This window comes from Scyliorhinus torazame, unplaced genomic scaffold, assembly GCF_047496885.1.
Source record: "Scyliorhinus torazame isolate Kashiwa2021f unplaced genomic scaffold, sScyTor2.1 scaffold_77, whole genome shotgun sequence".
Lineage (NCBI taxonomy): Eukaryota > Metazoa > Chordata > Chondrichthyes > Carcharhiniformes > Scyliorhinidae > Scyliorhinus > Scyliorhinus torazame.
This window is the reverse complement of record NW_027307804.1, coordinates 187161-327309: the sequence shown is the minus strand read 5'-3', so window position 1 is coordinate 327309 and position 140149 is coordinate 187161. Positions and strand designations below refer to the sequence as shown.

Genomic DNA, 140149 nt, shown 5'->3' with positions numbered 1-140149 from the left:
AGAATTGGCAAGTCATGTTGCAGCTGTATAGAACCTTAGTTAGGCCACACTTGGAGTATAGTGTTCAATTCTGGTCGCCACACTGCCAGAAGGATGTGGAGGCTTTAGAGAGGGTGCAGAAGAGATTTACCAGAATGTTGCCTGGTAGGGAGGGCATTAGCTATGAGGAGCGGTTGAATAAACTTGGTTTGTTCTCACTGGAATGAAGGAGGTTGAGGGGAGACCTGATAGAGGTCTACAAAATTATGAGGGGCATAGACAGAGTGGATAGTCAGAGGCTTTTCCCCAGGTTAGAGGGGGCAATTACTAGGGGGCATAGGTTTAAGGTGAGAGGGGCAAGGTTTAGAGTAGATGTACGAGGCAAGTTTTTTACGCAGAGGGTAGTGGGTGCCTGGAACTCGCTACCGGAGGAGGTGGTGGAAGCAGGGACGATAGTGACATTTAAGGGGCATCTTGACAAATACATGAATAGGATGGGAATAGAGGGATACGGACCCAGGAAGTGTAGAAGATTGTAGTTTAGTCGGGCAGCATGGTTGGCACGGGCTTGGAGGGCCGAAGGGCCTGTTCCTGTGCTGTACATTTCTTTGTTCTTTGTTGTTTGCTGTGGGGTGTTCAGACTTCTTCTGCCTGCACTTATTTAGGCCATCTACGGGGTCACCCCGGTTATACCCGATCGCATCCAGGATCGCGGTATGCATTTCTGCAAGGGTGCCTCCTCCTACGTTCTGTGGGTCGGGAAGGGCTGCTGCTACCGATGGGTCTAAGCTTAGAATCATGAGCTTTACATGCTCTCGCTCATCCAGGCCGTACATGGTCACCTGGTGTTTGACGGTGGCAAAGAAATGGTGTGGGTCTGAAGCGGGGAGGAACGGTGGGATTTTCGCACACGTGTCCCGTAATTGGGTCACTATGAGGGGGATGGAATATAGGAATTCCGCCTCTTCTGATGTGGCTGTGCGGTGGGTTGTTACAGGGTTCATCGGAGCCTGAACTACCTGCTGTGTGGGGGGTGGGGGTGCTTTTCTCCTTTGGGGCTTTCCCTGCGCACATGTTCCCTGAACATATCTCTGCGCTGTTTCCTGCAATTCTTCCCAATCAGGGCCGTCTCCCTGTTCTAAACTTTCCCCAAAGGTTTCTTGGAATCCCTTTTGGACAGAAAGCAGTGATTACAGGTCTGCAATTTGCTTCCGGCACTTCGCATGGTCTAAGGTGCTCTGTCTTTGTTCTATGGTTGCAGCGTGGAGCGCTCTCAAGGCTGCCTGGAGATCACTACATTGTTTCTGTAGCGTCTCTACCTGCTTCTCTGTCTCTTTCTTTACCAGGACTGCACGCTGCGTGTCCTGATAAGCCTTTTTGTACTGGGATTGGAAACTGCTTAAATGCGCCAGACAAGACTGGTGACCCCGTTTGGGGTCAGCCACCTCTTCATCCTTTGCTGCCAATTGCTGCTATCTCTCCTATCTGCTTGCTTCGGTTAAATTTGGAACAGGGGGCTAAGGTGGTGTCGTAGATGCGGGTACGGCTTGCGCTAATTTCCGAAAATACAGACTTCCGACAGTTTTGACGCAACAAAAATCTATCAGTTTTACCTTATAGCCCTGTTAGTTTCGCATGCATGCACACACTTCCGAATTGTGAATTATTAACCAGAACCGCTTGAACACTTGTGGGGTTTTTTTTGTTGTTTCCAATTGGATTCTATTCAAATTTCTTGGGTTCTCCCAGAGTGGTTCTAGATCGGGTCCCGTCAGGATGTCGCCAAAATGTTGCTCTTATTAGCCTTCGTTTTATTAGCACTAATTCTGTCACCTTTGCTCACGAGTCGCCAGGTATCTTTCTGATACCGCCACGTGGTTCAAGCTCGAGTTATGATTAATAAGTCAGCACACCGCTTTGTAAGATTAAAATCAACGGTCATTTACTATATACAGAAATAAATACTTACACAATAATCCTACTTTCTAGACTACTACCTACCACTACTGGCCAATACTTAACTTTGGAAATGGCCCACCAGGTCAGGGAACGAATGGCCTATCGAATTGGGTCTGGCCTGCGGGATTCAAAAGGCTGATACAGGGCGATGGCTAGGAGTCTCTATCGGGTAGCGATCGCTGGAGCCAAACTTACGGTTTCTTGTTGATGGTTCTTGCGAAGGTTGCGAGGAGAAGAAGGGAGAGAAGGGCCGATCTGAACTTGGCCCCTTACTCTTATAGTTCCCAGGGGCCTCCCGCCTCTTGGGGCGGACCTTGACCCTGGTCCCAAGTGATTGGACTTGTTCCCAATCACTGGGTTCGATATGCCCCAATAATGGGGCGATTCCTTGATCGGGGGGGTGGTCGTTCACCTGTCTTTGTTTCGGCCACTGCTGGCGCCGAGAGGTCTGGCCCGGCATTCAATTGCTAATATGTTGCAATTGTTCCCGGGGATAGCCGATTAAACTGCAGATGTCTGGGTTGATGTGCTGCTAATGGTCGCAGGTATCGATCTGGGCCGACTTCCCCAGAGCCGAATACGCTCTTCTGTCTGCAGCTGTCCGTTTGTGTCCTGTTGGCTGCTTTTCCCATCAGCCTTTTCGGTGAGCCATTTTACATCGGGTTTTGGCCAAATTAATCGGGAATCAGCCATTTTAGGTGGCTACAACACAATAGAAGATCTTTCACTACGTTTGTTCATGAGAAATGAAATGAAATGAATTAAATGAAATGAAATTAAAATGAAATGAAATGAAAATCGCTTCTTGTCACGAGTAGGCTTCAATGAAGTTACTGTGAAAAGCCCCTAGTCGCCACATTCCGGCGCCTGTTCGGGGAGGCTGGTACGGGAGGCCTGCCTTGGTCTGCTTTAAAAGCCAGCGATTTAGCCCAGTGAGCTAAACCAGCTAAAGACAGCTACATGACAGCAGCACCATCCCAAGAACATGGTGACCAGTTAAGACCTGTCGGATATTTACTCTGCCAAACTCAACAATGTTGCACTGGCATATGGCAGCTGCCTCACAGCCATGGAAGCCACATGTTGAGCTGTGATGCATACAGCAGGCCTCGTCTTGGATCAGCAGTGCCATTCCTGGCACAACAAATCCATTCCTGGGGGCATTTAGCCCCTCAACAGATGATGGATCGATTCCACAGGAGTTGGTGTGGCAAAGGATTCAAAAAACATGCACAATTGGTATCAGACCGCCGTGTTATATGTCAAAAGAACAACTTAGGACCTGTCACAAAGATGCCTCAACTAAGAGCTCCTGCCCCTCCAGGACTATTTCAGCACATACAGGTCGATTACATCTCCCTTCCTCCGTTCCAAAGATACACTGAGGTCCTGGTGCTAGTAGATACATTTTATAGATGGGTAGAAGCTGCTCCAGCCAGAAAGGCTACTTCCACCAATATAGCCAAAGTCCTATGCAAATATTATATTCCCAGATGGGGAGTACCAGCTAGCATTGATTCAGATAATGGAACCCACTTTACGGGTGCTGTATGCCAGGAGGTGTGCAGATTACTGAACATTGATTGGAATTTGCATTGTCCTTATCATCCAGAATCATCCGGACTAGTGGAAGGCATGAACCGGACTTTAAAAGAACGACTGTGCAAATACAGCCAAGAAGGCATGATTTGGATTTAAGCTTTGCCCCTCGTACTGTGCAGTATGAGAGCAACCTCAAACAGAACAACAGGCCTAAGCCCAGTTGAGGTCATCACAGGCAGACCCATGTCCCTGCCAGGAACTATTGACTTACGAAAGGCAGACTGTCATTTAATGAGTGATGCATGACTTAGTTATTGTCAAAATCTAACAAATGCTGTTAGTTCTGCTTCTGAACAGGTTTCTGCAGCTGGGGCGATCTTTTGGAAGGTGGACATAATATAGTGCCTGGCGAAGCGGATTATTGAAAGAAATTGCAAAGGGACCCTCTCGGGGCCAAGTGGGAGGGTCCCTACCAAATTCTTCCGACTACACAATTGGCCGTGAGACCCCAAGGAAAGAAAAACTGGATTCACACGTCGCATGTGAAGCGCATCAGAATAATTATCCGTAAAAGTGTTTGCCACATTATTGATTTTCAGTTGCATGGTCTGCTTAGCAGGCCTGACTAAACGGTTACATGACAATTCTTTTCTTCAAATGTCTGACATTTATGCTGAAAGGTTTAATATTTCCGGGTGCTGGGAATGTACTGCAATCCCTACCCACTCAGAGGGAGGTATCCCTTTCATTCCCCTTCCTTTTAGCGTTTCAGAAACTGCTGCCTGGTATGTTTCTCAGAGTGCAGACGCTCTTCCCATATCCGTGCAGGAGCAGACATGTTGGAACTCCGAATGGCAAATTAATTTTACTGATTACGTCCAACATTGGGAATCTGCAGGTTATGCATGGAATACTTTTAGAGAATGGTATCAACATAAATATGACGCAAACAAACACCCTTTCCAAATTCACCTCCTGCCTACTGTTATTCCGAATGGATCCATAAGCCTGGTTAGCAATCACCCAGAAGGGGTTAGGTTGGGATATAGTCATTGTTCCCATTATTTTGATGTAAGTTCAGTTTACAAATGTAATTCATTCCCATCGCAGAGACTTATTCATTCCTCCTCATTGACAGGCTGACTGAATCTCACGAGTAATTCCACATTTTCAGATCTATGGTTCTCAGAAGACATTGCCGTTTCACTCCTTATATTGGGGTATATTTTGTCTGTAATAACAGGGCACAAAGAACATAGAACATAGAACATTACAGCGCAGTACAGGCCCTTCGGCCCTCGATGTTGCGCCGACCTGTAAGTCAGACAGAAGTAAGGCTCACTGGTCTATAGTTATCGGGGTTGTCTCTACTCCCCTTCTTGAACAAGGGGACAACATTTGCTATCCTCCAGTCTTCTGGCACTATTCCTGTAGACAAAGATGACTTAAAGATCAAAGCCAAAGGCTCAGCAATCTCCTCCCTAGCTTCCCAGAGAATCCTAGGATAAATCCCATCCGACCCAGGGGACTTATCTATTTTCACACTTTCCAGAATTGCTAACACCTCCTTATGAACCTCAAGCCCTTCTAGTCTAGTAGCCTGAATCTCAGTATTCTCCTTGAGAACATTGTCTTTTTCCTGTGTGAATACTGACAAAAAATATTCATTTTGCACCTCTCCTATCTCCTCGGATTCCACACGCAACTTCCCACTACTGTCCTTGACTGGTCCTACTCTTACCCTTGTCATTCTTTTATTCCTGACATATCTATAGAAAGCTTTAGGGATATCATAGAACATAGAACATAGAACAATACAGCACAGTACAGGCCCTTCGGCCCACGATGTTGCACCGACATGGGAAGTCAAAAAACAAAAGCCATCTACTTACACTATGCCATTATCATCCATAGTCTAATCCAATAAACTTTTAAATGCCCTCAATGCGAGTTCACTACTGTAGCAGGTAGGGTGTTCCACGACCTCACCACTCTTTGCGTAAAGAACCTACATCTGACCTCTGTCTCGGATCGTGTTTTCCGGGTCCTTCAGGGGGAGGGGGAGCAGCCCCAAGTCGTGGTCCACATTGGCACCAACGACATAGGTAGGAAAGGGGACAAGGATGTCAGGCAGGCTTTCAGGGAGCTAGGATGGAAGCTCAGAACTAGAACAAACAGAGTTGTTATCTCTGGGTTGTTGCCCGTGCCACGTGATAGTGAGATGAGGAATAGGGAGAGAGAGCATTTAAACACGTGGCTACAGGGATGGTGCAGGCGGGAGGGATTCAGATTTCTGGATAACTGGGGCTCTTTCTGGGGAAGATGGGACCTCTACAGACAGGATGGTCTACATCTGAACCTGAGGGGCACAAATATCCTGGGGGGGAGATTTGTTAGTGCTCTTTGGGGGGGGTTTAAACTAATGCAGCAGGGGCATGGGAACCTGGATTGTAGTTTTAGGGTAAGGGAGAATGAGAGTATGGAGGTCAGGAGCACAGATTTGACGTCGCAGGAGGGGGCCAGTGTTCAGGTAGGTGGTTTGAAGTGTGTCTACTTCAATGCCAGGAGTATACGAAACAAGGTAGGGGAACTGGCAGCGTGGGTTGGTACCTGGGACTTCGATGTTGTGGCCATTTCGGAGACATGGATAGAGCAGGGACAGGAATGGATGTTGCAGGTTCCGGGGTTTAGGTGTTTTAGTAAGCTCAGAGAAGGAGGCAAAAGAGGGGGAGGTGTGGCGCTGCTAGACAAGAGCAGTATTACGGTGGCGGAGAGGATGCTAGATGGGGACTCTTCTTCCGAGGTAGTATGGGCTGAAGTTAGAAACAGGAAAGGAGAGGTCACCCTGTTGGGAGTTTTTTATAGGCCTCCTAATAGTTCTAGGGATGTAGAGGAAAGGATGGCGAAGATGATTCTGGATATGAGCGAAAGTAACAGGGTAGTTATTATGGGAGACTTTAACTTTCCAAATATTGACTGGAAAATATATAGTTCGAGTACAATAGATGGGTCGTTTTTTGTACAGTGTGTGCAGGAGGGTTTCCTGAAACAATATGTTGACAGGCCAACAAGAGGCGAGGCCACGTTGGATTTGGTTTTGGGTAATGAACCAGGCCAGGTGTTGGATTTGGAGGTAGGAGAGCACTTTGGGGACAGTGACCACAATTCGGTGACGTTTACGTTAATGATGGAAAGGGATAAGTATACACCGCAGGGCAAGAGTTATAGCTGGGGGAAGGGCAATTATGATGCCATTAGACGTGACTTGGGGGGGATAAGGTGGAGAAGTAGGCTGCAAGTGTTGGGCACACTGGATAAGTGGGGCTTGTTCAAGGATCAGCTACTGCGTGTTCTTGATAAGTATGTACCGGTCAGACAGGGAGGAAGGCGTCGAGCGAGGGAACCGTGGTTTACCAAGGAAGTGGAATCTCTTGTTAAGAGGAAGAAGGAGGCCTATGTGAAGATGAAGTGTGAAGTTTCGGTTGGGGCGATGGATAGTTACAAGGTAGCGAGGAAGGATCTAAAGAGAGAGCTAAGACGAGCAAGGAGGGGACATGAGAAGCATTTGGCAGGAAGGATCAAGGAAAACCCAAAAGCTTTCTATAGGTATGTCAGGAATAAGCGAATGACTAGGGAAAGAGTAGGACCAGTCAAGGACAGGGATGGGAAATTGTGTGTGGAGTCTAAAGAGATAGGCGAGATACTAAATGAATATTTTTCGTCAGTATTCACTCAGGAAAAAGATAATGTTGTGGAGGAGAATGCTGAGCCCCAGGCTAATAGAATAGATGGCATTGAGGTACGTAGGGAAGAGGTGTTGGCAATTCTGGACAGGCTGAAAATAGATAAGTCCCCGGGACCTGATGGGATTTATCCTAGGATTCTCTGGGAGGCCAGGGAAGAGATTGCTGGACCTTTGGCTTTGATTTTTATGTCATCATTGGCTACAGGAATAGTGCCAGAGGACTGGAGGACAGCAAATGTGGTCCCTTTGTTCAAAAAGGGGAGCAGAGACAACCCCGGCAACTATAGACCGGTGAGCCTCACGTCTGTAGTGGGTAAAGTCTTGGAGGGGATTATAAGAGACAAGATTTATAATCATCTAGATAGGAATAATATGATCAGGGATAGTCAGCATGGCTTTGTGAAGGGTAGGTCATGCCTCACAAACCTTATTGAGTTCTTTGAGAAGGTGACTGAACAGGTAGACGAGGGTAGAGCAGTTGATGTGGTGTATATGGATTTCAGCAAAGCGTTTGATAAGGTTCCCCACGGTAGGCTATTGCAAAAAATACGGAGGCTGGGGATTGAGGGTGATTTAAAGATGTGGATCATAAATTGGCTAGCTGAAAGAAGACAGAGGGTGGTGGTTGATGGGAAATGTTCAGAATGGAGTACAGTCACAAGTGGGGTACCACAAGGATCTGTTCTGGGGCCGTTGCTGTTTGTCATTTTTATCAATGACCTAGAGGTAGGCGCAGAAGGGTGGGTGAGTAAATTTGCAGACGATACTAAAGTCGGTGGTGTTGTCGATAGTGTGGAAGGATGTAGCAGGTTACAGAAGGATATAGATAAGCTGCAGAGCTGGGCTGAGAGGTGGCAAATGGAGTTTAATGTCGAGAAGTGTGAGGTGATTCACATTGGAAGGAATAACAGGAATGCGAAATATTTGGCTAATGGTAAAGTTCTTGAAAGTGTGGATGAGCAGAGGGATCTAGGTGTCCATGTACATAGATCCCTGAAAGTTGCCACCCAGGTTGATAGGGTTGTGAAGAAGGCCTATGGAGTGTTGGCCTTTATTGGTAGAGGGATTGAGTTCCGGAGTCGGGAGGTCATGTTGCAGCTGTACAGAACTCTGGTACGGCCGCATTTGGAGTATTGCGTACAGTTCTGGTCACCGCATTATAGGAAGGACGTGGAGGCTTTGGAGCGGGTGCAGAGGAGATTTACCAGGATGTTGCCTGGTATGGAGGGAAAATCTTATGAGGAAAGGCTGATGGACTTGAGGTTGTTTTCGTTGGAGAGAAGAAGGTTAAGAGGAGACTTAATAGAGGCATACAAAATGATCAGGGGGTTGGATAGGGTGGACAGTGAGAGCCTTCTCCCGCGGATGGATATGGCTGGCACGAGGGGACATAACTTTAAACTGAGGGGTAATAGATATAGGACAGAGGTCAGAGGTAGGTTCTTTACGCAAAGAGTAGTGAGGCCGTGGAATGTCCTACCTGCTACAGTAGTGAACTCACCAACATTGAGGGCATTTAAAAGTTTATTGGATAAACATATGGATGATAATGGCATAGTGTAGGTTAGATGGCTTTTGTTTCGGTGCAACATCGTGGGCCGAAGGGCCTGTACTGCGCTGTATTGTTCTATGTTCTATGTTCTATATCTATTACCCCTCAGTTTAAGGCTATGTCCCCTCATGCTAGCCATTTCCATCCGCGGGAGAAGGCTCTCACTGTCCACCCTATCTAACCCCCTGATCATTTTGTATGCCTCTATTAAGTCTCCTCTTAACCTTCTTCTCTCCAACGAAAACAACCTCAAGTCCATCAGCCTTTCCTCATAAGATTTTCCCTCCATACCAGGCAACATCCTGGTAAATCTCCTCTGCACCCGCTCCAAAGCTTCCACATCCCTCCTATAATGCGGTGACCAGAACTGTACGCAATACTCCAAATGCGGCCGTACCAGAGTTTTGTACAGCTGCAACATGACCTCATGACTCTGGAACTCAATCCCTCTACCAATAAAGGCCAACACTCCATAGGCCTTCTTCACAGCCCTATCGACCTGGGTGGCAACTTTCAGGGATCTATGTACATGGACACCGAGATCCCTCTGCTCATCCACACTTCCAAGAATTTTACCATTAGCCAAATATTCCGCATTCCTGTTATTCCTTCCAAAGTGAATCACCTCACACTTCTCTACATTAAACTCCATTTGCCACCTCTCAGCCCAGCTCTGCAGCTTATCTATGTCCCTCTGTAACCTGCTACATCCTTCCGCACTGTCGACAACACCACCGACTTTAGTATCATCTGCAAATTTACTCACCCACCCTTCTGCGCCCTCCTCTAGGTCACTGATAAAAATGACAAACAGCAACGGCCCCAGAACAGATCCTTGTGGTACGCCACTTGTAACTGAACTCCATTCTGAACATTTCCCATCAACCACCACCCTCTGTCTTCTTTCAGCTAGCCAATTTCTGATCCACATCTCTAAATCACCTTCAATCCCCAGCCTCCGTATTTTCTGCAATAGCCTACCGTGGGGAACCTTATCAAACGCTTTACGGAAATCCATATACACCACATCAACTGCTCTACCCTCGTCTACCTGTTCTGTCACCTTCTCAAAGAACTCGATAAGGTTTGTGAGGCATGACCTACCCTTCACAAAGCCATGCTGACTATCCCTAATCATATTATTCCGATCTAGATGATTATAAATCTTGTCTCTTATAATCCCCTCCAAGACTTTACCCACAACAGACATGAGGCTCACCGGTCTATAGTTGCCGGGGTTAGTAGGCTGCAAGTGTTGGGTACACTGGATATGTGGAGCTTGTTTAAGGAACAGCTACTACGTGTTCTTGATAAGTACGTACCGGTCAGGCAGGGAGGAAGGCGTCGAGCGAGGGAACCGTGGTTTACCAAAGAAGTGGAATCTCTTGTTAAGAGGAAGAAGCAGGCCTATGTGAAGATGAGGAGTGAAGTTTCAGTTGGGGCGCTTGATAGTTACAAGGTAGCGAGGAAGGTTCTAAAGAGAGAGCTAAGACGAGCAAGGAGGGGACATGAGAAGTATTTGTCAGGTAGGATCAAGGAAAACACAAAAGCTTTCTATAGTTATGTCAGGAATAAAAGAATGACTCGGGTAAGAGTAGGGCCAGTCAAGGACAGGGATGGAAAGTTGTGTGTGGGGTCTGAAGAGACAGGCGAGATACTAAATGAATATTTTTCGTCAGTATTCACTCAGGAAAAAGATAATGTTGTGGAGGACAATGCTGAGACCCAGGCTATTAGAATAGATGGCATTGAGGTACGTAGGGAAGAGGTGTTGGCAATTCTGGACAGGCTGAAAATAGATAAGTCCCCGGGGCCTGATGGGATTTATCCTAGGATTCTCTGGGAAGCCAGGGAAGAGATTGCTGGGCCTTTGGCTTTGATTTTTATGTCATCATTGGCTACAGGAATAGTGCCAGAGGACTGGAGGATAGCAAATGTGGTCCCTTTCTTCAAGAAGATTACTATCCACGGAGTGTGGAGCGTGGTCCGTGATTACTGTCCACGTGGTGTGGCTCGTGGTCCGAGATTACTATCCCCGTGGTGGGGAGCGTGGTCCGAGATTACTATCCACATGGTGTGGAGCGTGGTCCGAGATTACTATCCCCGTGGTGTGGAGCGTGGTCCGAGATTAGTATACACGTGGTGTGGAGCGTGGTTGAGATTACTATCCACGTGGTGTGGAGCGTGGTTGAGATTACTATCCACGTGGTGTGGAGCTTGTTCCTAGATTACTATCCACGTGGTGTGGAGCGTGTTCCGAGATTACTATCCCCGTGGTGTGGAACGTGGTCCGAGATTAGTATACACGTGGTGTGGAGCATGGTCCGAGATTAGTATACACGTGGTGTGGAGCGTGGTTGTCATTACTATCCACGTGGTGTGGAGCGTGGTCCTAGATTACTATCCACGTGGTGTGGAGCGTGGTCCGAGATTACTATCCCCGTGGTGTGGAGCGTGGTCCGAGATTAGTATACACGTGGTGTGGAGCATGGTCCGAGATTAGTATACACGTGGTGTGGAGCGTGGTTGAGATTACTATCCACGCGGTGTGGAGCGTGGTTGAGATTACTATCCCCGTGGTGTGGAACGTGGTCCGAGATTACTATCCAGCAGCACTTACTCAGCTATAACCTGCTCACAGGCACTCAGTTTGGGATCTGCCAGGGTCACTCAGCTCCTGACCCCATTACAGCCTCGGTTCAAACATGGACAAAGTGGTGAATGTCAGAGGTGAGGTGAGAGTGACTGCCCTCGACATCAAGGCAGCATTTGACCGAGTATGACATCACGGAGCCCGAGCTAAACTGGAGCCAATGGGAATCCGGGGAAAACTCTCCCCTGGTTGGAGTCAGACCCGGCACAAAGGAAGATGGTTGTGGTGGTTGGAGGTCAATCATCTCAGCTCCAGGACATCACTGCAGGAGTTGCTCAGGGTGGTGTCCTCGGCCCAGCCACCTCCAGCTGCTTCCTCAGTGACCTCCCTTCCATCAGGTCAGAAGTGGGGATGTTTGCGGATGACAGCACAATGTTCTGTCACTCACCATCCCGACTTGGAAATATATCGCCGTTCCTTCACAGTCGCTGGAGCAACATCCTGCAATTCCCTCCCTAACAGCACAGTGGATGTACCTGCACCTCAGAGACTGCAGCGGTTCAAGAAGGCAGCTCACCCCCAGCTTCTGAAGGGCAATTAGGGACGGGCAATAAATGCTGAGGGGCGGCCTGATCGAGGTGGACAAGATTCTGAGGGGCATGGACAGGGTGGAGAGGGAGCAGCTCTTCCCCTGAGTTGAAGGGTCGGTTACGAGGGGGACACAAGCTCCAGGTGAGGGGCGGGAGGTTTAGGGGGGTTTGAGGGAAAAGCTTTTTCCCCAGAGGGTGGTGAGGGTCTGGAATGCACGGCCTGGGAGGGGGGGGAGAGGCGGGTCGCCTCACATCCTTTAAAAAGTACCTGGATCAGCAGTTAACGCGTCCCAACATTCCAGGCCCGGGGCCAAGTGCTGGGAATGGGAATGGGTCGGCAGGTCGGGCGTTTCTCGTGTTGGTGCAGACTCGATGGGCCGAAGGGCCCTCTGTGCTGTGTTATTCTGTGATTCTGTCCTTGACTGGTCCTACTCTTACCCTTGTCATTCTTTTACTCCTGACATATCTATAGAAAGCTTTAGGGATATCATAGAACATGGAACATAGAACAATACAGCACAGTACAGGCCCTTCGGCCCACGATGTTGCACCGACATGGGAAGTCAAAAAACAAAAGCCATCTAACTTACACTATGCCATTATCATCCATATGCTAATCCAGTAAACTTTTAAATGCCCTCAATGCGAGTTCACTACTATTGCAGGTAGGGCATTCCACGGCCTCACCACTCTCTGCGTAAAGAACCTACCTCTGACCTCTGCTCTATATCTATTACCCCTCAGTTTAAGGCTATGTCCCCTCATGCTAGCCATTTCCATCCGCAGGAGAAGGCTCTCACTGTCCACCCTATCTAACTCGATGGGCCGAAGGGCCCTCTGTGCTGTGTTATTCTGTGATTCTGCAGACTCGATGGGCTGAATGGCCTCCTTCTGCATCGTAGGAATTCTATGGGCTGGATTTTCCGTTTCTGAGACGAAGAGCTGACGTCGGGTCAGGATTCGTGAACTTTCACAACATCCAAACTGTCGCTGACCCTGGACCGATCCAGCGACTGTGGAGGGGTTCGAACCGGCGTCACGTGGAACACAATCGATCCCAATGGGAAACGGTGCAGGATTGACCGGGTCCGTGATTGACACTCGGGAGGCTGACAAGCTGCAGCTGCCTGTACACATTACACTCCCCACACACACCATCCCAGCCAACAAGATGGCACTGGTTGTGCTGGAGCCCATCCAGCTGTTGGGTTGTCTGGGGCCAGAGGGCACCTAGGGGGTAGCTTGGGGGCACTAAGTTCCCAGTGGGGCTGTCAGCGGCCTGCGCAGCTGCATGGCTGCCTTGCCAGCCGCGGCAATGGAGTTTGGTGCCCGTCCACCCCCATCCCACAGCCCAGCTGGCCACCCGCCCCCCCCCCCGCTACTCCCCCCCCCCCGCTACTCCCCCCCCCCCCCCCCCGCTACTCCCCCCCCCCCCACTACTCCCCCCTGCCCTGGCAGAAGCCCCCGGCCAGCGGCACAGCTGTCAGGAGACCGTGGCGATGTTGGCCCCGCTTTCCGTGCCCCCTCTCCTTAATCAGCCACCACGCCAGTTTCATGATTGTTAAAGGCATCAGTGAACCGCGGCATCAGGAACTCCGCCCATGGGAGCCGGAGAATGGCGGAGGGCCCGGAGAATACTGGGTCAGGCCCACTGCTGATAGGCAAACGGTGTTTACTGGACGTGCGTCCCAGACCGCATCGACGCCGCTGTCGAGGTGACGGAGAATTGTGATTTGGTGTCAAATCCCCCGAAACGGCGCCCCCCACGATTTCGGGTCGGAAACTATTCTCTGCCCAATCGTGTTTCCCGATTTCAGCGTCAGGCAACGGAGAATCCCGCCCCGTGTTTCTATGAGTGGGGTAAACGCTGCTTTTCCTGTCCACTGTCGCACTCTGCCACATTCTGGGGAAATCCCGGCCTCAGTCTCCATATTTAAGGAAGGGTTTAGTTGTATTGGAGGTGGAACAGTGAAGGTTGAGTAGATTGGTCCCTGGGATGAGAGGCTGAGTAAAGTTGTGTCGATCTTTGCTCGAGTTCAGAGAGGGAAAGATACAAGATTCCGAGGAGCTGTGACGGGGGGACACGGAGGGTTTGTTTCCATTGGCCCGGGAATCTAAACCACAGGACACAGTCTCAGGATCACTGAGGACTGAGATGAGGAGAAGGTTCTTCACTCAAAGGGTTGGGAATGTTTGGAGTTCTCACTGCAGAGGGTGCGGAAGCTCCATCGCGGAATATATTTCAGGCTGGGAGAGGCAGGTTGTTGGTCTCGGGGAATTCGGGAAGTGGGGAGTGGCCGGGAAAGTGGAGATGAAGCCCAAGGTCACCCATGATGGCTTTGAATGGTAGAACAGGCTCGAGGGGCCGATTGGTCTCCTGCTCCTATCCCTTGTCTTATTCGGTATTGTGAACAGCGAGCTTTCATCAGCAGAAAACCTGCAATATAAGAACTAGGAGCAGGAGTCGGCCATCGGGCCCCTCGAGCCTGCTCCGCCATTCAATGAGATCATGGCTGATCTTTTGTGGACTCAGCTCCACTTTCCGGCCCGAACACCATAACCCTTAATCCCTTTATTCTTCAAAAAATTATCTATCTTTATCTTAAAAACATTTAATGAAGGAGCCTCTACTGCTTCACTGGGCAAGGAATTCCATAGATTCACAACCCTTTGGGTGAAGAAGTTCCTCCTAAACTTAGTCCTAAATCTTCTTCCCCTTATTTTGAGGCTATGCCCCCTTGTTCTGCTTTCATCCGCCAGTGGAAACAACCTGCCCGCATCTATCCTATCTATTCCCTTCATAATTTTATATGTTTCTATAAGGTCCCCCCTCATCCTTCTAAATTCCAACGAGTACAGGCCCAGTCTACTCAACCTCTCCTCGTAATCCAACTTCAGCTCTGGGATTAACCTCGTGAATCTCCTCTTCACACCCTCCAGTGCCAGTACGTCCTTTCTCAAGTAAGGAGACCAAAACTGAACACAATACTCCAGGTGTGGCCTCACTAACACCTTATACAATTGCAGCAGAACCTCCCTAGTCTTAAACTCCATCCCTCTAGCAATGAAGTAAAAATTCCATTTGCCTTCTTAATCACCTGTTGCACCTGTAAACCAACTTTTTGCGACTCATGCACTAGCACACCCAGGTCTCTCTCCACAGCAGCATGTTTTAATATTTTATCATTTAACTAATAATCCCTTTTGCTGTTATTCCTACCAAAATGTATAACCTCACATTTGTCAACATTGTATTCCACCTGCCAGACCCTAGCCCATTCACTTAGCCTATCCAAATCCCTCTGCAGACTTCCAGTATCCTCTGCACTTTTTGCTTTACCACTTATCCTAGTGTCGTCTGAAAACTTGGACACATTGCCCTTGGTCCCCAACTCCAAATCATCTATGTAAATTGTGAAGAGTTGTGGGCCCAACACTGATCCCTGAGGGACACCACTAGCTACTGATTGCCAACCAGAGAAATACCCATTAATCCCCACTCTTTGCTTTCTATTAATTAACCAATCCTCTATCCATGCTACTACCTTCCCCTCAATGCCATGCATTTTTATCTTATGCAGCAACCTTTTGTGTGGCACCTTGTCAAAGGCTTTCTGGAAATCCAGACATACCACATCCATTGGCTCCCCGTTATCTACCGCACTGGTAAAGTCCTCAAAAAATTCCACTAAATTAGTTAGGCACAATCTGCCCTTTATGAACCCATGCTGCATCTGCCCAATGGGACAATTTCCATCCAGATATTTCTTCCTTGATGACAGATTCCAGCATCTTCCCTACTACCGAAGTTAAGCTCACTGGCCTATAATTACCCGCTTTCTGTCTACCTCCTTTTTTAAACAGTGGTGTCACGTTTGCTAATTTCCAATCCGCCGGGACCACTCCAAAGTCTAGTGAATTTTGGTAAATTATCACTAGTGCCTTTGCAATTTCCCTAGCCATCTCTTTTAGCACTCTGGGATGCATTCATTCAGGGCCAGGAGACCTGTCTACCTTTAGCCCCATTAGTTTGCCCATCACTACCTCCTTGGTGATAACAATCCTCTCAAGGTTCCGGGTGCGGCGATGACCAGCTAAGTCGTACGTTTCGGCAGCTCCCGGTGGAAAGGACTTTTGGGCTCTTAATAGGAGCCCCAACGGCAATTTTAACGGCTAAAAACACTGTGCGGTAAACCAGAAGGGAATCCCCCCTGGACACGGATGGAAAAAGGAGAGGAAGGAGCCGGATTGCGGTGGATCCTCTAGAGCAGCGGCCAGGAAGGCAGGCACAAAGCAAGATGGCGTCGGAAGGAGGCAGTGTAATATGGGGCCCTGACCAACACGAGTTCCTGCGGCGTTGCGTGGAAGAACTTAAAAAGGAGATGAAGAAGGAGCTGTTGGCCCCGATATTACAGGCGATTGAAGGGCTAAAGGAGGAGCAAAAGACCCAGGAACAGGAGCTTCTGGTCGTGAAGGCAAAGGCTGCTGAGAATGAGGACGACATACAGGGCCTGGTGGTGAAGACAGAGATGCACGAGGCACAACACAAAAGGTGTGTGGAAAGGCTGGAGGTGCTGGAGAATAATGCGAGGAGGAAGAATTTAAGGATTCTTGGTCTTCCCAAAGGTGCAGAAGGGGCGGGCGTTGGGGCATATGTGAGCACGATGCTGCACTCGTTAATGGGATCGGAGGCCCCGACGGGCCCGTTGGAGGTGGAGGGAGCCTATCGAGTTATGGCGCGAAGACCGAGGGCTGGAGAAATTCCTCGAGCCATAGTGGTGAGATTTCTCCGATATAAGGACAGAGAGATGGTCCTCAGATGGGCAAAGAAAACTCGGAGCAGTAGGTGGGAGAACGCGGTGATCCGCGTATATCAAGATTGAAGTGCGGAGGTGGCGAGAAGGAGGGCAAGCTTTAATCGGGCCAAGGCGGTGCTGCACAAAAGGAAGGTTAAATTTGGAATTCTGCAGCCGGCAAGACTGTGGGTCACACATCAAGGGAAACACCACTACTTTGAGACGGCAGAAGAGGCGTGGACATTTATTGTCGAGGAGAAACTGGAATAAGGGGGCTAGAAAAAGAACGTTTGGGACAAAGTGGTGGGGCGAATATGTGGGGTGAAGAGGGGGAAAAGGGGGAAGAGATGATTTCCCAAGTTGTTAATCCTGCGACCCTGTAACTTTTCTCTCTTCCCCGTGTCGTGAGGGAGGGGGGAGGGAGGATGAGGAGCTGGGGGCGCCGGCCATTGGGGGCGGGGCCAAATGGGAAGCGCGGGCTTTGTTCCCGCGCTATGGTAATCATGGCGGGAACAGGGAAGCAGGAAGGAGGGGGCCTCGCACAGTGGGAGCCGAGGTCACAGGGGGGAAGCCGAGGTCGGCCAGAGTTTGCTGACTTCTGGGAGCAACATGGTGTAATTACGCTAGTGAGGGATTTAGCGGGGGGCGGGGGGGGTTAACTGGGTTGCTGCTGCTGGGGAGAAGGGGGAGCTGGTATGGGGTGGGGTGGTCGGGGCGGGAGGGTGCCATTGGGGGGAGATACGGCTACGTGGGAACCCGGTGAGGAGCTGGATTGAAAAAGGAGATGGATAGTCGACAAGGGGGGGGGGGGTAAAGAGCCCCCCAACCTGGCTGATCACGTGGAATGTGAGAGGGCTGAATGGGCCGATAAAGAGGGCACGGGTACTTGCACACTTAAAGAAACTTAAGGCAGATGTGGTTATGCTGCAGGAGACACATCTGAAACTGATAGACCAGGTCAGACTACGCAAAGGATGGGTGGGGCAGGTGTTTCATTCGGGGCTAGATGCAAAAAACAGGGGGGTGGCTATACTAGTGGGGAAGCGGGTAATGTTTGAGGCAAAGACCATAGTGGCGGATAGTGGGGGCAGATACGTGATGGTGAGTGGTAAATTGCAAGGGGAGGCGGTGGTCTTAGTGAACGTGTATGCCCCGAACTGGGATGATGTCTACTTTATGAGGCGTATGTTAGGATGTATCCCGGACCTAGAGGTGGGGAAGTTGGTAATGGGGGGAGATTTTAATACGGTGCTGGACCCAGGGCTGGACAGATCGAGGTCCAGGACCGGAAGGAGGCCGGCTGCAGCTAGGGTGCTTAAGGACTTTATGGAGCAGATGGGAGGAGTAGACCCCTGGAGATTTAGTAGACCTAGGAGTAAGGAGTTTTCGTTTTTCTCCACAAAGTTTATTCACGGATAGACTTTTTTGTTTTGGGAAGGGCACTGATCCCGAAGGTGACGGGGACGGAGTACACGGCTATAGCTATTTCGGATCACGCTCCACATTGGGTGGACCTGAAGATAGGGGAGGAAAAAGAACAGAGTCCACCCTGGAGAATGGACATGGGATTATTGGCAGATGAGGGGGTATGTTTAAGGGGGAGGGGGTGTATTGAAAGGTACTTCGAACTCAATGATAATGGGGAGGTCCAGGTGGGAGTGGTCTGGGAGGCGCTGAAGGCAGTGGTTAGAGGGGAGCTGATATCTATTAGGGCACATAAAGGAAAGCAGGAGGGTAGGGAAAGGGAGCGGTTGTTGAAAGAACTTCTGAGGGTGGACAGACAATATGCGGAGGCACCGGAGGAGGGACTGTACAGGGAAAGGCAAAGGCTACATGTAGAATTTGACTTGTTGACTACGGGTAATGCAGAGGCACAATGGAGGAAGGCACAGGGTGTACAGTACGAATATGGGGAGAAGGCGAGCAGGTTGCTGGCCCACCAACTGAGGAAAAGGGGAGCAGCGAAGGAGATAAGGGGGGTGAGAGATGAGGAGGGAGAGATGGAGCGGAGAGAGTGAATGGGGTGTTCAAGGCATTTTATGAAAGATTATATGAAGCTCAGCCCCCAGATGGGAAGGCGAGAATGATGTGCTTTCTGGATCAGCTGGAATTTCCTAAGGTGGAGGAGCAGGAGAGGGCGGGACTGGGAGCACAGATTGAGACGGGGGAAGTAGTGAAAGGGATTGGGAGCATGCAGGCGGGGAAGGCCCCGGGACCAGACGGATTCCCAGTTGAATTCTATCGGAAATATATGGACTTGCTGGCCCCGCTACTGATGAGAACCTTTAATGAGGCGAGGGAAAGGGGGCAGCTGCCCCCGACGATGTCAGAGGCAACGATATCGCTCCTCCTAAAGAAGGAAAAAGACCCGCTGCAATGCGGGTCTTATAGGCCTATTTCCCTCCTGAATGTGGACGCTAAGATTCTGGCCAAGGTAATGGCGACGAGGATAGAGGATTGTGTCCCGGGGGTGGTCCATGAGGACCAAACTGGGTTTGTGAAGGGGAGACAGCTGAGTACAAATATACGGAGGCTGCTAGGGGTAATGATGATGCCCCCACCAGAGGGGGAAGCGGAGATAGTGGTGGCGATGGATGCCGAGAAAGCATTTGATAGAGTGGAGTGGGATTATTTGTGGGAGGTGCTGAGGAGATTTGGCTTTGGAGATTGTGGTGTTGGGCGTTCTGACACACAGATGAGCCAACACAGTTGTATATGGTACAACGCTATTTTATTTAAACTTTCTATGTACAGTTTTGTCTTGATACTCTGCACGTGGGGATTCCCTGTTTGTGATGTTAAAACAGGTCGTGTCCGTGTCCTTGTCCCCAGACCTACTGTCCACCAGGTGTCGTGTTCGTGCTTTTATATGGTTCCTGTCTTTGTGTGTGATTGGTTGTGGTGTTGTGTGTTCTGATTTGTCTGTTGGTGTGTCCATCATGATGTGTGTGTTTGAATATCATGACATCCCCCCCTTTTTACAAAGATATGTGCCTACGTGGTAATAAATATAATCGTGTCGTGAGTGCATCGAAGAGTGTGCGTGTGTTGTGTACAGCATGTGCATATGATGTAACTATTTACATGGGGCGATGTCGGGTGCGTCACATGAACAAGGTTGTACCATAACAGAACATGAATGCGAACGAGAAACAAAACTTGAACAGTGATCCAGTCAGACGATATCTGGAACGATAAACAACAACAGGTTATAATACAGAAGTGTGTAACTTTTTGAACATATGAACGGTGTTATAAGTCCAGTCTAATGGGCTTGCGACGAGTTCGGGTTGACCGTCAGGGTGGCACACCACTCATCGGCTGGATTGATGGCATTGACCTTGTTGACATCGATGATGGAAACGCGGAAGGCATCCTGGTCATCTGCATCACTCAACTGGAAGTCTTGATGCGTGGGCTGGACGGTCCTGACTTGTCTGCGAGATTGTCGGGGATGTGCAGGATCCATGTGTTGAGCCGCACGACAGTGGGCAGCATAGTGGCCCACCTTGCCACATCTGAGGCACTGTCGGTTTTTAGCAGGACGTTGCCCTTTTAAGTGTACAGCTCCACAATTGCCGCACGTCATGACGTCACGGCGTTCGTTGCGCCACTGCGCATGCGCAGTGCGATCTTGCGGTGGGCGCGCCTGCGCAGTGCGTCCCTCGATGTGGCCGTTATTTTTGGCGCGCACCAGCGCGGGAGACCGCGAAAAGCGCGGGAAGCGGCCGCTCTCGTCGGGGCCGCGGGTCGGGAAGCAATCGACGGCCTGGATGCGTTCGGCGCCGTGGGCGGCCTGGCTTGCCGATTCGACGGCAGGGGACCCCCTCCGTGCCAACTCGGACGCCTGAAATCGGGCAAAACGGCTGGTTGCATTCTCGTGGAGGACACAGGCTTCCACAGCAGACGCTAAGGTGAGGCCTTTTATTTTAAGAAGCTGCTGGCGTAAGCCACTGGAGGCAACGCCAAAAATAATCTGGTCCCTGATCATGGACTCTGTGGTGCTGCCGTAACCACAGGACTGCGCTAGAATTCGGAGGTGCATCAAAAAGGGTTGAAAAAGCTCCTCCTTACCTTGCAGGCGTTGCTGAAAGAGGTATCTTTCAAAACTTTCATTCACTTCAACATTAAAGTGCTGGTCCAGTTTGAGGATGACCGTGTCATACTGGGATTGGTTTTCCCCTTCTTCGAACACCAGTGAGTTGAAGACGTCGAGGGCGTGCTGCCCTGCATAGAAGAGGAGCAGTGCAATCTTCGTTTCATCCGAGGCACTCTGTTTCTCGTTGGCTCGGATGTACAGGTCACATCGCTGCCTGAAGAGCTTCCAATTGGTACCAATGTTCCCCGCGACTTGCAACGGCTGCGGTTTGTTTGGTGCGGTCCACGTCCAGAATGGCAGGTTAGTTGGCAGGTATCGATCCACTCCTGTACCATGTGGTGTTGGGCGTTCTGACACACAGATGAGCCAACACGGTTGTATATGGTGCAACGCTATTTTATTTAAGCTTTCTCTGTACAGTTTTGTCTTGATACTCTGCACGTGGGGATTCCCTGTTTGCGATGTTAAAACAGGTCGTGTCCGTGTCCTTGTCCCCAGACCTACTGTCCACCAGGTGTCGTGTTCGTGCTTTTATATGGTTCCTGTCTTTGTGTGTGATTGGTTGTGGTGTTGTGTGCTCTGATTTGTCTGTTGGTGTGTCCATCATGATGTGTATGTTTGAATATCATGACAGAGATGGGTATATCAGATGGGTACAGTTGCTGTATAGGGCCCCGATGGCGAGCGTGGTCACGAATGGACGGGGGTCTGATTATTTTCGGCTCCATAGAGGGACGAGGCAGGGATGTCCTCTGTCCCCGTTATTGTTTGCACTGGTGATTGAGCCCCCGGCCATAGCATTGAGGGGTTCCAGGAAGTGGAGGGGAGTACTCAGGGGAGGAGAAGAACACCGGGTATCACTGTATGCGGATGATTTGTTGCTATATGTGTCGGACCCGGCGGAGGGGATGCCAGAGATAATGCGGATACTTGGGGAGTTTGGGGATTTTTCAGGGTATAAATTGAACATGGGGAAAAGTGATTTGTTTGTGGTGCATCCAGGGGAGCAGAGCAGAGAAATAGAGGATTTGCCGTTGAAGGTAACAAGGGGCTTTCGGTACTTGGGGATCCAGATAGCCAAGAATTGGGGTACATTACATAGGCTTAATTTAACGCGGTTGGTGGAACAGATGGAGGAGGACTTTAAGAGATGGGACATGGTGTCCCTGTCACTGGCAGGGAGGGTGCAGGCGGATAAAATGGTGGTCCTCCCGAGATTCCTTTGTGTTTCAGTGCCTCCCGGTGGTGGTCACGAAGACTATTTTCAAAAGAATCGAGAAGAGTATTATGAGTTTTGTGTGGGCCGGGAAGACCCCGAGAGTGAGGAGGGGATTTTTGCAGCGTAGTAGGGACAGGGGGGGGCTGGCACTACCGAGCCTAAGTGAGTACTACTGGGCTGCCAATATTTCAATGGTGTGTAAGTGGATGGGAGAAGAGGAGGGAGCGGCGTGGAAGAGATTGGAGAGGGCGTCCTGCAGGGGGACTAGCCTACAAGCTATGGTGACGGCACCGTTGCCGTTCTCACCGAAGAAATACACCACAAGCCCGGTGGTGGTGGCTACATTGAAAATTTGGGGGCAGTGGAGACGGCATAGGGGAAAGACGGGAGCCTCGGTGCGGTCCCCGATAAGAAATAACCATAGGTTTGTTCCGGGGAGAATGGATGGGGGATTTGGAGCATGGCAAAGAGCAGGGGTAGCACAATTGAGAGATCTGTTCGTAGATGGGACGTTTGCGAGTCTGGGAGCGCTGACGGAAAAATATGAGTTGCCCCAAGGGAATGCATTTCGGTATATGCAACTGAGGGCTTTTGCGAGGCAACAGGTGAGGGAATTCCCGCAGCTCCCGACGCAGGAGGTGCAGGATAGAGTGATCTCAGAGACATGGGTGGGGGATGGTAAGGTGTCGGACATATATAGGGAAATGAGGGACGAGGGGGAGATCATGGTAGATGAGCTGAAAGGGAAATGGGAAGAAGAGCTGGGGGAGGAGATTGAGGAGGGGCTGTGGGCTGATGCCCTACGTAGGGTAAACTCATCGTCCTCGTGTGCCAGGCTAAGCCTGATACAATTTAAGGTATTACACAGGGCGCATGTGACTGGAGCACGGCTCAGTAAATTTTTTGGAATAGAGGATAGGTGTGCGAGATGCTCGAGAAGCCCAGCAAATCACACCCACATGTTCTGGTCATGTCCAGCACTACAGGGGTTCTGGGTGGGGGTGGCAAAGGTGCTTTCGAAGGTGGTGGGGGTCCAGGTCGAACCAAGCTGGGGGTTGGCTATATTTGGGGTTGCAGAAGAGCCGGGAGTGCAGGAGGCGAGAGAGGCTGATGTTTTGGCCTTTGCGTCCCTAGTAGCCCGGCGCAGGATATTGTTAATGTGGAAGGAAGCCAAACCCCCGGGCGTGGAGACCTGGATAAACGACATGGCAGGGTTTATAAAGTAAGAACGGATTAAGTTCGTACTAAGGGGTTCGGCTCAGGGGTTCACCAGGCGGTGGCAACCGTTCGTCAACTACCTCACAGAAAGATAGAGGGATTGGAAAAGAAGAAGACAACAGCAGCAACCCGGGGGGGTGGGGGGAGGAATCGGACGGACTCTCAGGGATGTTATTGTATATGTATAATATGTATAGGTATTTGTTTTAGGTAATGTATATTGGACTGTTGGATTGTATCTTTGGAGAGTATTTATTTTTGACAAGGCAGTTGCCATTTAGTTTGGTTTTTGTTTCTGTTTGTATATTATTTATTTATTTGTTTAAAACTGGCCACTGTTATTTATATTGCTTTATTGTTGTGTAAAAGAAACACTACGTACTGTTATGTTTGGCCAAAAAATCTTGAATAAAATATATTTTTAAAAAAACAATCCTCTCAAGGTCCTCACCTGTCATAGCCTCATTTCCATCAGTCACTGGCATGTTATTTGTGTCTTCCACTGTGAAGACCGACCCAAAAATCCTGTTCAGTTCCTCAGCCATTTCCTCATCTCCCATTATTAAATCTCCCTTCTCCTCCTCTAGAGGACCAATATTTACCTGAGCCACTCTTTTTTGTTTTATATATTTGTAGAAACTTTTACTATCTCCTTTTATATTCTGAGCAAGTTTACTCTCATAATCTATCTTACTCTTCTTTATAGCATTTTTAGCAGCTTTCTGTTGCCCCCTAAAGATTTCCCAGTCCTCTAGTCTCCCACTAATCTTTGCTACTTTGTATGCTTTTTCCTTCAATTTGATATTCTCCCCTATTTCCTTCGATATTCACGGCCGATTTTCCCTCTTTCTACCGTCCTTCCTTTTTGTTGGTATAAACCTTTGCTGAGCACTGTGAAAAATCGCTTGGAAGGTTCTCCACTGTTCCTCAACTGTTTCACCATAAAGTCTTTGCTCCCAGTCTACCTTAGCTAGTTCTTCTCTCATCCCATTGTAATCTCCTTTGTTTAAGCACAAAACACTAGTGCTTGATTTTACCTTCTCACCCTCTATCTGTATTTTAAATTCCACCATATTGTGATCGCTCCTTCCGAGAGGATCCCTAACTATGAGATCCTGAATCAATCCTGTCTCATTACACAGGACCAGATCTAGGACCGCTTGTTCCCTCGTAGGTTCCATTAAATACTGTTCTAGGAAACTATTGTGGATACATTCTATAAACTCCTCCTCAAGGCTGCCTTGACCGACCTGGTTAAACCAATCGACATGCAGATTAAAATCCCCCATGATAACTGCAGTACCATTTCTACATGCATCTGTTATTTCTTTGTTTATTGCCTGCCCCACCATAATGTTACTATTTGGTGGCCTATAGACTACTCCTATCAGTGACTTTTTCGCCTTACTATTCCTGATTTCCACCCAAATGGATTCAACCTTATCCTCCATAGCACCGATGTCATCCCTTACTGTTGCCCGTATGTCATCCTTAAATAACAGAGCTACACCACCTCCCTTACCATCCACTCTGTCCTTCCGAATAGTTTGACACCCTGGGATATTTAACTCCCAGTCGTGACCATCTTAACCATGTTTCAGTAATGGCCACTAAATCATAGTCATTCACGATAATTTGCGCCATCAACTCATTTACCTTATTCCGAATACTACGAGCATTCAGGTAAAGTACACTTATGTTGGCTTTTTTACCTCTGTTCTGAATCTTAACACCTCGATCAGTAATCTCTCCTAAGTTATATTTCCTCTTAACCTTTCTCCTAATTTTCCTTGCCGTCGAACCCACATCTTCCTGTAACAACCTGCCGCGTCACTTACCATTAATGTTTTCACTTCCCGTTTTAATCCTTTTAGTATTCCTGGTCCTATTCACTGAGCTCCCCTCAGTCACTGTACCTTGTGCTGTCGCCCTTTTTGATTTTTGACTATGGCTTCTCTGCCTTACACCTTCCCCCTTACTGCCTTTTGTTTCTGTCCCTGTTTTACTACCTTCCAACTTCCTGCATCGGTTCCCATCCCCCTGCCACATTAGTTTAAACTCTCCCCAACAGCCCGAGCAAACACCCCCCCTAGGACATCGGTTCCAGTCCTGCCCAGGTGCAGACCGTCCGGTTTGTACTGGTCCCCCTCCTCCAGAACCGGTTCCAATGCCCCATAAATTTGAATCCCTCCCTCTTGCACCATCTCCCGAGCCATTCATTCATCCTATCTATCCTGACATTGCTACTCTGACTAGCTCGTGGCACTGGTAGCAATCCTGAGATTACTACCTTTGAGGTCCTACCTTTTAGTCTAACTCCTAGCTCCCAAAATTCAGCTTGTAGGACCTCGTCCCGTTTTTTACCTATATCGTTGGTGCCTATGTGCACCACGACAGCTGGCTGTTTACCCCCCCCCCCCAGAATGTCCTGCAGCCGCTCCGAGACATCCTTGACCCTTGCACCAGGGAGGCAACATACCATCCTGGAGTCTCGATTGCGTCCGCAGAACCGCCTGTCTATTCCCCTTACAATTGAGTCCCCTATCACTACAGCCCTGCCATTCTTCTTCCTGCCCAGCTGCGCAGCAGAGCCAGCCACGGTGCCATGAACCTGGCTGCTGCTGCCTTCCCCTGGTGAGCCATCTCCCCCAACAGTATCCAAAGCGGTATATCTGTTTTGCAGGGAGATGACCGCAGAGGACACCTGCACTGCCTTCCTACTCTTGCTCTGTCTTTTGGTCACCCATTTACTATCTCCCTCAGTACCTTTCACCTGCGGTGTGACCAACTCGCTAAACGTGCTATCCACGACGTCCTCAGCATCACGGATGGTCCAAAGTGAGTCCATCCGCAGCTCCAGAGCCGTCAAGCGGCCTAACAGGAGCTGCAACTGGACACACTTCTTGCACGTGAAGGAGCCAGGGACTGTGGACGTGGTCAGAGTGAAGCAGAGAGAGGAAGGTGAAGCGGGTGGAGGCCAGAGGAACAGAAAGATCCCACTCAGAGAAACAAGCCAAACATCAGTCTCAGCGTCAGAATGAGTTTCAATCTGGACCAGGATGGTTTTCACTCTGAATCAGATCATCTGCACATTTCTCCAAAAGAAACACCTTTCACACATTGTGGTCAAGCAGTTACAGATTTATTGAGCACACACTTCATGCAATAACATTGAAACACCCGCTGAACCGATCAGCCCACATGTGATGGTGAGGAACTCCGACATGTTACACTTCCCAGCTGAATATTCAGTGAAACAAACTCTCCACAATCCAGATCCTCAGGACAGTCGACTGCTTCATTCGAGACCTTTTTGACCCCAGGTTTGTGGCTGTGAAAGTCCATTAATGGGAAGCTCACAGACCTGATTGTGTGACAGAAACAAGAGAAAACCCAGCGAGCTGTAAATGCAGAGCCGGTCAGGCAGTAACTGTGGAGAGAATCCCAGTTACTCTTTCAGGGTCAGGAGCCAAAGCATTGAGCTGAAACATGATCTGGGGTTTCTCCACAGCCGCTGCCTGACTAGCTGAGAGTTCAGTGTCTGCAGGAGTTTCCCTGATATTAGTCCTGACCATGTCTCGCTCACACCAGCGTTTTGCCAGCTTCACGCTGCAGAGTTGTGACCAACAGGACATTTTCACCGGGTCTATTGGTTGACACGAGTGAAGGTGGGAACACATTGCTCTCTGCTCCATCAGGAATATCGCTCCTCCAGATAAGGAGCATCTGATTGGACCCACCACATATCGGAAAAGCTGATTCCCTCCCTTGTTTCATTGAGCTCCTGGGATCAGTTATCAAATATTTCACTTTGCTCAACAGAATGTGTTTCTGTGAAGGAAACAAGAATGCTGGATTTTATTCTGTCCCAACAACACCATTGTCGAGGAACCCTGAGGGAATGGATGATCTCTACCCAGAGATTGTGCTGGGATTCACTGTTGTCTGGACACCCATTCCCGGTGCTGACAAATCTCGGAATTCAGCAACTGGACACAGATCTTTATAAAATCCTCTCCTTAAGCAGAAGGTTAAAAAGGGTCATTTGGGGTCAGTCTCTGTCCCACAGCCCAGTGGTCAGGACTTCCAAATGGAGGTTATACTTCCCTATTCCACAAAGCCAAAACTAAAAGCTCCCACATTCCCTAATATGAAGAAGAATCAATCGCAATGTAAGATTAACACACAGCGAGCGATTAACCCTTTGCTCGCTGCGTCACGCTATAAGGCAGGGCTATTACTGAGCGAAGCTGTAAACACACAGGTGACCAGGTGCTCACTGGTACGATCCATCACCGTCAATCTTCTGGAGCAGCCACAGCCCAGAGCTAACTTTCTCCCAGACTCAAATGAAGCTTCAGGTCCGGGAATCGTTCCCTGAACGACAGCTGCAGCTACATCACAGACAGGAGACATGGTTAATATTGCAGTAAGGGGGGGGAGACATGGTTAATATTGCAGTGAGGGGGGGGGGGGGAGACATGGTTAATATTGCAGTGAGGGGGGGGGAGACATGGTTAATATTGCAGTGAGGGGGGGGGGGAGACATGGTTAATATTGCAGTGAGGGGGGGGGGAGACATGGTTAATATTGCAGTGAGGGGGGGGAGAAATGGTTAATATTGCAGTGAGGGGGGGGGGAGAAATGGTTAATATTGCAGTGAGGGGGGGAGACATGGTTAATATTGCAGTGAGGGGGGGGGAGACATGGTTAATATTGCAGTGAGGGGGGGGGGAGACATGGTTACTATCGCAGTGAGGGGGGGAGACATGGTTAATATTGCAGTGAGGGGGGGGGAGACATGGTTAATATTGCAGTGAGGGGGGGGGGAGACATGGTTAATATTGCAGTGAGGGGGGGGGAGAAATGGTTAATATTGCAGTGAGGGGGGGGGGAGAAATGGTTAATATTGCAGTGAGGGGGGGAGACATGGTTAATATTGCAGTGAGGGGGGGGAGACATGGTTAATATTGCAGTGGGGGGGGGGAGAAATGGTTAATATTGCAGTGAGGGGGGGGGAGAAATGGTTAATATTGCAGTGAGGGGGGGGAGACATGGTTAATATTGCAGTGAGGTGGGGGAGACATGGTTAATATTGCAGTGAGGGGGGAGACATGGTTAATATTGCAGTGAGGGGGGGGAGACATGGTTAATATTGCAGTGAGGGGGGGAGACATGGTTAATATTGCAGTGAGGGGGGGAAATGGTTAATATTGCAGTGAGGGGGGGAGAAATGGTTAATATTGCAGTGAGGGGGGGAGAAATGGTTAATATTGCAGTGAGGGGGGGAGAAAAGGTTAATATTGCAGTGAGGGGGGGGAGACATGGTTAATATTGCAGTGAGGGGGGAGAAATGGTTAATATTGCAGTGAGGGGGGGGAGAAATGGTTAATATTGCAGTGAGGGGGGGAGAAATGGTTAATATTGCAGTGAGGGGGGGAAATGGTTAATATTGCAGTGAGGGGGGGAGACATGGTTAATATTGCAGTGAGGGGAGGAGACATGGTTAATATTGCAGTGAGGGGGGGAGACATGGTTAATATTGCAGAGAGGGGGGGAGACATGGTTAATATTGCAGTGAGGGGGGGGGGACATGGTTAATATTGCAGTGACGGGGGGAGAAACGGTTAATATTGCAGCGAGGGGGGGGGGACATGGTTAATATTGAAGTGAGGGGGGGGAGTCATGGTTAATATTGCAGTGAGGGAAGGGAGAAATTGTTAATATTGCAGTGAGGGGGGGGAGACATGGTTAATATTGCAGTGAGGGGGGGAAATGGTTAATATTGCAATGAGGGTGGGAGAGAAATGGTTAATATTGCAGTGAGAGGGGGGAGACATGGTTAATATTGCAGTGAGGGGGGAGACATGGTTAATATTGCAGTGAGGGGGGGAGAAATGGTTAATATTGCAGTGAGGGGGGGGAGAAATGGTTAATATTGCAGTGAGAGGGGGGAGACATGGTTAATATTGCAGTGAGGGGGGGGAGAAATGGTTAATATTGCAGTGAGGGGGGAGACATGGTTAATATTGCAGTGAGGGGGGGAGACATGGTTAATATTGCAGTGAGGGGGGGGAGACATGGTTAATATTGCAGTGAGGGGGGAGACATGGTTAATATTGCAGTGAGGGGGGGAGACATGGTTAATATTGCAGTGAGTGGGGAGACATGGTTAATATTGCAGTGAGGGGGGGGAGAAATGGTTAATATTGCAGTGAGGGGGGAGACATGGTTAATATTGCAGTGAGGGGGGAGACATGGTTAATATTGCAGTGAGGGGGGGAGACATGGTTAATATTGCAGTGACGGGGGGGGACATGGTTAATATTGCAGTGAGGGGAGGGGGGGAGAAATGATTAATATTGCAGTGAGGGGGGGAGAAATGATGAATATTGCAGTGAGGGGGGGGAGACATGGTTAATATTGCAGTGGGGGGGGAGACATGGTTAATATTGCAGTGAGGGGGGAGATATGGTTAATATTGCAGTGAGGGGAGGGGACATGGTTAATATTGCAGTGAGGGGAGGGGGGGAGAAATGATTAATATTGCAGTGAGGGGGGGGAGACATGGTTAATATTGCAGTGGGGGGGGAGACATGGTTAATATTGCAGTGAGGGGGGAGACATGGTTAATATTGCAGTGAGGGGGGGGAGACATGTTTAATATTGCAGTGACGGGGGGGGCATGGTTAATATTGCAGTGAGGGGAGGGGACATGGTTAATATTGCAGTGAGGGGAGGGGGGGAGAAATGATTAATATTGCAGTGAGGGGGGGAGAAATGATTAATATTGCAGTGAGGGGGGGAGACATGGTTAATATTGCAGTGGGGGGGAGACATGGTTAATATTGCAGTGGGGGGGGGAGACAAGGTTAATATTGCAGTGAGGGGGGGGCATGGTTAATATTGCAGTGAGGGTGGGGGAGACATGGTTAATATTGCAGTGAGGGGGGAGACATGGTTAATATTGCAGTGGGGGGGGAGAAATGGTTAATATTGCAGTGAGGGTGGGGGAGACATGGTTAATATTGCAGTGAGGGGGGGAGACATGGTTAATATTGCAGTGAGGGGGGAGAAATGGTTAATATTGCAGTGAGGGGGGGAGACATGGTTAATATTGCAGTGAGGGGGGGAGACATGGTTAATATTGCAGTGAGGGGGGAGACATGGTTAATATTGCAGTGAGGGGGGGGAAATGGTTAATATTGCAGTGAGGGGGGAGACATGGTTAATATTGCAGTGAGGGGGGGGAGAAATGGTTAATATTGCAGTGAGGGTGGGGGAGACATGGTTAATATTGCAGTGAGGGGGGGAGACATGGTTAATATTGCAGTGAGGGGGGAGAAATGGTTAATATTGCAGTGAGGGGGGGAGACATGGTTAATATTGCAGTGGGGGGGGAGAAATGGTTAATATTGCAGTGAGGGGGGGAGACATGGTTAATATTGCAGTGAGGGGGGGAGAAATGGTTAATATTGCAGTGAGGGGGGGAGAAATGGTTAATATTGCAGTGAGGGGGGGAGACATGGTTAATATTGCAGTGAGGGGGGGGGAGAAATGGTTAATATTGTAGTGAGGGGGGAGACATGGTTAATATTGCAGTGAGGGGGGGGAGACATGGTTAATATTGCAGTGAGGGGGGAGACATGGTTAATATTGCAGTGAGGGGGGGGAGAGACATGGTTAATATTGCAGTGAGGGGGGGAGACATGGTTCATATTGCAGTGAGGGGGGAGAAATGGTTAATATTGCAGTGAGGGGGGAGACATGGTTAATATTGCAGTGAGGGGGGGGCATGGTTAATATTGCAATGAGGGGGGGAGACATGGTTAATATTGCAGTGAGGGGGGGAAATGGTTAATATTGCAGTGAGGGGGGGGGACATGGTTAATATTGCAGTGAGGGGGGGGAAATGGTTAATATTGCAGTGAGGGGGGGGAGAAATGGTTAATATTGCAGTGAGGGGGGGAGACATGGTTAATATTGCAGTGAGGGGGGGGAAATGGTTAATATTGCAGTGAGGGGGGACGGACATGGTTAATATTGCAGTGAGGGGGGGGAAATGGTTAATATTGCAGTGAGGGGGGGGGACATGGTTAATATTGCAGTGAGGGGGGGAAATGGTTAATATTGCAGTGAGGGGGGGAGAAATGGTTAATATTGCAGTGAGGGGGGGGAGAAATGGTTAATATTGCAGTGAGGGGGGAGACATGGTTAATATTGCAGTGGGGGGGGAGACATGGTTAATATTGCAGTGAGGGGGGGAAGACATGGTTAATATTGCAGTGAGGGGGGGAGACATGGTTAATATTGCAGTAAGGGGGGGACATGGTTAATATTGCAGTGAGGGGGGAGACATAGTTAATATTGCAGTGAGGGGGGGAGAAATGGTTAATATTGCAGTGAGGGGGGGAGACATGGTTAATATTGCAGTGAGGGGGGGAGAAATGGTTAATATTGCAGTGAGGGGGGAGACATGGTTAATATTGCAGTGAGGGGGGGACATGGTTAATATTGCAGTGTGGGGGGGGACATGGTTAATATTACAGTGAGGGGGGGGGGCATGGTTAATATTGCAGTGAGGGGGGGGACATGGTTAATATTGCAGTGAGGGGGAGAGAAATGGTTAATATTGCAGTGAGGGGGGGAGAAATGGTTAATATTGCAGTGAGGGGGGGAGACATGGTTAATATTGCAGTGAGGGGGGAGACATGGTTAATATTGCAGTGAGGGGGGGAGAAGTGGTTAATATTGCAGTGAGGGGGGGAGAAATGGTTAATATTGCAGTGAGGGGGGGACATGGTTAATATTGCAGTGAGGGGGGGGAGAAATGGTTAATATTGCAGTGAGGGGGGGCATGGTTAATATTGCAGTGAGGGGGGGAAAATGGTTAATATTGCAGTGAGGGGGGGACATGGTTAATATTGCAGTGAGGGGGGGAGACATGGTTAATATCGCAGTGAGGGGGGGAGACATGGTTAATATTGCAGTGAGGGGGGGAGAAATGGTTAATATTGCAGCGGGGGGGGGAGACATGGTTAATATTGAAGTGAGGGGGGGAGACATGGTTAATATTGCAGTGAGGGGGGGGGAGACATGGTTAATATTGCAGTGAGGGGGGGCATGGCTAATATTGCAGTGAGGGGGGAGACATGGTTAATATTGCAGTGAGGGGGGGGGAGAAATGGTTAATATTGCAGTGAGGGGGGGAGAAATGGTTAATATTGCATTGAGGGGGGGGGAGACATGGTTAATATTGCAGTGAGGGTGGGATGGTTAATATTGCAGTGAGCGGGGGGGAGAAATGGTTAATGTTGCAGTGATGGGGCGAGGGGGGTAGAGTTTGGGGACAAAAAGTCACCTTCACTGCCAATCACTGGCTGGAACGGCTCAGGGTGTGAGGAACGCGGGAATTTGCTGCCAATATGTGTAATGGAGAGATAAGAGGGAGAAATGAACTTAGTGAGAGACAGAGTGGAAGAGGGTGTGAGAGGAACAGAGAAAGAGGGAGACAAGATGAGGCAGAGAGAGAGAGAGAGTGGGATAGGAAGAGAGAGAGAGTGGGCTAGAAAGAGAGAGAGAGAGTGGGATAGAAATAGAGAGAGAGTGGGATAGAAATAGAGAGAGAGAGAGTGGGATAGAAATAGAGAGAGAGTGGGATGGAAATAGATAGAGAGAGAGAGTGGGATAGAAAGAGAGAGAGAGTGGGATAGAAAGAAAGAGAGAGAGTGGGATAGAAAGAGAGAGTGGGATAGAAAGAGAGAGTGTGGGATAGAAAGAGAGAGAGAGAGTTGGATAGAAACAGAGAGAGTGGGATAGAAATAGCGAGAGAGTGGGATAGAAAGAGAGAGAGAGTTAGATAGAAATAGAGAGTGGGATAGAAATAGAGAGAGAGAGAGTGGGATAGAAAGAGAGAGAGAGTGGAATAGAAAGAGAGGGAGTGGGATAGAAAGAGAGAGAGAGTGGAGTAGAAAGAGAGAGAGTGGGATAGAAAGAGATAGAGTGTGGGATAGAAAGAGAGGGAGTAGGATAGAAAGAGAGGGAGTGGGATAGAAAGAGATAGAGTGTGGGATAGAAAGAGAGGGAGTGGGATAGAAAGAAACAGGAATTGAGTGGGACCTACACGAGGCAGAAAGAGAGAGTGGGACAGAAATGGAGAGAGTGGGGCAGAGGCGAGAGAGAGAGGGATGAGAGAGTGGGACAGGCACGAGACAGAAAGAAAGAGAGAGTGGGGCAGACAGGAGGCAGAGAGAAAGAGAGAGAGAATGGGGCAGAGGCGAGAGAGAGAGAAAAGGGGTTTTATTTTTTCTTGTAGCTCCAAAGAGAAGGGCTCAGAGGCGACACACGTCAAGTTGGTATCACATTGAGGACGGGGTTTATTTACAAAATGCAGCTCAAACAGGGCACAATGATGAACTCCACAAAAGCCCGTGAAACGCTCCGATTATGTCATTGCGGAACACGTGACAATAACACGCGGGCGGCTCGGTGGCTGAGTGGTTAACACGGCTGCCTCACAGCGCCAGGGTCCCGGGTCCAATTCCGACCTCGGGTGACTGAGCGGAGTTTACACTTTCTCCCCGTGTCTGCGTGGGTTTCCTCCGGGTGCTCCGGTTTCCTCCCACTGTCCAAAGGTTTGCCGGTTAGGGGGTGTTATGGGGGTAACGGGGACGGGGACCTCGGCAGGGTGCTCTTTCAGAGGGTCGGCGCAGACTCGATGGGCTGAATGGCCTCCTTCTGCAACATTGGGATTCGATGGATTTCTGAGGTTCTATTACACCAGCCAATGGTGTTACTCTGATACAGAACAGAAAGTAAAAGAGGGGCAGATGGAGACAAAGCGTGAGAGAGAGAGAGAGAGAAACATTGAAGGTTAGAGGGAGCGAGAGTGTGAGAAAGAGCGAGAGATTGAGAGGGAGACAGAGGACAGACAGGTTGAGGCAGCAACAGAGATGGACAGAGGGAGACAGAGAGAGAGCGAGGGAAAGATACAGGGACAGAGGGAGAGAGAGAGAGAGAGGGAGAGGGAAAGACACAGAGGCAGAGAGAGAGAGTGAGGGAAAGATACAGGGATAGGGAGAGAGAGTGAGGGAAAGATACAGGGGCAGAGGGAGAGAGAGAGAGCGAGGGAAAGATACAGGGACAGAGGGAGAGAGAGAGCGAGGGAAAGATACAGAGACAGAGAGAGAGGGAAAGGGAAAGATACAGAGGCAGAGAGAGAGTGAGGGAAAGATACAGAGAGAGAGAGAGCGAGAGAAAGATACAGAGGCAGAGAGAGAGCGAGGGAAAGATACAGAGAGAGAGGGAGGGAAAGATACAGAGGCAGAGAGAGAGAACGAGGGAAAGCTAAAGAGACCAGAGAGAGAGGGATGGGGAAAGATGCAGAGAGAGAGAGGGAACGAGGGAAAGATACAGAGAGAGAGAGAGAGAGAGCGAGGGAAAGATACAGAGACAGAGAGAGAGAGGGAGAGGGAAAGATGCTGAGACAGAGAGAGAGAGGGCGGGAAAGATACAGAGGCAGAGAGAGAGAATGAGGGAAAGATGCAGTGACAGAGAGAGAGAGCGAGGGAAAGATCAGAGACAGAGAGAGAGCGAGGGAAAGATACAGAGAGAGAGAGAGCGAGGGAAAGATACAAAGAGAGAGCGAGGGAAAGATACAGAGAGAGAGAGAGTGAGGGATAGATACAGAAACAGAGAGTGAGGGAATGATACAGAGAGAGAGGGGGAGGGAAAGATACAGAGACAGAGAGAGCGAGGGAAAGATACAGAGACAGAGAGAGAGAGAGCCAGAGAAAGATACAGAGAGAGAGAACAAGGGAAGGAGACAGAGAAAGAGGGAGAGGGAGAGGGAAAGATACAGAGACAGAGAGAGAGAGCGAGGGAAAGATACAGAGAGAGAGAACGAGGGAAAGAGACAGAGAAAGAGGGAGAGGGAGAGGGAAAGATACAGAGACGGAGAGAGAGCGAGGGAAAGATACAGAGACAGAGAGAGAGCGAGGGAAAGATACAGAGACAGAGAGAGAGCAAGGGAAAGATACAGAGACAGAGAGAGAGGGAGGGAAAGATACAGAGACAGAGAGAGAGAGAGCGAGGGAAAGATACAGAGACAGAGAGAGAGGGAGGGAAAGACACAGAGACAGAGGGAGAGAGCGAGGGAAAGGTACAGAGACAGAGAGAGAGCGAGGAAAGATAGAGACAGAGGGAGAGAGCGAGGGAAAGATACAGAGACAGAGAGAGAGGGAAAGATACAGAGAGAGGTGATCTCGGGGACAGCAGTGCAATGTGAGTCTGCCCCTTGTGTGAGGAGATCGGCCCAATGGGACTGGACTGTGACAAAGCCCCTGCTTCAGCGACTCTGTCGAGGCTCAGACACCAAGACAGGAACAGGAGGAGGCCATTCAGCCCATTGAACCTGTTCCGTGGGACAGGAGGGTTGTCTGGGTGATAGGAGGGTGGCCAGAGGGGGGGTGGAGCTGCTGTATGTGAGGTGACGGCTCCTGATCTCTGAATCCAGACAGTGAGAGGCAGGTGTTGGTGTCAATATTGAATCTCGAAACAGTTTCTCACCTCCAGAATGATTTTCTGCATCGAGTCAGGATCAAAGTCTCCCAGCAATGAGCAATATGATCACCAGTTGAAACTGTTTGCCACCCATTCCTAAAGACAACAATCACAGCTTTAAAAGGTTAAACTCACTGAGCCCAGCTCCCAGGAGGCACTGGGGCCTGGCCATTCTTCCCTCTATTTCATGTTTCCCCCTCAATGTTACCATTGCCTCTTTCCTCTCCCGTACCAGCCTCCCGGAGCAGGCGCCGGGATGTGGCGACTAGGGGCTTTTCACAGTAACTTCATTTGAAGCCTACTTGTCACAATAAGCGATTTTCATTTCATTTTTTCATTTCACTCCATATCTGGTTCACACTCTCTCTATCTCGATATAGTTTCTACTTTCTACTCTCTGTGTCACATCCTCCCAACTCCTGTCCAAACTAATAAAAACATCAGGAATATGAGCGAGATCATCGAGTCCATCAGGACGGCTCTGCCTAATCAGGGCTGGTCATTGTGGATCTAACACCACTTTCCTGTCTTCCCGATAATCCTCGTCAATCCAAAATCTGTACCTCGCCTGTCACTCTTTGTTCCTCCTTCAATTGCTGTTGCTCTCGCCCTCCTCCCTGTCACAGGAGAGAGAGAGATGCAGCAAGATAGAGGGAATGTGTGAGAGAGATACAGCAAGATAGAGAGAATGTGTGAGAGAGAGAGAGATACAGCAAGACAGAGAGAATGTGTGTGCGAGATACAGCAAGATAGAGAGAATGTGTGTGAGAGAGAAAGAGAGAGAAATATAGCAAGATAGAGAGAATGTGTGAGAGAGAGAGAGAGAAATACAGCAAGATAGAGAGAATGTGAGTGAGAGAGAGAAATACAGCAAGATAGAGAGAATGTGTGAGAGAGAGAGAGAGATGCAGCAAGATAGAGAGAATGTGTGAGAGAGAGATACAGCAAGATAGAGAGAATGTGTGAGAGAGAGATACAGCAAGATCGAGAGAATGTGTGAGAGAGAGATACAGCAAGATAGAGAGAATGTGAGAGAGAGAGAGACAGCAAGATAGAGAGAATGTGTGAGAGAGATACAGCAAGATAGAGAGAATGTGTGAGAGAGAGAGAGAGATACAGCAAGATAGAGAGGATGTGTGAGAGAGAGAGAGAGAGATACAGCAAGATAGAGAGAATGTGTGTGAGAGATACAGCAAGATAGAGAGAATGTGTGAGAGAGAGAAAGAGAGAGAAATACAGCAAGATAGAGAGAATGTGTGTGAGAGATACAGCAAGATAGAGAGAATGTGTGTGAGAGAGAGAGAGAGAGAAATACAGCAAGATAGAGAGAATGTGAGTGAGAGAGAGAAATACAGCAAGATAGAGAGAATGTGTGAGAGAGAGAGAGAGATGCATCAAGATAGAGAGAATGTGTGAGAGAGAGAGAGATACAGCAAGATAGAGAGAATGTGTGAGAGAGAGAGATTCAGCAAGATAGAGAGAATGTGTGAGAGAGAGAGATACAGCAAGATAGAGAGAATGTGTGAGAGAGAGAGATACAGCAAGATAGAGAGAATGTGTGAGAGAGAGCGACAGCAAGATAGAGAGAATGCGTGAGAGAGGGATACAGCAAGATAGAGAGAATGTGTGTGAGAGAGAGAGATACAGCAAGATAGAGAGAATGTGTGTGAGAGAAATACAGCAAGATAGAGAGAATGTGTGAGAGAGAGATACAGCAAGATAGAGAGAATGTGCGAGAGAGAGAGATACAGCAAGATAGAGAGAATGTGTGAGAGAGAGAGATACAGCAAGATAGAGAGAATGTGTGAGAGAGAGCGACAGCAAGATAGAGAGAATGCGTGAGAGAGGGATACAGCAAGATAGAGAGAATGTGTGTGAGAGAGAGAGATATACAGCAAGATGGAGAGAATGTGTGTGAGAGAGAGATACAGCAAGATAGAGAGAATGTGTGTGAGAGAGAGATACAGCAAGATAGAGAGAATGTGTGAGAGAGAGATACAGCAAGGTGGAGAGAATGTGTGAGAGAGAGAGAGATACAGCAAGATAGAGAGAATGTGTGAAAGAGAGAAATACAGCAAGATAGTGAGAATGTGTGAGAGAGAGAGAGACAGCAAGATAGAGAGAATGTGTGAGAGAGAGAGATACAGCAAGATAGAGAGAATATGTGAGAGAGAGAGAGATACAGCAAGATAGAGAGAATGTGTGTGAGAGAGAGAGAGATACAGCAAGATAGAGAGAATGTGTGAGAGAGAGAGATACAGCAAGATAGAGAGAATGTGTGAGAGAGAGAGAGAGATACAGCAAGATAGAGAGAATGTGTGTGTGAGAGAGAAATACAGCAAGATAGAGAGAATGTGTGAGAGAGAGGGATACAGCAAGATAGAGAGAATGTGTGAGAGAGAGATACAGCAAGATAGAGAGAATGTGTGAGAGAGAGAGAGAGATGCAGCAAGATAGAGAGAATGTGTGAGAGAGATACAGCAAGATAGAGAGAATGTGTGAGAGAGAGAGAGACAGCAAGATAGAGAGAATGTGTGAGAGAGAGAGAGAGATGCTGCAAGATAGAGAGAATGTGTGAGAGAGAGAGATACAGCAAGATAGAGAGAATGTGAGAGAGAGAGAAATACAGCAAGATAGAGAGAATGTGTGTGAGAGAGAGATACAGCAAGATAGAGAGAATGTGTGAGAGAGAGACACAGCAAGATAGAGAGAATGTGTGTGTGAGAGTGAGAGATATTCCATCCCACTCCCCCTCCCTCACTCACTCCATCCCACTCCCCTCACTCACTCACTCCATCCCATTCCCTCACTCACTCCATCCCACTCCCCTCCCTCACTCACTCCATCCCATTCCCTCACTCACTCCATCCCACTCCCCTCACTCACTCACTCCATCCCATTCCCTCACTCACTCCATCCCACTCCCCTCCCTCACTCACTCCACCACACTCCCCTCACTCACTCCACCACACTCCCCTCCCTCACTCACTCCATCCCACTCCCCTCCCTCACTCACTCCATCCCATTCCCTCACTCACTCCATCCCACTCCCCTCCCTCACTCACTCCATCCCATTCCCTCACTCACTCCATCCCACTCCCCTCACTCACTCACTCCATCCCATTCCCTCACTCACTCCATCCCACTCCCCTCCCTCACTCACTCCATCCCATTCCCTCACTCACTCCATCCCACTCCCCTCCCTCACTCACTCCACCACACTCCCCTCACTCACTCCACCACACTCCCCTCCCTCACTCACTCCATCCCACTCCCCTCCCTCACTCACTCCATCCCATTCCCTCACTCACTCCATCCCACTCCCCTCCCTCACTCACTCCATCCCATTCCCTCACTCACTCCATCCCACTCCCCTCCCTCACTCACTCCATCCCATTCCCTCACTCACTCCATCCCACTCCCCTCCCTCACTCACTCCATCCCATTCCCTCACTCACTCCATCCCACTCCCCTCCCTCACTCACTCCATCCCATTCCCTCACTCACTCCATCCCACTCCCCTCACTCACTCACTCCATCCCATTCCCTCACTCACTCCATCCCACTCCCCTCCCTCACTCACTCCATCCCATTCCCTCACTCACTCCATCCCACTCCCCTCCCTCACTCACTCCATCCCACTCCCCTCACTCACTCCATCCCACTCCCCTCACTCACTCACTCCATCCCACTCCCCTCACTCACTCACTCCTTCCCACTCCCCTCACTCACTCCATCCCATTCCCTCACTCACTCCATCCCACTCCCCTCCCTCACTCACTCCATCCCATTCCCTCACTCACTCCACCACACTCCCCTCACTCACTCCATCCCACTCCCCTCACTCACTCCATCCCACTCCCCTCCCTCACTCACTCCATCCCATTCCCTCACTCACTCCATCCCATTTCCTCACTCACTCCACCACACTCCCCTCACTCACTCCATCCCACTCCCCTCACTCACTCACTCCATCCCACCCCCCTCACTCACACTATCCCACTCCCCTCACTCACTCACTCCATCCCACTCCCCTCACTCACTCCATCCCACTCCCTCACTCACTCCATCCCACTCCCCTCCCTCACTCACTCCATCCCATTCCCTCACTCACTCCATCCCACTCCCCTCACTCACTCCATCCCACTCCCCTCACTCACTCCATCCCACTCCCCTCACTCACTCCATCCCACTCCCCTCACTCACTCACTCCATCCCACTCCCCCTCCCTCACTCACTCCATCCCACTCCCCTCACTCACTCACTCCATCCCACTCCCCTCACTCACTCCACCACACTCCCCTCACTCACTCCACCACACTCCCCTCACTCACTCAATCCCACTCCCCTCCCTCACTCACTCCATCCCATTCCCTCACTCACTCCATCCCACTCCCCTCACTCACTCACTCCATCCCACTCCCCTCCCTCACTCACTCCATCCCATTCCCTCACTCACTCCATCCCACTCCCCTCCCTCACTCACTCCATCCCATTCCCTCACTCACTCCATCCCACTCCCCTCACTCACTCCATCCCACTCCCCTCACTCACTCACTCCATCCCACTCCCCTCACTCACTCACTCCTTCCCACTCCCCTCACTCACTCCATCCCATTCCCTCACTCACTCACTCCATCCCACTCCCCTCACTCACTCCATCCCACTCCCCTCACTCACTCACTCCATCCCAGTCCGCCTCCTTCACTCACTCCATCCCACTCCCCTCCCTCACTCACTCCATCCCATTCCCTCACTCACTCCATCCCATTTCCTCACTCACTCCATCCCACTCCCCTCACTCACTCACTCCATCCCATTCCCTCACTCACTCCACCACACTCCCCTCACTCACTCCACCACACTCCCCTCACTCACACTATCCCACTCCCCTCCCTCACTCCATCCCACCCCCCTCACTCACACTATCCCACTCCCCTCCCTCACTCACTCCATCCTATTCCCTCACTCACTCCATCCCACTCCCTCACTCACTCCATCCCACTCCCCTCCCTCACTCCATCCCACTCCCTCACTCACTCCATCCCACTCCCCTCCCTCACTCACTCCATCCCACTCCCTCACTCACTCCATCCCACTCCCCTCCCTCACTCCATCCCACTCCCTCACTCACTCCATCCCACTCCCCTCACTCACTCACTCCATCCTATTCCCTCACTCACTCCATCCCACTCCCTCACTCACTCTATCCCACTCCCCTCACTCACTCCATCCCACCCCCCTCACTCACACTATCCCACTCCCCTCCCTCACTCACTCCATCCTATTCCCTCACTCACTCCATCCCACTCCCTCACTCACTCCATCCCACTCCCCTCCCTCACTCCATCCCACTCCCTCACTCACTCCATCCCACTCCCCTCCCTCACTCACTCCATCCCACTCACTCACTCACTCCATCCCACTCCCTCACTCACTCCATCCCACTCCCCTCCCTCACTCACTCCATCCTATTCCCTCACTCACTCCATCCCATTCCCTCACTCACTCCACCACACTCCCCTCACTCACTCCACCCCACTCCCCTCACTCACTCCATCCCACTCCCCTCCCTCACTCACTCCATCCCACTGCCCTCCCTCACTCATTCCATCCCAGTCCCCCTCCTTCACTCACTCCATCCCATTCCCTCACTCACTCACTCCATCCCACTCCCCTCACTCACTCCATCCCACTCCCCTCACTCACTCACTCCAGCCCAGTCCCCCTCCTTCACTCATTCCATCCCACTCCCCTCACTCACTCACTCCATCCCACTCCCCTCACTCACTCACTCCATCCCAGTCCCACTCCTTCACTCACTCCATCCCACTCCCCTCACTCACTCACTCCATCCCACTCCCCTCCCTCACTCACTCCATCCCATTCCCTCACTCACTCCCTGCAGAGTAATAAAAGCCACTCTCTCAGTTGGAGATTTGATGATTGCTCCGGGAGTTTTCCGGGTGAAGTTTGAGTTTAAAACCCCTCCGGATGCTGATACCTGGCGCTGGTGATGTTGGATTTGGGACAATCATTGAAGATGCAATTTGAGGCAGAGTGGTCTCTGGCATGGGTGGCACAGTGGTCTCTGGCATGGGTGGCACAGTGGTCTCTGGCGTGGTTGGCACAGTGGTCTCTGGCGTGGTTGGCACAGTGCTCTCTGGTGTGGTTGGCACAGTGGTCTCTGGCATGGGTGGCAGAGTTGGTATGACAGCTTTAACTGGAAATAAGAGACACAAAGGTGGGAGAATGAGTGAGGACAAAATCCCAACATCAAAGCAAAATAAAGAAAGTGCCGGGAATCTGAAGTCATTGCAGAAGCTTCTGGAAAGACTCAGTACATCTGGGAGCATCTGTGGAGTGAGGAACAGAGAGCCTTGCAGATTGAGGAACTGTTGTCATCCGAGGGCCAGAAGCCGACAAGGTTAGCTCTGTTCCTGTCCACAGACACTGCCAGACATGCTGAGTATTTTATATTCTTCTCCACAAACACCAAACTCCACTTCAAACCCGAACTAGAATTCAGCAAATGAGAGAGAGGAGGTAAAACAGCCTCCGCTATCATTTAAATGTGACCCCTACCCAGGTCCCCACACGTGACAGTCCACATCCTCCTGACCCCTCAGTAAGCCCCCCAACATGGTATTCCCCAAACCCGACCCCCAGGGCCTCTTTTGTGATCCATGCACTGGGACCCCCAGATCCCTCTGTACCTCAGAGCTCTGCAATCTCGCACCGTTTCCAAAATCAGCTTCCCTTTTATTCTTCCTGCCAAACTGGACACTTTCCCACTTTCCCAAGTTATATCCATTTTCCCCACATTTACCCTCTCGATGTCCCTTTACACCCTCCTTACGTTCTCTTCACAATTTACTGTCCTTCCTATCATTGTGTCGTCAGCAAAGTTAGTGAGCAGACATTCAGCCCCTTCATCCGAGTCCCTCTCTCCATGTTTCTGAAATATCCTCAGTGACTCAGCTTCCACAGGCCTCTGGGATCGAGAATTCCAAACAGTCACAACCCTGGGGTTTTATCATTTTTAAAACCTCTCTCCCCCTCGGCCCTAATTGGCTTCTCCTTATTTGGGGTTTTTGCCCCGTGGTTCAGAATTTGCCGACCAGGGGAACGAGCTCCGCCGCATCGACCCTGTCTCTCCATTTCAGTCTGGTTTAGATTGCAGTGAGAGCTCAGTCAAATTCCCACCTGGATGAAAAGGTTTTCCCTCAAATCCCCTCTAAATCTCCGGCCCCTTACCTTAAATCGCTGCCCCCTGGTTACCCCTCAACTAAGGGGAAAAGTACCTCCCTATCCACCCTGTCCCTGTCCCTCATAATTCTGTCCAAATCGCTCAGCTCCCTCCTCAGCCCTCTCTGCTCCAGAGGAAACATTCCCAGCCGCTCCAGTCTCTCTCGATAGCTGAAACATTGCAGCCTGGGCAACATCCTGGTCAGTCTCCCCTGCACCCTCTCTAATGCACTCACTGCTATAGTGTGGTGACCAGAACTGTACACAATCCTCTAGCTGTGACCTAACCAGCGTTTTATACAGTCCCAGCATAACCTCCCCGCTCTTGTATTCAGTGCCTGGGTTAATAACGGCAGGTATCCCATAGACCTTGTAAACCACCTTGTACCATCCTGCTGCCTTCAGGGACTTATAGACCTGCACACCCAGATCCCTCTGTACTTCCTGAGGTCTTCCCATTCATTGTATGTTCCCTTCCCAGCTTAGTCCTCCCAATAGGCATCACCTCGCACTTTTCAGGGTTAAATTCCATTTGCCGCTGTTCTGCCCATCTAACCAGACTGTCCCCTGGCCTAGCAGGATGGGCGTATGAGGAGGATTGAGTCGGTTAGGATTGTCTTCGCTGGAGTGCAGAAGAATGAGGGGAGACCTCATAGAAACCGATAAAATTCAACCAGGACTGGACAGGGTAGATGCAGGAAGGATGTTCCCGATGGTGGGGGTGAACCAGGGGTCACAGTCTGAGGATACAAAGAACAACATAGCACAGGAACAGGCCCTTCAGCCCTCCAAGCCGATACTGGTCATGATACCATCCTTGGCCAAAACCCTCAGCACATCCTGGTCCTGCGGCATCGACCATTTTGGACAGAGATGAGGAGAAATACCTTCGCCCGGAGAGTGGTCGGCCTGTGGAATCCGTTACCACAGGAAGTAGTTGAGGCCAAAACATTGGATGTTTTCAAGAAGCAGCTCGATATCGCTCTGATGCCGAAGGGGATCAAAGGACATGGGGGGGAAGCGGGATTAGGCTATTGAGTTGGGTGATCAGCCACCATCATAATGACGGGCAGAGCAGCTCGAGGGGCCGAATGGCCTCCTCCTGCTCCTATTTTCCAGGTTTCTTTGACCAGCTCATCTATATGGTCTTGTAATCTAAGGCTTTCTTAGAACATAGAACATAGAACAATACAGCGCAGTACAGGCCCTTCGGCCCACGATGTTGCACCGAAACAAAAGCCATCTAACCTACACTATGCCATTATCATCCATATGTTTATCCAATAAACTTTTAAATGTCCTCAATGTTGGCGAGTTCACTACTGTAGCAGGTAGGGCATTCCACGGCCTCACTACTCTTTGCGTAAAGAACCTACCTCTGACCTCTGTCCTATATCTATTACCCCTCAGTTTAAAGTTATGTCCCCTCGTGCCAGCCATTTCCATCCGCGGGAGAAGGCTCTCACTGTCCACCCTATCCAACCCCCTGATCATTTTGTATGCCTCTATTAAGTCTCCTCTTAACCTTCTTCTCTCCAACGAAAACAACCTCAAGTCCATCAGCCTTTCCTCATAAGATTTTCCCTCCATACCAGGAAACATCCTGGTAAATCTCCTCTGCACCCGCTTCAAAGCCTCCACGTCCTTCCTATAATGCGGTGACCAGAACTGCACGCAATACTCCAAATGCGGCCGTACCAGAGTTCTGTACAGCTGCAACATGACCTCCCGACTCCGGAACTCAATCCCTCTACCAATAAAGGCCAACACTCCATAGGCCTTCTTCACAACCCTATCAACCTGGGTGGCAACTTTCAGGGATCTATGTACATGGACACCTAGATCCCTCTGCTCAGCCACACTTTCAAGAACTTTACCATTAGCCAAATATTCCGCATTCCTGTTATTCCTTCCAAAGTGAATAACCTCACACTTCTCTACATTAAACTCCATTTGCCACCTCTCAGCCCAGCTCTGCAGCTTATCTATATCCCTCTGTAACCTGCTACATCCTTCCACACTATCGACAACACCACCGACTTTAGTATCGTCTGCAAATTTACTCACCCACCCTTCTGCGCCTTCCTCTAGGTCATTGATAAAAATGACAAACAGCAACGGCCCCAGAACAGATCCTTGTGGTACGCCACTTGTGACTGTACTCCATTCTGAACATTTCCCATCAACCACCACCCTCTGTCTTCTTTCAGCTAGCCAATTTCTGATCCACTTCTCTAAATCACCCTCAATCCCCAGCCTCCGTATTTTCTGCAATAGCCTACCGTGGGGAATCTTATCAAACGCTTTACTGAAATCCATATACACCACATCAACTGCTCTACCCTCATCTACCTGTTCAGTCACCTTCTCAAAGAACTCAATCAGGTTTGTGAGGCATGACCTACCCTTCACAAAGCCATGCTGACTATCCCTGATCATATTATTCCTATCTAGATGATTATAAATCTTGTCTCTTATAATCCCCTCCAAGTCTTTACCCACTACAGACGTGAGGCTCACCGGTCTATAGTTGCCGGGGTTGTCTCTACTCCCCTTTTTGAACAAAGGGACCACATTTGCTATCCTCCAGTCCTCTGGCACTATTCCTGTAGCCAATGATGACATAAAAATCAAAGCCAAAGATCCAGCAATCTCTTCCCTGGCCTCCCAGAGAATCCTCGGATAAATCCCATCAGGCCCCGGGGACTTATCTATTTTCAGCCTGTCCAGAATTGCCAACACCTCTTCCCTACGTACCTCAATGCCATCTATTCTATTAGGCTGGGTCTCAGCATTCTCCTCCACAACATTATCTTTTTCCTGAATGAATACTGACGAAAAATATTCATTTAGTATCTCGCCTATCTCTTCAGACTCCACACACAATTTCCCATCCCTGTCCTTGACTGGTCCTACTCTTACCCTAGTCATTCGCTTATTCCTGACATACCTATAGATACCTTCTCTCATTCTTCAAAACTGTCACGAATTCATGTCCAGTTTCCTCAATCTCTCTTCATAAGGGACAGTCCCGACATCCCGGGAACAAGTCTGGTGAACCTTCGGTAAACTCCAGCTCTGGGAATAAAATCCTTCCTCAGGTAAGGGAACCAAAACTACACACACTGCTCCAGGTGTGGTCGAACCAGAGTTCCAGAAATTTGGAGCAAGACTTTGCGACTCCTGCACTCAAATTCTCTGGTCATAATGTCTAACATTCCTTTAGCTTCCTAATTGCTCATTGTAAATGCACGCTAGCTCTCAGTGCCTTATTGACGAGGACTCCCAGGTCCCTTTGTCCAGCTACACTTTCTAATCTCTCACCATTTGAGAAATAACCCACACACCTGTTCCTCCCACAAAATGGTCGCCTCACATTTTCTACGATATATTCCATCTCCCATGTTCTTGCCAACTCACCAAATCTGCCCAAATCCCCTTGAAACAGTTTTGCATCTTCCTCACAACTCACATTCCCACTCACGTTGTGCCTTCCACAATCTTGGAAAGGTGACATTGATCTATATTGTGAACAGCTGGGGCCCTGAGTACTGATCCTTGTGGGCCCCACTCGTCAGAGGCTGTCACTGTCAGAATGGGCCCTTTATTCCCGCTCTCTGTTTTCTGCCTGTTAACCAGTCCTGAGCCTGTGTCAGTATCTTGTCTCCTATCCCATTGCTATAGTTTGTGACCAACCTCCTGTTGGTGAGTTCATCAAAAGCTTTATGAAAATACAGGGGACGGGATTCTCCGAGCCCCCGCCGAGTCGGAGAATTGCCGGGGACAGGAGTGAATCCCGCCCACGGCTGCTGCCGAATTCTCCGGCCCCCTAAAAATCCCGGGGAGGAGAGGGCGAGTGCCGGGGAGGAGAGGGCGAGTGCCGGGGAGGAGGGGGCGAGTGCAGGGGTGTAGAGGGCGAGTGCCGGGTGGGAGAGGGCGAGTGCCGGGGAGGAGGGGCGAGTGCCGGGGAGGAGAGGGCGAGTGCCGGGAGGGGAGAGGGTGAGTGCCGGGGAGGAGAGGGCGAGTGCCGGGGAGGGGAGGGCGAGTGTCGGGGCGGAGAGGGCGAGTGCCGGGGCGGAGAGGGCGAGTTCCGGGAGGAAAGAGGTCGAGTGCCGGGGAGGAGAGGGCGAGTGCCGGGGCGGAGAGGGCGAGTGCCGGGGCGGAGAGGGCGAGTGCCGGGAGGAAAGAGGGCGAGTGCCGGGGAGGAGAGGGCGAGTGCCGGGGAGGAGAGGGCGAGTGCCGGGGAGGAGAGGGCGAGTGCCAGGGAGGAGATGGCGAGTGTCGGGGCGGAGAGGGCGAGTGCCGGGGAGGAGAGGGCGAGTGCCGGGGAGGAGAGGGCGAGTGCCGGGAGGAAAGAGGGCGAGTGCCGGGGAGGAGAGGGCGAGTGCCGGGGAGGAGAGGGCGAGTGCCAGGGAGGAGATGGCGAGTGTCGGGGAGGAGAGGGCGAGTGCCGGGGAGGGGAGGGCGAGTGTCGGGGCGGAGAGGGCGAGTGCCGGGGCGGAGAGGGCGAGTTCCGGGAGGAAAGAGGTCGAGTGCCGGGGAGGAGAGGGCGAGTGCCGGGGCGGAGAGGGCGAGTGCCGGGGCGGAGAGGGCGAGTGCCGGGAGGAAAGAGGGCGAGTGCCGGGGAGGAGAGGGCGAGTGCCGGGGAGGAGAGGGCGAGTGCCGGGGAGGAGAGGGCGAGTGCCAGGGAGGAGATGGCGAGTGTCGGGGCGGAGAGGGCGAGTGCCGGGGAGGAGAGGGCGAGTGCCGGGGAGGAGAGGGCGAGTGCCGGGAGGAAAGAGGGCGAGTGCCGGGGAGGAGAGGGCGAGTGCCGGGGAGGAGAGGGCGAGTGCCAGGGAGGAGATGGCGAGTGTCGGGGCGGAGAGGGCGAGTGCCGGGGAGGAGAGGGCGAGTGTCGGGGCGGAGAGGGCGAGTGCCGGGAGGAAAGAGGGCGAGTGCCGGGGAGGAGAGGGCGAGTGCCGGGGAGGAGGGGGCGAGTGCCGGGGAGGAGGGGGCGAGTGCCGGGGAGGAGAGGGCGAGTGCCGGGGAGGAGAGAGCGAGTGCCGGGGAGGAGAGGGCGAGTGCAGGGGAGGAGAGGGCGAGTGCCGGGGGAGGAGAGGGAGAGTGCCGGGGAGGAGAGGGCGAATGCCGGGGAGGGGGGGGGGGGGGAGAGCCGGGGTGGGGGGGAGCGAGTGCCGGGGTGGGTGTGTGCTGGGTGTGTCCGTCCTGGGTGGTTGTGTCCTGGGTGGGTGTGTCCTGGGTTAGTGTGTGCTGAGTGGGTGTGTGCTGGGTGGGTGTGTGCAGGGTGTGTGTGTGCTGGGTGGGTGTGTGCTGGGTGTGTGTGTGCTGGGTGTGTGTGTGCTGGGTGTGTGTGTGCTGGGTGGGTGTGAGCTGGGTGTGTGTGTGCTGGGTGGGTGTGTGCTGGGTGGGTGTGTGCTGGGTGTGTGTGTGCTGCGTAGGTGTGTGCTGGGTGGGTGTGTGCTGGGTATGTGTGTGCTGGGTGTGTGTGTGCTGGGTGGGTGTGTGCTGGGTAGGTGTGACATGGGTGTGTGTGTGCTGGGTAGGTGTGTGCTGAGTGTGTGTGTGCTAGGTGGGTGTGTGCTGTGTAGGTGTGAGCTGGGTGTGTGTGTGATGGGTGTGTGTGCTGGGTAGGTGTGTGCTGGGTAGGTGTGTCCTGGGTGTGTGTGTGCTGTGTAGGTTTGAGCTGGTGTCTGTGTGATGGGTACGTGTGTGCTGTGTAGGTGTGTGCTGTGTGGATGTGTGCTGGTTAGGTGTGTGCTGGGTAGGTGTGTCCTGGGTGGGTGTGTGCTGGGTGTGTGTGTGCTGGGTAGGTGTGTGCTGGGTGTGTGTGTGCAGGGTGGATGTGTGCTGTGTAGGTGTGAGCTGGGTGTGTGTGTGCTGGGTGTGTGTGTGCTGGGTGTGTCCGTCCTGGGTAGGTGTGTGCTGTGTAGGTGTGAGCTGGGTGTGTGTGTGATGGGTGTGTGAATGCTGGGTATGTGTGTCCTGGGTGGGTTTGTGCTGGGTAGGTGTGTGCTGGGTGTGTGTGTGCTGGGCGGGTGTGTGCTGGGTGTGTGTGTACTGGGTGTGTGTGTGCTGGGTGTGTGTGTGCTGGGTGTGTGTGTGCTGGGTGTGTCCGTCCTGTGGGTGTCCGTCCTGGGTAGGTGTGTGCTGTGTAGGTGTGAGCTGGGTGTGTGTGTGATGGGTGTGTGTATGCTGGGTATGTGTGTCCTGGGTGGGTTTGTGCTGGGTAGGTGTGTGCTGGGTGTGTGTGTGCTGGGTGTGTGTGTGCTGGGTGTGTGTGTGATGGGTGTGTGTGTGCAGGGTGTGTGTGTGCTGGGTGTGTGTGTGATGGGTGGGTGTGTTGTGGGTGTGTCAGTCCAAGGAGGGTGTGTCCTGGGTGGGTGTGTGCTGGGTGGGTATGTGCTGGGTGTGTGTGTGCTGGGTGTGTGTGTGCTGGGTGGGTGTGCGCTGGGTGTGTGTGCGCTGGGTGGGTGTGTGCTGGGTAGATGTGTGCTGGGTGTGTGTGTGCTGGGTGTGTGTGTGCTGGGTGTGTGTGTGCTGGGTGGGTGTGTGCTGGGTGTGTGTGTGCTGGGTGTGTGTGTGCTGGGTGTGTGTGTGCTGGGTGTGTGTGTGATGGGTGGGTGTGTTGTGGGTGTGTCAGTCCAAGGAGGGTGTGTCCTGGGTGGGTGTGTGCTGGGTGGGTATGTGCTGGGTGTGTGTGTGCTGGGTGTGTGTGTGCTGGGTGTGTGTGTGCTGGGTGTGTGTGCGCTGGGTGGGTGTGTGCTGGGTAGGTGTGTGCTGGGTGTGTGTGTGCTGGGTGTGTGTGTGCTGGGTGTGTGTGTGCTGGGTGTGTGTGTGCTGGGTGTGTGTGTGCTGGGTGGGTGTGTGCTGGGTAGGTGTGTGCTGGGTGTGTGTGTGCTGGGTGTGTGTGTGCTGGGTGTGTGTGTGTGCTGGGTGGGTGGGTACTGGGTGGGTGTGTGCTGGGTGTGTGTGTGCTGGGTGGGTGTGTGCTGGGTGGGTGTGTGCTGGGTGTGTGTGTGCTGGGTGTGTGTGTGCTGGGTAGGAGTGTGCTGGGTAGGTGTGTGCTGGGTGGTTGTGTGCTGGGTGGGTGTGTCCTGGATAGGTGTGTGCTGGGTGGGTGGGTGCTGGGTGGGTGGGTGCTGGGTGGGTGTGTCCTGGGTAGGTGTGTCCTGGGTAGGTGTGTCCTGGGTGGGTGTGTGCTGGGTGTGTGTGTGCTGGGTGGGTGGGTGCTGGGTGGGTGTGTCCTGGGTGGGTGTGTGCTGGGTAGGTGTGTGCTGAGTGGGTGTGCGCTGGGTGTGTGTGTGCTGGGTGGGTGTGTGCTGGGTAGGTGTGTGCTGGGTGTGTGTGTGCTGGGTGGGTGTGTGCTGGGTGTGAGTGTGCTGGGTGTGTGTTTGCTGGGTGGGTTTGTGCTGGGTGGGTGTGTCCTGGGTGGGTGTGTCCTGGGTAGGTGTGTCCTGGGTAGGTGTGTGCTGGGTGGGTGGGTGCTGGGTGTGTGTGTGCTGGGTGGGTGTGTGCTGGGTGTGTGTGTGCTGGGTGTGTGTGTGCTGGGTAAGTGTGTGCTGGATGTGTGTGTGCTGGGTGGGTGTGTGCTGGGTGTGTGCTGGGTGGGTGGGTGCTGGGGGTGTGTGTCCTGGGTAGGTGTGTCCTGGGTGTGTGTGTGCTGTGTAGGTGTGTGCTGGGTGTGTCCGTCCTGGGTGTGTGTGTCCTGGGTGTGTGTGTCCTGTGTAGGTGTGTGCTGGGTAGGTGTGTGCTGGGTAGGTGTGACCTGGGTGTGTGTGTGCTGGGTGTGTCCGTCCTGGGTGGGTGTGTCCTGGGTGTGTGTGTCCTGGGTAGTTGTGTGCTGGGTAGGTATGTGCTGGGTAGGTGTGTGCTGGGTAGGTGTGTGCTGTGTAGGTGTGTGCTGGGTGTGTCCATCCTGGGTGTGTGTGTCCTGGGTGGGTGTGTCCTGGGTAGGTGTGTGCTGGGTAGGTGTGTGCTGGGTAGGTGTGACCTGGGTGTGTGTGTGCTGGGTGTGTCCGTCCTGGGTGGGTGTGTCCTGGGTAGGTGTGTGCTGGGTATGTCCGTCCTGGGTGGGTGTGTCCTGGGTGGGTGTGTGCTGGGTAGGTGTGTGCTGGGTGTGTCCGTCCTGGGTGTGTGTGTGCTGGGAAGGTGTGTGCTGGGTCTGTGTGTGCTGGGTAGGTGTGTGCTGGGTGTGTCCGTCCTGGGTGGGTGTGTCCTGGGTGGGTGTGTGCTGGGTAGGTGTGTGCTGGGTATGTCCGTCCTGGGTGGGCGTGTCCTGGGTGTGTGTGTGCTGGGTAGGTGTGTGCTGGGTAGGTGTGTGCTCGGTAGGTGTGTGCTGGGTGGGTGTGTGCTGGGTGTGTGTGTGCTGGGTGTGTGTGTGCTGGTTGGGTGTGTCCTGGGTGGGTGTGTCCTGGGTGTGCCCGTCCTGGGTAGGTGTGTCCTGGGTGGGTGTGTGCTGGGTAGGTGTGTGCTGGGTAGGTGTGTGCTGGGTGTGTGGGTGCTGGTGGGTGTGTGCTGGGTAGGTGTTTGCTGGGTGTGTGTGTGCTGGGTGTGTGGGTGCTGGGTAGGTGTGTGTTGGGTGTGTGTGTCGGTTTGTGCTGGGTAGGTGTGTGCTGGGTGGGTGTGTCCTAGGTAGGTGTGTGCTGGGTGCGTGTGTGCTGGGTGGGTGTGTGCTGGGTGGGTTGGTGCTGTGTGGGTGTGTGCTGGGTAGGTGTGTGCTGGGTGTGTGTGTGGGTTTGTGCTGGGTAGGTGTGTGCTGTGTAGGTGTGTGTTGGGTGTGTGTGTCGGTTTGTGCTGGGTAGGTGTGTGCTGGGTGGGTGTGTCCTAGGTAGGTGTGTGCTGGGTGCGTGTGTGCTGGGTGGGTGTGTGCTGGGTGTGTGGGTGCTGGGTGGATGTGTGCTGGGTAGGTGTGTGCTGTGTGGGTGTGTGCTGGGTAGGTGTGTGCTGGGTAGGTGTGTGCTGGGTGTGTGTGTGCTGGGTGTGTGTGTGCTGGGTAGGTGTGTGCTGGGTGGGTGTGTGCTGGTGGGTGTGTGCTGCGTGGGTGTGTCCTGGGCGTGTGTGTGCTGCGTGGGTGTGTGCTCGGTGTGTGTGTGCTGGGTGTGTCCGACCTGGGTGGGTGTGTCATGGGTAGGTGTGTGCTGTGTGGGTGTGTGCTGGGTAGGTGTGTGCTGGGTAGGTGTGTCCTGGGTAGGTGTGTGCTGGGTAGGTGTGTGCTGGGTGTGTCTGTGCTGGGTAGGTGTGTGCTGGCTGGGTGTGTGCTGGGTGGGTGTGTGCTGGGTGGGTGTGTGCAGGGTAGGTGTATCCTGTGTAGGTGTGTCCTGGGTGTGTGTGTGCTGGGTGTGTGTGTGCTGGGCAGGTGTGTGCTGGGTGGGTGTGTGCTGGGTGGGTGTGTGCTGGGTGGGTGTGTGCAGGGTAGGTGTGTCCTGTGTAGGTGTGTCCTGGGCGTGTGTGTGCTGCGTGGGTGTGTGCTCGGTGTGTGTGTGCTGGGTGTGTCCAACCTGGGTGGGTGTACCCTGGGTGGGTGTGTGCTGGGTGGGTGTGTGCTGGGTATGTGTGTCCTGCGTGGGTGTGTGTGTGCTGGGTGTGTTTGTCCTTGGTGGGTGGGTGCTAGGTGGGTGTGTCCTGTGTAGGTGTGTCCTGTGTAGGTGTGTGCTGGGTGGGGGTGTCCTGGTGGGTGTGTGCTGGGTGTGTATGTCCTGGGTTGGTGTGTGATGGGTAGGTGTGTGCTGTGTGGGTGTGTGCTGGGTAGGTGTGTGCTGGGTGTGTGTGTGATGGGTGGGTGTGTGCTTGGTGTGTGTGTGCAGGGTAGGTGTGTGCTGGGTAGGTGTGTGATGGGTGTGTGTGTGCTGTGTGTGTGTGTGCAGGGTAGGTGTGTGCTGGGTAGGTGTGTGCTGGGTGTGTGTGTGCTGGGTGGGTGTTTGCTGGGTGTGTGTGTGCTGGGTGGGTGTGTGCTGGGTGTGTGTGTGCAGGGTAGGTGTGTGCTGGGTAGGTGTGTGCTGGGTACGTGTGTCCTGGGTGTGTGTGTGCTGGGTAGGTGTGTCCTGGGTGTGTGTGTGCTGGGTGTGTGTGTGCTGGGTGGGTGTGTCCTGGTTGGATGTGTCCTGGGTGTGTGTGTGCTGGGTAGGTGTGTCCTGGGTGTGTGTGTGCTGGGTGTGTGGGTGCTGGGTGGGTGTGTGCTGGGTGTGTGTGTGCTGGGTGTGTGTGTGCTGGGTGTGTCCGTCTTGGGTGGGTGTGTGCTGGGTGGGTGTGTCCTGGGTGGATGTGTCCTGGGTGTGTGTGTGCTGGGTGGGTGTGTGCTGGGTGGGTGTGTGCTGGGTGTGTCCTTCTTGGGTGGGTGTGTGCTGGGTGTGTGTGTGCTGGGTGGGTGTGTGCTGGGCGTGTGTGTGCTGGGTGGGTGTGTGCTGGGTGTGTCCCTCCTGGGTGGATGTGTCCTGGGTGTGTGTGTGCTGGGTAGGTATGTGCTGGGTGGGTGTGTCCTGGATAGGTGTGTGCTGGGTGGGTGTGTGCTGAGTGTTTGTGTGCTGAGTGTTTGTGTGCTGGGTGTGTGTGTGCTGGGTGGGTGTGTGCTGGGTGGGTGTGTGCTGGGTGTGTGTGTGCTGGGTGGGTGTGTGCTGTGTGTGTGTGTGCTGGGTCGGTGTGTGCTGGGTGGGTGGGTGCTATGTGGGTGTGTACTGGGTAGGTGTGTGCTGTGTGTGTGTGTGCTGGGTGTGTGTGTGCTCGGTGGGTGTTTGCTGGGTGTGTGTGTGCTGGGCGGGTGTGTGCTGGGTGTGTGTGTGCTGGGTGTGTCCTTCCTGTGTGTGTCCGTCCTGGGTAGGTGTGTGCTGGGTGTGTGTGTGCTGGGTGTGTGTGTGCTGGGTGTGTGTGTGCTGGGTGTGTGTGTGCTGGGTGGGTGTGTGCTGGGTGTGTGTGTGCTGGGTAGGTGTGTGCTGGGTGTGTGTGTGCAGGGTGGATGTGTGCTGTGTAGGTGTGAGCTGGGTGTGTGTGTGCTGGGTGTGTCCGTCCTGTGTGTGTCCGTCCTGGGTAGGCGTGTGCTGTGTAGGTGTGAGCTGGGTGTGTGTGTGATGGGTGTGTGTATGCTGGGTGTGTGTGTGCTGGGTGTGTGTGTGCTGGGTGGGTGTGTGCTGGGTGGGTGTGTGCTGGGTGTGTGTGTGCTGGGTAGGTGTGTGCTGGGTGTGTGTGTGCAGGGTGGATGTGTGCTGTGTAGGTGTGAGCTGGGTGTGTGTGTGCTGGGTGTGTCCGTCCTGTGTGTGTCCGTCCTGGGTAGGCGTGTGCTGTGTAGGTGTGAGCTGGGTGTGTGTGTGATGGGTGTGTGTATGCTGGGTGTGTGTGTCCTGGGTGGGTTTGTGCTGGGTAGGTGTGTGCTGGGTGTGTGTGTGCTGGGTGTGTGTGTGCTGGGTGTGTGTGTGATGGGTGGGTTTGTGCTGGGGGTGTGTCCGTCCAAGGAGGGTGTGTCCTGGGTGGGTGTGTGCTGGGTGGGTGTGTGCTGGGTAGGTGTGTGCTGGGTGTGTGTGTGCTGGGTGGGTTTGTGCTGGGGGTGTGTGTGCCGGGTGTGTGTGTGCTGGGTGTGTGTGTGCTGGGTAGGTGTGTGCTGGGTGGGTTTGTGCTGGGTGTGTGTGTGCTGGGTGGGTGTGTGCTGGGTGGTTGTGTGCTGGGTGGGTGTGTCCTGGATAGGTGTGTGCTGGGTGGGTGGGTGCTGGGTGGGTGGGTGCTGGGTGGGTGTGTCCTGGGTAGGTGTGTCCTGGGTAGGTGTGTCCTGGGTGGGTGTGTGCTGGGTGGGTGTGTCCTGGGTAGGTGTGTGCTGGGTGGGTTTGTGCTGGGTGGGTGTGTCCTGGGTGGGTGTGTCCTGGGTAGGTGTGTGCTGGGTGGGTGTGTGCTGGGTGGGTGTGTGCTGGGTAGGAGGGTGCTGGGTGTGTGGGTGCTGGGTGGGTGTGTGCTGGGTGTATGTGTGCTGGGTGTGTGTTTGCTGGGTGGGTTTGTGCTGGGTGGGTGTGTCCTGGGTAGGTGTGTCCTGGGTAGGTGTGTGCTGGGTGGGTGGGTGCTGGGTGTGTGTGTGCTGGGTGGGTGTGTGCTGGGTGTGTGTGTGTTGGGTGTGTGTGTGCTGGGTGTGTGTGTGCTGTGTGTGTGCTGGGTGGGTGTGTGCTGGGTAAGTGTGTGCTGGATGTGTGTGTGCTGGGTGGGTGTGTGCTGGGTGGGTGGGTGCTGGGTGTGTGTGTGATGGGTGTGTGTGTGCTGTGTGTGTGCTGGGTGTGTGTGTGCTGGTTGGGTGTGTCCTGGGTGGGTGTGTCCTGGGTGGGTGTGTCCTGGGTGTGTGTGTCCTGGGTAGGTGTGTCCTGGGTGGGTGTGTGCTGGGTAGGTGTGTGCTGGGTAGGTGTGTGCTGGGTGTGTCCGTCCTGGGTGTGTGGGTGCTGGGTAGGTGTGTGCTGGGTATACCCGTCCTGGGTGGGTGTGTCCTGGGTGGGTGTGTGCTGGGTAGGTGTGTGCTGGGTATGTCCGTCCTGGGTGGGCGTGTCCTGGGTGGGTGTGTGCTGGGTAGGTGTGTGCTGGGTAGGTGTGTGCTGGGTGTGTGTGTGCTGGGTGTGTGTGTGCTGGGTGTGTGTGTGCTGGTTGGGTGTGTCCTGGGTGGGTGTGTCCTGGGTGTGCCCGTCCTGGGTAGGTGTGTCCTGGGTGGGTGTGTGCTGGGTAGGTGTGTGCTGGGTAGGTGTGTGCTGGGTGTGTGGGTGCTGGTGGGTGTGTGCTGGGTAGGTGTTTGCTGGGTGTGTGTGTCCTGGGTGTGTGTGTCCTGGGTAGGTGTGTGCTGGGTGCGTGGGTGCTGGGTAGGTGTGTGCTGGGTGTGTGTGTCCTGGGTGTGTGTGTCCTGGGTAGGTGTGTGCTGGGTGGGTGGGTGCTGGGTAGGTGTGTGCTGGGTGTGTGGGTGCTGGTGGGTGTGTGCTGGGTAGGTGTTTGCTGGGTGTGTGTGTCCTGGGTGTGTGTGTGCTGGGTAGGTGTGTGCTGGGTGGGTGTGTGATGGGTGGGTTTGTGCTGGGTGTGTGTGTGCTGGGTAGGTGTTTGCTGGGTGTGTGTGTCCTGGGTGTGTGTGTCCTGGGTAGGTGTGTGCTGGGTGGGTGGGTGCTGGGTAGGTGTGTGCTGGGTGTGTGGGTGCTGGTTGTGTGTGTCCTGGGTATGTGTGTCCTGGGTGGGTGGGTGCTGGGTGTGTGTGTATTGGGTGTGTGGGTGCTGAGTAGGTGTGTCCTGGGTGGGTGGGTGCTGGGTGTGTGTGTCCTGGGTGTGTGGGTGCTGGGTGTGGGTGTCCTGGGTAGGTGTGTCCTTGGTGGGTGGGTGCTGTGCGTGTGTGTCCTGGGTAGGTGTGTGCTGGGTGTGTGTGTCCTGGGTGTGTGGGTGCTGGGTAGGTGTGTGCTGGTTGGGTGTGTGCTGTGTCGGTGTGAGCTGGGTAGGTGTGTCCTGCGTATGTATGTGCTGGGTGAGTGTGTGATGGGTGTGTGTGCTGGGTAGGTGTGTGCTGGGTAGGTGTGTGCTGGGTGTGTGTGTGCTGGGTGTGTGTGTGCTGGGTAGGTGTGTGCTGGGTGTTGTGTGTGCTGGGTGGGTGTGTGCTGTGTAGGTGTGAGCTGTGTGTGTGTGTGAGCTGGGTAGGTGTGTGCTGTGTAGGTGTGAGCTGTGTGTGTGTGTGTGTGTGCTGGGTAGGTGTGTGTTGGGTGTGTGTGTGCTGGGTGGGTGTGTGCTGTGTAAGTGTGAGCTGGGTGTGTGTGTGATCGGTGTGTGAGAGCTGGGTAGGTGTGTGCTGTGTAGGTGTGAGCTGTGTGTGTGTGTGTGTGCTGTGTAGGTGTGACCTGGGTGTGTGTGTACTGGGTAGGTGAGTGCTGGGTGTGTCCGTCCTGTGTGGGTGTGTCCTGGGTAGGTGTGTGCTGGATGTGTCTGTCCTGGGTGGGTGTGTGCTGGGTGTGTGTGTGCTGGGAAGGTGTGTGCTGGGTGTGTCCGTCCTGGGTGGGTGTGTCCTGGGTAGGTGTGTGCTGGGTGTGTGTGTGATGGGTGTGTGTGTGCTGTGTAGGTGTGTGCTGGGTAGGTGTGTCCTGGGTAGGTGTGTGCTGTGTGTGTGTGTGTGCTGGGTGTGTGTGTGCTGGGTAGGTGTGTGCTGGGTGGGTGTGTGCTGGGTAGGTGTGTTCTGGGTAGGTGTGTGCTGGGTAGGTGTGTGCTGGGTAGCTGTGTTGTGGGTGTGTGGGTGCTGGGTGTGTGTGCTGGGTGTGTGGGTGCTGGTTGTGTGTGTCCTGGGTGTGTGTGTCCTGGTTGGGTGGGTGCTGGGTGTGTGTGTATTGGGTGTGTGGGTGCTGAGTAGGTGTGTCCTGGGTGGGTGGGTGCTGGGTGTGTGTGTCCTGGGTGTGTGGGTGCTGGGTGTGGGTGTCCTGGGTAGGTGTGTCCTTGGTGGGTGGGTGCTGTGCGTGTGTGTCCTGGGTGGGTGTGTGCTGGGTGTGTGTGTCCTGGGTGTGTGGGTGCTGGTTAGGTGTGTGCTGGTTGGGTGTGTGCTGTGTCGGTGTGAGCTGGGTAGGTGTGTCCTGCGTACGTATGTGCTGGGTGAGTGTGTGATGGGTGTGTGTGCTGGGTAGGTGTGTGCTGGGTAGGTGTGTGCTGGGTGTGTGTGTGCTGGGTGTGTGTGTGCTGGGTAGGTGTGTGCTGGGTGTGTGTGTGCTGGGTGGGTGTGTGCTGTGTAGGTGTGAGCTGTGTGTGTGTGTGAGCTGGGTAGGTGTGTGCTGTGTAGGTGTGAGCTATGTGTGTGTGTGTGCTGGGTAGGTGTGTGTTGGGTGTGTGTGTGCTGGGTGGGTGTGTGCTGTGTAAGTGTGAGCTGGGTGTGTGTGTGATCGGTGTGTGAGAGCTGGGTAGGTGTGTGCTGTGTAGGTGTGAGCTGTGTGTGTGTGTGTGTGCTGGGTAGGTGTGACCTGGGTGTGTGTGTGCTGGGTAGGTGAGTGCTGGGTGTGTCCGTCCTGTGTGGGTGTGTCCTGGGTAGGTGTGTGCTATTTGTGTCCGTCCTGGGTGGGTGTGTGCTGGGTGTGTGTGTGCTGGGAAGGTGTGTGCTGGGTGTGTCCGTCCTGGGTGGGTGTGCCCTGGGTAGGTGTGTGCTGGGTGTGTGTGTGATGGGTGTGTGTGTGCTGGGTAGGTGTGTGCTGGGTAGGTGTGACCTGGGTGTGTGTGTGCTGTGTGTGTGTGTGTGTGTGCTGGGTGTGTGTGTGCTGGGTAGGTGTGTGCTGGGTGGGTGTGTGATGGGTGGGTTTGTGCTGGGTGTGTGTGTGCTGGGTAGGTGTGTTCTTGGACGGTGTGTGCTGGGTAGGTGTGTGCTGCATGGGTGTGTGTGTGCTTGGTGGGTGTGTGCTGGGTGTGTCAGTCCTAGGTGGGTGTGTGCTGTGTGTGTGTGTGCTGGGTAGCAGTGTGCTGGGTAGGTGTGTGCTGGGTGTGTCCGTCCTGTGTGTGTCCGTCCTGGGTAGGTGTGTGCTGGGTGGGTGGGTGCTGGGTGTGTGTGTGCTGGGTGTGTGTGTCCTTGGTGGGTGTTGTCATGATATTCAAACACACACATCATGATGGACACACCAACAGGCAAATCAGAGCACACAACACCACAACCAATCACAGACAAGAACACCAACCACATAAAAAGCACGAGCACGACACCTGGTGGTCAGTAGGTCTGGGGATAAAGAAACAGGGAAGAGCTGTTACAACATCACAAGCAGGGAACCCCCACGTGCAGAGTGCAAAGACAAAACTGTACATAGTAAGTTTGAATAAAATAGCGTTGTACCATATACAACCGTGTTGGCTCATCTGTGTGTCAGAACACCCAACACCACATGGTACAGGAGTGGATCGATACCTGCCTACTAACCTGCCATTCTGGACATGGACCGCACCGACAAACCGCAGCCGTTGCAAGTCGCGGGGAACCTAGGTACCAATTGGAAGCTCTACAGGCAGCTATTTGACCTGTACATCCGTGCCACCGAAAAACAGAGTGCCTCGGATGAAACGAAGATTGCAATGCTCCTCTTCTACGCAGGTCAGCACGCCACCGACGTCTTCAACTCACTGGTGTTCGAAGAAGGCGAAAACCAATCCAAATATGACACGGTCATCCTCAAACTGGACCAGCACTTTCAAGTTGAAGTAAATGAAAGTTTTGAAAGATACCTCTTTCAGCAACGCCTGCAAGGTAAGGAGGAGCTTTTTCAACCCTTCTTGACGCACCTCCGGATTCTAGCGCAGTCCTGCGGTTACGGCACCACCACAGAGTCCATGATCAGGGACCAGATTGTTTTTGGCGTTGCCTCTAGTGGCCTACGCCAGCAGCTTCTTAAAATGAAAAGCCTCACCTTAGCGTCTGCTGTGGAAGCCTGTGTCCTCCACGAAAATGCTACCTGCCGTTTTGCCCGATTTCAGGCGTCCGAGTTGGCACGGAGGGGGTCCCCAGCCGTCGAATCGGCAAGCCAGGCCACCCACGACGTCGAACGCATTCAGGCCGTCGATTACTTCCCGACCCACGGCCCGGACGACAGCGGCCGCTTCCCGCGCTTTTCGCGGTCTCCCGCGCAGGTGCGCGCCAAAAATAACGGCCACAACGAGGGACGCACTGCGCAGGCGCGCCCACCGCAAGATCGCACTGCGCATGCGCAGTGGCGCAACGAACGCCGTGACGTCATGACGTGCGGCAATTGTGGAGCTCTACATTTAAAAGGGCAATGTCCTGCTAAAAACCGACAGTGCCTCAGATGTGGCAAGATGGGCCACTACGCAGCCCACTGTCGTTCGGCTCAACCCATGGATCCGGCGCATCCTCGACAACCTCGCAGACGAGTCAGGACCGTCCAGCCCACGCATCAAGACTTCCAGTTAAGTGATGCAGATGACCAGGATGCCTTCCGCGTTTCCGTCATCGATGTCAACAAGGTCAATGCCAGCAATCCAGCCGATGAGTGGTGTGCCACCCTGACGGTCAACCGATCGCGCGTCGCCTTCCGTCTGGACACCGGCGCATCCGCCAACCTGATTGCATATTCTGCAGTCCAGGCCATGAAGGTCAAACCACCCATCACGCCATCCCGGCTCAAGATGGTTGACTATAACGGGAACGTCATCCCGTCCATAGGATCTTGCCAGCTACAGGTAACTCACAAGATGCACACGGCCACACTCCCCTTCGAAGTTGTCGGCTCATCAAAGGACTCGTTACTGGGCGCACAGGCGTGTAAGGTCCTTCACCTGGTACAGCGCATTATGTCTCTCTCTCCAGATGAGATATCCGACTTCCCGGATGCTGAGTTCCACGCAAATCTCCATTCCCTCCTTGCTCACAACCAGGAGGTTTTTGAAGGCATGGGGACATTGCCATACACGTACAAGATTCGACTCAGACCGGACGCCATCCCTGTCGTTCACGCACCTCGCAGGGTTCCTGCGCCACTCAAAGACCGCCTCAAGGTACAACTGCAGGTTCTTCAGGACCAAGGGGTCCTATCCAGGGTCACGGAGCCCACGCCATGGGTCAGCTCCATGGTCTGTGTAAAGAAGCCCTCTGGCGAGCTCCGTATATGTATAGATCCTAAAGATCTGAATAACAACATCATGCGGGAACACTATCCCATCCCGAAACGAGAGGACCTCACCAGCGAGATGGCGCGAGCCAAAATATTCACCAAATTGGATGCGTCCAAAGGATTTTGGCAGATCCAACTGGACCCGGCCAGCCGAAGACTATGCACATTCAACACCCCTTTTGGCAGATTCTGCTACAACCGGATGCCATTCGGCATCATTTCAGCATCTGAAGTTTTCCACCGCATTATGGAGCAGATGATGGAAGGCATCGAAGGGGTACGTGTATATGTGGACGATATCATCATTTGGTCCACCACTCCGCAGGAACACATGCATCGTCTACGACGTGTCTTCACCCGCATACGACAAAATGGCCTGCGTCTCAACCGTGCGAAGAGTGCCTTCGGCCAGACGGAGCTGAAATTCCTCGGGGACCACATCTCAAGGTCAGGGGTCCGTCCCGATGCAGACAAGGTTAGCGCCATCACAGCCATGCCACGACCGGCTGACAAGAAGGCTGTCCTAAGATTCCTGGGCATGGTCAACTTCCTTGGGAAGTTCATTCCCAACCTGGCTTCTCATACAACAAATATGCGCCATCTCGTAAAAAAATCGACAGAATTCAACTGGCACCAATCGCATCAGCAGGAATGGGAGGAGCTCAAGCACAAACTGGTCACGGCACCAGTGCTGGCCTTCTTTGACACGACTCGCCCTACAAAGATCTCAACAGACGCCAGCCAATCTGGTATTGGAGCGGTACTCCTGCAAAAAGACAGCACGTCGTCATGGGCCCCGGTTGCATATGCCTCACGAGCCATGACCCCTACCGAACAGCGCTACGCGCAAATCGAAAAAGAATGCCTGGGCTTGTTAACTGGACTGGACAAGTTCCACGACTATGTGTATGGCCTGCCACGATTTACGGTCGAAACTGACCACCGCCCCCTGGTCAACATCATTAACAAAGACCTGAACGACATGACTCCTCGCCTCCAGCGCATCTTACTTAAACTCAGGAGGTACGATTTCGAACTGATCTACACTCCGGGGAAGGATCTCATCGTGGCGGACACTCTTTCCCGAGCAGTGAGCACACCACCAGATGCGGAGGGGTTCGTGCGTCAAATTGAGGCACACGTAACTCTGACAGCAGCAAATCTGCCAGCTGATGATCCTAGTCTGGCCCACATACGCGCAGAGACGGCGACTGACCCCCTTCTGCAGCGAGTGATGCGCCACATGACGGAAGGGTGGCTCAAAGGGCAGTGCCCCCAGTTTTATAATGTGCGAGATGATCTTACCAACATAGACGGGGTCCTTATGAAATCAGACAGGATCGTTATTCCGCACAGCGTGCGCCAGATGATTCTTCATCAACTACACGAAGGCCACTTGGGCGTCGAAAAATGCAGACGAAGGGCCCGGGAGGCGGTATATTGGCCGGGTATTAATGAAGACATAGCCAACATGGTGCTCAACTGCACAACCTGTCAGAGGTTTCAGCCGGCGCAACCTCCGGAACCACTTCTACCACACGAGATGGTGACGTCCCCCTGGGCGAAGGTGGGTGTTGACCTATTTCACGCGCTCGGCAGAGATTACATCGTTATTATAGACTACTTCTCAAACTACCCGGAAGTCATGCCTCTCCATGATCTGACGTCGTCCGCAGTCATTGGGGCCTGCAGGGAAACATTTGCTCGCTATGGCATTCCAAGGACTGTCATGTCAGACAATGGACCTTGTTTCGCCAGCCGTGAATGGTCGTCCTTTGCCGCAGCATATGGTTTCACTCATGTGACATCCAGCCCTCTACATCCACAATCGAACGGGAAGGCTGAAAAGGGTGTCCACATCGCCAAGCGGCTCCTGTGCAAGGCGGCTGCTGCCGGATCGGACTTTAACCTTGCCTTGCTGGCCTATCGATCGGCCCCGCTATCCACGGGTCTCTCGCCAGCGCAGCTACTAATGGGTCGCTCCCTCAGGACGACGGTACCATCCATCCTGGCACCAACAACAGACCATGAGACGGTTCTTCGGAACATGCAAATGCAGCGTGATCGCCAGAAAGGTCGGTACGACACACGAGCGACGGACCTGCCCCCCCTGTCCTCCGGAGACAAAGTACGCGTCCATCAACCGTATGGTGGCTGGTCAGCACCGGCCGAAGTCCTCCGACAAGTGGCTCCCCGCTCGTTCCTGGTTCGCATGCCGGATGGTTCAGTGCGTCGCCGCAATCGGCGCGCCCTTCGCCGACTTCCACGCTCGCAGCCACACAGCACGCACACGCCAGATCCTCAACAGGCTTCCGAGGATAACTTTGTGGAGCTGCCGCACATCACGCCCTTTCCATCGCCACCCATGGCCATGCCTGCACAGCAGCCGGTGGTTCTTGATCCACCCTTGAGGCGGTCAACCCGAACTCGTCGCAAGCCCATTAGACTGGACTTATAATACAGTTCATATGTTTAACAAGTTGCACAATTTTACATGATAACCTGTTGTTGTTTATCGTTCCAGATGTCGTCTGACTGGACAACTGTTCAAGTTTTTTTTTTCTTCTTCTCTCGTTCGCATTTATGTTATGTTATGGTACAACTTGGTTCATGTGACGCACCCGACATCGCCCCATGTACATAGTTCCGTCATATGCACATGCTGCACACGACACACACACACTCTTAGATGCACTCACGACACGATCATATTTATTACCACGTAGGCACATATCTTTGTAAAAAGGGGGGATGTCATGATATTCAAACACACACATCATGATGGACACACCAACAGGCAAATCAGAGCACACAACACCACAACCAATCACAGACAAGAACACAAACCACATAAAAAGCACGAGCACGACACCTGGTAGTCAGTAGGTCTGGGGATAAAGAAACAGAGAAGAGCTGTTACAACATCACAAGCAGGGAACCCCCACGTGCAGAGTGCAAAGACAAAACTGTACATAGTAAGTTTGAATAAAATAGCGTTGTACCATATACAACCGTGTTGGCTCATCTGTGTGTCAGAACACCCAACACCACAGGTGTGAAGCTGGGTGTGTGTGTGCTGGGTGTGTGTGTGCTGTGTAGGTGTGTGCTGGGTGTGTGTGTGCTGGGTGGGTGTGTGCTGGGTAGGTGTGTGCTGGGTGTGTGTGTGCTGGGTGGATGTGTGCTGTGTAGGTGTGAGCTGTGTGTGTGTGTGATGGGTGTGTGTATGCTGGGTGGGTGTGTGCTGGGTAGGTGTGTGCTGGGTGTGTGTGTCCTGGGTGGGTTTGTGCTGGGTGTGTGTGTGCTGGGTGTGTGTGTGCTGGGTGTGTGTGTGATGGGTGGGTGTGTTGTGGGTGTGTCCGTCCAAGGTGGGTGTGTCCTGGGTGTGTTGGTGCTGGGTGTGTCCGTCCTGGGTGGGTGTGTCCTGGGTAGGTGTGTGCTGGGTGGGTGGGTGCTGGATGTGTGGGTGCTGGGTGTGTGTGTGCTGGGTGTGTGTGTGATGGGTGTGTATGTGCTGGGTGTGTCCGTCCTGGGTGGGTGTGTGCTGGGTGTGTGTGTGCTGGGTGGGTGTGTGCTTAGGTGTGTGTGTGCTGGGTGTGTGTGTGCTGGGTGTGTGTGTGCTGGGTGGGTGGGTGCTGGGTGTGTGTGTGCTGGGTGTGTGTGTGCTGGCTGGGTGGGTGTGTGCTGGGTGTGTGTGTGCTGGGTGGGTTAGTGCTGGGTGGGTGTGAGCTGGGTGTGTGTGTGCTGGGTAGGTGTGTGCTGGGTAGGTGTGTGCTGGGTGTGTGTGTGCTGGGTGTGTGTGTGCTGGGTGGGTGTGTGCTGGGTGGGTGTGTGCTGGGTGTGTGCTGTGTGGGTTTGTGCTGGGTGTGTGGGTCCTGGGTAGGTGTGAGCTGGGTGGGTTTGTGCTGGGTGGGTGGGTGCTGGGTGGGTGTGTGCTGGGTGGGTGTGTGCTGGGTAGGTGTGTGCTGAGTGGGTGTGCGCTGGGTGTGTGTGTGCTGGGTGGGTGTGTGCTGGGTGGGTGTGTGCTGGGTAGGTGTGCTCTGGGTGTGTGTTTGCTGGGTGGGTTTGTGCTGGGTGGGTGTGTCCTGGGTGGGTGTGTCCTGGGTAGGTGTGTCCTGGGTAGGTGTGTGCTGGGTAGGTGTGTGCTGGGTAGGTGTGTGCTGGGAGGGTGTGTGCTGGGTGGGTGTGTGCTGGGTGGGTGTGTGCTGGGTAGGTGTGCTCTGGGTGTGTGTTTGCTGGGTGGGTTTGTGCTGGGTGGGTGTGTCCTGGGTGGGTGTGTCCTGGGTAGGTGTGTCCTGGGTAGGTGTGTGCTGGGTAGGTGTGTGCTGGGTAGGTGTGTGCTGGGAGGGTGTGTGCTGGGTGGGTTTGTGCTGAGTGTCTGTGTGCTGGGTGTGTGTGTGCTGGGTGTGTGTGTGCTGGGTGTGTGTGTGCTGGGTGTGTGTGTGCTGGGTGTGTGTGCTGGGTAGGTGTGTGCTGGGTAGGTGTGTGCTGGGTGTGTGTGTGCTGGGTGGGTGTGTGCTGGGTAGGTGTGTGCTGGGTGTGTGTGTTCTGGTTTGGTGTGTGCTGTGTAGGTGTGAGCTGGGTGTGTGTGTGATGGGTGTGTGTGAGCTGGGTAGGTGTGTGCTGTGTAGGTGTGAGACGTGTGTGTGTGTGTGCTGGGTAGGTGTGACCTGGGTGTGTGTGTGCTGGGTAGGTGTGTGCTGGGTGTGTCCGTCCTGTGTGGGTGTGTCCTGGGTAGGTGTGTGCTGGGTGTGTCCGTCCTGGGAAGGTGTGTGCTGGGTGTGTCCGTCCTGGGTGGGTGTGTCCTGGGTGTGTCCGTGCTGGGTAGGTGTGTCCTGGGTAGGTGTGTCCTGGGTAGGTGTGTGCTGGGTGTGTGTGTGCTGGGTAGGTGTGTGCTGGGTGTGTGTGTGCTGGGTAGGTGTGTGCTGGGTAGGTGTGTGCTGGGTAGGTGTGTGCTGGGTGGGTGTGTCCTGGGTGGGTGTGTCCTGGGTAGGTGTGTCCTGGGTAGGTGTGTGCTGGGTGGGTGGGTGCTGGGTGTGTGTGTGCTGGGTGGGTGTGTGCTGGGTGTGTGTGTGCTGGGTAGGTGTGTGCTGGGTAGGTGTGTTCTGGGTGGGTGTGTCCTGAGTGGGTGTGTCCTGGGTAGGTGTGTGCTGGGTGGGTGTGTCCTGGGTGGGTGTGTCCTGGGTAGGTGTGTCCTGGATGTGTTGGTGCTGGGTGTGTGTGTGCTGGGTGTGTGTGTGCTGGGTGGGTGTGTGCTGGGTAGGTGGGTGCTGGGTGTGTGGGTGCTGGGTGGATGTGTGCTGGGTGTGTGTGTGCTGGGTGTGTGTGTGCTGGGTGTGTGTTTGCTGGGTGGGTTTGTGCTGGGTGGGTGTGTGCTGGGTGTGTGTGTGCTGGGTGTGTGTGTGCTGGGTGTGTGTGTGATGGGTGTGTGTGTGCTGGGTGTGTGTGTCCTGGGTGTGTGTGTCCTCGGTAGGTGTGTGCTGTGTAGGTGTGTGCTGGGTGTGTCCGTTCTGGGTGTGTGTGTCCTGGGTGTGTGTGTCCTGGGTAGGTGTGTGCTGTGTAGGTGTGTGCTGGGTGTGTCCATCCTGGGTGTGTGTGTCCTGGGTGGGTGTGTCCTGGGTGTGTGTGTGCTGGGTGGGTGTGTGCTGGGTGGGTGTGTGCTGGGTGGGTGTGTGCTGGGTGGGTGGGTGCTGGGTGTGTCTGTCCTGGGTGGGATGTCCTGGGTAGGTGTGTGCTGGGTATGTCCGGCCTGGGTGGGTGTGTCCTGGGTGGGTGTGTGCTGGGTAGGTGTGTGCTGGGTAGGTGTGTGCTGGGTGTGTCCGTCCTGGGTGTGTGTGTCCTGGGTAGGTGTGTGCTGGGTAGGTGTGTGCTGGGTGTGTCCGTCCTGGGTGGGTGTGTGCTGGGTGTGTCCGTCCTGGGTGTGTGTGTGCTGGGAAGGTGTGTGCTGGGTCTGTGTGTGCTGGGTAGGTGTGTGCTGGGTGTGTCCGTCCTGGGTGGGTGTGTCCTGGGTGGGTGTGTGCTGGGTAGGTGTGTGCTGGGTATGTCCGTCCTAGGTGGGCGTGTCCTGGGTGGGTGTGTGCTGGGTAGGTGTGTGCTGGGTAGGTGTGTGCTGGGTGGGTGTGTGCTGGGTGTGTGTGTGCTGGGTGTGTGTGTGCTGGGTGTGTGTGTGCTGGTTGGGTGTGTCCTGGGTGGGTTTGTCCTGGGTGTGCCCGTCCTGGGTAGGTGTGTCCTGGGTGTGTGTGTGCTGGGTAGGTGTGTGCTGGGTAGGTGTGTGCTGGGTGTGTGTGTGCTGGGTGGGTTAGTGCTGGGTGGGTGTGAGCTGGGTGTGTGTGTGCTGGGTAGGTGTGTGCTGGGTAGGTGTGTGCTGGGTGTGTGTGTGCTGGGTGTGTGTGTGCTGGGTGGGTGTGTGCTGGGTGGGTGTGTGCTGGGTGTGTGCTGTGTGGGTTTGTGCTGGGTGTGTGGGTCCTGGGTAGGTGTGAGCTGGGTGGGTTTGTGCTGGGTGGGTGGGTGCTGGGTGGGTGTGTGCTGGGTGGGTGTGTGCTGGGTAGGTGTGTGCTGAGTGGGTGTGCGCTGGGTGTGTGTGTGCTGGGTGGGTGTGTGCTGGGTGGGTGTGTGCTGGGTAGGTGTGCTCTGGGTGTGTGTTTGCTGGGTGGGTTTGTGCTGGGTGGGTGTGTCCTGGGTGGGTGTGTCCTGGGTAGGTGTGTCCTGGGTAGGTGTGTGCTGGGTAGGTGTGTGCTGGGTAGGTGTGTGCTGGGAGGGTGTGTGCTGGGTGGGTGTGTGCTGGGTGGGTGTGTGCTGGGTAGGTGTGCTCTGGGTGTGTGTTTGCTGGGTGGGTTTGTGCTGGGTGGGTGTGTCCTGGGTGGGTGTGTCCTGGGTAGGTGTGTGCTGGGTAGGTGTGTGCTGGGTAGGTGTGTGCTGGGAGGGTGTGTGCTGGGTGGGTTTGTGCTGAGTGTCTGTGTGCTGGGTGTGTGTGTGCTGGGTGTGTGTGTGCTGGGTGTGTGTGTGCTGGGTGTGTGTGTGCTGGGTGTGTGTGCTGGGTAGGTGTGTGCTGGGTAGGTGTGTGCTGGGTGTGTGTGTGCTGGGTGGGTGTGTGCTGGGTAGGTGTGTGCTGGGTGTGTGTGTGCTGGTTTGGTGTGTGCTGTGTAGGTGTGAGCTGGGTGTGTGTGTGATGGGTGTGTGTGAGCTGAGTAGGTGTGTGCTGTGTAGGTGTGAGACGTGTGTGTGTGTGTGCTGGGTAGGTGTGACCCGGGTGTGTGTGTGCTGGGTAGGTGTGTGCTGGGTGTGTCCGTCCTGTGTGGGTGTGTCCTGGGTAGGTGTGTGCTGGGTGTGTCCGTCCTGGGAAGGTGTGTGCTGGGTGTGTCCGTCCTGGGTGGGTGTGTCCTGGGTGTGTCCGTGCTGGGTAGGTGTGTCCTGGGTAGGTGTGTCCTGGGTAGGTGTGTGCTGGGTGTGTGTGTGCTGGGTGTGTGTGTGCTGGGTAGGTGTGTGCTGGGTGTGTGTGTGCTGGGTAGGTGTGTGCTGGGTAGGTGTGTGCTGGGTAGGTGTGTGCTGGGTGGGTGTGTCCTGGGTGGGTGTGTCCTGGGTAGGTGTGTGCTGGGTGGGTGTGTGCTGGGTGGGTGTGTGCTGGGTGTGTGTGTGCTGGGTAGGTGTGTGCTGGGTAGGTGTGTTCTGGGTGGGTGTGTCCTGGGTGGGTGTGTCCTGGGTAGGTGTGTGCTGGGTGGGTGTGTCCTGGGTGGGTGTGTCCTGGGTAGGTGTGTCCTGGATGTGTTGGTGCTGGGTGTGTGTGTGCTGGGTGTGTGTGTGCTGGGTGGGTGTGTGCTGGGTAGGTGGGTGCTGGGTGTGTGGGTGCTGGGTGGATGTGTGCTGGGTGTGTGTGTGCTGGGTGTGTGTGTGCTGGGTGTGTGTTTGCTGGGTGGGTTTGTGCTGGGTGGGTGTGTGCTGGGTGGGTGGGTGCTGGGTGTGTGTGTGCTGGGTGTGTGTGTGCTGGGTGTGTGTGTGATGGGTGTGTGTGTGCTGGGTGTGTGTGTCCTGGGTGTGTGTGTCCTCGGTAGGTGTGTGCTGTGTAGGTGTGTGCTGGGTGTGTCCGTTCTGGGTGTGTGTGTCCTGGGTGTGTGTGTCCTGGGTAGGTGTGTGCTGTGTAGGTGTGTGCTGGGTGTGTCCATCCTGGGTGTGTGTGTCCTGGGTGGGTGTGTCCTGGGTGTGTGTGTGCTGGGTGGGTGTGTGCTGGGTGGGTGTGTGCTGGGTGGGTGTGTGCTGGGTGGGTGGGTGCTGGGTGTGTCTGTCCTGGGTGGGATGTCCTGGGTAGGTGTGTGCTGGGTATGTCCGGCCTGGGTGGGTGTGTCCTGGGTGGGTGTGTGCTGGGTAGGTGTGTGCTGGGTAGGTGTGTGCTGGGTGTGTCCGTCCTGGGTGTGTGTGTCCTGGGTAGGTGTGTGCTGGGTAGGTGTGTGCTGGGTGTGTCCGTCCTGGGTGGGTGTGTGTTGGGTGTGTCCGTCCTGGGTGTGTGTGTGCTGGGAAGGTGTGTGCTGGGTCTGTGTGTGCTGGGTAGGTGTGTGCTGGGTGTGTCCGTCCTGGGTGGGTGTGTCCTGGGTGGGTGTGTGCTGGGTAGGTGTGTGCTGGGTATGTCCGTCCTAGGTGGGCGTGTCCTGGGTGGGTGTGTGCTGGGTAGGTGTGTGCTGGGTAGGTGTGTGCTGGGTGGGTGTGTGCTGGGTGTGTGTGTGCTGGGTGTGTGTGTGCTGGGTGTGTGTGTGCTGGTTGGGTGTGTCCTGGGTGGGTGTGTCCTGGGTGTGCCCGTCCTGGGTAGGTGTGTCCTGGGTGTGTGGGTGCTGGGTAGGTGTGTGCTGGGTAGGTGTGTGCTGGGTGTGTGGGTGCTGGTGGGTGTGTGCTGGGTAGGTGTGTGCTGGGTGTGTGGGTGCTGGGTAGGTGTGTGCTGGGTGTGTGTGTCCTGGGTGTGTGTGTCCTGGGTAGGTGTGTGCTGGGTGGGTGGGTGCTGGGTAGGTGTGTCCTGGGTAGGTGTGTTGTGGGTGTGTGGGTGCTGGGTGTGTGTGCTGGGTGTGTGGGTGCTGGTTGTGTGTGTACTGGATGTGTGTGTCCTGGGTGGGTGGGTGCTGGGTGTGTGTGTATTGGGTGTGTGGGTGCTGAGTAAGTCTGTCCTGGGTGGGTGGGTGCTGGGTGTGTGTGTCCTGGGTGTGTGGGTGCTGGGTGTGGGTGTCCTGGGTAGGTATGTCCTTGGTGGGTAGGTGCTGTGTGTGTGTGTCCTGGGTGGGTGTGTGCTGGGTGTGTGTGTCCTGGGTGTGTGGGTGCTGGGTAGGTGTGTGCTGTTTGGGTGTGTGCTGTGTAGGTGTGAGCTGGGTAGGTGTGTCCTGCGTACGTATGTGCTGGGTGAGTGTGTGATGGGTGTGTGTGCTGGGTAGGTGTGTGCTGGGTAGGTGTGTGCTGGGTGTGTGTGTGTGCTGGGTGTGTGTGTGCTGGGTGTGTGTGTGCTGGGTAGGTGTGTGCTGGGTGTGTGTGTGCTGGGTGGGTGTGTGCTGGGTAGGTGTGTGCTGTGTAGGTGTGAGACGTGTGTGTGTGTGTGCTGGGTAGGTGTGACCTGGGTGTGTGTGTGCTGGGTAGGTGTGTGCTGGGTGTGTCCGTCCTGTGTGGGTGTGTCCTGGGTAGGTGTGTGCTGGGTGTGTCCGTCCTGGGAAGGTGTGTGCTGGGTGTGTCCGTCCTGGGTGGGTGTGTCCTGGGTGTGTCCGTGCTGGGTAGGTGTGTCCTGGGTAGGTGTGTCCTGGGTAGGTGTGTGCTGGGTGTGTGTGTGCTGGGTAGGTGTGTGCTGGGTGTGTGTGTGCTGGGTAGGTGTGTGCTGGGTAGGTGTGTGCTGGGTGGGTGTGTCCTGGGTGGGTGTGTCCTGGGTAGGTGTGTCCTGGGTAGGTGTGTGCTGGGTGGGTGGGTGCTGGGTGTGTGTGTGCTGGGTGGGTGTGTGCTGGGTGTGTGTGTGCTGGGTAGGTGTGTGCTGGGTAGGTGTGTTCTGGGTGGGTGTGTCCTGGGTGGGTGTGTCCTGGGTAGGTGTGTGCTGGGTGGGTGTGTCCTGGGTGGGTGTGTCCTGGGTAGGTGTGTCCTGGATGTGTTGGTGCTGGGTGTGTGTGTGCTGGGTGTGTGTGTGCTGGGTGGGTGTGTGCTGGGTAGGTGGGTGCTGGGTGTGTGGGTGCTGGGTGGATGTGTGCTGGGTGTGTGTGTGCTGGGTGTGTGTGTGCTGGGTGTGTGTTTGCTGGGTGGGTTTGTGCTGGGTGGGTGTGTGCTGGGTGGGTGGGTGCTGGGTGTGTGTGTGCTGGGTGTGTGTGTGCTGGGTGTGTGTGTGATGGGTGTGTGTGTGCTGGGTGTGTGTGTCCTGGGTGTGTGTGTCCTCGGTAGGTGTGTGCTGTGTAGGTGTGTGCTGGGTGTGTCCGTTCTGGGTGTGTGTGTCCTGGGTGTGTGTGTCCTGGGTAGGTGTGTGCTGTGTAGGTGTGTGCTGGGTGTGTCCATCCTGGGTGTGTGTGTCCTGGGTGGGTGTGTCCTGGGTGTGTGTGTGCTGGGTGGGTGTGTGCTGGGTGGGTGTGTGCTGGGTGGGTGTGTGCTGGGTGGGTGGGTGCTGGGTGTGTCTGTCCTGGGTGGGATGTCCTGGGTAGGTGTGTGCTGGGTATGTCCGGCCTGGGTGGGTGTGTCCTGGGTGGGTGTGTGCTGGGTAGGTGTGTGCTGGGTAGGTGTGTGCTGGGTGTGTCCGTCCTGGGTGTGTGTGTCCTGGGTAGGTGTGTGCTGGGTAGGTGTGTGCTGGGTGTGTCCGTCCTGGGTGGGTGTGTGCTGGGTGTGTCCGTCCTGGGTGTGTGTGTGCTGGGAAGGTGTGTGCTGGGTCTGTGTGTGCTGGGTAGGTGTGTGCTGGGTGTGTCCGTCCTGGGTGGGTGTGTCCTGGGTGGGTGTGTGCTGGGTAGGTGTGTGCTGGGTATGTCCGTCCTAGGTGGGCGTGTCCTGGGTGGGTGTGTGCTGGGTAGGTGTGTGCTGGGTAGGTGTGTGCTGGGTGGGTGTGTGCTGGGTGTGTGTGTGCTGGGTGTGTGTGTGCTGGGTGTGTGTGTGCTGGTTGGGTGTGTCCTGGGTGGGTTTGTCCTGGGTGTGCCCGTCCTGGGTAGGTGTGTCCTGGGTGTGTGTGTGCTGGGTAGGTGTGTGCTGGGTAGGTGTGTGCTGGGTGTGTGTGTGCTGGGTGGGTTAGTGCTGGGTGGGTGTGAGCTGGGTGTGTGTGTGCTGGGTAGGTGTGTGCTGGGTAGGTGTGTGCTGGGTGTGTGTGTGCTGGGTGTGTGTGTGCTGGGTGGGTGTGTGCTGGGTGGGTGTGTGCTGGGTGTGTGCTGTGTGGGTTTGTGCTGGGTGTGTGGGTCCTGGGTAGGTGTGAGCTGGGTGGGTTTGTGCTGGGTGGGTGGGTGCTGGGTGGGTGTGTGCTGGGTGGGTGTGTGCTGGGTAGGTGTGTGCTGAGTGGGTGTGCGCTGGGTGTGTGTGTGCTGGGTGGGTGTGTGCTGGGTGGGTGTGTGCTGGGTAGGTGTGCTCTGGGTGTGTGTTTGCTGGGTGGGTTTGTGCTGGGTGGGTGTGTCCTGGGTGGGTGTGTCCTGGGTAGGTGTGTCCTGGGTAGGTGTGTGCTGGGTAGGTGTGTGCTGGGTAGGTGTGTGCTGGGAGGGTGTGTGCTGGGTGGGTGTGTGCTGGGTGGGTGTGTGCTGGGTAGGTGTGCTCTGGGTGTGTGTTTGCTGGGTGGGTTTGTGCTGGGTGGGTGTGTCCTGGGTGGGTGTGTCCTGGGTAGGTGTGTCCTGGGTAGGTGTGTGCTGGGTAGGTGTGTGCTGGGTAGGTGTGTGCTGGGAGGGTGTGTGCTGGGTGGGTTTGTGCTGAGTGTCTGTGTGCTGGGTGTGTGTGTGCTGGGTGTGTGTGTGCTGGGTGTGTGTGTGCTGGGTGTGTGTGTGCTGGGTGTGTGTGCTGGGTAGGTGTGTGCTGGGTAGGTGTGTGCTGGGTGTGTGTGTGCTGGGTGGGTGTGTGCTGGGTAGGTGTGTGCTGGGTGTGTGTGTGCTGGTTTGGTGTGTGCTGTGTAGGTGTGAGCTGGGTGTGTGTGTGATGGGTGTGTGTGAGCTGGGTAGGTGTGTGCTGTGTAGGTGTGAGACGTGTGTGTGTGTGTGCTGGGTAGGTGTGACCTGGGTGTGTGTGTGCTGGGTAGGTGTGTGCTGGGTGTGTCCGTCCTGTGTGGGTGTGTCCTGGGTAGGTGTGTGCTGGGTGTGTCCGTCCTGGGAAGGTGTGTGCTGGGTGTGTCCGTCCTGGGTGGGTGTGTCCTGGGTGTGTCCGTGCTGGGTAGGTGTGTCCTGGGTAGGTGTGTCCTGGGTAGGTGTGTGCTGGGTGTGTGTGTGCTGGGTGTGTGTGTGCTGGGTAGGTGTGTGCTGGGTGTGTGTGTGCTGGGTAGGTGTGTGCTGGGTAGGTGTGTGCTGGGTAGGTGTGTGCTGGGTGGGTGTGTCCTGGGTGGGTGTGTCCTGGGTAGGTGTGTGCTGGGTGGGTGTGTGCTGGGTGGGTGTGTGCTGGGTGTGTGTGTGCTGGGTAGGTGTGTGCTGGGTAGGTGTGTTCTGGGTGGGTGTGTCCTGGGTGGGTGTGTCCTGGGTAGGTGTGTGCTGGGTGGGTGTGTCCTGGGTGGGTGTGTCCTGGGTAGGTGTGTCCTGGATGTGTTGGTGCTGGGTGTGTGTGTGCTGGGTGTGTGTGTGCTGGGTGGGTGTGTGCTGGGTAGGTGGGTGCTGGGTGTGTGGGTGCTGGGTGGATGTGTGCTGGGTGTGTGTGTGCTGGGTGTGTGTGTGCTGGGTGTGTGTTTGCTGGGTGGGTTTGTGCTGGGTGGGTGTGTGCTGGGTGGGTGGGTGCTGGGTGTGTGTGTGCTGGGTGTGTGTGTGCTGGGTGTGTGTGTGATGGGTGTGTGTGTGCTGGGTGTGTGTGTCCTGGGTGTGTGTGTCCTCGGTAGGTGTGTGCTGTGTAGGTGTGTGCTGGGTGTGTCCGTTCTGGGTGTGTGTGTCCTGGGTGTGTGTGTCCTGGGTAGGTGTGTGCTGTGTAGGTGTGTGCTGGGTGTGTCCATCCTGGGTGTGTGTGTCCTGGGTGGGTGTGTCCTGGGTGTGTGTGTGCTGGGTGGGTGTGTGCTGGGTGGGTGTGTGCTGGGTGGGTGTGTGCTGGGTGGGTGGGTGCTGGGTGTGTCTGTCCTGGGTGGGATGTCCTGGGTAGGTGTGTGCTGGGTATGTCCGGCCTGGGTGGGTGTGTCCTGGGTGGGTGTGTGCTGGGTAGGTGTGTGCTGGGTAGGTGTGTGCTGGGTGTGTCCGTCCTGGGTGTGTGTGTCCTGGGTAGGTGTGTGCTGGGTAGGTGTGTGCTGGGTGTGTCTGTCCTGGGTGGGTGTGTGTTGGGTGTGTCCGTCCTGGGTGTGTGTGTGCTGGGAAGGTGTGTGCTGGGTCTGTGTGTGCTGGGTAGGTGTGTGCTGGGTGTGTCCGTCCTGGGTGGGTGTGTCCTGGGTGGGTGTGTGCTGGGTAGGTGTGTGCTGGGTATGTCCGTCCTAGGTGGGCGTGTCCTGGGTGGGTGTGTGCTGGGTAGGTGTGTGCTGGGTAGGTGTGTGCTGGGTGGGTGTGTGCTGGGTGTGTGTGTGCTGGGTGTGTGTGTGCTGGGTGTGTGTGTGCTGGTTGGGTGTGTCCTGGGTGGGTGTGTCCTGGGTGTGCCCGTCCTGGGTAGGTGTGTCCTGGGTGTGTGGGTGCTGGGTAGGTGTGTGCTGGGTAGGTGTGTGCTGGGTGTGTGGGTGCTGGTGGGTGTGTGCTGGGTAGGTGTGTGCTGGGTGTGTGGGTGCTGGGTAGGTGTGTGCTGGGTGTGTGTGTCCTGGGTGTGTGTGTCCTGGGTAGGTGTGTGCTGGGTGGGTGGGTGCTGGGTAGGTGTGTCCTGGGTAGGTGTGTTGTGGGTGTGTGGGTGCTGGGTGTGTGTGCTGGGTGTGTGGGTGCTGGTTGTGTGTGTACTGGATGTGTGTGTCCTGGGTGGGTGGGTGCTGGGTGTGTGTGTATTGGGTGTGTGGGTGCTGAGTAAGTCTGTCCTGGGTGGGTGGGTGCTGGGTGTGTGTGTCCTGGGTGTGTGGGTGCTGGGTGTGGGTGTCCTGGGTAGGTATGTCCTTGGTGGGTAGGTGCTGTGTGTGTGTGTCCTGGGTGGGTGTGTGCTGGGTGTGTGTGTCCTGGGTGTGTGGGTGCTGGGTAGGTGTGTGCTGTTTGGGTGTGTGCTGTGTAGGTGTGAGCTGGGTAGGTGTGTCCTGCGTACGTATGTGCTGGGTGAGTGTGTGATGGGTGTGTGTGCTGGGTAGGTGTGTGCTGGGTAGGTGTGTGCTGGGTGTGTGTGTGTGCTGGGTGTGTGTGTGCTGGGTGTGTGTGTGCTGGGTAGGTGTGTGCTGGGTGTGTGTGTGCTGGGTGGGTGTGTGCTGTGTAGGTGTGAGCTGTGTGTGTGTGTGAGCTGGGTAGGTGTGTGCTGTGTAGGTGTGAGCTATGTGTGTCTGTGTGTGCTGGGTAGGTGTGTGTTGGGTGTGTGTGTGCTGGGTGGGTGTTTGCTGTGTAAGTGTGAGCTGGGTGTGTGTGTGATGGGTGTGTGTGTGATGGGTGTGTGAGAGCTGGGTAGGTGTGTGCTGTGTAGGTGTGAGCTGTGTGTGTGTGTGTGTGCTGGGTAGGTGTGACCTGGGTGTGTGTGTGCTGGGTAGGTGAGTGCTGGGTGTGTCCGTCCTGTGTGGGTGTGTCCTGGGTAGGTGTGTGCTGGATGTGTCCGTCCTGGGTGTGTGTGTGCTGGCTGTGTGTGTGCTGGGAAGGTGTGTGCTGGGTGTGTCCGTCCTGGGTGGGTGTGTCCTGGGTAGGTGTGTGCTGGGTGTGTGTGTGCTAGGTGGGTGTGTGCTGTGTGTGTGTGTGTGCTGGGTGTGTGTGTGCTGGGTAGGTGTGTGCTGGGTGTGTGTGTGCTGGGTGTGTCAGTCCTAGGTGGGTGTGTCCTGGGTGTGTGTGTGCTAGGTGGGTTTGTGCTGGGTAGGTGTGTGCTGGGTGTGTGTGTGCTGGGTGTGTGTGTGATGGGTGGGTGTGTTGTGGGTGTGTCCGTCCAAGGTGGGTGTGTCCTGGGTGGGTGTGTGCTGGGTGTGTCCGTCCTGGGTGTGTGTGTGCTGGGTAGGTGTGTGCTGGGTAGGTGTGTGCTGGGTGTGTATGTGCTGGGTGTGTCTGCCCTTGGTGGGTGTGTGATGGGTGTGTGTGTGCTGGGTGGGTGTGTGCTGGGTGTGTGTGTGCTGGGTGTGTGTGTGCTGGGTGTGTGTGTGCTGGGTGGGTTCGTGCTGGGTGGGTGTGAGCTGGGTGTGTGTGTGCTGGGTGGGTGGGTGCTGGGTGTGTGTGTGCTCGCTGGGTGGGTGTGTGCTGGGTGTGTGTGTCCTGGGTGGGTGTGTGCTGGGTGTGTGTGTCCTGGGTGGGTGTGTGCTGGGTGTGTGTGTGCTGTGTAGGTGTGAGCTGTGTGTGTGTGTGCTGGGTATGTGTGTCCTGGGTGGGTTTGTGCTGGGTAGGTGTGTGCTGGGTGTGTGTGTGCTGGGTGTGTGTGCTGGGTGTGTGTGTGATGGGTGGGTGTGTTGTGTGTGTGTCCGTCCAAGGTGGGTGTGTCCTGGGTGGGTGTGTGCTGGGTGTGTCCGTCCTGGGTGTGTGTGTGCTGGGTAGGTGTGTGCTGGGTAGGTGTGTGCTGGGTGTGTATGTGCTGGGTGTGTCTGCCCTGGGTGGGTGTGTGATGGGTGTGTGTGTGCTGGGTGGGTGTGTGCTGGGTGTGTGTGTGCTGGGTGTGTGTGTGCTGGGTGTGTGTGTGCTGGGTGGGTTAGTGCTGGGTGGGTGTGAGCTGGGTGTGTGTGTGCTGGGTAGGTGAGTGCTGGGTAGGTGTGAGCTGGGTGTGTGTGTGCTGGGTGTGTGTGTGCTGGGTGGGTGTGTGCTGGGTGGGTGTGTGCTGGGTGTGTGTGTCCTGGGTGGGTGTGTGCTGGGTGGGTGTGTGCTGGGTGTGTGCGTCCTGGGTAGGTGTGTGCTGGGTGGGTGTGTGCTGGGTGTGTGCTGGGTGTGTGTGTGCTGGGTGTGTGTGTCCTGGGTAGGTGTGTGCTGGGTGTGTGTGTGCTGGGTGTGTGCTGGGTGTGTGCTGGCTGGGTGGGTGTGTGCTGGGTGTGTGTGTGCTGGGTGGGTTAGTGCTGGGTGAGTGTGAGCTGGGTGTGTGTGTGCTGGGTAGGTGAGTGCTGGGTGTGTGTGTGCTGGGTGTGTGTGTGCTGGGTAGGTGTGTGCTGGGTGGGTGTGTGCTGGGTGTGTGTGTGCTGGGTGGGTGTTTCCTGGGTAGGTGTGTGCTGGGTGTGTGTGTGCTGGGTGGGTGTGTGCTGGGTGTGTGCGTGCTGGGTGTGTGTGTGCTGGGTGTGTGTGTGCTGGGTGGGTGTGTGCTGGGTGTGTGTGTCCTGGGTGGGTGTGTGCTGGGTGGGTGTGTGCTGGGTGTGTGTGTCCTGGGTAGGTGTGTGCTGGGTGGGTGTGTGCTGGGTGTGTGCTGGGTGTGTGTGTGCTGGGTGTGTGTGTGTGCTGTGTGGGTTTGTGCTGGGTGTGTGGGTCCTGGGTAGGTGTGTGCTGGGTGGGTGTGTCCTGGGTGGGTGTGTGCTGGGTGGGTGTGTGCTGGGTGGGTGTGTGCTGGGTGGGTGTGTGCTGGGTAGGAGTGTGCTGAGTGGGTGTGCGCTGGGTGTGTGTGTGCTGGGTGGGTGTGTGCTGGGTGGGTGTGTCCTGGGTGGGTGTGTGCTGGGTAGGTGTGCGCTGGGTGTGTGTGTGCTGGGTGGGTGTGTGCTGGGTGGGTGTGTCCTGGGTGGGTGTGTGCTGGGTAGGTGTGCGCTGGGTGTGTGTGTGCTGGGTGGGTGTGTCCTGGGTGAGTGTGTGCTGGGTGGGTGTGTGCTGTGTAGGTGTGAGCTGGGTAGGTGTGTCCTGCGTACGTATGTGCTGGGTGAGTGTGTGATGGGTGTGTGTGCTGGGTAGGTGTGTGCTGGGTAGGTGTGTGCTGGGTGTGTGTGTGCTGGGTGTGTGTGTGCTGGGTGTGTGTGTGCTGGGTAGGTGTGTGCTGGGTGTGTGTGTGCTGGGTGGGTGTGTGCTGTGTAGGTGTGAGCTGTGTGTGTGTGTGAGCTGGGTAGGTGTGTGCTGTGTAGGTGTGAGCTATGTGTGTCTGTGTGTGCTGGGTAGGTGTGTGTTGGGTGTGTGTGTGCTGGGTGGGTGTGTGCTGTGTAAGTGTGAGCTGGGTGTGTGTGTGATGGGTGTGTGAGAGCTGGGTAGGTGTGTGCTGTGTAGGTGTGAGCTGTGTGTGTGTGTGTGTGCTGGGTAGGTGTGACCTGGGTGTGTGTGTGCTGGGTAGGTGAGTGCTGGGTGTGTCCGTCCTGTGTGGGTGTGTCCTGGGTAGGTGTGTGCTGGATGTGTCCGTCCTGGGTGTGTGTGTGCTGGCTGTGTGTGTGCTGGGAAGGTGTGTGCTGGGTGTGTCCGTCCTGGGTGGGTGTGTCCTGGGTAGGTGTGTGCTGGGTGTGTGTGTGCTAGGTGGGTGTGTGTGCTGGGTGTGTGTGTGCTGGGTAGGTGTGTGCTGGGTGTGTGTGTGCTGGGTGTGTCAGTCCTAGGTGGGTGTGTCCTGGGTGTGTGTGTGCTAGGTGGGTTTGTGCTGGGTAGGTGTGTGCTGGGTGTGTGTGTGCTGGGTGTGTGTGTGATGGGTGGGTGTGTTGTGGGTGTGTCCGTCCAAGGTGGGTGTGTCCTGGGTGGGTGTGTGCTGGGTGTGTCCGTCCTGGGTGTGTGTGTGCTGGGTAGGTGTGTGCTGGGTAGGTGTGTGCTGGGTGTGTATGTGCTGGGTGTGTCTGCCCTTGGTGGGTGTGTGATGGGTGTGTGTGTGCTGGGTGGGTGTGTGCTGGGTGTGTGTGTGCTGGGTGTGTGTGTGCTGGGTGTGTGTGTGCTGGGTGGGTTCGTGCTGGGTGGGTGTGAGCTGGGTGTGTGTGTGCTGGGTGGGTGGGTGCTGGGTGTGTGTGTGCTCGCTGGGTGGGTGTGTGCTGGGTGTGTGTGTCCTGGGTGGGTGTGTGCTGGGTGTGTGTGTCCTGGGTGGGTGTGTGCTGGGTGTGTGTGTGCTGTGTAGGTGTGAGCTGTGTGTGTGTGTGCTGGGTATGTGTGTCCTGGGTGGGTTTGTGCTGGGTAGGTGTGTGCTGGGTGTGTGTGTGCTGGGTGTGTGTGTGCTGGGTGGGTTAGTGCTGGGTGGGTGTGAGCTGGGTGTGTGTGTGCTGGGTAGGTGAGTGCTGGGTAGGTGTGAGCTGGGTGTGTGTGTGCTGGGTGTGTGTGTGCTGGGTGGGTGTGTGCTGGGTGGGTGTGTGCTGGGTGTGTGTGTCCTGGGTGGGTGTGTGCTGGGTGGGTGTGTGCTGGGTGTGTGCGTCCTGGGTAGGTGTGTGCTGGGTGTGTGTGTGCTGGGTGTGTGCTGGGTGTGTGTGTGCTGGGTGTGTGTGTCCTGGGTAGGTGTGTGCTGGGTGGGTGTGTGCTGGGTGTGTGCTGGGTGTGTGCTGGCTGGGTGGGTGTGTGCTGGGTGTGTGTGTGCTGGGTGGGTTAGTGCTGGGTGGGTGTGAGCTGGGTGTGTGTGTGCTGGGTAGGTGAGTGCTGGGTGTGTGTGTGCTGGGTGTGTGTGTGCTGGGTAGGTGTGTGCTGGGTGGGTGTGTGCTGGGTGTGTGTGTGCTGGGTGGGTGTTTCCTGGGTAGGTGTGTGCTGGGTGTGTGTGTGCTGGGTGGGTGTGTGCTGGGTGTGTGCGTGCTGGGTGTGTGTGTGCTGGGTGTGTGTGTGCTGGGTGGGTGTGTGCTGGGTGTGTGTGTCCTGGGTGGGTGTGTGCTGGGTGGGTGTGTGCTGGGTGTGTGTGTCCTGGGTAGGTGTGTGCTGGGTGGGTGTGTGCTGGGTGTGTGCTGGGTGTGTGTGTGCTGGGTGTGTGTGTGTGCTGTGTGGGTTTGTGCTGGGTGTGTGGGTCCTGGGTAGGTGTGTGCTGGGTGGGTGTGTCCTGGGTGGGTGTGTGCTGGGTGGGTGTGTGCTGGGTGGGTGTGTGCTGGGTGTGTGTGTGCTGGGTAGGTGTGTGCTGAGTGGGTGTGCGCTGGGTGTGTGTGTGCTGGGTGGGTGTGTGCTGGGTGGGTGTGTCCTGGGTGGGTGTGTGCTGGGTAGGTGTGCGCTGGGTGTGTGTGTGCTGGGTGGGTGTGTGCTGGGTGGGTGTGTCCTGGGTGGGTGTGTGCTGGGTAGGTGTGCGCTGGGTGTGTGTGTGCTGGGTGGGTGTGTCCTGGGTGAGTGTGTGCTGGGTGGGTGTGTGCTGGGTGGGTATGTGCTGGGTGGGTGTGTCCTGGGTGGGTGTGTGCTGGGTAGGTGTGTGCTGGGTAGGTGTGCGCTGGGTGTGTGTGTGCTGGGTGGGTGTGTGCTGGGTAGGTGTGTGCTGGGTAGGTGTGCGCTGGGTGGGTTTGTGCTGGGTGGGTTTGTGCTGGGTGGGTGTGTCCTGGGTAGGTGTGTGCTGGGTAGGTGTGTGCTGGGTAGGTGTGTGCTGTGTGGGTGTGTGCTGGGTAGTTGTGTGGGTACTGGGTGGGTGGGTGCTGGGTGTGTGTGTGCTGGGTGGGTGTGTGCTGGGTGTGTGTGTGCTGGGTTGGTGTGTGCTGGGTAGGTGTGTGCTGGGTGGGTGTGTGCTGGGTGGGTGTGTGCTGGGTGGGTGTGTGCTGGGTGGGTGTGTGCTGGGTAGGTGTGTGCTGGGTGTGTGTGAGCTGGGTGGGTGTGTGCTGTGTAGGTGTGAGCTGGGTGTGTGTGTGATGGGTGTGTGTGAGCTGGGTAGGTGTGTGCTGTGTAGGTGTGAGCTGTGTGTGTGTGTGTGCTGGGTAGGTGTGACCTGGGTGTGTGCATGCTGGGTGGGTGTGTGCTGGGTGTGTCCGTCCTGGGTGGGTGTGTCCTGGGTAGGAGTGTGCTGGGTGTGTCCATCCTGGGAAGGTGTGTGCTGGGTGTGTCCGTCCTGGGTGTGTGTGTGCTGGGTAAGTGTGTGCTGGGTGTGTCTGTCCTGGGTGGGTGTGTCCTGGGTAGGTGTGTGCTGGGTGTGTCCGTCCTGGGAAGGTGTGTGCTGGTTGTGTCCGTCCTGGGTAGGTGTGTCCTGGGTAGGTGTGTGCTGGGTGTGTGTGTGTGCTGGGTGGGTTTGTGCTGGATGTGTGGGTCCTGGGTAGGTGTGTGCTGGGTGGGTGTGTGCTGGGTGTGTGTGTGCTGTGTGTGTGCTGGGTGTGTGTGTGCTGGGTGTGTGTGTGATGGGTGTGTGTGTGCTGGGTGTGTGCTGGGTGTGTGTGTGCTGGGGGGGCGTGTGCTGGGTGTGTGTGTCCTGGGTGGGTGTGTCCTGGGTAGGTGTGTGTTGGGTGTGTCCGTCCTGGGTGGGTGTGTCCTGGGTAGGTGTGTGCTGGGTAGGAGTGTGCTGGGTGTGTCCGTCCTGGGTGTGTGTGTGCTGGGTGTGTGTGTGCTGGGTGGGTTTGTGCTGGGTGGGTGTGTCCTGGGTGGGTGTGTCCTGGGTAGGTGTGTGCTGGGTAGGTGTGTGCTGGGTGTGTGTGTGCTGGGTGTGTGTGTGATGGGTGTGTGTGCTGTGTGTGTGCTGGGTGGGTGTGTGCTGGGGGGGCGTGTGCTGGGTGGGTGTGTCCTGGGTGTGTCCGTCCTGGGTGTGTCCGTCCTGGGTAGGTGTGTCCTGGGTAGGTGTGTGTGTGCTGTGTGGGTGTGTGCTGGGTGTGTGTGTGCTGGGAAGGTGTGTGCTGGGTGGGTGGGTGCTGGGTGTGTCCGTCCTGGGTGGGTGTGTCCTGGGTGGGTGTGTCCTGGGTGTGCCCGTCCTGGGTATGTGTGTGCTGGGTGTGTCCGTCCTGGGTGTGTGTGTGCTGGGTGTGTGTGTGCTGGGAAGGTGTGTGCTGAGTGTGTGTGTGCTGGGTGGGTGTGTGCTGGGTGTGTGTTTGCTGGGTGGGTTTGTGCTGGGTGTGTGTGTGCAGGGTGGGTGTGTGCTGGGTAGGTGTGTGCTGGGTGGGTGTGTGCTGGGTGTGTGTGTGCTGTGTGTGTGCTGGGTGTGTGTGTGCTGGGTGTGTGTGTGCTGGGTGTGTGTGTGATGGGTGTGTGTGTGATGGGTGTGTGTGTGCTGTGTGTGTGCTGGGTGTGTGTGTGCTGGGTGTGTGTGTGCTGGGTGTGTGTGTGCTGTGTGTGTGCTGGGTGGGTGTGTGCTGGGGGGCGTGTGCTGGGTGTGTGTGTCCTGGGTGGGTGTGTCCTGGGTGGGTGTGTCCTGGGTAGGTGTGTGCTGGGTGTGTCCATCCTGGGTGGGTGTGTCCTGGGTAGGTGTGTGCTGGGTAGGAGTGTGCTGGGTGTGTCCGTCCTGGGTGTGTGTGTGCTGGGTGTGTGTGTGCTGGGAAGGTGTGTGCTGGGTGTGTGTGTGCTGGGTAGGTGTGTGCTGGGTGTGTCCGTCCTGGGTGGGTGTGTCCTGGGTAGGTGTGTGCTGGATATGTCCGTCCTGGGTGGGTGTGTGTGTGCTGGGTGGGTGTGTCCTGGGTGGGTGTGTCCTGGGTGTGCTCGTCCTGGGTATGTGTGTCCTGGGTGGATGTGTGCTGGGTAGGTGTGTGCTGGGTAGGATTGTGCTGGGTGGGTGTGTGCTGGGTGGGTGTGTGCTGGGTAGGTATGTGCTGGGTGTGTGGGTGCTGGTGGGTGTGTGCTGGGTAGGTGTGTGCTGGGTGTGTGTGTGCTGGGTGTGTGGGTGCTGGGTAGGCGTGTGCTGGGTGTGTGTGTCCTGGGTAGATGTGTCCTGGGTAGGTGTGTGCTGGGTGGGTGGGTGCTGGGTAGGTGTGTCCTGGGTAGGTGTGTTGTGGGTGTGTGGGTGCTGGGTGTGTGTGCTGGGTGTGTGTGTGCTGGGTGTGTGTGTCCTGGGTGTGTGTGTCCTGGGTGGGTGAGTGCTGGGTGTGTGTGTACTGGGTGTGTGGGTGCTGAGAAGGTGTGTCCTGGGTGTGTGTGTCCTGGGTGGGTGGGTGCTGGGTGTGTGTGTACTGGGTGTGTGGGTGCTGAGTAGGTGTGTCCTGGGTGGGTGGGTGCTGGGTGTGTATGTCCTGGGTGTGGGTGTCCTGGGTGTGTGGGTGCTGGGTGTGGGTGTCCTGGGTAGGTGTGTCCTTGGTGGGTGGGTGCTGGGCGTGTGTGTCCTGGGTGTGTGGGTGCTGGGTAGGTGTGTGCTGGGTGGGTGTGTGCTGGGTGTGTGTGTGCTGGGTGTGTGTGTCCTGGGTGGGTGTGTGCTGGGTGGGTGTGTGCTGGGTGTTTGTTTGCTGGGTGTGTGTGTCCTGGGTGGGTGGGTGCTGGGTGGGTGTGCCCTGGGTGTGTGTGTGCTGGTTGGGTGTGTGCTGGGTGTGTGTGTGATGGGTGTGTGTGTGCTGTGTGTGTCCTGGGTAGGTGTGTGCTGGGTGTGTGTGTGCTGGGTGCGTGTGTGCTGGGTGTGTGTGTCCTGGGTGTGTATGTCCTGGGTAGGTGTGCGCTGGGTGTGTCCGTCCTGGGTGGGTGTGTCCTGGGTAGGTGTGTGCTGGGTAGGAGTGTGCTGGGTGTGTCCGTCCTGGGTGTGTGTGTGCTGGGTGTGTGTGTGCTGGGAAGGTGTGTGCTGGGTGTGTGTGTGCTGGGTAGGTGTGTGCTGGGTAGGAGTGTGCTGGGTGGGTGTGTGCTGGGTGGGTGTGTGCTGGGTAGGTGTGTGCTGGGTGTGTGGGTGCTGGTGGGTGTGTGCTGGGTAGGTGTGTGCTGGGTGTGTGTGTGCTGGGTGTGTGGGTGCTGGGTAGGTGTGTGCTGGGTGTGTGTGTCCTGGGTAGATGTGTCCTGGGTAGGTGTGTGCTGGGTGGGTGGGTGCTGGGTAGGTGTGTCCTGGGTAGGTGTGTTGTGGGTGTGTGGGTGCTGGGTGTGTGTGCTGGGTGTGTGTGTGCTGGGTGTGTGTGTCCGGGGTGTGTGTGTCCTGGGTGGGTGAGTGCTGGGTGTGTGTGTACTGGGTGTGTGGGTGCTGAGAAGGTGTGTCCTGGGTGTGTGTGTCATGGGTGGGTGGATGCTGGGTGTGTGTGTACTGGGTGTGTGGGTGCTGAGTAGGTGTGTCCTGGGTGGGTGGGTGCTGGGTGTGTATGTCCTGGGTGTGGGTGTCCTGGGTGTGTGGGTGCTGGGTGTGGGTGTCCTGGGTAGGTGTGTCCTTGGTGGGTGGGTGCTGGGCGTGTGTGTCCTGGGTGTGTGGGTGCTGGGTAGGTGTGTGCTGGGTGGGTGTGTGCTGGGTGGGTGTGTGCTGGGTGTTTGTTTGCTGGGTGTGTGTGTCCTGGGTGGGTGGGTGCTGGGTGGGTGTGCCCTGGGTGTGTGTGTGCTGCGTGGGTGTGTGCTGGGTGTGTGTGTGATGGGTGTGTGTGTGCTGTGTGTGTCCTGGGTAGGTGTGTGCTGGGTGTGTGTGTGCTGGGTGCGTGTGTGCTGGGTGTGTGTGTCCTGGGTGGGTGTGTCCTGGGTAGGTGTGTGCTGGGTGTGTCCGTCCTGGGTGGGTGTGTCCTGGGTAGGTGTGTGCTGGATATGTCCGTCCTGGGTGGGTGTGTGTGTGCTGGGTGGGTGTGTCCTGGGTGGGTGTGTCCTGGGTGTGCTCGTCCTGGGTATGTGTGTCCTGGGTGGATGTGTGCTGGGTAGGTGTGTGCTGGGTAGGAGTGTGCTGGGTGGGTGTGTGCTGGGTGGGTGTGTGCTGGGTAGGTGTGTGCTGGGTGTGTGGGTGCTGGTGGGTGTGTGCTGGGTAGGTGTGTGCTGGGTGTGTGTGTCCTGGGTAGATGTGTCCTGGGTAGGTGTGTGCTGGGTGGGTGGGTGCTGGGTAGGTGTGTCCTGGGTAGGTGTGTTGTGGGTGTGTGGGTGCTGGGTGTGTGTGCTGGGTGTGTGTGTGCTGGGTGTGTGTGTCCTGGGTGTGTGTGTCCTGGGTGGGTGAGTGCTGGGTGTGTGTGTACTGGGTGTGTGGGTGCTGAGAAGGTGTGTCCTGGGTGTGTGGGTGCTGGGTGTGGGTGTCCTGGGTAGGTGTGTCCTTGGTGGGTGGGTGCTGGGCGCGTGTGTCCTGGGTGTGTGGGTGCTGGGTAGGTGTGTGCTGGGTGTGTGTGTGCTGGGTGTGTGTGTCCTGGGTGGGTGTGTGCTGGGTGGGTGTGTGCTGGGTGTTTGTGTGCTGGGTGTGTGTGTCCTGGGTGGGTGGGTGCTGGGTGGGTGTGCTCTGGGTGGGTGTGTGCTGGGTGTGTGTGTGCTGGATGGGTTTGTGCTGTGTAGGTGTGAGCTGGGTAGGTGTGTCCTGCGTACGTATGTGCTGGGTGAGTGTGTGATGGGTGTGTGTGTGCTGGGTAGGTGTGTGCTGGGTAGGTGTGTGCTGGGGGTGTGTGTGCTGGGGGTGTGTGTGCAGGGTAGGTGTGTGCTGGGTGTGTGTGTGAGCTGGGTAGGTGTGTGCTGTGTAGGTGTGAGCTGTGTGTGTGTGTGTGTGCTGTGTAGGTGTGTGTTGGGTTTGTGTGTGCTGGGTGGGTGTGTGCTGTGTAGTTGTGAGCTGGGTGTGTGTGTGATGGGTGTGTGTGAGCTGGGTATGTGTCTGCTGGGTAGGTGTGACCTGGGTGTGTGTGTGCTGGGAAGTTGTGTGCTGGGTGTGTCCGTCCTGGGTGGGTGTGTCCTGGGTAGGTGTGTGCTGGGTGTGTCCGTCCTGGGTGTGTGTGTGCTGGGTAGGTGTGTGCTGGGTGTGTCCGTCCTGGGTGGGTGTGTGCTGGGTGTGTCCGTCCTGGGTGGGTGTGTCCTGGGTAGGTGTGTGCTGGGTGTGTCTGTCCTGGGTGGGTGTGTCCTGGGTAGGTGTGTGCTGGATGTGTCCGTCCTGGGTGGGTGTGTGCTGGGTGTGTGTGTGCTGGGAAGGTGTGTGCTGGGTGTGTCTGTCCTGTGTGGGTGTGTCCTGGGTAGGTGTGTCCTGGGTGGGTGGGTGCTGGGTGGGTGGGTGCTGGGTAGGTATGTCCTGGGTAGGTGTGTTGTGGGTATGTGTGTCCTGGGTAGGTGTGTCCTGGGTGGGTGGGTGCTGGGTGGGTGGGTGCTGGGTGGGTGTGTCCTGAGTGGGTGGGTGCTGGGTGTGTGTGTACTGGGTGGGTGTGTGCTGGGTGGGTGGGTGCTGGGTGGGTGGGTGCTGGGTAGGTATGTCCTGGGTAGGTGTGTTGTGGGTATGTGTGTCCTGGGTAGGTGTGTCCTGGGTGGGTGGGTGCTGGGTGGGTGGGTGCTGGGTGGGTGTGTCCTGAGTGGGTGGGTGCTGGGCGTGTGTGTCCTGGGTGGGTGTGTGCTGGGTAGGTGTGTCCTGGGTGGGTGGGTGCTGGGTGGGTGTGTCCTGAGTGGGTGGGTGCTGGGTGTGTGTGTACTGGGTGGGTGTGTGCTGGGTGGGTGGGTGCTGGGTGGGTGGGTGCTGGGTAGGTATGTCCTGGGTAGGTGTGTTGTGGGTATGTGTGTCCTGGGTAGGTGTGTCCTGGGTGGGTGGGTGCTGGGTGGGTGGGTGCTGGGTGGGTGTGTCCTGAGTGGGTGGGTGCTGGGTGTGTGTGTCCTGGGTGGGTGTGTGCTGGGTAGGTGTGTCCTGGGTGGGTGGGTGCTGGGTGGGTGTGTCCTGAGTGGGTGGGTGCTGGGTGTGTGTGTACTGGGTGGGTGTGTGCTGGGTGGGTGTGCTGGGTGGGTGTGTGCTGGGTGTGTGTGTCCTGGATGTGTGTGTACTGGGTGGGTGTGTGCTGGGTGGGTGTGCTGGGTGTGTGTGTCCTGGATGTGTGGGTGCTGGGTGGGTGTGCTGGGTGTGTGTGTGCTGGGTGGGTGTGTGCTGGGTATGTGTGTCCTGGGTGGGTGGGTGCTGGGTGGGTGTGTCCTGGGTGGGTGTGTCCTGGGTGTGTGTGTGCTGGGTGGGTCGGTGCTGGGTGTGTGTGTCCTGGGTGTGTGTGTGCTGGGTGGGTGGGTACTGGGTGGGTGGGTGCTGGGTGGGTGGGTGCTGGGTGTGTGTGTCCTGGGTGTGTGTGTGCTGGGTGGGTGGGTACTGGGTGGGTGGGTGCTGGGTGGGTTTGTGCTGGGTGTGTGTGTCCTGGGTGGATGGGTGCTGGGTGGGTGTGTGCTGGGTGGGTGGGTGCTGGGTGGGTGGGTGCTGGGTGGGTGTGTGCTGGGTGGGTGTGTGCTGGGTGGGCGTGTGCTGGGTGGGTTTGTGCTGGGTGGGTGTGTCCTGGGTGGGTGGGTGCTGGGTGGGTGTGTGCTGGGTGGGTGGGTGCCGGGTGGGTGGGTGCTGGGTGGGTGTGTCCTGGGTGGGTGGGTGCTGGGTGGGTGGGTGCTTGGTTGGTGGGCGCTGGGTGGGTGGGCGCTGGGTGGGTGGGTGCTGGGTAGGTGTGTCCTGGGTAGGTGTGTTGTGGGTGTGTGGGTGCTGGGTGTGTGTGCTGGGTGTGTGTGTGCTGGGTGTGTGTGTCCTGGGTGTGTGTGTCCTGGGTGGGTGGGTGCTGGGTGTGTGTGTACTGGGTGTGTGGGTGCTGAGTAGGTGTGTCCTGGGTGGGTGGGTGCTGGGTGTGTATGTCCTAGGTGTGGGTGTCCTGGGTGTGTGGGTGCTGGGTGTGGGTGTCCTGGGTAGGTGTGTCCTTGGTGGGTGGGTGCTGGGCGTGTGTGTCCTGGGTGTGTGGGTGCTGGGTAGGTGTGTGCTGGGTGGGTGTGTGCTGGGTGTGTGTGTGCTGGGTGTGTGTGTCCTGGGTGGGTGTGTGCTGGGTGGGTGTGTGCTGGGTGTTTGTTTGCTGGGTGTTTGTGTCCTGGGTGGGTGGGTGCTGGGTGGGTGAGTGCTGGGTGTGTGTGTACTGGGTGTGTGGGTGCTGAGTAGGTGTGTCCTGGGTGGGTGGGTGCTGGGTGTGTATGTCCTGGGTGTGGGTGTCCTGGGTGTGTGGGTGCTGGGTGTGGGTGTCCTGGGTAGGTGTGTCCTTGGTGGGTGGGTGCTGGGCGTGTGTGTCCTGGGTGTGTGGGTGCTGGGTAGGTGTGTGCTGGGTGGGTGTGTGCTGGGTGTGTGTGTGCTGGGTGTGTGTGTCCTGGGTGGGTGTGTGCTGGGTGGGTGTGTGCTGGGTGTTTGTTTGCTGGGTGTGTGTGTCCTGGGTGGGTGGGTGCTGGGTGGGTGTGCCCTGGGTGTGTGTGTGCTGGGTGTGTGTGTGCTGGGTGGGTTTGTGCTGTGTAGGTGTGAGCTGGGTAGGTGTGTCCTGCGTACGTATGTGCTGGGTGAGTGTGTGATGGGTGTGTGCGTGCTGGGTAGGTGTGTGCTGGGTGTGTGTGTGCAGGGTAGGTGTGTGCTGGCTGTGTGTGTGCTGGGTGGGTGTGTGCTGTGTAGGTGTGAGCTGGGTGTGTGTGTGAGCTGGGTAGGTGTGTGCTTTGTAGGTGTGAGCTGTGTGTGTGTGTGTGCTGCGTAGATGTGTGTTGGGTGTGTGTGTGCTGGGTGGGTGTGTGCTGTGTAGGTGTGAGCTGGGTGTGTGTGTGACGGGTTTGTGTGAGCTGGGTATGTGTGTGCTGTGTAGGTGTGAGCTGTGTGTGTGTGTGTCTGCTGGGTAGGTGTGACCTGGGTGTGTGTGTGCTGGGTAGGCGTGTGCTGCATGTGTCCGTCCTGGGTGGGTGTGTGCTGGGTGTGTGTGTGCTGGGAAGTTGTGTGCTGGGTGTGTCCGTCCTGGGTGTGTGTGTGCTGGGTAGGTGTGTGCTGGGTGTGTCCGTCCTGGGTGGGTGTGTGCTGGGTGTGTCCGTCCTGGGTGGGTGTGTCCTGGGTTGGTGTGTGCTGGGTGTGTCCGTCCTGGGTGGGTGTGTCCTGGGTAGGTGTGTGCTGGATGTGTCCGTCCTGGGTGGGTGTGTGCTGGGTGTGTGTGTGCTGGGAAGGTGTGTGCTGGGTGTGTCCGTCCTGTGTGGATGTGTCCTGGGTGGGTGTGTGCTGGGTGGGTGTGCTGGGTGTGTGTGTGCTGGGTCTGTGTGTCCTGGATGTGTGTGTGCTGGGTGTGTGTCTGCTGGGTATATGTGTCCTGGGTGTGTGTGTGCTGGGTGGGTGTGTGCTGGGTGGGTGTGTGCTGGGTGTGTGTGTCCTGGATGTGTGGCAGCTGGGTGTGTGTCTGCTGGGTATGTGTGTCCTGGGTGGGTGTGTGCTGGGTGGGTGTGTGCTGGGTGGGTGTGTGCTGGGTGGGTCGGTGCTGGGTGTGTGTGTCCTGGGATGTGTGTGCTGGGTGGGTCGGTGCTGGGTGTGTGTGCTGGGTGGGTGGGTGCTGGGTGGGTGTGTCCTGGGTGTGTGTGTGCTGGGTGGGTGGGTACTGGGTGGGTGGGTGCTGGGTGGGTTTGTGCTGGGTGTGTGTGTCCTGGGTGGATGGGTGCTGGGTGGGTGTGTGCTGGGTGGGTGGGTGCTGGGTGGGTGGGTGCTGGGTGGGTGTGTGCTGGGTGGGTGTGTGCTGGGTGGGCGTGTGCTGGGTGGGTTTGTGCTGGGTGGGTGTGTCCTGGGTGGGTGGGTGCTGGGTGGGTGTGTGCTGGGTGGGTGGGTGCTGGGTGGGTGGGTGCTGGGTTGGTGTGTCCTGGGTGGGTGGGTGCTGGGTGGGTGGGTGCTGGGTGGGTGGGCGCTGGGTGGGTGGGCGCTGGGTGGGTGGGTGCTGGGTAGGTGTGTCCTGGGTAGGTGTGTTGTGGGTGTGTGGGTGCTGGGTGTGTGTGCTGGGTGTGTGTGTGCTGGGTGTGTGTGTCCTGGGTGTGTGTGTCCTGGGTGTGTGTGTCCTGGGTGGGTGGGTGCTGGGTGTGTGTGTACTGGGTGTGTGGGTGCTGAGTAGGTGTGTCCTGGGTGGGTGGGTGCTGGGTGTGTATGTCCTGGGTGTGGGTGTCCTGGGTGTGTGGGTGCTGGGTGTGGGTGTCCTGGGTAGGTGTGTCCTTGGTGGGTGGGTGCTGGGCGTGTGTGTCCTGGGTGTGTGGGTGCTGGGTAAGTGTGTGCTGGGTGGGTGTGTGCTGGGTGTGTGTGTGCTGCGTGTGTGTGTCCTGGGTGGGTGTGTGCTGGGTGGGTGTGTGCTGGGTGTTTGTGTGCTGGGTGTGTGTGTCCTGGGTGGGTGGGTGCTGGGTGGGTGTGCCCTGGGTGTGTGTGTGCTGGGTGTGTGTGTGCTGGGTGGGTTTGTGCTGTGTAGGTGTGAGCTGGGTAGGTGTGTCCTGCGTACGTATGTGCTGGGTGAGTGTGTGATGGGTGTGTGTGTGCTGGGTAGGTGTGTGCTGGGTAGGTGTGTGCTGGGAGTGTGTGTGCTGGGTGTGTGTGTGCAGGGTAGGTGTGTGCTGGGTGTGTGTGTGCTGGGTGGGTGCGTGCTGTGTAGGTGTGAGCTGGGTGTGTGTGTGAGCTGGGTAGGTGTGTGCTGTGTAGGTGTGAGCTGTGTGTGTGTGTGTGCTGCGTAGATGTGTGTTGGGTGTGTGTGTGCTGGGTGGGTGTGTGCTGTGTAGGTGTGAGCTGGGTGTGTGTGTGATGGGTGTGTGTGAGCTGGGTATGTGTGTGCTGTGTAGGTGTGAGCTGTGTGTGTGTGTGTCTGCTGGGTAGGTGTGACCTGGGTGTGTGTGTGCTGGGTAGGTGTGTGCTGGGTGTGTCCGTCCTGTGTGGGTGTGTCCTGGGTAGGAGTGTGCTGGGTGTGTCCGTCCTGGGTGTGTGTGTGCTGGGTAGGTGTGTGCAAGATGTGTACGTCCTGGGTGGGTGTGTGCTGGGTGTGTGTGTGCTGGGAAGGTGTGTGCTGGGTGTGTCCATCCTGGGTGGGTGTGTCCTGGGTAGGTGTGTGCTGGGTGTGTCCGTCCTGGGTGTGTGTGTGCTGGGTAGGTGTCTGCTGGGTGTGTCCGTCCTGGGTGGGTGTGTGCTGGGTGTGTCCGTCCTGGGTGGGTGTGTCCTGGGTAGGTGTGTGCTGGGTGTGTCCGTCCTGTGTGGGTGTGTCCTGGGTAGGTGTGTGCTGGATGTGTCCGTCCTGGGTGGGTGTGTGCTGGGTGTGTGTGTGCTGGGAAGGTGTGTGCTGGGTGTGTCCGTCCTGTGTGGGTGTGTCCTGGGTAGGTGTGTCCTGGGTGGGTGGGTGCTGGGTGGGTGGGTGCTGGGTGTGTGTGTCCTGGGTGGGTGCTGGGTGGGTGTGTCCTGGGTGGGTGGGTGCTGGGTGGGTTGGTGCAGGGTGGGTGTGTCCTGGGTGGGTGTGTCCTGGGTGGGTGTGTGCTGGGTGGGTGTACTGGGTGGGTGTGTGCTGGGTGTGTGTGTCCTGGATGTGTGGGTGCTGGGTGTGTGTGTACTGGGTGTGTGTGTCCTGGGTGGGTGGGTGCTGGGTGGGTGTGTCCTGGGTGGGTTTGTGCTGGGTGGGTGTGTGCTGGGTGGGTGGGTGCTGGGTGGGTGTGTCCTGGGTGGGTGGGTGCTGGGTGGGTGGGTACTGGGTGGGTGGGTGCTGGGTGTGTGTGTACTGGGTGTGTGTGTCCTGGGTGGGTGGGTGCTGGGTGGGTGTGTCCTGGGTGGGTTTGTGCTGGGTGGGTGTGTGCTGGGTGGGTGGGTGCTGGGTGGGTGTGTCCTGGGTGGGTGTGTCCTGGGTGGGTGTGTACTGGGTGTGTGTGTCCTGGGTGGGTGGGTACTGGGTGGGTGGGTACTGGGTGGGTGGGTACTGGGTGGGTGTGTCCTGGGTGGGTGTGTACTGGGTGTGTGTGTCCTGGGTGGGTGTGCTGGGTGGGTGGGTACTGGGTGGGTGGGTACTGGGTGGGTGTGCTGGGTGGGTGGGTGCTGGGTGGGTTTGTGCTGGGTGTGTGTGTCCTGGGTGTGTGTGTGCTGGGTGGGTGGGTACTGGGTGTGTGTGTGCTGGGTGGGTGGGTGCTGGGTGGGTGGGTACTGGGTGTGTGTGTGCTGGGTGGGTGGGTACTGGGTGGGTGTGTCCTGGGTGTGTGTGTGCTGGGTGGGTGGGTACTGGGTGTGTGTGTGCTGGGTGGGTGGGTGCTGGGTGGGTGGGTGCTGGGTTGGTGGGTGCTGGGTGGGTGGGTGCTGGGTGGGTGGGTGCTGGGTGGTTGGGTGCTGGGTGGGTGTGTCCTGGGTGGGTGGGTGCTGGGTGGGTGGGTGCTGGGTGGGTGTGTGCTGGGTGGGTGTGTGCTGGGTGGGTGGGTGCTGGGTGGGTGTGTCCTGGGTGGGTGGGTGCTGGGTGGGTGGGTGCTGGGTGGGTGTGTCCTGGGTGGGTGTGTGCTGGGTGGGTGCTGGGTGGGTGGGTGGGTGCTGGGTGGGTGCTGGGTGGGTGGGTGCTGGGTGGGTGCTGGCTGGGTGTGTGGGTGCTGGGTGGGTGTGTGCTGGGTGGGTGCTGGGTGGGTGGGTGGGTGCTGGGTGGGTGCTGGGTGGGTGTGTGCTGGCTGGGTGGGTGCTGGGTGGGTGTGTGCTGGGTGGGTGCTGGGTGGGTGGGTGCTGGGTGGGTGGGTGCTGGGTGGGTGTGTGCTGGGTGGGTGCTGGGTGGGTGAGTGCAGGTTAGTGCCGTCGCGAATGGCATCACGCCGCTGCTAGCCCATTGCGGGCCGGAGTGATTTGCGCCGTTTTTGGCGAGTTGTTCGGGTCATCGCGCCGATTCACGGAGAATCCCGCCCGGGAACTCGACATTCCCCTTTATCTATTCTGTCTGTAACATCCTCAAAACCCCCAACATGTTCGTCCAACATCTTTCCCCACATTAACCCATGTCGACTGTGTCCAATCAGATCATCATTATCCAAGTGTCCAGTTCTCACATCCTTCCGAATTGATTTGAACGTTTCCCCTCCGACTGCAGCAAGGTGAGTGAGTTGGGAAAGGGTTACAAAGGAGCTATCAGAGTGTCTGATTCAGTTCCCGACGCTGGAAATTACACTTTGGGTTTCAGTCCCTTCCAGCAGCGAGGCTCTGATGTAACTTTGTCATTGCTGCTGCTGACCTGGGACATCCCAGAATTACCCGTTTACTCCATTTAAAAACCCCAATGTACCTGTGCAGTAAGCGAGGCGACAGATAGGAGACTTCTTCAAGTAATAAACAAAGTAATCGCTGCAGTGTTTGATCTTTATTTCCACATTCCAGGCGCAGGGATTTCCATTCCAGTGAAAACAAACTGTCCTATTCACCTCCCCATCACCCGGAGTGGGATGACTACCTGAAACGAGGGACAGAAAGAGTGAAAAGTGTATCCAGTGTAAATATGTTGGACAGTCAATGGAAATCTGAGATAATAGAGTCTGAAATTACCGTTTAACGAGCCCGGGGCCTGTGTGGAGCAGTGATTGATTGGAACAACAGCCTCAGGAATGGTCGATCCACCAGGACTGAAAGAACAATCACAGAGTCAGTCGCTGGACTGGGGAAATCACAATAAAATGAAGCAGGAATTACTCAGCTGGTCAGGCAGCCTGTGTGGAGAGAAACAGAATTAACCTTTCTGTTTGTGATGACCCTTCGTCAGGACAGAGGAGTTATCACAACTCCAAACAGTAACTCTGATTCTCTCCACAGAAGCTGACTGAGCTGCTGAGTATTTGCAGCATGTTGTGTTTCCATTTCACGTTGTATTCAGGAGGACGTGTGTGAAATGTGCAGTGGGATAAACTCAGCAGGGGAGGGAATATTACCGTGTTCAGCATTCTGGAAAGTGGCCCTATTCCCTGAAAGAGACAAAATGTTCCCGCGCTGACGCCGGAGCGAGGCGACTCTCTGCGAGCTCTCACAAACAGATCCACTTTTTACTTAACTTATACTCCTTCTCATCTTTTAAAATTTAATTCTGACCCGAACATGATTCCGAGCCTCTCTCTTGTAGCCTCTCTTGCAGCTTGAACATCCTCCGAGGTCCTTGGAGACCTTTTGACCCGACCCGACCTGACCTCCGCGACCTGCGAGAAGATCGGGCCCGAACCGGAAGTGAAGCCCCGACCTCGATTTGGAGCGACCCGGACCTCGGAGCTCCAAATCCGACCTCACTCCCGACGCCAGCCCCCGGATCGCCCGGCCCAGTCCCAGGAGCTCCCGACCCGACCCCCGACGGCAAGACCCGGCGCAACGCGACCCCGAGAGGCCCGCCCAGCGACCCCGAGAAGCCCGCCCAGCGACCCGACCCCGAGAGACCCGACCCCGAGAGGCCCGACCCCGAGAGGCCCCGTCCAGCGACCCCGAGAGACCTGCCCAGCGACCCCGAGAGGCCCGCCCAGTGACCCGACCCCGAGAGACCCGCCCAGCGACCCCGAGAGACCTGCCCAGCGACCCCGAGAGACCCGCCCAGCGACCCCGAGAGACCCGCCCAGCCACCCGACCCCGAGAGACCTGCCCAGCGACCCGACCCGGAGAGGTCCGCCCAGTGACCCGACCTACCTGGTGATGGAAGAAAGAAAAATCCACGTGGAGGCCCGACCGGGCCTACTTCAAGACCCGACCCCAGGAGCGCTCAGGGAGGGAACAGACCACGGGACCCAGCCCAACCTGCCTCAGGAAGCCCCTGCCCACGACCCAGGACCCCCGAAACGGCAGAGACCCCGTGCGAGGACCTGAACGCGCTGCAAGGTATTCCCGCGCCCACAGAACGCCGGGACCCATCGAGACCGCAAACATGTCCCCCTAGCAACCCCTCTACCTCAACCAGCGCCCGGGACCCTGCCAGACGCGACCCCAGATACGTAACGAACGCCCTGGACCCGCCAGCGCCCTGGACCCCGCCAGACGCGACCACCTACCTTCCACAAGGTCAGACTTCTCCCATCGGATCCCAGGATCATCCAGCAGCAGCCGCCGACCGAGGAAGCGAGGGAAACGCGCTGGTCTGCAGGTTAGACTGAAGCAATGCGGTTTCAAGACCCCTCTCCCCAGCATACTCCTGGCAAACGTCCAAGCGATCGAAAACAAGCTGGATGAACTTTACGCCAGACGTACCTCCCAGAGGGAAGTAAGAGACGGCTGTGTGCTCTGTTTCACAGAGACATGGCTCACCCCTGCCTCACCGGACTGTGCCATACAACCTGACGGCTTCTCAATTCACCGGGCGGACCGCACGGCATCATCAGGCAAAGTGAAGGGTGGAGGGGTTTGCCTCCTCATCAACTCCTCCTGGTGCTTGGATGTGTCGACCCTGGCGACCCACTGCTCCCAGACCTGGAATACCTGACCGTGAAGTGCCGCCCATATTATCTTCCACGTGAGTTCACTTCAGCCATTATCACAGCGGTCTACATCCCACCCCAGGCAGTAGTGAGGAAGGCGCTGGACGAACTATCCTCAGTAATAAACAACTACGAATCAGAACACCCGGAGGCCTTGTTCATCGTGGCCGGAGACTTCAACAAGGCCAACCTCAAGAGTGTACTGCCAAAATTCCACCAGTACATCTCCTGTCCCACCAGAGGCGACAACACTCTTGACCACTGCTACTCAAAAATCAAGGGCGCCTACCGTTCCATCCCCCGACCGCACTTTGGGAAATCAGACCATAAGACGGTGCTCCTTCTCCCGGCATACAAGCAGAAACTCAAGCGGGAGAATCTAGCTAAGAAGGTTGTGCAGTGCTGGTCCGAGGAGACAGAAGAGCTCTTACGTGACTGCTTAGAGACAGTGGACTGGTCCATATTTAAGAACTCAGCGACCAACTTAAATGAGTATGCCACCACCGTCACAGACTTCATCAGCAAACCTGTGGACGACTGCGTGCCAAAGAAAGCAGTACGTGCGTTCCCCAACCGGAAACCATAGCTCAATCGCGAGATTGACTCCCTACTGAAGGACAGATCTGAGGCGTTCAAGGCAGACGACCCTGACCTATACAAGAAATCCAGGCACGACCTCTGCAAAGCCATCCGAGATGCCAAGAGAGAATATCAAACCAAGCTAGAGTCACAGACAGACTCTCGGCGGTTGTGGCAAGGACTAAACAACATAACGGGCTACAAAGCGAAGCCGAACAGTATCTCTGGCAGCAGCGCACCCCTCCCCGATGAACTCAATGCATTCTGTGCTCGGTTCGAGCAGGTAACCAACAATCCGCTGGTGAGTGCCCCAGCAGCCCATAATTCACCCATACCCACCATCACAGCTTCCGAAGTCAGATTGGCCTTTCTGAAAGTGAACCCTCGGAAGGCGACGGGCCCAGACGGGATCCCTGGTCGTGCACTCAGAGCCTGCGCGGACCAGCTGGCAGAGGTATTCACGGACATCTTTAACCTGTCCCTACTCCTCTCCGAGGTCCCCACCTGCTTCAAGAAGACCACCATCATACCGGTACCAAAGAAGAACCAGGCAACGTGCCTCAATGACTACCGACCAGTGGCCCTGACTTCAGTCGTAATGAAGTGCTTCGAGAGGTTGATCATGAAGCACATCACCTACATACTCCCAGAACACCTTGATCCACTGCAATTCGCATACCGCTGCAACCGGTCCACATCAGACACCATTTCCCTGGCCCTACACTCATCCCTAGTGCATCTCAAAAACAAGAACTCCTACATCAGATTCCTATTTATTGACTACAGCTCCGCCTTCAACACCATAATCCCAGCCAAGCTCATATCAAAGCTCCAAAACCTAGGACTTGGCTCCTCCCTCTGCAACTGGATCCTCGATTTTCTGACCGACAGACCACAATCAGTAAGAATGAACAACAACACCTCCTCCACAATAGTCCTCAACACCGGCGCCCCGCAAGGCTGCGTACTTAGCCCCCTACTCTACTCCCTGTACACACACGACTGTGTGGCAAAACTTGGTTCCAACTCCATCTACAAGTTTGCTGACGATACGACCATAGTGGGCCGGATCTCGAATAACGATGAGTCCGAATACAGGAGGGAGATAGAGAACCTAGTGGAGTGGTGTAGCGATAACAATCTCTCCCTCAATGCCAGCAAAACTAAAGAGCTGGTAATTGTCTTCAGGAAGCAAAGTACTGTACACACCCGTCAGCATCAACGGGGCCGAGGTGGAGATGGTTAGTAGTTTCAAATTCCTAGGGGTGCACATCTCCAAAAATCTGTCCTGGTCCACCCACGTCGACGCTACCACCAAGAAAGCACAACAGCGCCTATACTTCCTCAGGAAACTAAGGAAATTCGGCATGTCCACATTGACTCTTACCAGCTTTTACAGATGCACCATAGAAAGCATCCTATCGGGCTGCATCACAGCCTGGTATGGCAACTGCTCGGCCCAGGACCGCAAGAAACTTCAGAGAGTCGTGAACACCGCCCAGTCCATCACACGAACCTGCCTCCCATCCATTGACTCCATCTACGCCTCCCGTTGCCTGGGGAAAGCGGGCAGCATAATCAAAGATCCCTCCCACCCGGCTTACTCACTCTTCCAACTTCTTCCATCGGGCAGGAGATACAGAAGTCTGAGAACACGCACGAACAGACTCAAAAACAGCTTCTTCCCCACTGTCACCACTCCTAAATGACCCTCTTATGGACTGACCTCATTAACACTACACCCTGTATGCTTCATCCGATGCCAGTGCTTGTGTAGTTACATTGGATATGTTGTGTTGCCCTATTATGTATTTTTTAAATTCCCTTTTCTTCCCATGTACTTAATGATCTGTTGAGCTGCTCGCAGAAAAATACTTTTCACTGTCCCTCGGTACACGTGACAATAAACAAATCCAATCCAATCCAAATGTATCCCAGGCTGCTGAGGAAACCAAGGGTGTTATATTACTTTGCGTAATACATATATTACTCTTTTGAACCAGCCAAGTTGTTGAAATGAGCAGTAGTCTTCTTGTAAAGATAAACTAATTTATTGAGTGATATAAATAAATATTGTGAGCCCTTTTTACTCAATACTCAATGAGTCAAACAAAGAAACAATTGTAGAGATAATTAATTAAATTATGCAATACAATGCTTTGATAACTAATAACTTCTTCTCTCTCCAGCTTTCCTATCTCTGTTCTCTCTGCATTCCTGATACACATTCCTTCAGAAAGAGTGGGAAAACTATTAATATAGGTCCTGACAGTGAGACATCTAGTGTTCAGTTGCCTGCACTAGCATTACATATATTGATTATGTATATTGATACACAGAGATCACTACAAAGGGAAGGTGTAACAAATCACCTTCACCCATCGACCACGGCTGTAGGTGTGGAGCTCGAAATCTGGAAGACTGATAGTGGAGGGGAGGGGGTTTCAGTTGAATAGAGAATTAGAAAATCAAGGTTAAAGGAGAAGGCAGAAATGCAGGTTAATGATGAGGACTTTAAACAAGCTCAGGGCGGCAAGGGCTCAGGAGAGGTCAGTAAAGTTTCCAGAACACGCAATAGAACTTAAAAACCTAAAGAAAAATCCTCTCACCTGACAGCCACAGCCTAGCTCCACCCACAAATGACATCACTGAAGCCATGCTACAAGTCACATGATAAGAGGTCACAACTTTCTTAAAGGGACACTTACATGACAGGAGGCACAAAAGAAATTAATCCCAAGGAGGAGGAAACATGCTAAGGGGGAGGACGAGGCAACCATGGCGGACTAGAGAAGTCAAAGACAGCATGAAAGCAAAAGAAAAAACATACAAACTGGCGAGCATTCGTGGAAAGCCAGTGGATTGGGAAGCCTTTAAAAGTGAGCAGAGGACAACTAAAAAAGCAGTAAGGGGGGGGGCGAAGATGAAATATGAGTGTAAGCTAGCTAGTAATATAAAAGAAGATTGCAAGAGTTTCTTTCAATATATAAAAGTTAAGGGAGAGGCAAGAATGAACATATAACTGGAAAATGAGGCTGGAGAACAATAGGAAACTGTCATGTGAGAGTACCCTTTAAGAAATGGGTGTTTAAGAAATATACCTTTAAGAAATGGAGCTGCTCATGTTACTGGAGTGATGTCAGAGTGTGGGTGGGGCTAAGCTCTACTTCTGCTTTTTGGGTTTCAGTTGGAGAAAGCTTGGGTGTGTCTGTGAGCTGCACTGCTGTTGATCTCTGCCATCCAAAGACTATCTATGGATCATTTGGTGAATTCAGAAGAAGTATAAATGTTTTCAGTCTTCAATGTAAACCCTGATGTGCTCCTGTTTGGAGGTTTGCTAAGTATTTTGGATGGTAAAAGGACAGCATACAGGTTATTTAGTGTTGTATTCTTTGGGGGGGGTGTATTTGATTTACTGGTTGCTAAGATGTTCACTGTTTGTTGTAGAAAACATTGTTTTGTTTTAAAAACAACTGGTCCATTTTCTGCTGTCCCACATCTGTAAAGTGAGCCGTGTGCTCCCCATACCACAATCTAGTAAAAGTTGTGGGTCAGGTGAACTCCATGATACACTTTGGGGTTCTCTGAACCCTGGCCCATAATAAAACAAAGAAATGGCAGACAAACTGAATAGTTTTGCATCAGTCTCCACAGTGGTAGACACCAGTGGGATGACCGAACACCAGGAGAACCAGGGGGCAGGGGTGAGTGTAGTGGCCATCACTAAGGAGAAGGTTCTGGGGAAACTGAAAGGTCTGAAGGTGGATAAACCACCTGGACCGGATGGACTACACCCCAGCGTTCTAAAGGAGATAGCGGAGGATATTGTGGAGGCATAAGTGACGATCTTTCAGGAATCACTGGAGGCAGGGAGGGTCCCAGAGGACTGGAAAGTGGCTAATGTAACACCGCTGTTTAAGAAGGGAGGGAGGCAGAAGATGGGAAATTATAGGCCGGTTACCCTGACTTCGGTCATAGGTAAGATTTGAGAGTCCATTATTAAAGATGAGATTGCGGAGTACTTGGAAGTGCATGGTAAAATAGGACTGAGTCAGCACGGCTTCGTCAAAGGGAGATCATGTCTGACAAATCTGTTAGAGTTCTTTGAGAATAACAAGGAAGATAGAGAAAGGGGAACCAGTGGACATGGTCTATTTAGATTTCCAGAAGGTCGTTGACAATCATAGAATTTACAGTGCAGAAGGAGGCCATTCAGCCCATCAAGTCTGCACCAGCTCTTGGAAAGAGCACCCTACCCAAGGTCAACACCTCCACCCTATCCCCGTAACCCAGTAACCCCACCCAACACAAAGGGCAATTTTGGACACTAAGGGCAATTTATCATGGCCAATCCACCTAACCTGCACATCTTTGGACTGTGGGAGGAAACCGGAGCACCCGGAGGAAACCCTCGCACACACGGGGAGGACGTGCAGACTCCGCACAGACAGTGACCCAAGCCGGGAATCGAACCTGGGACCCTGGAGCTGTGAAGCAGTTGTGCTATCCACAATGCTACCGTGCTGCCCATAGGTGCCATAGAGGAGTCTGTTAACTAAGTTAAGGTGCCATGGTTTTCAGGGCGAGAGACTGGCATGGATAGAGGATTGGCTGACTGGCAGAATGCAGAGAGTGGGGATAAAGGGGTCTTTTTCAGGATGGCAGCCGGTATCTAGTTATGTGCCTCAGGGGTCTGTGCTGGGACCACAACTTTTCACAATATACATAAATGATCTGGGGGAAGGAACTGAAGGTACTGTTGCTACGTTTGTAGATGATACAAAGATCTGTAGAATGAGGAAGCGGGGGGGGGGGGGGGGGGGGGGGGGGGGGGCTGCAGAAGGATTTGGACAGGCTAGGAGAGTGGGCAAAGAAGTGGCAGATGGAATACAATGTGGAAAAGTGTCAGGTTCTGCGTTTTGAAAGGAGGAATGGAGGCATAGACTATTTTCTAAATGGGGAAATGCTGAGGAAGCACAAAGGGACTTGGGAGTCCTTGTTCAAGATTCTCTTAAGGTTAACGTGCAGGTTCAGTCGGCAGTTAGGAAGGCAAATGCAATGTTAGCGTTCATGGCCAGAGGGCTACAATACAAGAGTAGGGTTGTACTTGTGAGGCTGGAAAAGGCTCTGGTCAGACCCCATTTGGAGTATTGGGAGCAGTTCTGGGCCCCGTACCCAAGGAAGGATGTGCTGGCCTTGGAAAGGGTCTAGAGGAGGTTCACAAGAATGATCCCTGGAATGAAGAGCTTGTCGTATGAGGAACGGTTGAGGACTCTGGGTCTGTTGGAGTTTAGGACGACGAGGGTGGATCTTATTGAAACTTACAGGATACTGCGAGGCCCGGATAGAGTGGACGTGGAGAGGATGTTTCCACTTAGAACAAAGAACAAAGAAAAGGACAGCACAGGAACAGGCCCTTCGGCCCTCCAAGCCTGTGCCGACCCTGCTGCCCGTCTAAGCTAAAATCTTCTACATTCCTGGGTCCGTATCCCTCTATTCCCATCCTATTCATGTATTTGTCAAGATGCCCCTTAAATGTTACTATCGTCCCTGCTTCCACCACCTGCTCCAGCACCTCCTCCAGGCACACACTACCCTCTGCGTAAAAAACTTGCCTCGTACATCTACTCTAAACCTTGCCCCTCTCACCTTAAATTACTGTGGCCCCTAGTAATTGACCACTCTATCCCGGGGAAAAGCCTCTGACTATCCACTCTGTCTATGCCCCTCATAATTTTGTAGACCTCTATCAGGTCGCCCCTCAACCTCCTTCGTTCCAGTGAGAACAAACCAAGTTTATTCAACCGCTCCTCATAGCTAATGCCCTCCATACCAGGCAACATCCTGGTAAATCTCTTCTGCACCCTCTCTAAAGCCTTCTGGTAGTGTGGCGACCAGAATTGAACACTATACTCCAAGTGTGGCCTAACTAAGGTTCTATACACAGCTGCAACATGACTTGCCAATTCTTGTAGGAAATGACTTGTAGGAAACACTAGAACCAGAGGACACAATCTCAGACTAAAGGGACGATCCTTTAAAACAGAGATGAGGAGGAATTTCTCCAGCCAGAGGGTGGTGAATCTGTGGAACTCTTTGCCGCAGAAGGCTGTGGAGGCCAAATCACTGAGTGTCTTTAAGACAGAGATAGATAGGTTTTTGATCAGTAAGGGGGTCAGGGGTTCTGGGGAGAAGGCAGGAGAATGGGGATGAGAATATATCAGCCATGATTGAATGATGGAGCAGACCTGATGGGCTTAATTCTGCTCCTATATCTTATGGTCTTATGGTCTAATAACATTGATAAAAACAGGATGGAGAGACCAGTGTGACTAATTACAGACCACTCCGCCTAACGTCTGTGGTGGTTAAATTATGGGAAATAATTGTGTGAAATGATATAAATCATCGTCTAGGAAGACATAAATTAATCAAAGGGCATCAGGACAGATTTGTTCAGGCTGAGTCCAGTTTGATTAAGGGCAGCACGGTGGCACAGTTAGCACTGCTGCCTCACAACGCCAGGGACAATTCCTGCCTGTGGAGTCTGCACGTTCTCCCCGTGTCTGCGTGGGTTTCCTCCGGGTGCTCCGGTTTCCTCCCACAGCCCAAAGATGTGCAGGTTAGGTGGATTGGCTACGCTAAATTGCAGAGCCTTTGGCTTTGATCTTTATGTCCTCACTGCCAGAAGAATGGAGAGAGGCAAATGTTGTCCCTTGTTCAAGAAAGGGAATAGGTATAACCCTGGGAATTATAGGCCGATTAGTCTCACTTCGGTCACAGGTAAATTATTGGCAAGGGTCTTGAGGGATAGGATTTATGATCATTTGGAAAGATTCAGCTTAATCCAGGATAGTCAGCACGGATTTGTGAGGGGTCAGTCTTGCCTCACAAGTTTGATTGTATTCTTTGAGGAGGTAACTAAGTGTGTAGATGAAGGTCGAGCAGTTGATGTCGTACACATGGATTTTAGTACGGCGTTTGATAAGGTGCCCCATGGTCGGCTCATGCAGCAAGGAGGCATGGCATAGAGGGAAATTTGGTTGATTGGATCAGTAACTGGCGATCACCGAGAAGACAGAGGGTGGTGGTGGGTGGTAAATTTCCATCCTGGAGCCCAGTTACCAGCGGTGTACCACAGGGATCAGTGCTGGGTCCTCTGCTATTTGTGATTTTTATCAATGACTTGGATGATTTCGTTTCAGCGGGAGCAGTGCGGAAGTGGCTGCTGGGAAATAAGTCTGTCCTTTAAAAGCACTTGTCTTTGCAGGGGCATGCCAGTCGATTTCGGCGTGAGAACAGCTGGCGAGTCAGTTTCAGCGGGAGCAGTGCGGAAGTGGTTGCTGGGAGGTAAGTCTGTCCTTTAAAAGCACTTGTCTTTGCAGGGGCATGCCAGTCGATTTCGGCGTGAGAACAGCTGGTGAGTCAGTTTCAGCGGGAGCAGTGCGGAAGTGGTTGCTGGGAGGTAAGTCTGTCCTTTAAAAGCACTTGTCTTTGCAGGGGCAGGCCAGTCGATTTCAGCGGGAGAACAGCTGGTGAGTCAGTTTCAGCGGGAGCAGTGGGGAAGTGGTTGCTGGGAGGTAAGTCTGTCCTTTAAAAGCACTTGTCTTTGCAGGGGCAGGCCAGTCGATTTCGGCATGAGAACAGCTGGCGAGTCAGTTTCAGCGGGAGCAAAGAACAAAGAACAAAGAAATGTACAGCACAGGAACAGGCCCTTCGGCCCTCCAAGCCCGTGCCGACCATGTTGCCCGACTAAACTACAATCTTCTACACTTCCTGGGTCCGTATCCCTCTATTCCCATCCTATTCATATATTTGTCAAGATGCCCCTTAAATGTCCCTATCGTCCCTGCTTCCACTACCTCCTCCGGTAGTGAGTTCCAGGCACCCACTACCCTCTGCGTAAAGAACTTGCCTCGTGCATCTACTCTAAACCTTGCCCCTCTCACCTTAAACCTATGCCCCCTAGTAATTGACCCCTCTACCCTGGGGAAAAGCCTCTGACTATCCACTCTGTCTATGCCCCTCATAATTGTGTATACCTCTATCAGATCGCCCCTCAACCTCCTTCGTTCCAGTGAGAACAAACCGAGTTTATTCAACCTCTCCTCATAGCAGTGCGGAAGTGGTTGCTGGGAGGTAAGTCTGTCCTTTAAAAGCACTTGTCGTTGCAGGGGCAGGCCAGTCGATTTCAGCGGGAGTGGAGCTGGCTGGTTAGTCAATTTCAGCAGGAGCTGAGAATTTTTTTTTTTTTTTTTTAATTAGTGTTTTAGGTGGGAACAGGAAGTCGACCCGCGGACGTCTGGGAAGACCCTCACCAATAAATTCTGGTGGAGAGGAAACCCGAGACACTACACGTGTAGTGTCTCCCACCCTCCCTCCTCCTCTAACCGAATAATAAAACCCATTGGTCTGAGGTAAGTACCATATTTTATTATATTATTATTTTTTATAAAAAATTTAATTTAGGTGTTAGCCAGATCTTGGTCGAAATTTAGAGGAATGGCAGGGAAGGGAGTGCAATGTTCCTCCTGCAGGATGTTTGAGGTGAGGGATGCAGTTAGTGTCCCTGCTGATTTTACCTGCAGGAAGTGCTGCCATCTCCAGCTCCTCCAAGACCGAGTTAGGGAACTGGAGCTGGAGTTGGAAGAACTTCGGATCATTCGGGAGGCAGAAGGGGTCATAGATAGCAGCTTCAGGGAATTAGTTACACCAAAGATTGGAGATAGGTGGGTAACTGTAAGAGGGACTGGGAAGAAGCAGTCAGTGCAGGGATCCCTGCGGGCGTTCCCCTGAGAAACAAGTATACCGCTTTGGATACTTGTGGGGGGGACGACTTACCGGGGTAAGCCATGGGGTACGGGCCTCTGGCACAGAGTCTGTCCCTGTTGCTCAGAAGGGAAGGGGGGAGAGGAGCAGAGCATTAGTAATTGGGGACTCTATAGTCAGGGGCACAGATAGGAGATTTTGTGGGAGCGTGAGAGACTCACGTTTGGTATGTTGCCTCCCAGGTGCAAGGGTACGTGATGTCTCGGATTGTGTTTTCCGGGTCCTTAGGTGGGAGGGGAGCAGCCCCAAGTCGTGGTCCACATTGGCACTAACGACATAGGTAGGAAAGGGGACAAGGTTGTCAGGCAGGCTTTCAGGGAGCTAGGATGGAAGCTCAGAACTAGAACAAACAGAGTTGTTATTTCTGGGTTGTTGCCCGTGCCACGTGATAGTGAGATGAGGAATAGGGAGAGAGAGCATTTAAACACGTGGCTACAGGGATGGTGCAGGCGGGAGGGATTCAGATTTCTGGATAACTGGGGCTCTTTCTGGGGAAGGTGGGACCTCTACAGACAGGATGGTCCACATCTGAACCTGAGGGGCACAAATATCCTGGGGGGGAGATTTGTTAGTGCTCTTTGGGGGGGTTTAAACTAATGCAGCAGGGGCATGGGAACCTGGATTGTAGTTTTAGGGTAAGGGAGAATGAGAGTATAGAGGTCAGGAGCACAGATTTGACGTCGCAGGAGGGGGCCAGTGTTCAGGTAGGTGGTTTGAAGTGTGTCTACTTCAATGCCAGGAGTATACGAAACAAGGTAGGGGAACTGGCAGCATGGGTTGGTACCTGGGACTTCGATGTTGTGGCCATTTCGGAGACATGGATAGAGCAGGGACAGGAATGGATGTTGCAGGTTCCGGGGTTTAGGTGTTTTAGTAAGCTCAGAGAAGGAGGCAAAAAAGGGGGAGGTGTGGCGCTGCTAGTCAAGAGCAGTATTACGGTGGCGGAGAGGATGCTAGATGGGGACTCTTCTTCTGAGGTAGTATGGGCTGAAGTTAGAAACAGGAAAGGAGAGGTCACCCTGTTGGGAGTTTTTTATAGGCTTCCGAATAGTTCTAGGGATGTAGAGGAAAGGATGGCGAAGATGATTCTGGATAAGAGCGAAAGTAACAGGGTAGTTATTATGGGAGACTTTAACTTTCCAAATATTGACTGGAAAAGATATAGTTCGAGTACAATAGATGGGTCGTTTTTTTGTACAGTGTGTGCAGGAGGGTTTCCTGAAACAATATGTTGACAGGCCAACAAGAGGCGAGGCCACGTTGGATTTGGTTTTGGGTAATGAACCAGGCCAGGTGTTGGATTTGGAGGTAGGAGAGCACTTTGGGGACAGTGACCACAATTCGGTGACGTTTACGTTAATGTTGGAAAGGGATAAGTATACACCGCAGGGCAAGAGTTATAGCTGGGGGAAGGGCAATTATGATGCCATTAGACGTGACTTGGGGGGGATAAGGTGGAGAAGTAGGCTGCAAGTGTTGGGCACACTGGATAAGTGGGGCTTGTTCAAGGATCAGCTACTGCGTGTTCTTGATAAGTATGTACCGGTCAGACAGGGAGGAAGGCGTCGAGCGAGGGAACCGTGGTTTACCAAGGAAGTGGAATCTCTTGTTAAGAGGAAGAAGGAGGCCTATGTGAAGATGAGGTGTGAAGTTTCGGTTGGGGCGATGGATAGTTACAAGGTAGCGAGGAAGGATCTAAAGAGAGAGCTAAGATGAGCAAGGAGGGGACATGAGAAGTATTTGGCAGGAAGGATCAAGGAAAACCCAAAAGCTTTCTATAGGTATGTCAGGAATAAGCGAATGACTAGGGAAAGAGTAGGACCAGTCAAGGACAGGGATGGGAAATTGTGTGTGGAGTCTGAAGAGATAGGCGAGATACTAAATGAATATTTTTCGTCAGGCTTCACTCAGGAAAAAGATAATGTTGTGGAGGAGAATGCTGAGCCCCAGGCTCATAGAATAGATGGCATTGAGGTACGTAGGGAAGAGGTGTTGGCAATTCTGGACAGGCTGAAAATAGATAAGTCCCCGGGACCTGATGGGATTTATCCTAGGATTCTCTGGGAGGCCAGGGAAGAGATTGCTGGACCTTTGGCTTTGATTTTTATGTCATCATTGGCTACAGGAATAGTGCCAGAGGACTGGAGGACAGCAAATGTGGTCCCTTTGTTCAAAAAGGGGAGCAGAGACAACCCCGGCAACTATAGACCGGTAAGCCTCACGTCTATAGTGGGTAAAGTCTTGGAGGGGATTATAAGAGACAAGATTTATAATCATCTAGATAGGAATAATATGATCAGGGATAGTCAGCATGGCTTTGTGAAGGGTAGGTCATGCCTCACAAACCTTATCGAGTTCTTTGAGAAGGTGACTGAACAGGTAGACGAGGGTAGAGCAGTTGATGTGGTGTATATGGATTTCAGCAAAGCGTTTGATAAGGTTCCCCACGGTAGGCTATTGCAAAAAATACGGAGGCTGGGGATTGAGGGTGATTTAGAGATGTGAATCAGAAAATGGCTAGCTGAAAGAAGACAGAGGGTGGTGGTTGATGGGAAATGTTCAGAATGGAGTACAGTCACAAGTGGAGTACCACAAGGATCTGTTCTGGGGCCGTTGCTGTTTGTCATTTTTATCAATGACCTAGAGGAAGGCGCAGAAGGGTGGGTGAGTAAATTTGCCGACGATACTAAAGTCGTTGGTGTTGTCGATAGTGTGGAAGGATGTAGCAGGTTACAGAGGGATATAGATAAGCTGCAGAGCTGGGCTGAGAGGTGGCAAATGGAGTTTAATGTAGAGAAGTGTGAGGTGATTTACTTTGGAAGGAATAACAGGAATGTGGAATATTTGGTTAATGGTAAAGTTCTTGAGAGTGTGGATGAGCAGAGGGATCTAGGTGTCCATGTACATAGATCCCTGAAAGTTGCCACCCAGGTTGATAGGGTTGTGAAGAAGGCCTATGGAGTGTTGGCCTTTATTGGTAGAGGGATTGAGTTCCGGAGTCGGGAGGTCATGTTGCAGCTGTACAGAACTCTGGTACGGCCGCATTTGGAGTATTGCGTACAATTCTGGTCACCGCATTATAGGAAGGACGTGGAGGCTTTGGAGCGGGTGCAGAGGAGATTTACCAGGATGTTGCCTGGTATGGAGGGAAAATCTTATGAGGAAAGGCTGATGGACGTGAGGTTGTTTTCGTTGGAGAGAAGAAGGTTAAGAGGAGACTTAATAGAGGCATACAAAATGATCAGGGGGTTGGATAGGGTGGACAGTAAGAGCCTTCTCCCACGGATGGATATGGCTGGCACGAGGGGACATAACTTTAAACTGAGGGGTAATAGATATAGGACAGAGGTCAGAGGTAGGTTCTTTACGCAAAGAGTAGTGAGGCCGTGGAATGCCCTACCTGCTACAGTAGTGAACTCGCCAACATTGAGGGCATTTAAAAGTTTATTGGATAAACATATGGATGATAATGGCATAGTGTAGCTTAGATGGCTTTTGTTTCGGTGCAACATCGTGGGCCGAAGGGCCTGTACTGCGCTGTATTGTTCTATGTTCTATGTTCTATGATGGAGTTGAAGGAATTTGCTGATGACACCAAGATTGGTGGAGTAGTGGATGAGGTGGAGGGCTGTTGTAGGCTGCAAAGAGACATTGATAGGATGCAGAGCTGGGCTGAAAAGTGGCAGGTGGAGTTTAACCCTGATAAGTGTGAGATGATTCATTTTGGTCAGACAAATATGAATTTGGATTACAGGGTTAACGGCAGGGTTCTGAAGAATGTGGAGGAGCAGAGAGATCACGGAGTTCATGTCCATAGATCTCTGAAAGTTGCCACCCAAGTGGATAGAGCCGTGAAGAAAGTGTGTTAGCGCTTATTAACAGGGGGATTGAGTTTAAGAGCCGTGAGGTTAAGCTGCAACTGTACAAGATCTTGGTTAGACCATATTTGGAGTATTGTGTGCAGTTCTGGTCACCTCATTATAGGAAGGATGTGGAAGCATTGGAAAGGGTGCAAAGGAGATTTACCAGGATGCTGCCTGGATTGGAGGGTAGGTCTTATGAGGAAAGGTTGAGGGAGCTAGGGCTTTTCTCATTGGAGCGAAGGAGGATGAGAGGTGACTTAATTGAGGTGTATAAGATGATGAGAGGGATAGATAGAGTGGACGTTCAGTGGCTTTTTCCTCGGGTGGATGTAGCTGTTACAAGGGGGCATAACTATTAGGTTCATGGTGGAAGACATAGGAGGGATGTCCGAGGTAGGTTCTTTACTCCGAGAGTGGTTGGGGCGTGGAACGCACTCCCAGCTATGGTGGTGGAGTCGGACACTTTCGGAACTTTCAAGCGGTTATTGGATCGGCATATGGAGTGCACTAGAATGATTGGGAGTAGGTTGATTTGATCTTAGTTTCAGACTAGTTCGGCACAACATTGTGGGCCGAAGGGCCTGTGCTGTGCTGTACAGTTCTATGTTCTATGTTCTATGCACGCAGACATTCCATGGGGTCCATGTTTCTTGCCATCGCGGACGCTCACTCAAAGTAGCGTAACGTGTACAACATGGCCTCAACGACATCCAGGGCCACGGTACAAAAGCTCGGGTGCTCGCTCAGCACCCGTGGGATCCCTGAGGTTCTGGTGACAGACAACAGGACGCCCTCCACGAGTGAGGAGTTTGCAAAAACGGAACACATCTAACATCAGAACCGTCCTTACCGCTCCTCATCCATCGGCCCGGCAGAAAGGGCGGTCCAAAGGGGACATAAAATAACAAACCACGAGCTCCATGAACACGGGACTGGCACGGTTCCTTTTTAACTACAGGGGTAGCCCATGAAGAACTGCTGTTGGGCTGAAGGCTTCGATCGGTTGAGCCTCATGTTACTGAACCTCGGTGTGAAAGTGGAGGTTCAGCAGGAGGCCCCGCAGTGACATCATTAACAGAGGACAGCAGGGCGGCAGTTTCACTCGGGGACACGGTCTCTGTTGTAACCTTGGAGACAAGGCGCTGACTCCCAGGTGTCGTGCTGGAGAGAACAGGACCGGCCTCCAACACGTTAGGATTCAGGGGAAAGTCCAGCGGAAGCATTTGGAAGAATGCGATCAGACTTGAGAACGTACAGAGATTATTAATGAGGATATTGCCATGGGCAGCACGGTGGCACAGTGGTTAGCACTGTCGCCTCACAGCTCCAGGGTCCCAGGTTCGATTCCCGCTTGGGTCACTGTCTGTGCGGAGTCTGCACGTTCTCCCCGTGTCTGCGTGGGTTTCCTCCGGGTGCTCCGGTTTCCTCCCACACGTCCCAAAAGACGTGCTGTTCGGTGAATTGGACATTCTGAATTCTCCCTCTGAGTACCTGAACAGGTGCCGGATTTTCACAGGGATTTTCACAGTGACACCATTGCAGTGTGTCAGCCTACTTGTGACAATAATAAAGATTGTATTTTATATTATTATGAATGAGAAACTGTAGTCAGGAGGAGAGATTGGATTGGCTGGAATTGTTGACCTTTCAACAGAGGCTAAGGGGGGATTTAAACTTTAAAAACTTACCTTGAAGAGTGACATCACAGCAAAGCAGTCACCTGATTGGCTGGTAGGGAAAGTGCTCCAATTAGCAGTAGCTGGGAGAAATTTAACTCTTCGTGTGTTGGTAAGCATTGTGATTGGTAAATAAACTCTTTATTCCTTTCGCTTATTCATTATTTGATATTATATTTGTAATCAGTTCAGGTAAAGTGTAAAAATGGCAGGAGATCCCAGACCCGTGTTATGCTCCTCGTGCTCAATGTGGGAGTTCAGGGATGCGGTCGATGCCCCTGACTCCTTCATGTGCGAGAAGTGTGTCCAGCTGCAGCTCCTGTTAGACCGCATGACGGCTCTGGAGCTGTGGATGGACTCACTTTGGAGCATCCGCGATGCTGAGGAGGTCGTGGATAGCACGTTCAGTGAGTTGGTCACACCGCAGATTAGGATTGGTGAGGGAGACAGGGAATGGGTGTTCAAAAGGCAGAGAAAGAGCAGGAAGGCAGTGCAGGTGTCCCCTGCAATCATCTCCCTCCAAAACAGGTATACCGTTTTGGATACTGTTGGGGGAGATGACTCACCAGGGGAAGGCAGTAGTAGCCAGGCTCATGGCAGCGTGGCTGGCTCTGCTGCACAGAAGGGCGGGAAAAAGACTGGCAGGGCTATAGTAATAGGGGATTCAATCGTAAGGGGAGTAGACAGGCGATTCTGTGGTCGAAAACGAGACTCCCGAATGGTATGTTGCCTCCCGGGTGCACGGGTCAGGGATGTCTCAGATCGGCTGCAGGACATACTGAAGAGGGAGGGTTAACAGCCAGTTGTCATGGTGCATATAGGCACCAATGATAGAGGTAAAAAACGGGATGAGGTCCTACAATCAGAATTTAGGGAGTTAGGAGATAAGTTAAAAAGTAGGACCTCAAAGATAGTAATCTCAAGATTGCCACCAGTGGTACGAGACAGTCAGAGTAGAAATTCAAGAATAGTCAGAATGAATACGTGGCTTGAGAGATGGTGCAGGAGGGAGGGGTTCAGATTTTTGGGACATTGGAACCGGTTCTGGGGGCGGTGGGACCATTACAAATCGGATGGTCTACACCTGGGCAGGAGTGGAACCAATGTCCTAGGGGGTGCTTTTGCTAACACTGTTGGGGAGGTTTTAAACTAATGTGGCAGGGGGATGGGAATGAGATTAGGAAGTTAGAGGTCAGTAAAGAGGCAGCAACTAAAGCCAGTAAGGTACTAGATAATAAACTCAATGTGACTAAGGGGAAGAGTAGACAGGGAAGAGATGATGAACGCAAAGGGACAGGTGGTCTGAGGTGCAATTGTTTCAATGCGAGAAGTGTAGCAGGTAAGGCAGATGAACTTAGGGCTTGGATTAGTACCTGGGAATATGATGTTATTGGTATTACGGAGACTTGGTTGAGGGAAGGGCAAGACTGGCAACTAAATATCCCAGAGTATAGATGCTTCAGGAGGGATAGAGAGGGAGGTAAAAGGAGTGGAGGAGTTGCATTACTGGTCAGAGATGATATCACAGCTGTGGTTAAGGAGGGCACGATGGAGGATTCGAGCACTGAGGCAATATGGGTAGAGCTAAGAAATAGGAAGGGTGCAGTAACATTGTTGGGACTTTACTACAGACTTCCCAAAAGCGAGCGTTAAGTAGAGGTACAAATATGTGGACAGATTATACAAACATATAGGAGCAATAGGGTGGTCGTGATGTTAACTTCCCCAACATGTAGTGTTGGTGGCGTAGATGGAGCAGAATTTGTAAGAAGCATCCAGGAGAGTTTTTTAGAGCAGTATGTAAATAGTCCAACTCGGGAAGGGGCCGTACTGGACCTGGTATTGGGGAATGATCCCGGCCAGGTGGTTGAAGTTTCAGTCGGTGATTACTTTAGGAATAGCGATCACAACTCAGTAAATTTTAGAATATTCATGGACAAAGACGCGAGTGGTCCTAAAGGAAGAGTGCTAAATTGGGGAAAGGCCAAGTATAACAAAATTCGGCAGGAGCAAGGGAATGTGGATTGGGAGCAGCTGTTTCAGTGGAAATCCACATTTGAAATGTGGGAGTCTTTTAAGGAAAGGTTGATTAGAGTGCAGGACAGACATGTCCCTGTGAAAATGAGGGATACAAATGGCAGGATTAGGGAACCATGGATGACGGGTGGAATTGTGAGACTAGCTAAGATGAAAAAGGAAGCATACATAAGATCCAGGCGACTTAAATCTGATGAAGCTTTGGAGGAATATCGGGAAAGTAGGACAAATCTCAAACGCGCCATAAAGAGGGCTAAAAGGGGTCATGAAATATCTTTGGCTAACAGGGTTAAGGAAAATCCCAAAGCATTTTATTTATATAAGGAGCAACACGGCAACTAGAGAAAGGATTGGCCCACTCAAAGACAAAAGAGGGAATTTATGCGTGGAGTCAGAGGAAATGGGTGAGATTCTTAATGAGTACTTTACATCGGTATTCACCAAGGAGTGGGGCATAGAACATAGAACATAGAAAATACAGCACAGAACAGGCCCTTCGGCCCACGATATTGTGCCGAACCTTTGTCCTAGATTAATCATAGATTATCATTGAATTTGCAGTGCAGAAGGAGGCCATTCGGCCCTTTGAATCTGCACCGGCTCTTGGAAAGAGCACCCTACCCAAACTCAACACCTCCACCCAACACCAAGGGCATGACGGATGTTGAGGATACTCTAGGTCATGTTGGCATAAGGAAGGGGGAAGTTTTGGGCATTCTAAAAGGCATTTAGGTGGACAAGTCCCCAGGTCCGGATGGGATCTATCCCGGGTTACTGAGGGCAGCGAGGGACAAAATAGTTGGGGCCTTAACAGATATCTTTGCAGCATCCTTGAGCACGGGTGAGGTCCCGGAGGACTGGAGAATTGCTAATGGTGTCCCTTTCTTTAAGAAGGGTAGCAGGGATAATCCAGGGAATTATAGACCTGTGAGCTTGACGTCAGTGGTAGGCAAACTGTTGGAGAAGAATCTGAGTATAGGATCTATTCACATTTGGAAGAAAATAGACTTATCAGTGATAGGCAACATGGTTTTGTGCAGGGAAGGTCATGTCTTACAAACCTAATAGAATTCTTTGAGGAAGTGACAAAGTTAATTGATGAGGGAAAGGCAGTAGATGTCATATACATGGACTTCAGTAAGGCGTTTGATAAAGTTTCCCATGGCAGGTTGATGGAATAAGTGAAGTTGTATGGGGTTCAGGGTGTACTAGCTAGATGGATAAAGAACTGGCTGGGCAACAGGAGACAGAGAGTAGTGGTGGAAGGGAGTGTCTCAAAATGGAGAAAGGTGACTAGTGGTGTTCCACAGGGATCCGTGCTCGGACCACTGTTGTTTGTGATATACATAAATGATCTGGACGAAGGTATAGGTGGTCTGATTAGCAAGTTTGCAGATGATACTAAGATTGGTGGAGTTGCAGATAGCGAGGAGGACTGTCAGAGAATACAGCAAAATATAGATAGATTGGAGAGTTGGGCAGAGAAATGGCAGATGGAGTTCAATCCAGGCAAATGCGAGGTGATGCATTTTGGAAGATCGAATTCAAGAGCGGACTATATGGGCAATGGAAGAGTCCTGGGGAAAATTGATGTACAGAGAGATCTGGGAGTTCAGGTCCATTGTACCCTGAAGGTGGCAACGCAGGTCAATAGAGTGGTCAAGAAGGCATACAGCATGCTTGCCTTCATCGGACGGGGTATTGAGTACAAGAGTCGGCAGGTCACGTTACAGTTGTATAGGACTTTGGTTAGGCCACATTTGGAATACTGCGTGCAGTTCTGGTCACCACATTACCAGAAGGATGTGGATGCTTTAGAGAGGGTGCAGAGGAGGTTCCCCAGGATGTTGCCTGGTATGGAGGGTGCAAGCTATGAAGAAAGGTTGAGTAGATTAGGATTGTTTTCATTGGAAAGACGGAGGTTGAGGGGGGACCTGATTGAGGTCTACAAAATTATGAGAGGTATGGGCAGGGTGGATAGCAACAAGCTTTTTCCAAGAGTGGGGGTGTCAATTACAAGGGATCACGATTTCAAGGTGAGAGGGGGAAAGTTTAAGGGAGATGTGCGTGGAAAGTTTTTTACGCAGAGGGTGGTGGGTGCCTGGAACGCTTTGCCAGCGGAGGTGGTAGAGGCGGGCACGATAGCATCACTTAAGATGCATCTAGACAGATATATGAACGGGCGGGGAACAGAGGGAAGTAGATCCTTGGAAAATAGGCAACAGGTTTCGATAAAGGATCTGGATCGGCGCAGGCTGGGAGGGCCGAAGGGCCTGTTCCTGTGCTGTAATGTTCTTTGTATTGTTCTTCTTAATTGTGATGTCTAAAATGGGGAGGAATCTGGAGCGAGTGGATTAGGAAGAACCAGTTTCAATTGGCAGAGAGGTCAATAACCAGGAGCAAAGATTGAAAATAATTGTTGGCAGATTGATGGGGGGATGAGGAGGAATCTTTTCACCCACAGGGCGGTGTGAACCGTCTGACAGAGCCAGAAGGGGGCGCTCTGCTTTGTCAACCAGCATGGATACAATGGATCGAATGGCCTCGTTCTGCACCCTGAATCTTTCCACGTTCACAAATATTTCCCCCCATCCCAGCAATGCCTTTCCTCTCTGTCTCAGTGCTACCTTCCTGGGAATCTCCCATTATTCCCCATGTTTCCCACTCTGTAGAATCTGCGGGCGAGATTCTCCACTCCCGCGCCGGTTGGGAGAATCGCCTGGGCCGCCAAAAATTTTCGGGACGCCGGTCCGACGCCCTCCCGCGATTCTCCCAAGCGGCGGGAACGGCCCGGTCGAGTTTCGCGGGCCGCAGGCCGGAGAATCGCCGGAGACACCCAAAATGGCGATTCTCCGGCACCCCCGCTATTCTCAGGCCCGGATTGGCCGAGCGGCCAGGCCAAAACGGCGGGTTCCCCCTGGCGCCGTCCACACCTGGTCGCTGCCGTCGTGAGCGGTGCGTGAACGCTGGGGGGTCGGTGGGGGTGGGGGGGGGGGGATCCTGCACCGGGGGGTACCTGAAATGTGGGGTGGCCCGCGATCGGTGCCCACCGATCGTCGTGCTGTCCTCTCTGAAGGAGGACCTCCTTCCTTCCACAGCCCTGCAAGATCCATCCCCCATCTTCTTGCGGGGCGGACTGAGAGAGAACGGCAACCACGCATGCGCGGGTGACGCCAGTTATGCGGCGCCGCCTTTACGCGGGCGACAAGGCCTGGCGCGGGTAGATGACGCGGCCCCGATCCTGGCCCATTGTCAGGGCCTGAATCGGTCGGGATCGGGGCCGTTTCGCGGCGTCGTGAACCTCGACGGCGATCACAACGGCGCGGCCACTTCGGCGCGGGAGTGGAGAGTCCCGCTCTACATCTTCCCTTTCCCAGGATTCACTCCCAGCCCCATTGCTCCGAATAATGATCCCAGTTTCTCTGAAGTTTCACTGATGAGTTTAATTGAGTTTCCCGTGGACTTACCCGTTGAATCTGTACCATCCAGTGAGAAGGTTGTCGTCACATTGAAAACTAGAACAGTCAGTGTTAGCACAGTTTGTGCTCCTCCATGGCTGGTCCAGGACTGTGTGATTCACACACGGGTCGGCAGACAGGAAATGGCAGCAATCTGTTGATTGTAAAGATAAAGTTTAGGAAATGTTCCACACTGACTCGTCTCCATTGAAACATTAAAAACCTCCCTTTCACCCACTGCTCTGCTATCAAATCCCTGAAATGAAAGCGGGAATCTCTGCTCCTTCCCGAGACCAGTACCCGGAACCCCCCACCCTCACCCCCGACCCCCAGCTCCAACAAACTGCAGACTCCTTTCATTCTTTCAACCTGAAAACCTCAACTCCTTGTTCCACTAAATTTCCCACCCAAGATTCCTCGATACTTTCCAGGATCTTTACCTCACTTCCCCTGGGAATCTCCCGATATTCCCCATGTTTCACTCTGTCGGATCCACATCCTCCCTTTCCCTGGATTTAATCCCTGGCCCATTGGTCTGACTAATGATCAGGATGTGCTGACATCATTCCGAAATCCACTGGGATTCTCCTCAGTGAGAGCGGATCTCAGACACGGCTGTGATCCCGTGTCCCACACAAACAGGGTAGATGTCAGGAGAGGCCTCTTCCGGGATTTACCCAGCTCACAAAACCTCACAAGATCTAACGGGATCTGGCGAAACATCACCATCTGCATCCCGCCCATTGTGGGCAGGATGAGTATTTGTCAAGTCAGCATATTAGTGAGGCAGCTAACCTCCGTCGAATATGCAGCTCACCTGATCTATCGAGGCTTTAGGATGTAACCTCCCCGCCTTGGATCCTTAGACAAGTGCAGCTCAGTCCAGGGCCGACTCAGAGGGTCCAAAGATCGGCCTCCATTTTAAAATGACGTCGCGATCTCCTCTTACACTGAGGAGTTCTGGCGAGCGGAGTTCTTCCGTGTCGGAAAAGGGATTAAGTTCGGCCTCGGTGGGGTGTTCTCACTGAGGCCCTGGATTACAGCAGAGTCCCGGTCGATAGCGTGGTCTTTCTCAGCGCTGTGAGCGCCGGAATGCACTCGTAAACGTGCCAAAAGCTCCCTCCCTCCAGGGCCCTGTCCCCCTAATCCCACCGAACCGGCGCAACTTGGGTCTGTGGGAGCAAACCGGAGATTGGCTAATTGAGTTTACTCCAGGTTGAGTTAGAAAGATTAATTTTCATTACAGAGGATGCTGGGTAAACTCAGCAGGTCTGGCAGCACCTGTGGACAGAGGAGCAGAGGGTGAGATTTAGTGGCCAATCGCACGCGACTTGGTGTCAGGACGAGGCTGTTGAATCTCCAGAAATACGCAACGGTCAAAATGTCTTGTGAGATTCAAGCGACCCTCGGCAGGCATCATGATCTGGATCTCACCCCCACTGGCTGATTTCAATGCCCAGATGCCGGATTCTCCCGGTGCCCAGGGAAAGGCCGTGACCGGGAGACCTCGCCAGGGTGCCGTTAGTCCTGGCCCACACACGCATGGAGCACACGTAATGACTCCTGAGGGGATGGGGGGGGGGAGAATTTCCCAGGGTGATCGGGGAAAGGACAAGGTGGCATTGCCAGGGTTCTTGGGTGGCACTCTCCGGCCGACCCCTCCCTCCACCCAAACCCTCCCTCCCAAAACACTCCCTCTGAACCCCTCCCTCCCCCCAAACGTCTCCTGAACGACCTCACCCCCTCCACCACCTTGCCTCCCTCGAGCTCCTCCTTCCACTGCCTCACCTCCCTCCAACACCTAACCTCCCTCCAGCTCCTCACCCACCTCCAATACCTCACCTCCCTCCAACACCTCACCTCCCTCCAACACCTCAGCTCCCTCCAACACCTCACCTCCCTCCAACACCTCAGCTCCCTCCAACAACTCACCTCCCTCCAACACCTCACCTCCCTCCAACACCTAACCTCCCTCCAACACCTCACCTCCCTCCAACACCTCACATCCCTCCAATACCTAACCTCCCTCCAGCTCCTCACCTCCCTCCAACACCTAACCTCCCTCCAGCTCCTCACCCACCTCCAATACCTCACCTCCCTCCAACACCTCAACTCCCTCCAACACCTCACCTCCCTCCAACACCTCAGCTCCCTCCAACAACTCACCTCCCTCCAACACCTCACCTCCCTCCAACACCTAACCTCCCTCCAACACCACACCTTCCTTCAACACCTCACCTCCCTCCAGCTCCCCCCTCCCTCCAAAACCTCACTTCCCTCCAGCACCTCACCTCCCTCCAACACATCACCTCCCTCCAACACCTCACTTCCCTCCAGCTCCTCACCTCCCTCCAACACCTCACCTTCCTCCAATACGTCACTTCCCTCCAGCACCTAACCTCCCTCCAGCACCTCACCTCCCTCCAACACCTCACCTCCCTCCAGCTCCTCACCTCCCTCCAACACCTCAACTCCCTCCAGCACCTAACCTCCCTCCAACACATCACCTCCCTCCAACACCTCACCTCCCTCCAGCTCCTCACCTCCGTCCAATGCCTCACCTCCCTCCAGCTCCTCACCTCCCCCCATCTCCTCACCTCCCTCCAGCTCCTCACCTCCCTCCGGCTCCTCACCTCCCTCCAGCTCCTCACCTGCCTCCAGTGCCTCACCTCCCTCCAACACCACACCTTCCTTCAACACCTCACCTCCCTCCAGCTCCCCCCTCCCTCCAAAACCTCACTTCCCTCCAGCACCTCACCTCCCTCCAACACATCACCTCCCTCCAACACATCACCTCCCTCCAACACCTCACTTCCCTCCAGCTCCTCACCTCCCTCCAACACCTCACCTTCCTCCAATACGTCACTTCCCTCCAGCACCTAACCTCCCTCCAGCACCTCACCTCCCTCCAACACCTCACCTCCCTCCAGCTCCTCACCTCCCTCCAACACCTCAACTCCCTCCAGCACCTAACCTCCCTCCAACACATCACCTCCCTCCAACACCTCACCTCCCTCCAGCTCCTCACCTCCCCCCATCTCCTCACCTCCCTCCAGCTCCTCACCTCCCTCCGGCTCCTCACCTCCCTCCGGCTCCTCACCTCCCTCCAGCTCCTCACCTCCCTCCGGCTCCTCACCTCCCTCCAGCTCCTCACCTGCCTCCAGTGCCTCACCTCCCTCCAGCTCCTCATCTCCCTCCAGCGCACCCATATCTTGGAGTAACTCATCTGTGCAGAAGTCTTGAATCAGCAATAAATCCTTCAAACTCCACCGCACAACTCCCTGCAGACTTCAGCCTTTTCGATGGCTGGAGAATAGCCAATATTGCCCCTTTGCTTAAGAATGGACCCTGCACATCTTTGGAAACACGTGCCTGCGTGGGTTTCCTCCGGGTGCCCCGGTTTCCTCCCACAGTCCAAAGATGTGCAGGTTAGGTGGATTGGCCAATGATAAATTGCCTTTAGTGTCCAAAAAGGTTAGGAGGGGTTACTGGGTTATGGGAATAGGGTGGAAGTGAGGGCTTAAGTGCGGTGGTCTTTCCAAAGACCGGTGCAGACTCGATGGGCCAAATGGCCTCCTTCTGCGCTGTAAATCCTCTGATCCATGTAATGGAACCAGGGATAATCCTGGTAATTATAGGCCGGAGAGCCTGACGTCAGTGGTGGGAAAGCTGTTGGAGAAGATACTGAGGGACAGGATTTATTCACATTTGGAAGCGAATAGACTTGTTAGGAATAGGCAACTAACTTTGTTCGGGGAATCTTGATAGTTTTTCAGGCGGTGGCAAACTTAATTGATGAGGGAAAGGCCGTGGATGTCACCTACATGGACTTTAATAAGGACCTCATTTGGACCTCATGGATTTCGGCGGCAGCGGTGCGCAGGGGCCTTCTTGGAGGTGAGTAGCAAATTTAAAACCACTTACCTTTACAGGAGCAGCCCTTTGGATTTCGGCGGCAGCGGTGCGCAGGGGCCTTCTGGGAGGTGAGTAGTGAGTTTAAAAGCCTTACCTTTACAGGAGCAGCCCTTTGGATTTCGGCGGCAGCGGTGCGCAGGGGCCTTCTGGGAGGTGAGTAGTGAGTTTAAAAGCTCTTACCTTTACAGGAGCAGCCCTTTGGATTTCGGCGGCAGCGGTGCGCAGGGGCCTTCTTGGAGGTGAGTAGTGTATTTAAAAGCCTTACCTTTACAGGAGCAGCCCTTTGGATTTCGGCGGCAGCGGTGAGCAGGGGCCTTCTGGGAGGTGAGTAGTGAATTTAAAAAGCCTTGCCTGGTCCCGTGTCTGTTCTTCTTTTCTGTTTTATTTGTTTTTATATAAGGCGGGAACCGGAAGTTCTACCTCTGGCAAGTTTCCCCCCCCCGCAACCAATAAATTCTGGTGGAGAGGAAACCCGAGACACTACACGTGTAGTGTCTCCCACCCGCCCTCCTCCTCTAACCTAATAATAAAACCCATTGGTGTAAGGTAAGTGCCATATTATATTATTATATTATTAGCATTGTGCAGGTCAAGGTTCGGAGGTGGAGGAGCAGTCTCTGTCAGCGAGAGAACCTGAGAACATCTCAGACACTCAGAAGGTAAGAAGGTAAGTAAGTGATTTTTACTTTTATACCTTTTTTCAAATTGTGTGTGTCGGGGGGAAACTGAAGTGACATCACAGAAAAGCTGTGACCTGAGTGGCTGGTTGGGATTCTAACCTAAATTTAAAAAAACTTTGAGTATTTGGGAACTAATTAAACATAATAACTTAATTATAATTTAGAGGATATCTAAGCCAGAGATCGGAGAATAGTATAGTTAGCTATCGCATTTCTATTAGAAATCTAGTGCTAGGAAACAGATAGTTGACAGTAACTTTGCAATTTAAAAAAAAAGTATTTATAAAAAAAAAAGAGACAAATTTTAATTTTAATTAATTGACGCAATGTCAGTTAGAGGGGTGCTGTGCTCTGACTGTGAGATGTGGCAGGTCCGGGAGGCTTCCAGCGTCCCGGATGGCTTCATCTGCAGAAAGTGCACCCAACTGCAGCTCCTCACAGACCGCATGGTTCGGTTGGAGCAGCAATTGGATGCACTTAGGAGCATGCAGGTGGCGGAAAGCGTCATAGATCGCAGTTATGTAAATGTGGTCACACCCAAGGTGCAGGCAGAGAAATGGGTGACCACCAGAAAGGGCAGGTAGTCAGTGCAGGAATCCCCTGTGGTTGTCCCCCTCTCGAACAGATATACCCCTTTGGATACTGTCGGGGGGGATAGCCTATCAGGGGAAAACAGCAGCAGCCAGAGCAGTGGCACCACGGCTGGCTCTGATGTTCAGAAGGGAGGGTCAAAGCGCAGAAGAGTAATAGTAATAGGGGACTCTATAGTCAGGGGCACAGATAGGCGCTTCTGTGGACGTGAAAGAGACTCCAGGTTGGTATGTTGCCTCCCTGGTGCCAGGGTCCAGGATGTCTCCGAACGGGTAGAGGGAATCCTGAAGGGGGAGGGCAAACAGGCAGAGGTCGTTGTACATATTGGTACTAACGACATAGGCAGGAAGGGGCATGAGGTCCTGCAGCAGGAGTTCAGGGAGCTAGGCAGAAAGTTAAAAGACAGGACCTCGAGGGTTGTGATCTCGGGATTACTCCCTGTGCCACGTGCCAGTGAGGCTAGAAATAGGAAGATAGAGCAGACAAACACGTGGCTAAACAGCTGGTGTAGGAGGGAGGGTTTCCGTTATCTGGACCACTGGGAGCTCTTCCGGGGCAGGTGTGACCTGTATAAGATGGACGGGTTGCATCTAAACCGGAGAGGCATAAATATCCTGGCCGCGAGGTTTGCTAGTGTCACACGGGAGGGTTTAAACTAGTATGGCAGGGGGGTGGGCGCGGGAGCAATAGGTCAGAAGGTGAGAGCATTGAGGGAGAACTAGGGAATAGGGACAGTGTGGCTCTGAGGCAGAGCAGACGGGGAAAAGTTGCTCAACACAGCGGGTCTGGTGGCCTGAAGTGCATATGTTTTAATGCAAGGAGCATTACGGGTAAGGCAGATGAACTTAGAGCTTGGATTACTACTTGGAACTATGATGTTGTTGCCATTACAGAGACCTGGTTGAGGGAAGGGCAGGATTGGCAGCTAAACGTTCCAGGATTTAGATGTTTCAGGCGGGATAGAGGGGGATGTAAAAGGGGAGGCGGAGTTGCGCTACTTGTTCGGGAGAATATCACAGCTATACTGCGAGAGGACACCTCAGAGGGCAGTGAGGCTATATGGGTAGAGATCAGGAATAAGAAGGGTGCAGTCACAATGTTGGGGGTATACTACAGGCCTCCCAACAGCCAGCGGGAGATAGAGGAGCAGATAGGTAGACAGATTTTGGAAAAGAGTAAAAACAACAGGGTTGTGGTGATGGGAGACTTCAACTTCCCCAATATTGACTGGGACTCACTTAGTGCCAGGGGCTTAGACGGGGCGGAGTTTGTAAGGAGCATCCAGGAGGGCTTCTTAAAACAATATGTAAACAGTCCAACTAGGGAAGGGGCGATACTGGACCTGGTATTGGGGAATGAGCCCAGCCAGGTGGTAGATGTTTCAGTAGGGGAGCATTTCGGTAACAGTGACCACAATTCAGTAAGTTTTAAAGTACTGGTGGACAAGGATAAGAGTGGTCCGAGGATGAATGTGCTAAATTGGGGGAAGGCTAATTATAACAATATTAGGCGGGAACTGAAGAACATAGATTGGGGGCGGATGTTTGAGGGCAAATCAACATCTGACATGTGGGAGGCTTTCAAGTGTCAGTTGAAAGGAATACAGGACAGGCATGTTCCTGTGAGGAAGAAAGATAAATACGGCAATTTTCGGGAACCTTGGATGACGAGTGATATTGTAGGCCTCGTCAAAAAGAAAAAGGAGGCATTTGTCAGGGCTAAAAGGCTGGGAACAGACGAAGCCTGTGTGGCATATAAGGAAAGTAGGAAGGAACTTAAGCAAGGAGTCAGGAGGGCTAGAAGGGGTCATGAAAAGTCATTGGCAAATAGGGTTAAGGAAAATCCCAAGGCTTTTTACACGTACATAAAAAGCAAGAGGGTAGCCAGGGAAAGGGTTGGCCCACTGAAGGATAGGCAAGGGAATCTATGTGTGGAGCCAGAGGAAATGGGCGAGGTACTAAATGAATACTTTGCATCAGTATTCACCAAAGAGAAGAAATTGGTAGATGTTGAGCCTGGAGAAGGGTGTGTAGATAGCCTGGGTCACATTGAGATCCAAAAAGACGAGGTGTTGGGTGTCTTAAAAAATATTAAGGTAGATAAGTCCCCTGGGCCTGATGGGATCTACCCCAGAATACTGAAAGAGGCTGGAGAGGAAATTGCTGAGGCCTTGACAGAAATCTTTGGATCGTCGCTGTCTTCAGGGGATGTCCCGGAGGACTGGAGAATAGCTAATGTTGTTCCTCTGTTTAAGAAGGGTAGCAAGGATAATCCCGGGAACTACAGGCCGGTGAGCCTTACTTCAGTGGTAGGGAAATTACTGGAGAGAATTCTTCGAGACAGGATCTACTCCCATTTGGAAGCAAATGGACGTATTAGTGAGAGGCAGCACGGTTTTGTGAAGGGGAGGTCGTGTCTCACTAACTTGATAGAGTTTTTCGAGGAGGTCACTAAGATGATTGATGCAGGTAGGGCAGTAGATGTTGTCTATATGGACTTCAGTAAGGCCTTTGACAAGGTCCCTCATGGTAGACTAGTACAAAAGGTGAAGTCACACGGGATCAGGGGTGAACTGGCAAGGTGGATACAGAACTGGCTAGGCCATAGAAGGCAGAGGGTAGCAATGGAGGGATGCTTTTCTAATTGGAGGGCTGTGACCAGTGGTGTTCCACAGGGATCAGTGTTGGGACCTTTGCTGTTTGTAGTATATATAAATGATTTGGAGGAAAATGTAACTGGTCTGATTAGTAAGTTTGCAGACGACACAAAGGTTGGTGGAATTGCGGATAGCGATGAGGACTGTCGGAGGATACAGCAGGATTTAGATTGTCTGGAGACTTGGGCGGAGAGATGGCAGATGGAGTTTAATCCGGACAAATGTGAGGTAATGCATTTTGGAAGGGCTAATGCAGGTAGGGAATATACAGTGAATGGTAGAACCCTCAAGAGTATTGAAAGTCAAAGAGATCTAGGAGTACAGGTCCACAGGTCATTGAAAGGGGCAACACAGGTGGAGAAGGTAGTCAAGAAGGCATACGGCATGCTTGCCTTCATTGGCCGGGGCATTGAGTATAAGATTTGGCAAGTCATGTTGCAGCTGTATAGAACCTTAGTTAGGCCACACTTGGAGTATAGTGTTCAATTCTGGTCGCCACACTACCAGAAGGATGTGGAGGCTTTAGAGAGGGTGCAGAAGAGATTTACCAGAATGTTGCCTGGTATGGAGGGCATAAGCTATGAGGAGCGATTGATTAAACTCGGTTTGTTCTCACTGGAACGAAGGAGGTTGAGGGGCGACCTGATAGAGGTATACAAAATTATGAGGGGCATAGACAGAGTGGATAGTCAGAGGCTTTTCCCCAGGGTAGAGGGGTCAATTACTAGGGGGCATAGGTTTAAGGTGAGAGGGGCAAGGTTTAGAGTAGATGTACGAGGCAAGTTTTTTACGCAGAGGGTAGTGGGTGCCTGGAACTCACTACCGGAGGAGGTAGTGGAAGCAGGGACGATAGGGACATTTAAGGGGCATCTTGACAAATATATGAATAGGATGGGAATAGAAGGATACGGACCCAGGAAGTGTACAAGATTGTAGTTTAGTCGGGCAGTATGGTCGGCACGGGCTTGGAGGGCCGAAGGGCCTGGTCCTGTGCTGTACATTTCTTTGTTCTTTGTTCTTTGTTGACTTTGACAAGGTCGCTCATGGCAGATTAGTGCAAAGGGTAAAGTCATGTGGGATTCGGGGTGTGCTAGCTGGATAGATAAAAAACTGGCTCGGCAACAGCAGACAGAGAATAACAGTGGGAGGGAGTTTTTCAGGCTGGAGTACTGTAACTAGTGATGTTCCACAGGGATCAGTGCTGGGACCACTGTTGTTGGTCATATATATAAATGATCTGGAGTAAAATGTGGATGGTCTGATTAGCAGGTTTGTAGGTGACATAAGACAGGTGAAGTTGCAGATAGTGAAGGGGGCCGTCAGAGAATACAGCAGAATACAGACAGATTGGAGAGTTGGGCAGGGAAATGGCAGATGGAGTTCAATCTGGACAAATGCGAGATGATGCATTTTGGAAGATCAAATTCAAGTGTGAATTGTACAGTAAATGGCAGAACCTTAGTAGCATTGACATACAGAGGGATCTGGGCATTCAGGTCCATAGTTCCATGAAAGTGGCAATACAGGTGGATCACATGGGCAAGGAAGCATATGGCATGCTTGTCTTCATCGGCCTTCTTTGAGTACAAGAGTTATCAGGGGCGTCGTTCTCCGACCCCCCAGCGGGTCGGAGAATGGCCGTTGGCCGCCGTGAATCCCGCCCCCGCCCCAGGCTCCGAAGGGAGAAAAGTCGGCGGGGCGTTAATGGCGCCGCTGCCGCGGAGAATGGCACGGGTCTGCGCAAGGCAGCCGATTTTCGGCCTGCCGATATTCTCCCTTCCGGATGGGCCGAAGTCCCGTCGACGTGATGACCGTTCACGTCGACGTAAATTAAACCTCCTTTTCATCGGCGTGACCCTGTGCTCCAGGCTCACGCCGACCAGCGTGGAGGTGAGTGACGGCCTGGGGGGTTGGCTCTGGGCAGGCGATGGCGTGGCCGCAGACTGATTGCGTGAGGAGAGGTGTGTCTCGGCTTGTGTGTGTGTGTGTGGCGGGGGGGGGGTGGTTAGAGTAGGCTGGGCTCCGGGGGAGTGCCGGGAGGGGGGTCCGTGCCACCTGCGGCCACCTGCAGATAACAGGGCCGTGTTCACCAATAGGAAGGGGACCTATTCGATGAACATACAGGTGGTCTGCGACCACCGCATGATGATCCTGCACGTCTGCACCCGTTACCCAGGCAGTGTACACGACTCATACGTGTTGTCGCGGTCATCCATCCCCAGCATGTACGAGGGACGCCATCCCCGGCTGAGGGGCTGGTTGCTGGGCGACAGGGGCTACCCATTGCGATCGTGGCTGATGACGCCTATACGGAGGCCACGCAATGAGGCGGAGAACCGCTACAATGATGCCCATGTAGCGACAAGGGGAGTGATAGAGAGGTGCTTTGGCGTGCTGAAGATGCGTTTCAGGTGCCTGGACCTCTCTGGGGGCGCCCTCCAGTATCGGTCAGATAGGGTCGGCCGCATCATTGTGGTGTGCTGCGTCCTGCACAACATAGCCCAGCAGAGGGGCGATGGGCCGCAGGCAGAGGAGGGCGGAGTGGAGGAGCAGCAGGAAGAGGCGCAGTCCTCCCCAGGTGAGGGGGATGGGGGTAATGGTCAGGGCAGACGGGGTAGACACAGGCGGGTGGCTGTCCACCGTTACCAGCTGGCCCAGCGGGCACGGGACAGACTGATAGCCGCCCGCTTCACTGACTAGATGGGCGTGGGAATCGGGTAGTATGGCCACAGACCGCACACCATGGCAACAGCCGACCACCCACACCCCCCACCCATCCACCCACCCAGCACCCTCACCCCCCTCCCTAACCCCACCCACCCCACCCGCATGCACACCACCCCCCCCCATTGCCGATCCACCTGCGGCACAACGGGCCGGGCTCACACAGTTGCGGGTGGACGCGTGTCTATTGCAGGCCATGGAGGATGATGACAACCCGCCCTGCGGTGAGCTCCTGGCTCCACATCGTTGGACTATGTCTGACCCATGGCCACAGTACCACCATCCACCCGGACCATCCCTGCATGCGGCTGTGACACTGCAGCGCACGGTCCCGTCCTCTGCCCGGGGGGATGTTGATGGCGGCCCAGGGGGAACGGGGCAGACTCACCTGGGGCTGAGGTAAGACCACCCCTCACACACACACTTGCGCTCAACGTACATGACACCCCCGCACACTTTGGACAGAGCACAAAGGCAGCTTCTGTAGGTGTAACATTGACTTTAATAACCAAAGGAGTTCATGCACGTGCCCTAGCCCCTAAAACTCATCTGTGCCCTACACCCGTGCCAACTTACTCAATGTCTAATTGTTTGGCCTTACGGGCCCTTTGACTACGTCTACGTGGTTCCCCAGACGGTACAGCAGAACTGGAGGTGGACTCCTGTGATTCCTGCCCTCTGACACTGGATCCCTTTGGCGGCCGTTTCCTGGGGCGTCCTGGCCTAGATGGGCCAGGCTGCAGCCCGGGCGACTGGGATGGCGAGCTGCCAGCCTGTCCTGCCCGTTGCCCACCCGATGCACCTGGGACGGAAGGGGGGGAGTCCGAGGTGTCGCGGTGTACCGGGACCTCCCCTACAGGGGGACCCGGGACAGACCACACCACCTCCTCCTCCCTCGGGGTGCCCGATGGCCCCCAGGCCTCTACATGGGTGGGGGATGCGAACGGACTGGCCATCCGACGCGCCCCCGACATCTGGCGCTGCCAGTCCTGGAGGCCCGTGCTGGTATCGACAGGGGTCTGCAGGTTTGCAGCCATGGAGCCCAGGGGGTTGGCAAACCCTGTCTGTGACAGTGCGACGCCGGCTCGCACATGGCCACTGGCGCCGATGCCCTCAGCGATGGCCTGCAGAGACTGGGCCATGGCCTGCAGAGACTGGGCCATGGCCTGCAGAGACTGGGCTATGGCCTGCAGAGACTGGGCTATGGCCTGCTGAGACTGGGCCATGGCCTGCAGAGACTGGGCTATGGCCTGCTGAGACTGGGCCATGGCCTGCTGAGACTGGGCCATGGCCTGCTGAGACTGGGCCATGGTGTTGAGCGCCTCTGCCATCTGGCGCTGGCACTGGCTCATGGCCTCCTGTGAGAGGGCAGCCATGTCCTGGGCCACAGACGCCGCCTGCACGGAAAGCCCCAGGCCTCGCAAACCGTTCCCCATGTCTGACACCGTCGCACCCATTGCCTCCACCGCGGACGCCACCCGTGCGGTGTCGGCCTGGGTGGCACGCATGACCGGCACCACTTCCAGCTCCTGGACGCGGGTGGACTCCTCCACCTGCGACCGCAGCCGCCGCAAGCCACCCGTCACCCTATTCGCTCGTCTCCGGGTCGGTGGTTGCATCGGATCTATGTGTGGGTGTGGTAACTGCAGGAACCCGGGATCCATCTGGGCGGCAGATGTTCGCTTGGGCTGGTTAGACACGCAGGCAGTGATCAGGTGATATGGGGGAGGGGGGATATGGGGACGGGCTGTCGGTGGCTCACTCGCTAGTACGCCCCCGACCTCTGCATCAGCAACCTCCCGGTCCTCAGGTCCGCCAGCCAGTTCCAGGGCCCTTTCCTCGTGTTCGGTCAGTGGTCTCTCATCAGCGGGCCCTCCTCCAGTCCTCACATGCTCCCTATTGTTGTGTGCGCGCTTCGCCTGTGGGGGGGGGCGGTGGCAGGGGTAAAAGGCAACAGTGTTAGGCAGGTATATGAATGCACGCCATCGGTTGCGCGTGCATTGCAGAGGTTAAGGTTAGGGCTGGATTCACTTGGGGATATGGGGGATATGGGGGAGGGGGGGATATGGGGGATTATGGGGGAATATGGGGATATGGGGGAGGGGGGATATGGGGGATATGGGGGAGGGGGGATATGGGGGAGGCTCACCCTGCCTGCTCTGACGAGGTCGTTCACCTTCTTGTGGCACTGGGTGCCTGTCCGTGGTGTCAGGGCCACAGCGGTGACGGCCTCTGCCACTTCCCTCCACAGACGCCGGCTGTGGCGTGGGGCAACTCTGCGGCCGTGCCCGGGATACAGGGCGTCCCTCCTCTGCTCCACTGCGTCCAGGAGCGCCTCCACATCCCGTTACTCGAACCTCGGGGCTGAGCGGCGGCCAGCCATCCAGTCGGGTGTTCCGGTCGGGTGTTCCGGTCGGGTGGGGGGGAGCAGCGCGGCCTTATGAGCCGTCCCGCCGTGCGGCGTGTATGACGCTGCACGGCGTGAACCACGTGCGCAAGCGCGGATCCCGTTACGTCGCTGCTAGCCCGGAGACTTTCGACCCATTTTTCCGACGTGACGCAAATCGGATTTGCACCGTTTTTTGCGCCGATAACGGAGAATTTCACCCCTGGTCGTGTTACAGTTGTATAAAACTTTAGTTAGGCCACATTTGGGATATTGCGTGCAATTCTGGTCACCACACTACCAGAAGGACGTGGATCCTGTGGAGAGGGTGCAAAGAAGGTTTACCCAGAATGTTGCCTATTAGCTATCAGGTGCCATCAGGAATAAACTCGGATTATTTTCGTTGGAAAGACAGAGGCTGTGGAGACACCTAATTGAGGTCAACAAACTATCGAGAGGTATAGACAGGGTGAATAGTCGGAAGCTGTGTCCCAGGCTGGAAGACTCAATGACAGGGGCACAGGTTCCAGGTGAGAAGGGATCAGTTCAGGGGCGATGTGCGATGTGCGGGGAAAGGGTGGTCGATGCCTGGAATGCGTTGCCAGTGGAGGTGTGGACGCAGGCACGATGGTAACATTTAAGATGTACTTCGATATAGGCAGCGCGGTAGCGCAGTGGGTTAGCTCTGCTGCCTCACGGCTCCGAGGTCCCAGGTTCGATCCTGGCACGTGGTCACTGTCTGTGTGAAGTTTGCACATTCTCCCCGTGTTTGCGTGGGTTTCGCCCCGCAACTCAAAGATGTGCAGGCTAGGTGGATTGGCCACGCTAAATTGCCCCTTAATTGGGAAAAAAAAAGAATTGGTTACTCTAAATTTAAAAAAAAAACATGTATTTCGATATTCACTTGAATAGGCGGGAATGGAGGCCACAGATCATTTGGGCAATATGTAGTCGGTCTAAATAAGGAATCTGGATTGGTGCAGGCTTGGTGGGCCAAAGGGCCTGGTCCAGGCTGTTCTTTGTTCTCCCTCCTGCTCCCAACCTACCTCCTGTATGTCACCTCCACCCAGATCCTCATCTCCCTCCAGTGCCATGCTTCCCTCCAGCAGCTCACCACCCTCCAGTGCCCAATATTCCTCCAGGGTCTCAACTCCCTCCACTACCTCAAATTCCTTCAGCACCTCTCCTCCCTCCAAAGCCTCACTTGCCTCCAGGGCCTCACTTCTCTCCAGTGCCTCAATTATTTCTAATGGCTCACCTCCCCAGGCAAATTCTCGAACTGAGGTAATTGTGCAAACTTTCCCAATTATCCACAAAATCAAATCATCCCAGACCACTCATTACCTCCTCTTGCTGTATAATCCAGATGCCTGAGCCTCAAATGTCACCCATCCACCCCATCACATCATCCACACCCGTCAACCAATCAGTGGAGGCCACAACCTCATCCCAACATTCCAAGCTGGGAACTGTCTTCCCGAAAGCTCTCAGTCTCTCCACCTTCCTCTCGTCCTGAACTCCCTCCTAAATACACACCCTACAATAAAACCTCTCCAAAAAACAACTTCTCTCTTTCAAACCAATTCTTTGGTCAGGAAGAACCTCTCGAGGTTTTGAGGGGAAGATACTGAACGTGGACAATTGTATTTGTTGTACAATGGCCGACCGTCCTGAATGAATGTTACTCACTCAGACATCCCAGAATCAGCAACAACGTCTTCATCTCACTCGGCATATCCTGCAAAGGAAAAGAGACAATCCGTATGGGAGAGAATTCCGGCAATGGGAAAATTAGAGAGAATGTTAAAAACTGTGGGTGGGATAGTAAACATTAAGTTTATCTACCTATAGTGAGTGAATTCGCTCTCTCTGGGAGTGGGATAGTAAATATTGAGTTTATCTACCTATAGTGAGTGAAGTCTCTCTGGGAGTGGCAGAGTAATCATTGAGTTTATCTATCTATAGTGAGTGAAGTCTCTCTGGGAGTGGCAGAGTAAACATTGAGTTTATCTATCTATAGTGAGTGAAGTCTCTCTGGGAGTGGGATAGTAAACATTGAGTTTATCTATCTATAGTGAGTGAAGTCTCTCTGGGAGTGGGATAGTAAACATTGAGTTTATCTATCTATAGTGAGTGAAGTTTCTCTCTCTGGGAGTGGGATGTGTAAACATTGAGTTTATCGACCTATAGTGAGTGAAGTCTTTCTGGGAGTGGGATAGTAAACATTGAGTTTATCTACCTATAGTGAGTGAAGTCTCTCTGGGAGTGGGAGAGTAATCATTGAGTTTATCTATCTATAGTGAGTGAAGTCTCTCTCTGGGAGTGGGATAGTAAACATTGAGTTTATCTAGCTATAGTGAGTGAAGTCTCTCTCTGGGAGTGGGATAGTAAATATTGAGTTTATCTACCTATAGTGAGTGAAGTCTCTCTGCGAGTGGCAGAGTAATCTTTGAGTTTATCTATCTATAGTGAGTGAAGTCTCACTGTCTGGGAGTGGGATAGTAAACATTGAGTTTATCTACCTATAGTGAGTGAAGTCTCTCTGGGAGTGGGATAGTAAACATTGAGTTTATCTATCTATAGTGAGTGAAGTCTCTCTCTCTGGGAGTGGGACAGTAAACATTGAGTTTATCTATCTATAGTGAGTGAAGACTCTCTGGGAGTGGGATAATAAACATTGAGATTATCTATCTATAGTGAGTGAAGTCTCTCTGGGAGTGGGATAGTAAACATTGAGTTTATCTACCTATAGTGAGTGAAGTCTCTCTGGGAGTGGGATAGTAAACATTGAGTTTATCTATCTATAGTGAGTGAAGTCTCTCTGGGAGTGGGATAATAAACATTGAGATTATCTATCTATAGTGAGTGAAGTCTCTCTGGGAGTGGGATAGTAAACATTGAGTTTATCTATCTGTAGTGAGTGAAGTCTCTCTCTGGGAGTGGGACAGTAAAATTTGAGTTTATCTATCTATAGTGAGTGAAGTCTCTCTCTGGGAGTGGGATAGTAAACATTGAGTTTATCTATCTATAGTGAGTGAAGGCTCTCTGGGAGTGGGATAGTAAACATTGAGTTTATCTATCTATAGTGAGTGAAGTCTCTCTGGGAGTGGGATAGCAAACATTGAGTTTATCTACCTATAGTGAGTGAAGTCTCTCTGGGAGTGGGATAGTAAACATTGAGTTTATCGATCTGTAGTGAGTGAAGTCTCTCTCTGGGAGTGGGACAGTAAACATTGAGTTTATCTATCTATAGTGAGCGAAGTCTCTCTCTGGGAGTGGGATAGTAAACATTGAGTTTATCTATCTATAGTGAGTGAAGGCTTTCTGGGAGTGGGATAGTAAACATTGAGTTTATCTATCTATAGTGAGTGAAGTCTCTCTGGGAGTGGGATAGTAAACATTGAGTTTATCTATCTATAGTGAATGAAGTCTCTCTGGGAGTGGGATAGTAAACATTGAGTATATCTATCTATAGTGAGTGAAGTCTCTCTCTGGCAGTGGGATAGTAAACATTGAGTTTATCTACCTATAGTGAGTGAAGTCTCTCTGGGAGTGGAATAGTAAACATTGAGTTTATCGACCTATAGTGAGTGAAGTCTCTCTGGGAGTGGGATAGTAAACATTGAGTTTATCTACCTATAGTGAGTGAAGTCTCTCTGGGAGTGGGATAGTAAACATTGAGTTTATCTATCTGTAGTGAGTGAAGTTTCTCTCTGGGAGTGGGACAGTAAACATTGAGTTTATCTATCTGTAGTGAGTGAAGTCTCTCTCTGGGAGTGGGACAGTAAACATTGAGTTTATCTATCTATAGTGAGTGAAGTCTCCCTGGGAGTGGAATAGTAAACATTGAGTTTATCTATCTATAGTGAGTGAAGTCTCTCTCTGGGAGTGGGATAGTAAACATTGAGTTTATCTATCTATAGTGAGTGAAGTCTCTCTCTGGAAGTGGGATAGTAAACATTGAGCTTATCTACCTATAGTGAGTGAAGTCTCTCTGGGAGTGGGATAGTAAACATTGAGTTTATCTATCTATAGTGAGTGAAGTCTCTCTCTGGGAGTGGGATAGTAAACATTGAGTTTATCTATCTATAGTGAGTGAAGTCTCTCTGGGAGTGGGATAGTAAACATTGAGTTTATCTATCTATAGTGAGCGAAGTCTCTCTGGGAGTGGGATAGTAAACATTGAGTTTATCTATCTATAGTGAGTGAAGTCTCTCTCTGGGAGTGGGATAGCAAACATTAAGTTTATCTACCTATAGTGAGTGAAGTCTCTCTGGGAGTGGGATAGTAAACATTGAGTTTATCGATCTGTAGTGAGTGAAGTCTCTCTCTGGGAGTGGGACAGTAAACATTGAGTTTATCTATCTATAGTGAGCGAAGTCTCTCTCTGGGAGTGGGATAGTAAACATTGAGTTTATCTATCTATAGTGAGTGAAGGCTTTCTGGGAGTGGGATAGTAAACATTGAGTTTATCTATCTATAGTGAGTGAAGTCTCTCTGGGAGTGGGATAGTAAACATTGAGTTTATCTATCTATAGTGAATGAAGTCTCTCTGGGAGTGGGATAGTAAACATTGAGTATATCTATCTATAGTGAGTGAAGTCTCTCTCTGGCAGTGGGATAGTAAACATTGAGTTTATCTACCTATAGTGAGTGAAGTCTCTCTGGGAGTGGAATAGTAAACATTGAGTTTATCGACCTATAGTGAGTGAAGTCTCTCTGGGAGTGGGATAGTAAACATTGAGTTTATCGACCTATAGTGAGTGAAGTCTCTCTGGGAGTGGGATAGTAAACATTGAGTTTATCTATCTGTAGTGAGTGAAGTTTCTCTCTGGGAGTGGGACAGTAAACATTGAGTTTATCTATCTGTAGTGAGTGAAGTCTCTCTCTGGGAGTGGGACAGTAAACATTGAGTTTATCTATCTATAGTGAGTGAAGTCTCCCTGGGAGTGGAATAGTAAACATTGAGTTTATCTATCTATAGTGAGTGAAGTCTCTCTCTGGGAGTGGGATAGTAAACATTGAGTTTATCTATCTATAGTGAGTGAAGTCTCTCTCTGGAAGTGGGATAGTAAACATTGAGCTTATCTACCTATAGTGAGTGAAGTCTCTCTGGGAGTGGGATAGTAAACATTGAGTTTATCTATCTATAGTGAGTGAAGTCTCTCTCTGGGAGTGGGATAGTAAACATTGAGTTTATCTATCTATAGTGAGTGAAGTCTCTCTGGGAGTGGGATAGTAAACATTGAGTTTATCTATCTATAGTGAGCGAAGTCTCTCTGGGAGTGGGATAGTAAACATTGAGTTTATCTATCTATAGTGAGTGAAGTCTCTCTCTGGGAGTGGGATAGCAAACATTGAGTTTATCTATCTATAGTGAGTGAAGTCTCTCTGGGAGTGGGATAGTAAACATTGAGTTTATCTATCTATAGTGATTGAAGTCTCTCTCTGGGAGTGGGATAGTAAACATTGAGTTGATCTATCTATAGTGAGTGAAGTCTCTCTCTGGGAGTGGGATAGTAAACATTGAGTTTATCTATCTATAGTGAGTGAAGTCTCTCTGGGAGTGGGATAGTAAACATTGAGTTTATCTATCTGTAGTGAGTGAAGTTTCTCTCTGGGAGTGGGACAGTAAACATTGAGTTTATCTATCTGTAGTGAGTGAAGTCTCTCTCTGGGAGTGGGACAGTAAACATTGAGTTTATCTATCTATAGTGAGTGAAGTCTCTCTCTGGGAGTGGGATAGTAAACATTGAGTTTATCTATCTATAGTGAGTGAAGTCTCCCTGGGAGTGGAATAGTAAACATTGAGTTTATCTATCTATAGTGAGTGAAGTCTCTCTCTGGGAGTGGGATAGTAAACATTGAGTTTATCTATCTATAGTGAGTGAAGTCTCTCTCTGGAAGTGGGATAGTAAACATTGAGCTTATCTACCTATAGTGAGTGAAGTCTCTCTGGGAGTGGGATAGTAAACATTGAGTTTATCTATCTATAGTGAGTGAAGTCTCTCTCTGGGAGTGGGATAGTAAACATTGAGTTTATCTATCTATAGTGAGTGAAGTCTCTCTGGGATGGGATAGTAAACATTGAGTTTATCTATCTATAGTGAGCGAAGTCTCTCTGGGAGTGGGATAGTAAACATTGAGTTTATCTATCTATAGTGAGTGAAGTATCTCTCTGGGAGTGGGATAGCAAACATTGAGTTTATCTATCTATAGTGAGTGAAGTCTCTCTCTGGGAGTGGGATAGTAAACATTGAGTTTATCTATCTATAGTGAGTGAAGTCTCTCTGGGATGGGATAGTAAACATTGAGTTTATCTATCTATAGTGAGTGAAGTCTCTCTCTGGAAGTGGGATAGTAAACATTGAGCTTATCTACCTATAGTGAGTGAAGTCTCTCTGGGAGTGGGATAGTAAACATTGAGTTTATCTATCTATAGTGAGTGAAGTCTCTCTCTGGGAGTGGGATAGTAAACATTGAGTTTATCTATCTATAGTGAGTGAAGTCTCTCTGGGATGGGATAGTAAACATTGAGTTTATCTATCTATAGTGAGCGAAGTCTCTCTGGAAGTGGGATAGTAAACATTGAGCTTATCTACCTATAGTGAGTGAAGTCTCTCTGGGAGTGGGATAGTAAACATTGAGTTTATCTATCTATAGTGAGTGAAGTCTCTCTGGGAGTGGGATAGTAAACATTGAGTTTATCTATCTATAGTGAGCGAAGTCTCTCTGGGAGTGGGATAGTAAACATTGAGTTTATCTATCTATAGTGAGTGAAGTCTCTCTCTGGGAGTGGGATAGCAAACATTGAGTTTATCTATCTATAGTGAGTGAAGTCTCTCTGGGAGTGGGATAGTAAACATTGAGTTTATCTATCTATAGTGAGTGAAGTCTCTCTCTGGGAGTGGGATAGTAAACATTGAGTTGATATCTCTATAGTGAGTGAAGTCTCTCTCAGGGAGTGGGATAGTAAACATTGAGTTTATCTATCTATAGTGAGTGAAGTCTCTCTGGGAGTGGGATAGTAAACATTGAGTTTATCTATCTGTAGTGAGTGAAGTTTCTCTCTGGGAGTGGGACAGTAAACATTGAGTTTATCTATCTGTAGTGAGTGAAGTCTCTCTCTGGGAGTGGGACAGTAAACATTGAGTTTATCTATCTATAGTGAGTGAAGTCTCTCTCTGGGAGTGGGATAGTAAACATTGAGTTTATCTATCTATAGTGAGTGAAGTCTCCCTGGGAGTGGAATACTAAACATTGAGTTTATCTATCTATAGTGAGTGAAGTCTCTCTCTGGGAGTGGGATAGTAAACATTGAGTTTATCTATCTATAGTGAGTGAAGTCTCTCTCTGGAAGTGGGATAGTAAACATTGAGCTTATCTACCTATAGTGAGTGAAGTCTCTCTGGGAGTGGGATAGTAAACATTGAGTTTATCTATCTATAGTGAGTGAAGTCTCTCTCTGGGAGTGGGATAGTAAACATTGAGTTTATCTATCTATAGTGAGTGAAGTCTCTCTGGGATGGGATAGTAAACATTGAGTTTATCTATCTATAGTGAGCGAAGTCTCTCTGGGAGTGGGATAGTAAACATTGAGTTTATCTATCTATAGTGAGTGAAGTATCTCTCTGGGAGTGGGATAGCAAACATTGAGTTTATCTATCTATAGTGAGTGAAGTCTCTCTGGGAGTGGGATAGTAAACATTGAGTTTATCTATCTGTAGTGAGTGAAGTTTCTCTCTGGGAGTGGGACAGTAAACATTGAGTTTATCTATCTGTAGTGAGTGAAGTCTCTCTCTGGGAGTGGGACAGTAAACATTGAGTTTATCTATCTATAGTGAGTGAAGTCTCCCTGGGAGTGGAATAGTAAACATTGAGTTTATCTATCTATAGTGAGTGAAGTCTCTCTCTGGGAGTGGGATAGTAAACATTGAGTTTATCTATCTATAGTGAGTGAAGTCTCTCTCTGGAAGTGGGATAGTAAACATTGAGCTTATCTACCTATAGTGAGTGAAGTCTCTCTGGGAGTGGGATAGTAAACATTGAGTTTATCTATCTATAGTGAGTGAAGTCTCTCTCTGGGAGTGGGATAGTAAACATTGAGTTTATCTATCTATAGTGAGTGAAGTCTCTCTGGGATGGGATAGTAAACATTGAGTTTATCTATCTATAGTGAGCGAAGTCTCTCTGGGAGTGGGATAGTAAACATTGAGTTTATCTATCTATAGTGAGTGAAGTATCTCTCTGGGAGTGGGATAGCAAACATTGAGTTTATCTATCTATAGTGAGTGAAGTCTCTCTCTGGGAGTGGGATAGTAAACATTGAGTTTATCTATCTATAGTGAGTGAAGTCTCTCTGGGATGGGATAGTAAACATTGAGTTTATCTATCTATAGTGAGTGAAGTCTCTCTCTGGAAGTGGGATAGTAAACATTGAGCTTATCTACCTATAGTGAGTGAAGTCTCTCTGGGAGTGGGATAGCAAACATTGAGTTTATCTATCTATAGTGAGTGAAGTCTCTCTCTGGGAGTGGGATAGTAAACATTGAGTTTATCTATCTATAGTGAGTGAAGTCTCTCTGGGATGGGATAGTAAACATTGAGTTTATCTATCTATAGTGAGTGAAGTCTCTCTCTGGAAGTGGGATAGTAAACATTGAGCTTATCTACCTATAGTGAGTGAAGTCTCTCTGGGAGTGGGATAGTAAACATTGAGTTTATCTATCTATAGTGAGTGAAGTCTCTCTCTGGGAGTGGGATAGTAAACATTGAGTTTATCTATCTATAGTGAGTGAAGTCTCTCTGGGATGGGATAGTAAACATTGAGTTTATCTATCTATAGTGAGCGAAGTCTCTCTGGAAGTGGGATAGTAAACATTGAGCTTATCTACCTATAGTGAGTGAAGTCTCTCTGGGAGTGGGATAGTAAACATTGAGTTTATCTATCTATAGTGAGTGAAGTCTCTCTGGGAGTGGGATAGTAAACATTGAGTTTATCTATCTATAGTGAGCGAAGTCTCTCTGGGAGTGGGATAGTAAACATTGAGTTTATCTATCTATAGTGAGTGAAGTCTCTCTCTGGGAGTGGGATAGCAAACATTGAGTTTATCTATCTATAGTGAGTGAAGTCTCTCTGGGAGTGGGATAGTAAACATTGAGTTTATCTATCTATAGTGAGTGAAGTCTCTCTCTGGGAGTGGGATAGTAAACATTGAGTTGATATCTCTATAGTGAGTGAAGTCTCTCTCAGGGAGTGGGATAGTAAACATTGAGTTTATCTATCTATAGTGAGTGAAGTCTCTCTGGGAGTGGGATAGTAAACATTGAGTTTATCTATCTGTAGTGAGTGAAGTTTCTCTCTGGGAGTGGGACAGTAAACATTGAGTTTATCTATCTGTAGTGAGTGAAGTCTCTCTCTGGGAGTGGGACAGTAAACATTGAGTTTATCTATCTATAGTGAGTGAAGTCTCTCTCTGGGAGTGGGATAGTAAACATTGAGTTTATCTATCTATAGTGAGTGAAGTCTCCCTGGGAGTGGAATACTAAACATTGAGTTTATCTATCTATAGTGAGTGAAGTCTCTCTCTGGGAGTGGGATAGTAAACATTGAGTTTATCTATCTATAGTGAGTGAAGTCTCTCTCTGGAAGTGGGATAGTAAACATTGAGCTTATCTACCTATAGTGAGTGAAGTCTCTCTGGGAGTGGGATAGTAAACATTGAGTTTATCTATCTATAGTGAGTGAAGTCTCTCTCTGGGAGTGGGATAGTAAACATTGAGTTTATCTATCTATAGTGAGTGAAGTCTCTCTGGGATGGGATAGTAAACATTGAGTTTATCTATCTATAGTGAGCGAAGTCTCTCTGGGAGTGGGATAGTAAACATTGAGTTTATCTATCTATAGTGAGTGAAGTATCTCTCTGGGAGTGGGATAGCAAACATTGAGTTTATCTATCTATAGTGAGTGAAGTCTCTCTGGGAGTGGGATAGTAAACATTGAGTTTATCTATCTGTAGTGAGTGAAGTTTCTCTCTGGGAGTGGGACAGTAAACATTGAGTTTATCTATCTGTAGTGAGTGAAGTCTCTCTCTGGGAGTGGGACAGTAAACATTGAGTTTATCTATCTATAGTGAGTGAAGTCTCTCTCTGGGAGTGGGATAGTAAACATTGAGTTTATCTATCTATAGTGAGTGAAGTCTCCCTGGGAGTGGAATAGTAAACATTGAGTTTATCTATCTATAGTGAGTGAAGTCTCTCTCTGGGAGTGGGATAGTAAACATTGAGTTTATCTATCTATAGTGAGTGAAGTCTCTCTCTGGAAGTGGGATAGTAAACATTGAGCTTATCTACCTATAGTGAGTGAAGTCTCTCTGGGAGTGGGATAGTAAACATTGAGTTTATCTATCTATAGTGAGTGAAGTCTCTCTCTGGGAGTGGGATAGTAAACATTGAGTTTATCTATCTATAGTGAGTGAAGTCTCTCTGGAATGGGATAGTAAACATTGAGTTTATCTATCTATAGTGAGCGAAGTCTCTCTGGGAGTGGGATAGTAAACATTGAGTTTATCTATCTATAGTGAGTGAAGTATCTCTCTGGGAGTGGGATAGCAAACATTGAGTTTATCTATCTATAGTGAGTGAAGTCTCTCTCTGGGAGTGGGATAGTAAACATTGAGTTTATCTATCTATAGTGAGTGAAGTCTCTCTGGGATGGGATAGTAAACATTGAGTTTATCTATCTATAGTGAGTGAAGTCTCTCTCTGGAAGTGGGATAGTAAACATTGAGCTTATCTACCTATAGTGAGTGAAGTCTCTCTGGGAGTGGGATAGTAAACATTGAGTTTATCTATCTATAGTGAGTGAAGTCTCTCTCTGGGAGTGGGATAGTAAACATTGAGTTTATCTATCTATAGTGAGTGAAGTCTCTCTGGGATGGGATAGTAAACATTGAGTTTATCTATCTATAGTGAGCGAAGTCTCTCTGGAAGTGGGATAGTAAACATTGAGCTTATCTACCTATAGTGAGTGAAGTCTCTCTGGGAGTGGGACAGTAAACATTGAGTTTATCTATCTATAGTGAGTGAAGTCTCTCTGGGAGTGGGATAGTAAACATTGAGTTTATCTATCTATAGTGAGCGAAGTCTCTCTGGGAGTGGGATAGTAAACATTGAGTTTATCTATCTATAGTGAGTGAAGTCTCTCTCTGGGAGTGGGATAGCAAACATTGAGTTTATCTATCTATAGTGAGTGAAGTCTCTCTCTGGGAGTGGGATAGTAAACATTGAGTTGATATCTCTATAGTGAGTGAAGTCTCTCTCAGGGAGTGGGATATTAAACATTGAGTTTATCTATCTATAGTGAGTGAAGTCTCTCTGGGAGTGGGCTAGTAAACATTGAGTTTATCTATCTGTAGTGAGTGAAGTTTCTCTCTGGGAGTGGGACAGTAAACATTGAGTTTATCTATCTGTAGTGAGTGAAGTCTCTCTCTGGGAGTGGGACAGTAAACATTGAGTTTATCTATCTATAGTGAGTGAAGTTTCTCTCTGGGAGTGGGACAGTAAACATTGAGTTTATCTATCTATAGTGAGTGAAGTCTCTCTGGGAGTGGGACAGTAAACATTGAGTTTATCTATCTATAGTGAGTGAAGTCTCCCTGGGAGTGGAATACTAAACATTGAGTTTATCTATCTATAGTGAGTGAAGTATCTCTCTGGGAGTGGGATAGTAAACATTGAGTTTATCTATCTATAGTGAGTGAAGTCTCTCTCTGGAAGTGGGATAGTAAACATTGAGCTTATCTACCTATAGTGAGTGAAGTCTCTCTGGGAGTGGGATAGTAAACATTGAATTTATCTATCTATAGTGAGTGAAGTCTCTCTCTGGGAGTGGGATAGTAAACATTGAGTTTATCTATCTATAGTGAGTGAAGTCTCTC

At 53.0% G+C, this 140149-nt stretch overlaps 1 protein-coding gene across 1 annotated transcript; it reads right to left on the bottom strand.

Moving 5' to 3' along the window:
* Window positions 1-26412: 26412 nt before the first annotated feature.
* LOC140405565 (pancreatic secretory granule membrane major glycoprotein GP2-like) lies at window positions 26413-129948 on the bottom strand. Its single transcript, XM_072494124.1, has 7 exons — window positions 129900-129948; window positions 115268-115412; window positions 92919-92995; window positions 92662-92826; window positions 41858-42076; window positions 35860-35949; window positions 26413-27686 (listed from the first exon to the last, which is right to left on the bottom strand). Exons 1-6 carry the CDS (start codon window positions 129943-129945, stop codon window positions 35891-35893), a joined length of 711 nt encoding a protein of 236 aa, XP_072350225.1. The 5' UTR covers window positions 129946-129948; the 3' UTR covers window positions 26413-27686; window positions 35860-35890.
* Between the last annotated feature and the right edge of the window lie 10201 nt (window positions 129949-140149).

What these genes read in the sequence shown, in the direction of transcription:
- LOC140405565 (XM_072494124.1), bottom strand. Translation starts at nt 129,945, where the DNA reads ATGCCGAGTGAGATGAAGACGTTGTTGCTGATTCTGGGATGTCTGA. An exon ending in GGATGGTACAGATTCAACGG is followed by an intron (nt 92,996 to 115,267) that starts GTAAGTCCACGG and finishes TTGTTCTTTCAG; the next exon opens with TCCTGGTGGATCGACCATTC. An exon ending in GGCCCCGGGCTCGTTAAACG is followed by an intron (nt 92,827 to 92,918) that starts GTAATTTCAGAC and finishes CCCTCGTTTCAG; the next exon opens with GTAGTCATCCCACTCCGGGT.